The sequence below is a fragment of the Bos taurus genome, chromosome 26 (genome assembly GCF_002263795.3).
Source record: "Bos taurus isolate L1 Dominette 01449 registration number 42190680 breed Hereford chromosome 26, ARS-UCD2.0, whole genome shotgun sequence".
NCBI lineage: Eukaryota > Metazoa > Chordata > Mammalia > Artiodactyla > Bovidae > Bos > Bos taurus.
In genome coordinates, this window is record NC_037353.1 from 13023279 (window position 1) to 13167457 (window position 144179).

The window sequence follows — 144179 nt, forward strand, 5'->3', positions numbered from 1 at the left end:
ACAACAAACTGGAAAATTCTTTAAGAGATGGGAATACCAGACCACCTTACCTGTCTCCTGAGAAATCTGTATGCAGGTCAAGAAGCAACAATTAGAACCGGACACGGAACAATGGACTGGTTCCAAATTGGGAAAGAAGTACCTCAAGGCTGTATATTGTCAATCTGCTAATTTAACATATTCAGAATACAACATGCAAAATGCTGGGTTGGATGAAGCACAAGCTGAAATGAAGATTCCTGGTAGAAATATCAATAACCTCAGATATGCAGATGACACCACCCTTATGGCAGAAAGCAAAGAACTAAAGAGCCTCTTAACGATAGTGAAAGAGGAGAGTGAAAAAGTTGGTTTAAAACTCAACATTCAGAAAACTAAGATCATGGCATCCAGCCCCATCACTTCATGGCAAGTAGATGGGGAAACAATGGAATCAGTGGGAGACTTTTATTTTCTTGGGGTCCAAAATCACAGCAGATGGTGACTGCAACCATGAAATTAAAAGACGCTTGCTCCTTGGAAGAAGTCATGACCAACCTAGACAGCATATTAAAAAGCAGAGACATTACTTCACCAACAAATGTCCACCTTGTCAAAGCTATGGTTTTTCCAGTAGTCATGTATGGATATGAGAGTAGGATTATAAAGAAAGCTGAGTGCCAAAGAATTGATGCTTTTGAACTGTGGTGTTGGAGAAGACTCTTGAGAGTCCCTTGGACTGCAAAGAGATCAAACCAGTCAATCCTAAAGGTAATCAACCCTGAATATTCATTGGAAGGACTGATGTTGAAGCTGAAACTCCAATACTTTGGCCACCTGCTGCGAAGAACTGACTCATTGGAAAAAACCCTGATTCAGGAAAGACTGAATGCAGAAGGGGGCGATAGACAATGAGATGGTTGGATTGCTTCACTGACTCAGTGGACATGAGTTTGAACAAGCTCCGGGAGTGAGTGATGAACAGGGAACCCTGGTGTGCTGCAGTCCATGGGGTCACATAGAGTCAGACACGACTGTGCGACTGAACTGAACCAAACTTTCAGAACTTACTGTGCTACTGTTCACTAGATTAGTACCTCTGTATACAATTACAGTAGAATGTTACCTATAATTTAGATCTTTTAATTACCTTGTAGTTTTGTTTTTGCTTTCACAAAAACAACCCGTTCTCTAAGTTCCCCACCCCACCCCCAAACTCTTATACCCCACAGGTATGATGAATCAGCTCACGTTCTCCATCTGGACTTAGGAAGGTGAAATGTTTCTCCTGCTTCACTCCCAAGTTTTCCTGGGCTAACGAGTTTGAACTTAGATGCCACCACGGTTGGACTTTTTGTTAACGCTTGGCAGGGTTGAAAAGCATCTTTTCCACACTTCTGTACAGAGCAATCGGAACACTCTGTGTGTCCTGTACCACAATCTCTCACTCCTACCTGGGCCTTCAGACGTGTCTTGGTGGCCGTTAGGACTCTGTCTCCCCAGCCCACTGGAGTCATCACTCTGCAGCATTCCAGAAATCCCTGTCCCACTCTCCATTCTGGAGCACATGTAGATGATGAAAGGATAGGGTGGAGTATTGAGAGCAATGTATTTAACAGGAAGTAAAAGAAAACATCAATTAATTACCTCTTCTTTTTTGCAGGGGGTCGGGGGGAGAATGTAACTTCCAGGTGAATTAATCAGCATACTTGTTTAGAAGTGGATTATCTATTCTGGCACAGTAGCAGAAATTACAATTTATGATTTGCCTTGTTTTGCCAATATTGAAGCATTTGTTCTATTGAATGTGACTACATGTACAGACAAACTTCTATTTAGTCTCACACATGAAAAGAGAAAGCATAAGGCCTATAATTCAACTGGTTTCTCTTCCAAGCATTTTAATCACAAATTACTAAATCTAGTTTAAAAGGATAGCAAAAGATACAATTGTTCATTCTATCCAAGAGGGATTGTTTCCAGGTCCCCCTGGATACCAAAGTCCAAGGATCCTCAAGTCCCTTGTAAAATGGCATTGTATTTGCATTTAACCTACATATATGGTCTCACGTACTTTCAATTGTCTCTAGATTACTTATAATACCTAATACAATGTAAATGCTATATAAACATTTGGTGGAAAATTTAAGTTTTGCTTTACAGAACTTCCTAAAAAAATTTCTTTTGAGTATTTTCGATACACAGAGGCTGAGCTTGTGGATATGGAGGGCAGATTTTGTTATTTTCCCCTAGTATTTGTTCTATCAGCAGCCATGAAATTAAAAGACGCTTGCTCCTTGGAAGGAAAGCTATGACAAACCTAGACAGTGTGATTAAAAGCAGAAACATCACTGTGCCAACTAAGGCCCATATAGTTAAAGCTATGGTTTTTCCAGTAGTCATGTATGGATGTGAGAGTTGGATCATAAAGAAAGCTGAGTGCCAAAGAAGAACTGATGCTTTTGAATTGTGCTGGAGAAGACTCTTGAGAGTCCCTTGGACTGCAAGGAGATCAAACCAGTCAGTCCTAAAGGAAATCAATCTTGAATATTCATTGGAAGGACTGATGCTGAAGCTCCAATACTTTGGCCACCAGATGCGAAGAGCTGACTCATTGGCTAACCATCAAAAGATCCTGATGCTGGGAAAGACTGGGGGCAGGAGAAGGAGACAACAGAGGATGAGATGGTTAGATAGCATCATCGACTCAATGTATATGAATTAGAGCAAACTCTGGGAGATAGTGAAGGACAAGGAGTCTGGCCTGCCTCAGTCCATGAGGTCGCAAAGAATCAGACTTAGCAACTTAACAACAATTTGTTCTATCAATATAGCTTGGCAGCATAGACTATCTTGAACTGCAGTTAAAGCCTTCCATTTATAATATTTCAGTTGCTGCTGTATCAAAAGATCAGAACAATGACCTGCTAAAAGTAGGAAATAATTATATATTCCTCCTATAGGGTGAATATTTCATAGGTTTGAGAAGAAATGAAAATCCTAAAAAAGAATTCAAGAAAAATAGGAGAATGCGTAAAAGTAATGTGTGTCCGTGTCATTTTCCCTCCAAGACTAATTAGCAGTGAAATACTTTTTGCCAACTATATGGCCCTTCAAACCTTTTGCTAATTAACATTCAAATAGGTGATGACAGCAACTATATTAAAACTAGAAAGCCCTTCTATAAATGAAAGTCGGAATTTATAATATAGAAGGCAATCCTGAATACTAATTATTATAGTCATTACATGATTTACTTCAGATCTGTTTGTTACAAACTCTGGGTTTGAAGGAAAAAACATGCAACTTCGTTTCATTCATGGGGTCGCAAAGAGTCGGACACGACTGAGCAACTGATCTGGTCTGATAACTAGTACTCAGTTATGCTAATAATTCTGAATTATGTAAAATAACAGATAACCCAAACATCCTCCCAAACATGTTTCAGAGATTATTTTTAGTTATTTGGATCTAGGTACCCATGATTTGAAAATTCACTCATCCTCAAGTAAAATAACAAAGCCGCTACCGAGAATTGTGGAGATGTGACTGTCAAGAATTCCCTGTTTTTAATAGACGATGCAGCACATTCTTACTCTCTCCTTTCCCTTATATCAGCAGGTGTCTCCGCAGCTCCAGTAGACTGAGAAAAGGAAAAGGAGGGGGCGGAAAGGAAAGGAAATGTCTGTGTGGCTTGGTCGTGGGGGTGGGGATGGGGGATGGTTTAATATCATGATTAAAAGCTTTCCTCCTCACTTTTAAAGTTCGCACCCATATTAACGATCTGACATTAAGGATTATGCAGCGGAGTTTGGGTCTGTCCATCTGCAACTTATAAAAGGAAACGAACAAGGAAGGGATAGGAGGCAGCAAAGAGATGCGGGGAGACAGCGAGATGTAGGCGCGTGGGGACGGGAAGGGAGAGGCGGATTTGGCAGTCCAAGTAGGGACGGGAAGAACAGGAATGGAAAGTGTGGCCTGGCCGTCCCGCCCTGCGGTGGGGAAGGTGGAGCCCACGGCGTCTCACTTCCCCTCTCCCCACCTCAGCCTTTTCCTTTGTAGATGGGGGCTCTTGGGGCATCTACAAAGGGTCGGTCGACTATAAAAGGAAGGTTGTCTCCTGAGGACGCCCAGGCACGAGACCTCGCTCTTGGGGCAAGCGGGTGGGCGGGCAGGGGTGGCACGGACAAGCAGCGGCCCGAAGGCGACGGTTTTGCAGGCGCTGGAGAGGAAAAATCCCCCGCGGGTCTAGGCGCCCCAAGTCAGGGCCGTCCGTGCAGAGGAGGCTGCCGCGCTCGCCCCGCCCCACAGAAGCCATTCCGGAACGCTCTATCCCCGCGCGACCTTTGCTGGCTTCGCCTTGTCCCCCAGAGTACCGACTCTCTAGTCCCGACCCCCTCCTCGCCGGTTCGGGCGACGATCGGCAAACAACATGGCGGCCCGGCTGCGGCGCCTCCTGCGGCGAGGGTGGCAGTGGCCAGCGTCCGGGCCCCGCTACCTGTGAGCCGAGGCGGGGGCGGGGAGGGGGCGACAGAGGCGAGGAGCTGGCGGGAGCCGCGGGCTGGCGGGCCCAGCGAGCGGGGGCGGAGGCGGGGGCGGGGCGGGGTATCCGGGCGCGCGCGCGGCGCGAGCGCGGGGCCGCGGCGCGGGCGCGGGCGCGGGCGCGGGCGGGGGCGGAGCGGCGGCGGAGGCTGGACGCGGTGGCCCAGAGCCCTCTCGCGGCCGCGGCGGCAGCAGCGCCAACCCCAGCAGCAGCCTGGCCGCCGCCGCCGCTGCCGCCGCCTCGCGCTCCAGCCGCCCGGCCCGACATGAGTGAAGCGGATCGGGTGCCCTCGCCCGCCGCGCCGCCGGCGGTGGCGGCGAGTGCGCCGGAGGAGAAGAAAGGGAAGGAACCGGAGCGTGAGAAGCTGCCGCCCATCGTGTCGGCGGGAGCCAGTGCCCCTGCGGTAGGTGCCGGGCGGGGGCCGCGGGGCGCCCCGACGGCCGGTCGCGAGGGGGGCGAGGGGCGCCCGGGGACCCGCTTCACCTCCAGGGAGCCCAGGACCCGCCCGGGGAGAAGCGCTCAGGCTGCCCTTCCTCGGGCTGAAATCGAGGAGTTGTGTCTCGAGGACAGCCGTGATCATTTCTCGAGCTGCACCTTCCACCCTCGGGGAATGCCGGGGTGGCCGAGTCAGCTGGCTGTTTTCGGTCATTTTCGGGTTTGGGGGCTTCCCTCTTTCTCTAAGGAAATGACCAGCATTTTGGAGTCCATCGTCTCTTGGATGAGGATAAGGTGTCAAGCAAGCGGGAGTGGGTTTTCCGCTGAGCCGTCTGCCTGCCGTGGGAGAGCGAAGATTTCTCCCCTTTTCTTCGCTTTTTCTTTCCGCTCCCCCTTCAAATTGAACAGGCTCTGAGGCGAGTTTCCACTTAATTGTGACCTTTCGGTTGCTGTCAGGATAGTGGGAGGTAGATGCCTCGGTGATGGGTTTTCTTTTTCATATGGTACAGACATGTGACGTAAGGTGGGGAAGCTTTTTTAACCTTATATTTAAACTCAAGGGATCTAAGCTTCTCGGGGATGATTTCCCAGCTGGATTTTCTTAAGGATTATTTGGAGAGCGCTTTCAGGCTTCAAACTACAGATTGCCAGATGATGTAATGGGACAGCCCCTCTTCCCTACTTTTACTGGTGGTTATGACTGTTTACTTTGGAGCGCGCACACACACAAAATTAACCTCTAATTTTTAAGATTTTTTTTATTTGATCCCATATTTATGTACTTCTTGAAACTTCAGTACATTAAAGAGCATGACTTATGCAGCCTGTGTGACAAAATAGTAAAAGTTTAGAGAACATGATACATTTCCCTTATTCCTGGATGCAATTCATTTCCTAAAACCTCCCTCTTAAGTGACTAAGAACTTACTAAAATAGCTAACTCTAATTTAAAATGTTATAGAAATAACGTTTGATTCAGTAGGTTTTTGGAAAATGTCTAAGGATTGTGATAACTGAAAATTGTTAGAACGAGCATCATACCTTAAATCACAGCAAAGTGTAGACAGTGATAAAAAGACACTTAAAAAAAATTACTACCGTTGATTGGTAAATTGGAGTTGCAGGTAGAAATTACTTTGGGAAATGCTTTGAAGGAATTTGTCATTCAGCTGCTTATAGACCCAGTTCTTGCTGTTGATTTCCTGGGCTTTTGGAGCTTATCTGGGATGTTTTTAACTGGCAAATAGTATTTCAGCAGTTTATTTCTAAGTCAGTTTAAAACAATGAATGCATGCACGCTTATACTAATAGTTGTGTTAATGGGTTTAAGTCCTCAAGTAAGGACGCTCCCCAAAACTTATTTATTTCTGTGTAATTGAAAAATCGAAGGCTTGGAATAAAAACTTGGAGAAATTGATACAGTGTGGACATAGGTCTACAGACTATTATCTGAAACCTTGGGGCTTTGAAATTGAGAGTTCTTTGGATTTTAGAAAGTTAATTTATATGTATCATGTATACTATCCACAGTGGGGTCCTGGCCAGTTCTTCATAATTAAGCATACTAATAACTCTGCAGTGAAAAGTGTGGGTTGTTCACACTAAATGAGATAAGGTCTATTGGTAGCTTCCTATCAGTTCAGCTCAGGTTGGATTGTCAAAAAGTTCAGTTCAGGTATGTGTTTAATTACCAAATGAACTCTTTCAGTCTTAAGAGCTTAGAGGATTTCATAAGTGTAAATAAAGGAGTATGGGCTTGTACTTCTGGACAAACAGAAGAACAGAGTTCAAAAAGTTTTTTAAGATCTTGAATAAAACCTTGAAAAAAACATAGGTTAAATTAGAAGCGGATAAGAATGAAGACTTGAGATTTTTGAAGGCAATTTCTGGTACCTTACAAGCAGAGTTGGTAACATTGTTTTTTTGTTTGTTTTAATGACAGGTTTTTGTTTTTTAATGACATTCAGAATTTCAGACTCTTTGAAATGATAGAGTTCATCATTAGCACTGAGGTTTTGAGTCACGTCAGGAGAGAAAAGGAGTTCTCAGGTTTTGCAGCAAGTGTTAGGAGAGCAAGGGGGAGGATGGAGAAACTTAGCCAGTAATGAAGATACTTGGTGTGTATTTGTTAAAGAGAGATTTCTAGAGCTGGAATTCTGAGTGATAGCGGTGAAAAGCCTTAGTCAAGAAAATGTGCGCATGATCCTCCTGAGGACGAGAAAGCCAGGCAGCCTGGATGACGTCCAAGCTCACCAGTATAGATGGGAAAGCCTTGGTGTGGGGGACAGGGAAAGACAGCTTGTGGCCTGCTTGGTTCTTTTTTAGCCTCCATGTGGATCAAATAGAGCTTCTGGAGGTTTGCTTAGGAAGCTGAGTACTATCAATAACTTATCTTTTTGAGCTATTTTAGTGATGCCTACTTTTTGCCCCAGGTTAACAGCTCTGTCTCTGTTGATTGAGTTTATGACTCAATTACTGTAACCTTACAGTACTGACATTTTCCAAAAATCACCATATTACATTTTTATGAGAGTTTGGAAATAATTTAGAGTGACAGCTCCCTAAAATAAGCAGAAGGCCAGGTTATGATGACCCTGATTACACTTGAAGAGTTGGGACTGTATCCCAGAAATTTTTTTTTTAAAAGGTGCAAAAGTGGGATTGACGGTGCCGGAAAAACAACCCTAACGGTGCCGGAAAAACAACCCTAACGTGATTGATCCTACAACTTCTAAGCATGCAGGAAGTCCATTCCAGCCAGGAAGTGCCTAACACACAAACCCGACTGACCATGGATCCCTTGGTAGCTTGGTGAAGTCCAGGTTCCTAGATCTCACCTTTGCTCACCGGTTCTCAACTTCTGCTGCACGGGGGAATGGGAACTTTTGAAGCCATCGTTGCTCAGGCCCAGATGCAGGCCAATTAGATCAGTTCTGGGAGTGGGGCTCAGGCAACTACTTTTTTTTTTTTTAATTCCCAGGTGTAGCAAAGATTGAAAATTGATGTTCTGTGTACTGAATTAAAAGTTCCTTGGAGTCTGTATTTTAACTACACTGCCCCAAGTCTGCTTAGTTTATGGAGCAGCATTTGAAATGGAATAGTAAAAGGTATGGGTTAAGTGAATGAGGCACACCAGAAATCAGGTGTAGTTTGGGGAATTGAGAGAAATGGCAGTTAAAGTGGTTCCTCGTTAGAGTGGCTCAAGGGCCCAAGATAGAGTCCTCAGAAGCCTGTCAGTGTTTGGAGTTTGGCTCTGCTGCTGTGGAGAAGTGATGCAGGCCCAGAGAGCTAGGGGGAGTAGAAAATAAATATGAAGGACTGATGATGTGAGTATTTACTGAAGTTGACAGATTGGACTGGAGAAGAATATTATAAATTAGTTGCTGATGTAATATGGAAGTTAGAAAAAATTGGTGAATAGGGAAGGAGAAAAGGGTCAAAAGAGGAGCAAATAATGGTGATGAGTGAAGATGAGTCTGTCTACTTCATCATCGTGTAAAATATCATGTATGAAACGAGATGCCAGTCCGGTTCTATGCACAATACTGGATGCTTGGGGCTAGTGCTCTGGGACGACCCAGAGGGATGGTATGGGGAGGGAGGAGGGAGGAGGGTTCAGGATGGGGAACACATGTATACCTGTGGTGGATTCATTTTGATATTTGGCAAAACTAATACAATTATGTAAAGTTTAAAAATAAAATAAAATTAAAAAAAAAATCAGGTGAGAAGAGAAGGGGAGACTCTCCATGGCATAGGTTTGTGAAAAAGAAGTGGGTTCAAGAAAGAGCTGCTGCTGCTAAGTCACTTCAGTCGTGTCTGACTCTGTGCGACCCCATAGACGGCAGCCCACCAGGCTCCCCCGTCCCTGGCATTCTCCAGGCGAGAACACTGGAGTGGGTTGCCATTGCCTTCTCCAATGCATGAAAGTGAAAAGTGAAAGTGAAGTCCCTCAGTCTGTCTGACTCTTCGTGACCCCATGGACTGCAGCCTACCAGGCTCCTCCATCCATGGGATTTTCCAGGCAAGAGTACTGGAGTTGGGTGCCATTGCCTTCTCCGAAAGAAAGAGCTGGACTTTACTTAGGTCAGGGCAGTGAAGGGAAATGGAGGAAATCAGTTTAGGATGGAAAGGGAAAGTTTGCCCGCAGTGAAGGTCAGGAGATTTGTCAAGTAGGGGGAAGGCAAGAGCAAGTCTTGAGGTATGTGGAGAGGATTTGGTAGGAAGTCCAGTAATAAAAATGAGAAGTTTGTACAGGGTCTATCAGGGGTGTGTCACCTGGCTTGATGGATCCACTGGGCCACAATGTAACTACCAGTTATTGAACCTCTATTATGTTTAGCTTTGGGCTAGATGCTACAGAAAACACAAAGTTTAAAAAAGAAAAATAGATTCCTGCCTCAGGGTAGGCAGAGCTAACACAGGAAAACCCAACAAAGCAAAGCAATGTGTAAAAGCCACCATGTGCCGTAGAAACAATTTGCGCTCTAGGAGATCAGAAAAAGGAAATCAGCGCGTGCAGAACTGTGAAGAAAGGCCTTTAAGCAGTGGTAATTATTTAAGCTGGCTGGCCATTGAAGGGTGATAGGATTTGGATGGGCAAAAGCAAGTGGGAAAAGAACGTGAACAAGGCTTAAAGGGAAGAATTAGGGAGTAATAAAGTCGAGCCAATGGAAGCATGCTGGCAACTTGTGGGAGGTAAATGAGATTGCATGGGGGCTGGACCAGATCAGCAGGCAGGGAAGTTGGGACTTTTTTTTTTTCTGTGCTTCATGGGAAACCATTGGAGTTTCTTAAATAAAAGAACAACAGAATGAAATTAATGGAAGTGATTAGAGGTAGTTAGACTGGAGGAGGGAGGAGAAAGAGGGCAAGGAAGGAGCTTTGCAGTTCATACAAGAGATGGAGCACCCACTAGGGTCATGGCCATGTGATAAGGTGTAAGGGATGGAAGAATCCCTACAAAGTGGAATCTAGTGGAATGAAAGAGAAGGAAGATTGATAAAGGAAAAGAATTCTAGAGTTTGCAGGTGAATTCTCTCAGAGGAAAACATTTACATAAAAAGGCAGTCCAGCCAACAGCATTCCAAATAAACATATGTATGTGTGAACTTTGACAAAACTTGCCCATCTGGGTGTTTGGAAGAGTCTTATTTTTGGGAAATCTTGTACCTTTCTCAACAAGAGTTGAGATAGGGAAGAGTAGAGGTTGTTGTAGTGAAGATGTCTTAAGCAATTTAATAAACCACAGGTATATCATGTATCCATAGATGAAATACATATAAATAATACAAACGATTGCTACTGTTTATTTAGTACCTTCTCATGTCTCTCATCTAGTCACTTAGTTCAACCAAAATTCATCACTAACCACTTGATCATTCTAATCATGAGGAAGATTCTGTTCCTAGTTCACACAGACAGGAATCTTAGAATCAGGTTACATATAATATACCTTGCCAGAGGGTAAAATGGCTGGTAAGGGGGCAGAACTCAGTTTCAGCTGAGACTTTTCTGACTCAAAAAAAAAAAAACAAACCCATGCTCTTTTTCCATGTACTCTCTGTCTGTGGTCAGGGTCCGTGTGGTTCAGAGACCCCCCACCTATAGCAGTATTTCTTAGATTAGAAAAGAGGATGTGGTCCAGTGACATATTTGTTCAAAACTTTATTACTAGAGATAGAAGTATTTAGGAGAGAAACATGTATCTGATAATATCAGTTTTCATTATGGTATTAATGTATCATTAAATTCTATGTAAAATAAAGCAGTCTCATTAAAGAAGTGATCAGAGAGTCTTAAGACACAGAGAGGAAGGGCTGTAGCTATATAAACACTTAGCCAGAATGTGTTTAATTTTGAGTGACTTTTAAAGTCATTTGTCCACTTTTTTTTTTTTAACTTTGAAGCCATATTGTAGTTGCCTGCTTATCCTCCCTTTCATAATTAGTTCAGGGTGTTAGGACACAAATAATTTGACTGTATTTAACAACTGAAGAAAAATGGTCATTGTAAGTTATGAACGAGAACTTCCCAAAGTGTCCAGTATGATGTTATTTAGTTAGGCTGTGTCCAGCCCTTCTGCAACCCTTTGGACTATAGCCCTCCAGGCTCCTCTGTCCATGGGATTTCCCAGGTGAGAATACTGAGGAGGGGGGGGGTTGCCATTTCCTTTATCCAGGGGATCTTCCTGACCCAGGGATCAAACCTGAGTCTTTTGCATTGGCAGGCAGATTCTTTACCACTGAGCCACAAGGGAAGCTGGTCCAATATGATACTGCCTTGCTATTTGTAGCTCTCTTTCTAATCTATCCTGTGGCTATGGTACTTCCCTTTACAACCTTTTCTGTAGATATTACCTGTATTACTCTGTAGATATTACCGATGCACCTCCCTCCTCTTCCTGCACTCCACACACATGCTCACATACATGCTCTCTGAATTAAAAGGTATCCTGTGCTCTCTGAAGTCTTCAGGGCTGGGGTATTCCTGGGTTCAGAAGAATTTTTTTGAGAGGGAAAAGTAATGGCTTCAGAAAGGGGTACTGCTGGTGTCCCAGAGTAGCAGCTTATTTTGGCATATTGTTTGGAAATTAATTTGCTTATGTTTACTTGAATTGAGGAAGAGAGAGAGAGAAAGATCAACAGAATATGAATAAGGAAGTGGGTGGAGCTGAGAAACCTCTGGAAATTTTGTGTTTTTCTACATTTATTATGAGGATACTTTCTTGCACTTTAAAAATGTTAGACTGCTAAGCCTTATATGAATAACTAGTTGTTGCTAAGTTGATATTTATAACTTGCTAATAGTTTTGTAAGCAGTCAAGAAACATTTTGAGGGGAATAATTATAATATATGAATGTGCCTTTTAAAAATAGAAATTATTGAAATTTTACTAATTCAGTTTAATTGAATCAGTCTGAAGTTTGAATCTAGTCATTAAAGAAAACTTTTGTTTCAAATTAACTTGGTTTTGATCCTTTTTTTTTAAAGAACAATAAATTGAGAATTGTGAGTTCATCAAATCACGCAGTTAAAAGTAGCATTTTGCTGTATAAGGGTAATCTGTTGGTATAATTGCTTTTTTCCCCTATGTTGTATAATAATAAAATCTCCCAAGACACACTGCCTTCCTGATAAGCAAACACTGAAATTTCTGAGCTTCAGGACTAACATTTATTTGTATCAAGTAGGGTTAATTTTCAGTTATCTGTAAGATCAATTGCATTGTGATTTTTTTGGTGTTAAACTTTTGTTTCAGAATCCGTGTCCTTCCTAGTCTCCCTTGAAAGTTGTGGTTTATATCACTTAAAACAATTCAACTTGGGTTGGTGCCTTTTATTTGAGGGGAAGAAGGTTCACATCTTGAAATGAGCCAACTTTTCACAGCTTAATAGAAGGAGGTAGAGCACTGATTTTATAACACAGCATCCTAACAGGGAACTGTGAAAAAACATACAAAAAAGAAAAGCAAAATCTTTTTACCTGGGAACAGGGCCTAAAATAGTCTCCTTTGTTAGACCCTAAATACAATTGAGGCCTCTCATCTAGTGTGGCCCTAACAGGCACTTTAGGTCAGTTTATTTTAAAAGTTAGTAAAGCAAAGTATAGTCAATGTTTAAGGGCTTCCCTGGTGACTCTGTTTTAAGTTAAAACATATAAATGTACTTTGTTCACCGGTCTTCTGATGCAAAAACCTTTGCTCAGTATCTCAGGAAGCCATTCAGTCTTTTGTAGGTTTTTTCTGTGTGTCATAGGTATTCCGTGTACTCGTAAGACTGAAGGACCCCTGCTTTATATTAGGAGCACTGAATGTATCGCCAGGCTTCCCAGTATTCCGTGTCCTCATAAGACTGAAGGATCCCCGCTTTATATTAGGAGCACTGAATGTATTGCCAGGCTTCCCAGGTCTCGCCAGTGCAGGAGACATAAGAGACGAGGGTTCAATCCCTGGGTCAGAAAGATCCCCTGGAGGAGGGCATGGCAACCCACTCGAGTATTCCTGGCTAGAGAATCCCATGGAAAGAGGAGCCGGGCAGGCTACAGGCCATAGGGTCTCAAACAGTCGGACACTACTGAGCTGACTTGGCGCACTCAATATGTTGCCAAACTATTTACCTTTGGGTTTGAAAAATAAATTTCATTGAGGTGTGGCCGAAAGTGTAGAAATTGCCATTGTCTCTGTATACATACCTGAGATGACCAAAGCAAGAAACTCAGATTTTATTCCTTCAGATATCTTTGATTCTTCATCCACATACTATACCATGTTTACATTTGCTACATCAGGTCTTTTTCTCCAGAACGATGCAGAGAAATGATGAATTAAAATAATAATTCTGACCTGTTTCCTAAGATTGTATGTTAGATTGGATCTAGTTTAGGAAAGTATATTTTCATTTATATCAGCTCTGTCCAGTAGAAATAAAATGTGAACCACATCTGTAATTTTAACTTTTCTAATAGCTAATTAAAGATAATAAAAAGAGGTAAAAATAAAGTTTAATTGCATATTTTTTAATCCAGTATATCCAGAAACTTAACCATTTCAATATTTAATCAGTATGAACACTTAATGAGATATTTAACCTCTTTTTCACACTAAGTCTTTGAAAACTGTGTATTTTACACTTACTAGAACATTTCAAGTTCTCAACAGCCACATGTGGCAAATGCTTGTATTAGAACAGATTTAAACGTTGTCTTCTTGTTCTCCCAAGATTTCTTAGACTCATTCTTAGTGCTGATTACTGTTTATTCCTACTGTAGCAGTCCTCAGCATGTGATCCTCAGTATCCTTTAAGATGTCCATGAGGTCAGCACTGCCTTTGCAATGATAGTAGAATGTTATTTGTGTTGTCTTGTTCTCACTCCTTCTCTCTAGTGTACGGTGTAGTTTTCTATGTGACAGATGATATTGCAACAAATTGAATGCAGAAACAAATAGAAAAATCGTTTTGCAAAATGTAAACCATGTCACTCTTCTCACTGATTTTTGTTTGTTGGGAAAATAGTTGTTGTCTGTAAGTGGATTTAGTGGTATTTAAACAGGAATGAGTACATACATATAATAATTTTTAAGAATGTAAAGAGGTCCTGAAACCAGAAAGTTTGAAAACCACCATGCTAATCTATCTAGAATTTCCTTTGTATTATTACCATTAGTGCTTTTTGTTCTGTATTACCGATGACAGGTATTCCACATAAGTGAATTTCCCAGCTAGCCAAGTGTTCTTGGACATTTTAGAATACCTGTTTATTTATTGCATGAAGCACTTTCTGAAATACGTACATCTCTTCTCAAATATGGAGAAGGCAATGGCACCCCATTCCAGTACTCTTGCCTGGAAAATCCCATGGATGGAGGAGCCTGGTAGGCTGCAGTCCATGGGGTCTCGAAGAGTCGGACACGACTAAGTGACTTCACTTTCACTTTTTACTTTCATGCATTGGGGAAGGAAATGGCACCCCACTCCAGTGTTCTTGCCTGGAGAATCCCAGGGACGGGGGAGCCTGGTGGGCTGCCGTCTATGGGGTCGCACAGAGTCGGACACGACTGAAGCGACTTAGCAGGAGTAGCAGCAGCTTCTTAAATAAAAGCTACTGAACATAATTTAACATATGCTGGTGACTGGATCCTGTATGACAACTTTGTATCACCAGCCAAACCAGACAGCTCTGTGTAGAATCCATCTACCTGTGCATTTGTGTGTGTGGTCTCTATAGTAAATAAAACTTCTGCCAATCTGACCTATATAATAGCTAGAATAACAGCATTAATTTTCACTTGATATGGTATAAAATGCTAACATTTCCAGCTGTTCGCGAAGTTGGTAGTTTAAAATATGTTTGCTTTTCAGTCGCTAAGTCATGTCCAACTCTTTGTGACCACATAGACTGCAGCATACTAGGCTCCTCTGTCCTCTACTATCTCCAAGAGTTTGCTCAAGTTCATGTTCATTGAGTTGGTGATACTATCTAACCATCTCATCTTCTGTCCCCCTCTTCTCCTCCTGCCCTCAATCTTTCCCAGCTTCGGGGTCTTTTCCAGTGAGTCAGCTCTTTACCTCAGGTGGCTGAAGAATTGGAGCTTAAGCTTCAGCATCGGCCCTTCCAATGAATATTCAGGGTTGATTTCCTTTAGGATTGACTGGTTTGATCTCCTTTCCGTCCAAGTGACTCTCAAGAGTTTCCTCCAGCACCACAATTCAAAAGGATCAATTCTTTAGCGCTCAGCCTTCTTTATGGTCCAGCTCTCACATCCTTATATGACTACTGGAAAAACCTTAGCTTTGACTATATGGACCTTTGTCGGTAAAGGGATGTCTCTTTGAATATGCTGTCTAGGTTTGTCATAGCTTTTCTTCCAAGGAGCAGGCGTCTTTTAATTTCATAGCTGCAATCACTGTCTGCAGTGATTTTGGAACCCAAGAAAATAAAATCTGCTGCTACTTCTGCTTTTCCCCCATCTATTTGCTGTGAAGTGATGGCACTGGCTGCCATGATCTTAGTTTTTTAATGTTGAGTTTCAAGCCAGGTTTTTCACTGTCCTGTTTCACCCTCATCAAGAGGCTCTTTAGTTCCTCTTCATTTTCTGCCATTAGAGTGGTATCATCTGCATATGTGATGTTGCTGATATTTCTCCTGGCAGTCTTGATTCCAGTCTGTGATTCATCCAACCCCACATTTCGCATGATATACTCTGCATAGAAGTTAAATAATCGGGGAGACAATATGCAGCCTTGGCGTACTGCTTTCCCAGTTTTGAGCCAGTCAGTTGTTCCATGTCTGGTTTTAACTGTTGCTTCTTGACCTGCATATGTTTCTCAGGAGACAGGTACGGTGGTCTGGTATTCCCATCTCTAAGAATTTTCCACTGTTGTGATCCACACAGTCAAAGGCTTTAGCATAAATGGTCAATGAATGTTAGGAATAATGAATTTTGTAAACACTACAAAATAATGAATTGTGTATACAGTTTAAAATATTTCACCTTAAATATATATAGTGAGAGATATGTATAGTGAGAAATATAGTGAGATATTTTGGTTTTAAAAAGTGTTTCACAATGGAACAGCTGCTGCTGCTGCTAAGTCACTTCAGTCGTGTCCGACTCTGTGCGACCCCATAGACGGCAGCCCACCGGGCTCCGCCGTCACTGGGATTCTCCGGAAAGAACACTGGAGTGGGGTGCCATTGCCTTCTCCTCACGATGAAACAGAGCCAGCAGTTGTTCTTTTATCAAAGATTGGTTTAGGAAATACCCAGTGGTCAGGACTCAGCCACTTCCACCACAGGAGCACAGGTTCAATCCACCTTCAGGAAACTATGATCCCACATGCTGTGCAATGTGACCAAAAAAAAAGATTGGTTTACAATGTGAATGAAAATGTTTTATTTTCTAAGGCCGCTTTTGGTAGAATAGTAGATGACCAAAGTAAATTTTATCAGAATTTTGAATATAAAAAGAACTTGGTATTCAATATAAAAATATAAAAGCTATGATGGAAAACCATGAGTATCCTTCTTATTGACATCTAATAGAAAAATATGATAAATCAGAAATTTAACTCAGATGTAGTCTGCTGCTGCTAAGTCGCGTCAGTCATGTCCGACTCTGTGCCACCCCAGAGACGGCAGCCCAACAGGCTCCTCTGTCCCTGGGTTTCTCCAGGCAAGAACACTGGAGTGGGTTGCCATTGCCTTCTCCAATGCATGAGAGTGAAAAGTGAAAGTGAAGTCGCTCAGTCGTGTCCGACTCCTAGCACCCCATGGACTGTAGCCTACCAGGCTCCTCCGTCCATGGGATTCTCCAGGCAAGAGTACCGGAGTGGGGTGCCATTGCCTTCTCTGAGCAGATGTAGTCTGTTCCTCAGTAAATGTTGAAAGTAGGAGCTCATGTATTAAAATTTAAAAATAAGGTCAACAGTATTTAATTATAGATTAACAGGGAAAAACAGGTATTCCATTTAATTTAATTCTATTTAATTTTTTGAAATTATATTTAATTTCTTGAAACTATTATAATCTTACATATAATCTGTGTGATTATATAGTCAAAAAGACCATTGAGGTCTATGTTAGCTACTTGAAAGAAGTATGATCTTTGATTAGTTTTGCAATTACCACATAAAATTTTTCAGCTGTTTGTTAAACTTATGGTCAGCCTCTACCTAGAGAGAGAGTCAAGTCTTATTTATTATGCTAGGTGTACTTTGAGTTTTTCCCCTCAATGAGTTCTCAGCGTCTCTTTCCTCCTGTGTTCCCTGTTTGTACTTCTTCCTCTGTAACAGCTGGTTGGGTATCCTGCTACTATCTATTCTTCATCACATGCAGCCCACTGTTTGCAGGCTGGCCACATTCCAGGATGTCATCTCTAGTGTGGTACTTACTTAGGACTCATAGACAACAGTTGCTCATAGACAGAACTCCTCGGGGAACCAGATGTAATAACGGTGGAAGATCCAATTCCTAGAAGACTTGTAATGTCCCCTAACCTTTAATTTACTCATGTCCTATTAACACTCACTAGCATCTTGATTCTCTAGTTTTCAGTAGTTTACCATCATGCAACATGTGACCCTGCTTTCTCACGGAAGTATTAGGCTATGGGAAGGTTTCTCTTGTGCAAGCCAGCGTGGGGCAACTGCTGTTTGGAGAGTTTGTTCTTATTTATCTGTAGTACACTGTCAACCTGTGAAATTGTCCGTGATTTATTTCCTGTCATCTCAAGTGTGAAGTATCAAGGGCACAGTCATCTTATAAGCAAGCGACTTATTAGACCAAGGATTTTTTTTCTCATGTTAAGCTTTTTTGATCACAAGGAACAGAAAATCAGGCCATATATGCCTCCTTTTGGAAAAGGGGGATTTATGGAAATAACATACATAGATAGAACCAGAAAGCAGGCAGGAACAGAGACCAGCTGCTCTCTGTGCGCCTGCTATTCTCTCATTCTTGGCTGCTTGCTCTTTTCCATATTCCTCCATCTGAAATCTGGAAAGACCTTCTCTGATTGACATATTAGGAAGCATCAGTGTCCTGTATGCCAGGCCACCTAATGTGTGGCCACCTGATCGACAGATGGCTGCCTTTTGGTTGAGTGCCTGTCCCTGCTCCAATCTGTGGCCTTTGCTGCACAAAGAATAGCAGTAATGCTCTGGGTAGATAGTCGCGACCCCTGGATTTGACGGCCATGATAACATGCTCAGTGTATCTCCCCTCACATCTTTGTACCCTTCCAGCCACTCTGTACCCTTCCATAAAGCTTCTGGACAGAGCAAATCCTACTCAGTGCTTTCCCCTCCTGACTTCCCTTTCGTTTGCCAATCTATTTCATACAGTTTCTGCCACCAGCAGTGGCAGTTTCTCCCCGGAATCTGTTGTCTCCTTTGTCCCCAAGATTTCACAGCTGCATATGCTAGTGGGCACACTTTAGACCTAGCCACTGTTCATTATTCAGCATTGCTGACCGCTTTTTCCTTGATGATCCTTCCTTCATTTTTAACACATGATCTTCTCTTAGATCTCCTATCTTTTTTGGTCATTCATTCTTCATGTTCTTTGTAAGCTCATGTCATATTTGCCAGTGTTTCCATGGTTTTGCCCTTATACTAGTTTTGCATAGCAGTTGCTACATGACCATAGCATAATGATAACCCTGTCAGCTAGAAAAATTACATTATTTTGGCATGAGATGCATACTTTTGCCTAGTGACCATTGGTTCCTTTTCTAGTCATTCCACAAATACATTTATACAACCCAGTGTAGAATTTTCTTCAGTTCAGTTCAGTCTCTCAGTCGTGTTCGACTCTTTGCAACCCCATGGACTGCAGCACGCCAGGCCTCCCTGTCCATCAACAACTCCCAGAGTTTACTCAAACTCATGTCCACTGAGTCAGTGATACCATCCAACCATCTCATCCTTTGTCATCCCCTTCTCCTCCTGCTTTCAATCTTTCCCAGCATCAGGGTCTTTGCCAGTGAGTCAGTTCTTCCCATCAGGTGGCCTAAGTATTGGAGTTTCAGCTTCAGCATCAGTCCTTCCAATGAATATTCAGGACTGATTTCCTTTAGGATGAACTGGCTGGATCTCCTTGCAGTCCAAGGGACTCCCAAGAGTCTTCTCCAACACCACAGTTCAAAAGCATCAATTCTTTGGTGCTCAGCTTTCTTTATAGTCCAACTCTTACATCCATACATGACTACTGGAAAAACCATAGCTTTTAGTAGATGGACCTTTGTTGGTGAAGTAACGTCTCTGCTTTTTAATATGCTGTGTAGGTTGGTCATAACTTTTCTTCCAAGGAGTAAGCATCTTTTAATTTCAGGGCTGCAGTCACCATCTACAGTGATTTTGGAGCCCCCAAAATAAAGTCTGCCACTGTTTCCATTGTTTCCACATCTACTTGCCATGAAGTGATGAGACCACATGCCATGATCTTAGTTTTCTGAATGTTGAGTTTTAAGCCAACTTTTTCACTCTCCTCTTTAACTATCATCAAGAGGCTCTTTAGTTCTTTGCTTTCTGCCACAGGTGTGGTGTCATCTGCATATCTGAAGTTATTGATATTTCTCCCAGCAATCTTGATTCCAGCTTATGCTTCATCCAGCCCAGCATTTCTCATGATGTACTCTACATATAAGTTAAACAAGCAGGGTGACAATATACAGCCTTGACATACTCCGTTCCCGATTTGGAGCCAGTCTGTTGTTCCATGTCCAGTTCTAACTGTTGCTTCTTGACCTGCATACAGATTTCTCAGGAGGCAGGTCAGGTGGTCTGGTATTCCCATCTCTTTAAGAATTTTCCACAGTTGTTGTGATCCACACAGTCAAAGGCTTTGGCATAGTCAATAGTCTTTCATCGTATGCCCTCTTCTTTATGGTGAGGTGTCAAAAGATTTTTCCTGAAATTTGAAATAAAGCAGTTTACATTGTTCATTTCATTTATTTTATAACTTATTGAAGGGTTCTCTGATTCTCATTATGACCTGAAATAACTCTTGCTATTTTGCCATACGTTGGCCCAGGCTGTCATTCTTCTTCATTTCCTCTAACTCCTTTCTCAGTTTAGACTTATTTCTCCCAGTAAGTAGACTTGATGTATCTTTCTGGTTTTGCTCCCCTTCAGTCTATTCCCTACACCTACCGACAGTGATTTTCCTAAGATACAGATATAATTATGTCATGCCTTTTTTACAGGTCCTCCATGACTGTTCCCTATTCCCTTCCAGGACAGAATCCATACTCCCTGTCCTGAAGGCTTCATAGTATTGTCCCTGCCTATCTTTCCAATCTCACCTCACTGGACCATTCTCCCTTTCTGATTCTGTACTGCAACTACACTGCTCTTTAAATCCTCTAAGTTGCTCAATCTTAGATAACATCAGTGACAGTTATCAGTGAAAAAACCTTTGGTATATTAATTCATTGTAAATATTTACAGCTAAGTTCACAAAGTTCTGGGCTTCCCTTGTAGGTCAGTGGTAAAGAACCCACCTGCCAATTCAAGAGATGTAAGTTCGATCCCTGGGTCGGGAAGATCCTCTGGAGAAGGAAATGGCAACACACTCAGTATTCTTGCCTGAAAAATCCCGTGGACAGAGGAGCCTGGTGGGCTACAGTCCATGGGTTTGCAAGGAGTTGGACATGACTTAGTGACTAAACAACAACATTGCAAAGTTCCAAGGGGCCATTCATTGACCTCATTTTATAGATTGGTTACTTGATCAGCTCTCATGCATCAATGAAATATATGTATATCAAATTTGACATTCATTCCCATTATTATTTAAGATGTTTTGATAGGACAAAACATACAAATAAACAAACTTGGCCCCAGAAGTTAATATATTTCTTATGTAAGTATCATAATATTTATAGCAAGGGATGATAATACTTTTTCAAATGTATGGGTTATTTTATTTTTCTAATCAGTTCTGTGAACTTGAGCATAATGTTTTAATTTACCAAAGTTATGCAAAGTATGTAATTTACTAAGACTTTTATAGAAAAGTATTGTGTATCACTCTTTTATTAATCTTTTTCTCCAATTTTGTCTCTCCTCCTTGGGAATCTATATTATAAATCTGTTAGAGATTAGAACTGATAGTTTTTAAATGGTTTTGTTGATTCAGTCAGTTACTTGTGGGTTTTTAAATTATTATTTGAAGATTCCACTAGTGAATCAAGCAATGTTCTCTGGAATCTGTTATTATTAAGAAGGGGTAGAGGAAAGAGGAGGAAAATAAAATAAAATATTGAGCCTTTCTCAGATTGCTAGGATATCAGAGGGTTCCCTAAAATACAGTTAGTTTTTCCACTTACATTGATTTCCTCTGGTTAGGTGAGTTGCTCCCAAAGCTGTTAAATTTCATTCGGCATATATCTATAAAAGTAGAGAAGAGAATATCAGCCGCAAGGGTTGTGAAAACAGGCTGATATATGGAGCACACTGTCTCATGCTGAGCTCTTAATAAGTGATGGCTACTTGTAGTGAGCAAAGTCATTCAGGTCATTCAAGGTCATTCATTGAATTCCCACTTTCCAGCTCTGTGATCTTTGGTGTGGTACTTGAGTTTCCTCACTTGTAAAGTGGGGTGTAAATATATAACTCTTAGCAATGTTGTATTAAAGCACCTATTATAATTAGTAGTATGCATATGCTGCTGCTGCTGCTGCTGCTAAGTTGCATCCGACTCTGTGCGACCCCAAAGACGGCAGCCTACCAGGCTCCTCTGTCCCTGGGATTCTCCAGGCAAGAATACTGGAGTGGGTTGCCATTTCCTTCTACCAAGCACTCAATACGTGACTTGTTTTAAGTGTTATTGTCACAAGAGTAATCATTTATGGAACATCCAGTGTGTCATAGGCTCTGTACACCACCCTTGTTGATACTGTCTGTGATTCTGAAACTTCAGGCTTCCGTTAGAAGAAGACTTTATTTCAGTTGTTTAACTTTTGTAGGCTGGATCATGTAGGCTAATCCTAACAGAAATACTGATTCACACTTCACTGAGCCTAAATCTAGCCCAAAAGCAAACAAGCTAACAAACAACAACCAAAAAAAAAAAAAAAAAACAAACATATTCTGTGAGCAGCCAAAGATGTTGCATACACAGAATTGCATACATGTACTTTCCTTATGAAAGCATTCTTTAAGTTCTCATTTAGTGCCCATCACATTTCTGTTCCTTGTTAGCTGAATGACATTAAGTGAATCTCAATACTATTTTCCTCATCTGTGAAATAAAGGGGTCAGATAGCTAATTTCTAAAAAGTCTCAAGTCTAGAAACTTTTAAATTCTGTGTATGTGATTTTTTTCTGGGTTATTTTCTATACTAATCTCTTTAAAAGAAAAATAAATTTACTCTGAAGTGTAAGATCTGTGCACAGGGTTCACTGGATGTCAAGCTCTGTGATGAATAAGAAATTTCAAGTCCAACATGAAGGACCAGTATATAAACAATTATAATTCCAGTGGAATAAGTTAAGTAAATCCCAAGCATAAATAAGAGTGATGGATTTTTGTGGAAATGGTGGCCACCAGAAAATGCTTTGCAGAGAAGTTATGATAGAATGGGTTAGACTGCATTTACCAAGTTGTCCCCAAATTTCAGTGTTTGGAAGTTCTAAAGGTGCATTTACTGTTGATTGTATGAGCCGCTGTTGGCCATCAGTGCCTCTGCTCCACATAGCGACTGGGGACCTGAGCCAGTGGACGCTCTCACATCTCGGCTCGGAGCCTCTGTGATTGTCACGGTGAGAGGAGAAAAAGGAGCTGGTGATTTTACCACCAGCCTTACATGCATTAGTACTTTCTGGGCCACCGATGGCCAACATCACCTCCACCTGTAGCCTGTTAGAATTAATCAGATAGTTTCATTTAGCTGTAAGAGAGTGGGTGATGTGGGAGAGTAAATATTTGGTGAGTGTATATTTTTGCTACATGGCACCTGAGCTAATTCTGAAAAGGTAAGTGAAAATCAGTCTGGTAAATGTAGAAGAAAATGAAAAAGAAACTCTCCTCTGAAGGCAAAGAAATTACATATATTTAGTGTAAAAAAGTGAATGTTAGGGAAGAATTTAACTACTATGTTTGATTAAGCATCTGGAAACTGGAATATAGTGTAAGTTGTAAAGAGCTGAGAACTGAGAATAAGCCCTGAGCTAGCTTTATAACTGAGTATTGACCTGGTAATGTGGTTTTATTTATTTATTTATTTATTTTTTTAACTTTATACATGTGTTCCCCATCCTGAACCCTCCTCCCTCCCCGTACCATCCCTCTGGGTCGTCCCAGTGCACCAGCCCCAAGCATCCAGTATCGTGCATCGAACCTGGACTGGCGACTCATTTCATATATGATATTATACATGTTTCAATTAAAGTGCACATTGATTATATATTATGAATTTTATAGGCATTATTTTGTGGAAGGTACTTTAATGGATAGATTCTATGCTATAGGCAGATTGCTCTGTTATTTGCATTTAAGTTGCTTTTAATTTTTTTTAAATCCCCTTATACTGAAAGTCTAATCACATATTTATTTTTTTAATTAAATTTATTTATTTTAATTGGAGGTTAATAACTTTACAATATTGTATTGGTTTTGCTATATATCAACATGAATCTGCCACGGGTGTACACGTGCTCCCCATCCTGAACCCCTCTCCCACCTCCCTCCCCGTACCATCCCTCTGGGTCATCCCAGTGCACCAGCCCCAAGCATCCTGTATCCTGCATCGAACCTGGATTGGCGATTCGTTTCTTATATGATATTATACATGTTTCAATGCCATTCTCCCAAATCATCCCACCCTCTCCCTCTTGCACATAGTTCAAAAGACTGTAATCACATATTTAGAGAGAAATGAACTCTAAAGGGTTTATCTTTTTACCTGAGCTTTTAAAGTTGCATCAGAAGACAAGAAAACTCATTGCTTTACACATATTATCTTAGGTAAACCTCACAATAACTCTGTGAGAAAGGCACTGTTATTCTCACTTCCAAACTCTGTCAACTTACAAGCCATTAGATGGTATGACTATTTTCATTTTATACTTAAAACAATTTGGTCCTAGAAAAGGTAAGTCAATATTATATACATGTTTTATCTATCATGCATTTGTTATCAAACTAAAATCTCTATTATAAATGGTTATGATTTTCACAGTAAAATTGAATATACCTAGTAGGAATTATGCTGCAGTGTTAACTTTTCTATTTTTAGGGTTTGGACAGAGGATTCAAAGGCCAGATTTCTACTTTCAGCAGTGTTATTTCAACTGTTAACCAAAAGAAAGAAGCCGCTGAAAACAGAAGTTCACCTACACATCTTGTTTTCCCTAACATCAAGAATGGTAAAAGATTTAAAAATTTTAAAATAAATGTAATTACAATTATTAAAAGTATACACAGTCTATATATCTTGGCTGAAAGTATATTAATGAAATATTAAAAAAGTAGATTTTAACTTATGGTTGCCGGGGGGAAGAATGAAAGAGAGAGAGGTAGTGTGGAATGAACACATACACACTGCTACTATTTAAAATAGGTAACCAGTATGGACCTACTTACAGCACAGAGAACTCCGCTCAGTGTTATGTGGCAGCCTGGATGGGAGGGGACTTGGCGGGGACAATAGATACATGTGTATGTGTGGCTGAGTCCCTTTCATGTCCACCTGAAATTATCACAGTATTGTTAACTGGCTATGCTCCAACATAAAATTTAAAAAAATTATTTTAAGTAGATTTTAATTATTCAGCATTGTTCTGCTACGTCTGGTTAGTCAATACAATTAAAAAAAAAGCTCTATAAATATTTACAGAAAGGACCAAAATCATTATATTTAGGTAATTGTTACCTAGAATAAGAGAATGACATACAAAATTCATGAATAAGAAAGTTTGGTTAGGGAGCCTGACACAATAAAAATATATAAAAATTAAATAGATTTCCTTTATTTGAGCAGTAATCAATTAGAAGATTTGATGGAAAATATATGAAATATTTATAAATAAACCAAAGAGAAAGCAAAACCTATACGAAGTAAACCTGTAAAATTTGATCAAAAAACTAAAAGGTGATTTTAATGGAAAATCTTAAATATCATAGAGATATCAGCTACACCAATTTGTTCTCTAACATGTGATGAATTTTTCAACAGTTTTTTGGGAGAAAACTTAAGAAAATGATGCATGCTCTATTTGATCTGTATGAATAAAGAAGAGAGTATAAGAAAAAGTAACGAAGGATCCCATTCGTTTGTCGTAACATAAAGCTGTGCTAGTGATACTACCAAGATAGTCACATAGATGGAAATGGATCAGTAAAACATATTGTATATACAGGATGTTAAATTACTTTAAAAAATAGAATTATGGAAACTTTCCAACTTTTGGAAAATAGTAACTTTACATTTTTAAAAACTACAAAAGTACTAGAAGAAAGCACAGGATGTTTTTATAATAAATTTTTGGCACAATGACAATGCCAACAGCCATAAAACAAATTAAAAAAATCAATGTTTGTGGGATAAGAAAATTTAAAACTTCTGAAGAAATTTTATAAGATCATAAACTAAGATGTAGTCAGTGAAAAATAAATTCTTGTATCATAGAGATCATTAATAGATCAGTAAAATAAACATTCCTGGAGGGGGAAAAAAAAGGCAAAGGGTATGAACAGACCAATCCAAAAAGGAAATATGAACAATTAATACACATGTGAAAGGAGGCTCAGTCTCACTAGTATAAAGAAGTACAGACTAAAACAAGGAGTTAACATTTCCTTACCTAGTGGCAGAGAAAAAGGCATGTGTATCTGTGGTGTTGTCTGTGGAGTGTGAAAATTGGCACTTTTATTGAGTAGAGGGCTTGAAAATTGATACAACTTTTCTGGAGAGCAAATTATTTGACATATATTCAAATTTTAAAATACTCATATACTTACTGACTCAGTATTCCATTTCTAGGAATTTATTCTAAGGAAATAATATATGTTGAAAGACATATGGAAAGAATGTTTACAATAGAGATAATTTGAAAGCTATCTGAATAAACTGGTTGACTAAATTGTGGTAATCCATATTATAAATGCCATGCATCTATTAAGAGAAATATGTCATGTATATAAATTTTCTAGGAAAAATGCAAAACATTGTCAAATGAAAAATGCAAGTTACACATTAGTAGGTAGAATATGACTCCAGTTTTCTTAAATGTGGGTAAACCTTTTAGGCTTCTTTGAGCAGATACAGAGGTGTGGAAGGATGACCACCAACCTGTCTGTGGTTTCCTTGGAAAAGCAGGATTGGGTGGATATTACTAATATGTTCTGTTTCTTTATATAACCCTGTATTGTTTTATCACAGGAATCATACATTACTTGCACAATTTTAAGTGCCCCTTACCCTGTAATGAAACAAATTGGCAAATTTGTTCACACCTGAACAAAACAAAACAAACCTCAAAATGTTTAAGGACCTTGTTCTGGTAAATTGCCTGTGCCCATAAGCTGCAGTCCATGGGGTCACAAAGAGTCAGACGCAACCGAGCGACTGGACTAGACTGAACTGATAAGCTGCACATGGCATAAGTTATTCTTGCATATATTTTCTTTTTTTTTTTTCTTGCATATATTTTCTGTTGACACTCCAAGGGATTGCTAGACCTATTCTGCACTCTTACCAGTTAGTATTTCTATTATCTCATTTATCAACCTTTGTCCCTGATAACTGCTTTCTTCTTTTATTTGTATATATATACACACAAACGTTTCATCACCTCAGTCTTACTCTAAGGAGGCACCAGTGCTCATATGTCACAGTCCCACAACAAAACAAACTTATAATTGTGATTCCGTTATAGGTAAAATTACAGAAATAAAGAAAATGAGCCTATTCGATGGGAGAGAGAAATTGAGAGAGATGATTTCTATTTTAGACCTTAGCTAGATAGTAACTAACTTATTTGAGTAATATTTATGATTTAGGGAAAACTTTCATGTGATTTTTTTTTTTTTTGAGCATCATAGCAATCACAAAAAATATATACTAGAATTGCTACGATGTAGTTTTCTGTTGCTGCTTAACAAATTATCACAAACCTAATGACTCAGAAGGGTACTTCCTTGGTGACTCAATGGTAAAGAGTCTGCCTGCCAATGCAGGAGACACAGATTCAATCCCTGGGTCAGAAAGATGCCCTGGAGAAGAAAGTGGCAACCCACTCCAGGATTTTTGCCTGGGAAATCCCATGGACAGAGGAGCCTGGTGGCCTACAGTCCAGTCCATGGGGTCGCAAAAGAGTTCGACATGACTTAGCTACTAAACCACAATAACAATGACTTTAAAACACCACCACATATTAGCTCACAGCTCTTTTAAGTCAGATCTTGGTGAGTGTGGCTGAGCTTTCTACTCACAGCCTCTCAACGTGGAGGCTGGGCTGGATTCTGGGCAAGAATACTCAGGTTGCTGGCAGAACTTATTTGCAGTTCTAAGACTGAGGTCCCATCTCCTCGCTGACTGTCACCAGGGCTGCCCGCAGCTCCCAGAGGCTGCTCATGGGCTCACTGGCTATCTCCCAGCCTTCTTTTTCAGGGCTGGCAGGAGGATCCCTTGTGTCAAATCCCGTTCATGCTTTCAGTGTCTCTGACTTTGTCTTCTGCAACCAGTGGGAGAAAACCCTCTGCTTGTAAAGGTCTCATGTTATAAGGTTTTGCCTTCCTGGGTGAATCTCCCTGGATTAAGAAAAGACAGAAGAACCAGAGATCAAATTGCCAACATCTGTTGGATCATAGAAAAAAGCAAGAGAATTCAAAAAAATCATCTAATCCTGCTTCATTGACTACACTAAACCTTTGACTGTGTGGATCACAACAAACTGGAAAGGTCTCAAAGAGATAGGAATACTAAACCGCCTTACCTGTTTCCTGAGAAACCTGTATGCAAGACAAGAAGCAACAGTTAGAACCAGACATGAAACAATGGACTGGTTCTAAATTGGGAAAGGAGTACATCAAGGCTGTATATGGTCACCCTGATAATTTAACTTATATGCAGAGTGCATCATGTGAAATGCTGGGCTGGATTAATCACAAGCTGGAATCAAGATTGTCAGGAGAAATATCAACAACATCACATATGCAGATGATACCATTTTAATGGCAGAGAGTGAAGAAAAACTAAAGAGCCTCTTGATGAAAGTAAAAGAGGAGAGTGAAAAACCTGGCTTAAAACTCAACATTCAAAACACTAAGATCATGGCATCTGGTCCCATCACCTCATGGCAAATAGAAGGGGAAAAGGTAGAAACAGTGACAGATTTTATTTTCTTGGGCTCCAAAAATCACTGCAGTTGGTGGTTGCAGCCATGAAATTAAAAGACACTCGCTCTTTGTAAGAAATGCTATGACAAACCTAGACAGTGTATTAAAAAGCAGAGACGTCACTTTGTCAACAAAGGTCTGTATTGTCAAAGCTATGGTTTTTCCAGTAGTCATCTATGGATGTGAGAGTTGGACCCTAAAGAAGGCTGAGCACTGAAGAATTGATGCTTTTGAACTGTGGTGCTGGAAAAGATTCTTGAGCATCTCTTGGACAGCAGGGAGATCAAACCAGTCCATCCTAAAGGAAATCAACTCTGAATATTCATTGAAGGACTACTGCTGAACCTGAAGCTCCAATTCTTTGGCCACCTGAGGGGCAACAGAGGATAAATGGTTGGATGGCATCACTGACTCAATGGACTTAAGTTTGAGCAAACTCCAGGAGATAGTGAAGGACAGGGAGCATGGTGTGCTATACTTCTTGGGATTGCAGAGTCAAACATGACTTAGTGACTGAACAACACCACAGTTAGTAATCTTAATTAGATCTGCACAATCTCTTTGGTCATGTAATGTGATCCACCAGGTGGCTGAGACTCCTGAGGCCTTCTTAAATCTCTGCTTATAACACATATTTAATAAGTAAAAAAACTGGAGCTCAGACAGGGGAAGTGACTTGGCCATGGTCATGCTGCTAAGTGACAGAACTGCAATTCAATCCCACATTTTCTGACAACAAAACTCTTGTTCTGACAGATAGAGGAAACTCCTGATTGACTTGTTTCTCTTGTCTGATTAATCATATGACATTAATCACACAACTCTAATTACATCATCTCTAATACTCCCTAAAGCTTCCAAAATTAAATACAAATTTTTTACCTTGACACGCAAGGATGTTCATAATATGACAGCTTTTCAACTTGATCTCCCACCTTTCTCCTCCATACAACTTACATTTCAACTGTTCTCCTGGATGCCTCATACCTGCTCACTGCAGAGTTTTTGCAGTTTGTTCCCACTGCCTTGGAATGCACTCTTCCCTCTTCTCTCGCTGGCAGATCCTGTCTGTTCTTCAGTGCTACCTTTTAACTGAACCCTTGCTGATTCTCCCTAACCGTTGTAATTCTTCCCTTCTTACAGTATAGGTGTTTCTTTTTTCTTACGTATTTTAGTCTCAATCTTGCGTAGTATCATTTGTGTACTTTAATCTCCTAGACTGTATGTTTCATGAGGGAATAAATACCTTGGTAACCCCTGCAGAGCCTAAGGGCAGTCCCCTTGTCCATCAGGGTTCTTAGCAAGTATTTATTGCATGGAGTGAAACAAGAGACAGCTTGCGGTGGGAAAGTGGGTGCACTCAAGCAGTAACAACAGGAGCCAACCAGCAATTTTATTGAGTGCCTCTTGCATGTTGGACACAGTTCTCGGCACTGAACATACACAGACACATGTAGTCCCTGCAGCAGCCTCTTATGTATCAGTCAGTCAGTCATGTCTGACTCTTTGCGACCCCATGGACTGTAGCCCACCAGGCTCTTCTGTCCTTGGAATTCTCTAGGCAAGAATACTGGAGTGGGTAGACATTCCCTTCTCCAGGGGATCTTCCCAACCCAGGGATCGAACCCAGGTCTCCTGGACTATAAGCAGGTTTTTTACCGTCTGATCCTCCAGCCTAAGATAGGAATTATTTTCCCAGGCCAGGGGTAGGGAAACTTAAACCACAGGGAGTTGTAAGTGCCTTGCCCTGCATGAATTTTTATAACTAATGAAAGAGACAGAAAAGGAAAAGCGAGTTTAAAAGGAGAGTTGGTAAAAGGAAATAAGCCCTGAAGGAAGTCAAAGAACCAGGTTGTGCCCTGACTTGAAAATTCAAAGGAAAAGAGAATTTAAAGAGGAGGATTTAGTCAGTGGTGCCACTGTTGAGAGAGCACAAGATGAGTGAGTGCTGAGGCAGAGCTAAGGATTTGTTGGTCAGTGTGCTTGTTGGTGACTCTGAGAACCATTTCAGTAGGATAGTTAGAAGGAGAATTCAGGTTTAAAAAGTTAAGGTGTAGGTTAACAGGATCTGGGGGCAGTGTAGACAGCCTTTAGAGGAGCTTGAACTGAAATGAAGAAAGAACAGTGGAGTCTTGCAGGATAGTGTGATCAAGCAAAACGATGTGATGCAGGGAGAGGTTAAAGTTTCAGTAGAGACACAAACTAATAAAATGCACAGAGAACAGAGCAGTGGTAAAAGGATAGGATCGAGGAAGAGGCGGGCAGAAGGCTTCAGGGGTTGGCTCCAGCAAGGAGGGAAGGGCACTTCTTGCTCAGACTGTGGACTTGAAGGAAGAGAGGAGGTAGGAGAAGCAAGTAGGAAACTCACTCTTTCTTGCCCTGAATTCAGTCATCTTCATGGAAAACGTATTCGTCTTCTAAGGCTGCTGTAACAAAGCACCACAAACACAGTGGCTTACAACACCAGAAATTTATTCTCTCCTGGTTCTAGGGGCTTGGGGTCTAAAACCCAAGTGTTGGCTGCACTGGTTCATTTTGAAGGTTCTGAGGAAGAAACTCTCCCATGCCTCTCTCGTACCTTCTGCCGGTTGTCAGCAATTCTTGATATGCCTTGACTTGTAGATGTCTCGCTCTGACCTCTGCCTCTGTCTTCACATGGCCTTCTCCCCTGTGCCCAGGTTTCTTTCTTCTTGCAAAGGCATCAGTCACTGGATTAGGGCCTACCCCAATCCAATATGACCTTATCTTAATTGGATTATATCTACGAAGACGTTATGTAGATATTAACATTAACACATTAACAGCTCCCAGGGGGTTAGGACTTCCCCGTATCTTTTTGGCAGACACGGTTCAGCCCACAACAGAGGGTTAGGAACCTTATAAACACTGAATTACCTGCTAAGGAGAATGGCAGGGAGTCAAAAAGAAGCAACGCATAGCCATAACCTTCTTTGGACTGTTTGTTCAAATCCTTTGCTTTTGATTCCCACTGATTCCTCTATTCCATTCTTTCTATACCACTACTGTCTTGACCTCTGAACCCAGCTTGCCAACTTGGTGCCCACACCCGCCTGCCTCCTCCCTGGGGTGCATGTATTGATTCGGAATGTGGTCCACATATCTGGGCTCCCACCACTTGGCCCTCTCGTTTGTTCCATTCTTGTGGAATCTGCACTCAGCCCCACCCTCATCTTGGAGTGTATATATCTTTATGTGTATATCACCCTACGGGAGTAGGCATCTTAGCAGACTTCCTTTACTGTGTTGGAACTGCTGGCGCTGACTTCTCATAACCGTTCTGTCTGGGTGCCGCTTGAATTCAGGCGTGATGTGGAGTTCATATGTCAAGGCTGCTGCAAAAGAACTCTTTTATTGAGTGGGAAGTTAGACCAAGTCTTCCAAATGGAAGCATGTTTATAATTCCTTGATCTTTTGCAAAGCCTCTCTTGCCAATAAGATTGTTTCCTCAAAGATGCCTCATTCTTGGCAGTTATTCCAGTTTTCCTCCCTCTCGCGGGACCCATGCTGGGTATTCTCTTAACAGCTTGTCTCCCCGTCTGATCTTCAAGTGGTATTAGAGAAGCTGCAAAAGCCCAGCGTGGGTTTACCTCACAGCCCAGGGATGCCTCGCTTCCCTGCGGATCACGTGACTAGGTATGCCTTTCGAGTTGGCTGTCCTTTTAAAGATCAGAGCAGTGTGGGAGTTTTACCTACTATAACAGCTGCCGGGGATGATACATCTTCAGAGAAACAATATAAATGGCAATAATGGGGGACAGGGTGAGCACTACATCCTCTCTTACTCTTTCGTACCTTCTTTTCTACAGTGATCATGCTCCTGTCAGATTATTTTAAGACATCTTTAAACAGCACAGACTGTCTCTGAAAGAAGGGAAGTAATTCCTCTCCATGCCTTTTCAAATGTCTTTGCACTCTCGGTTATTTCAGGAAGAGTTGACATGAACTCTGATGGCGCCCAGGGGCACCGGTCCTCTCCCTACTCAGTCCATTTTCTGAGTTGACTCTAGGTGAGCCATGAGGTGCCATAGTGAACTGTGTGGTTTTTACCTGGAGAAGTATGTCCCATGGTCCATGCTGCTCCAAGAGCCCAGGGAAGAAGAGAGTGGTCTCAGCTCAGAGGGCGCTGGGTCTGTGAGTGGTGGGGTGTTGTGAGCTGTGTGCAGGTGAAGTGCCACAGAGTTTTCACAGCCTCTCCAGGAGCAGCTTTAGAGGCAGACAGGGAAACACTGTGAGAAGAAACCCAGGACTTGGCATCTGGGGAGAGAAAAGGGCTCACAATAGCTGCTGTAGGATTTCTGCCTTAGAAAAAGTATCTCCAAGGACTTCCCTAGTGGCTCAGACAGCAAAGCGTCTGCCTCCAATGCAGGAAACCTGGGTTCGATTCCTGGGTCGGGAGGATCCCCTGGATAAGGAAATGGCAACCCACTCCAGTACTCTTGCCTGGAAAATCCCTTGGATGGAGGATCCTGGTAGGCTGCAGTCCATGGGGTCGCAAAGAGTTGGACACGACTGAACGACTTCACTTTCACTTTCAAGGCCTCAGATGACCCCATCTCCAGGATTCCTGGGAGAAAGAATTGATTTGGGGCTAAATCTCCAAGATCCTTTTCTAGGTCAGAGTGACTCACCTTGGACTTACTTTTTCTTAACCATGCCTGTGGGAGTGATCTATCTGTCAAGAACTTAGAGTACCTTGCTGCATTGAATTATTGATTCATCTGTCTCTTGACCAGTCTATAAACTCTTTAAGGTTTTTTTGTGGGGAGAGGGAAAGGGCCCATCTAACTTTTTAAAATTATAATTTTTTGAATGGCTAGCACACTTATGTGTTTCAAAAATCAAAATTGTAAAAATAGGTGTGTTTTAGATGTCTCACTTTCACACTGCTGTCTTTTGTATTCTTTCCTGTGTTTTTATGCAAATGAAAGCAAATATAAATATACATGCTGATTTTCCACTTTATCTTAAAAAATAACTGCCTACATATTACCTAGCACTTGTTATTTTTGTTGTTGTTAATGTATCCTGGATATCTTTCTGTATCAGTGCATAAAGAGCTTCCTTACTCTTTTTTTATATTCCTTTATATTGGACTTACCAAGATCCTAAAATCAATAAATTGTTTATTTTGTCTCTTGCATTGTGTACAGTGCCACAATGAATGGCTCTAAACATGTGTCATTTGTTCCTGTGTGGCTTATCTGTAGGATATTCTTAGAAGTGGAATTGTTGGGTTCAGCAGTAAACACATTTACAATCTCTGTATATCCCCAGGATCCAGTGTCCATGGTACTCAGAGACTTTACTCAACAAATAATTTGAGGAAATATGTGGGAAGAACTTTTTCTGGGTTTCTGGCCAGTTCATCCTGTAATCTGTCTCAGAGCTACAATTCTCTAATGTATGTCCAGGGTAAGACATCTATTCTATTAGAGGTAACCTTGTATAAAAAGGGCTTTTGAATATTTTACAAGCAGCCTGGGTGGCTCAAATGGTAAAGCGTCTGCCTACAATGTGGGAGACCTGGGTTCGATCCCTGGGTTGGAAAGATCCTCTGGAGAAGGAAATGGCAACCCACTCCAGTACTCTTGCCTGGAAAATCCCATGGACGGAGGAGCGTGGTAGGCTACAGTCCATGGGGTTGCAAAGAGTTGGACACGACTGAGTGACTTCGCTTTTGAATATTTTTATGACTAGACCCAAAAAAGAACATTTTATGTATGCTTCTGCTGAAGCTTTACAAACACACACACTATTGAACTTAGTAAGAAAGTACATCTCCAAACACCAGTGAATATGTCATATGTCACTTTTATTTGGCTCTGATGACTCTCTGAGTCAGAGTGGGTTCTTTTTCCCTTCTTTCTTCTTTTCTCTCTCCTGCCTTCAATTTTATTTTCTGCCAAATGTTCAGAAAAGTCATCCTATAGACAAAGATGTAAACACCACCTGTTATGACTAATTCACTCTGGTCTCTTCCTGTTTCCACGGCTTGCCACTGCTGAAGTAGTCAGAAGCAGTGCAGAGTACTGAACCAGAAGAGGGAGCCTTCAAATTGTAACTCACTTGTTACCTGCCCAGCACTTGCAGGTTGTCAATTAGGATATTAAGTATGAACTGAGTCTTTGAGTTTGCTGTTACTGTGCTTGGCCATTCGGTTGTGTCCAACTCTTTGCGACGCCATGGACCGTAGCCTGCCAGACTCCTCTGTGCATGAGGATTCTCCAAGCAAGAATACTGGAGTGGATTGGGGGATCTTCCTGACCCAGAAATCGAACCAGGGATACTTGCAAGAGGATACTTTACCAGATGAGCTACCAGGGAATAACTTGTCATTTGGGACCTTAGACATTAAACCTAGACCTGATGGCCCTTCATTTGCTCATCTATAGACTGAGGAAACAGGGCATTATGAGTTGTAAAATATCTTCTACACCTGAGGGTTTTTTTATTTAAAGGGTTAATTTTCCAAGATACTGATCTTGTTTGATCCTTGTTGAGTTTTGTTTTTGACATTTCATAGTTTTCTAGCTCCTACTTCCATGTAAACTTAGGCTTCATTTTTGCCACTTGTCTTTATACATGATAGAAAGATTGGCTTTATTCTGTAATGTCATACAGCATCACTTCTGCCACATTTTTCATCAGCAGGGAGCCCCTAAGTCTGGGCTATATTCAAAGGGAGAATTAGACTCCATCTTGTGATGGGAGGAATATCAAAGAATTTATGGACCTATTTCAGAACTGCCACATCATGTGAATGTAAGGTGTATATCCAGGAGTGGGGGCGGGGAACAGGTCTTTTGAGGCTTATTTCAGAACTTTTTCCTTTACCCTGTTGTAAGACAGAAACTTATAACTAAAATCAGGTGTTTAGATGACATATGAATGTTAAATTTCCAAGCTCCTTCAACTTTTCTTTTATGGGTCATTACATTATGTTCTATAATAGAGAATTTTTACCTTTTCAGTTGGTTTATAAGTCCTGTCCATTTTGTTCTTAAAAGTTTTAGAGATGGGAATTAGAAATTATTGAACCAGTGCTTTTAAATTTTCAGAGCAAACACCTTTTGAAAAGCAATCTTTCGTAGAGCTTCAGTGTATTAAGCAGAGAAAAGCTTAGTTTCCCTGAGTGGACACAGCACCATTCCCCTGAGGTGGCCCTTGAAGTTCTTCTTTGGAGCCTTGGGAATGATCAACTTAGGCCATCTCTTTTATTTTATAAGGTCACAGCCAAGGCCGAAAGAGTTTCAGTGATTTGTCTAAGGTTATGAAAGTTAGTAACCCAGCCAGCAACAGGACCTAGGCTCTTGTTTCCAAGACGGGTGCTTTTTCCATTACTTATTACTTATTTAATTACAAATTATTTGGGATAATTTGGGGTATAGCGTTTTGCATCAGTGTGTCACCAGCAGCAAACCAGCAGCAAAAAAAGCATCATCATTTACTTTCCTGCAACAGGGGGATAAGGATCAAAGACCCAGTTCTCTTGTTGAATGCCTAACCTTCATAGAGACTCCTATTGCTTTTGATGCTGCTCTTGGTACCTGTGCTGACTAACTAGAAGCTACCTTCAGTCTCTTATCCATGTGGCCAGTTTACAATGTCAGTCATCATCTCGGTGATGCGGTTGTGGAAAGCTACATATTACTGGTCTCCAACCAGAGTCAGCCTATGATAACTTCTTGAAAACAGTGAGCTGGTAAATTTTTGCTAATAATCTCACACCCTTATATGGTTATATTATGTGGTTATATGTGGTTATATTATGTGGTTATATTATGTGGTTATATTATGATGGTTATATTATGTGGTTATATTATGTGGTTATATTATGATCCTCACATTTTAAAAAATACACTACCAACCCCCACCATAACCCTTACTCTTCTCACATGGCAGCAAGTATTTTACTTAATGTTTCTAAGCAACCAACTAAAATTGGCAACAGTATATTAAAAGAAAGGGGGAAAAAAAAAAAGAAAGGGAAAATGATTACTGCTTATCAATTTAGCACAGAGTGTTCCTATGTATTGGCTGAATGAAACCTAAATGACAGGTTCACTGATAAGGGTATATTGTGACTTTTTTCTGTGTATTATGATATTCTATATTGCAGAGAAAGCTGTATATGATAGAACAAGATTTGCTGTTCTATTTATAATATCATTTTGAGATTTAATTAATCCTTCATCACCACCGTTATTGATTTTCTCTTTTGAATTAGGTTTTAATAACCATCTGCGAGAACAGGCTGAAAGCCTGTCTCTGGAAACAATGCCTTGATATTCAGGGACATGAGAGCAGCTGTGAGCTGTTATTCTTCCTTTCTTAATAACTGAATGTCACATCCTGTAGTTTGGCTTTCATTCACTAATGTGAGCAAAGGACTCTGCCTTTCTTTGTGACTCAAGTCCCATTAACATAGTACGTTAGCATTCTGCACTACTCTTCAGCCCAAGTTACCTTCCAAACTAAAAATAAATTCCATCTGGGCCTCTGGTTCTAACCTCATCCTCTAATCCTCTCGGCTTTGGCATTACGATTTCTCTTATGTAAGAGTCTCCCCACTCTCAATCTTTGCCAAAATCCAGTTCTCTTACTAACTAAAATTTCTCTCTTCCACCTCAGCGTGATATTAATAAAAATGAGTGGGTATAAAAATGTGTATATATGCTCTGTGAGTGAATAAGTTAATTTATATGTGAATGAGCCTGTTTGTATCTAATAGTGGGTGTTTATAGCCAGGTTGAGAAAGGTGTGTGGGAAGGGATAGGAAAGGGTAAGCCTGGTGAAGAGGAAGAGAAACTGTAGAGGAGCCTCAAAAAGTAATAATAAAACAAGTCTGGTGTTGGAGAGAGGTTCTTTTCTGCAGCTTTCTTTCCCTTTACTAACGATTGCCAAACATAACACCTAACAAATCATTTACAGAGCTATCTCATTTTACTAACTGATGAACTTCTGTCTGATTTGTGCTTAAAGTACAGATTGCTAGAAATGAGATATTTCCATATTTAATATTTAGGTATAAAACTAAATTGTAGAATTAAAGAAGGTTAATCATCTGCTTTATTCACTATATTATCACTGTCTTTGTTCTCTCTAAATCACTGAACTGTGTTCCTCAATGTTATCCTCAGGCTTGCATGTTGGAAATGCAGATTCTTGGGCCCTACCCCAGACCTACTGAATCACAAACTTTAGGGGGCCCAGTTATTTTTGTTTTAGTTCAACAGGGTCTTCAGGTGATTCTGATGTACAGTAAAGTTCAAAAATTATTGCTCTTGAGTATAAGAAATAAGCAGTTCTGTGCTATCTTCTAATGTGAAAGGTTTATTTTAAAAGATACTCTAAAGTTGAAGTTAGTGAGATATCCAAAGATAATGCTTGATTGGGAGAATGAAGAAGGAGGGAAGGAAGAACCTTATAGCTATGTTACTGCTGTGATGACTGTGTTCTCTTAGTGGAAATATATTCTGATTACATTACAGTAATGGAATTACATTTCATTATTGTAGAATTTAGAATCTACAGAATGTTAGTCTATTGGTTTGTAAGTATTCAGTTCAGTGCAGTTCAGTTGCTCAGTCGTGTCCGACTCTTTGCGACCCCATGAATCGCAGCACGCCAGGCCTCCCTGTCCATCACCAACTCCCAGAGTTCACTCAGACTCACATCCATCGAGTCAGTGATGCCATCCAGCCATCTCATCCTCTGTCGTCCCCTTCTCCTCCTGCCCCCAATCCCTCCCAGCATCAGAGTCTTTTCCAATGAGTCAACTCTTCGCATCAGGTGGCCAAAGTACTGGAGTTTCAGCTTTAGCATCATTCCTTCCAAAGAAATCCCAGGGCTGATCTCCTTCAGAATGGACTGGCTGGATCTCCTTGCAGTCCAAGGGACTCTCAAGAGTCTTCTCCAACACCACAGTTCAAAAGCATCAATTCTTCGGTGCTCAGCCTTCTTCACAGTATTAATGCTTGACAAAATATAGTAACCAAAGTAAAATGCTTAGTAGGTGGACTCAGCAGCAGAATGGAAGGGACAGGAATTAATGAGCTGGAATATAGAACAGTGGAAATTACCCAATCTGAACAATAAAGAGAAAATAGATTGGATAGAAACAAAAATGAATCATCTCAGAGACCTGTGGGTAACAGATAGTAACAAAAGATAGTACATTCTTGTCATTGGAGTCTTAGGAGAGAAAGAAGAGGGTAGGCTGAAAAAGTACTCAAAAAGTAGTTGAAAACTTCCCACACTTGGTAAGAGACATGAACCTCTAGGTTCAAGAAGCTGAGCAAATCCCATACAGGGTAAGCCCAAAGAGATCCTCATCAAGTCTTAGCATAATTAGACTTCTAAAAACTAAAGACAACAGCAACAAAATATTGAAAAGTAGCCATAGAAACATGATACCGTTACTGATAGGGGGAAATCTTTCAAATAACAACTTCTTATCAGTAAAGGAGGCCAGAAGGAAGTGGCTGAGAGAACTGCCAACCCCGAATCATATATCCTATACCCAGAATCCTATTGTCAGGAATGGAGAGGATATCAGGACATTCCCAGATGAAGGAAAAAAAAAACAGAATTTGTTGCCAGTAGATGGTCTAAAAGAATGTATTACGGGGTTCCCTGAACAGAAGGGAAACAATGAAAGAAGCAATGTTGAACTCAAGAAGGAACATGATAAGCAAAAAATACAATAGACTTTCTGTCTGTATTATTTTTCTTTTTTTTTTTTCTCAGTGATTTTTTAGGAAATATCTCTAGGTGCTCATCTTTTGTTGTATTTATTTCAGATTTTCCTTCCAACTTGTAACTTACATTTTTGTTAATTCACGGTATCTTTGGTAATCAGAAGTTTTTAATTTTAACATAGTCAAAAGTATCAATTTGTTTATAGTTGTACTTTTTGGTTACACCTGTAAAAAAAGAAACTTCTTTGTCCCAAAAGCAGAAGGATTCTCCTATTCCTAATTTATAAAGTATGTGATAGGGATTCAACTTCATATTTTCCCCATGTGGTTAACCATATTTTCAAATTCTTTGTTTCTTCCAATGATCTGCCATATATTTCATATATTGAACTTTTATGTATGGATGGATATGATTCTGGGTTCTCTATTCCATTGGTTAACTTATCTAATCCTATGTTAGTAAAACACTGTCTTGGTTACTATAACCTCAAAAAAATTTTGAGGGTATAGCAAGGTCCCCTCTTCTTACTCCTGTTTCTTTAGAAATTCTGTAGCTATTCTTGTGCATTTGGTCTCCCATATGACTTTTAGAATAAATAAAGTCCAAAATATTGCTGGGATTTTTTGAAAAATAATTTTATTTATTTATTTATGGCTGTGCCTGGTCTTCGTTGCTGTGCAGGCTTTCTCTAGTTACAGCGAGCGGGGGCTGCCCTCTAGTTCCGGTTCATGAGCTGCTTCTCATGGCGGTGGCTTCCCTCGTTCTGGAGCACAGACTGTAGGGCACGTGGCCTTCACTAGTTATAGTTCCCTGGCTCTAAAGCACAGGCTCAGTAGTCGTGGTGCCCAGTCTATTGCTCCATGGCAAATGGGATCTTCCCAGACCTGGGACTGAACCTGAGTCTTCCTCCCTGGCAGGTGGATTCCTTATGTCTGAATCACCAGGGAAGCCTGGAATTTTATTGAACTGTTTTGAATCTGATGACCAGTTAGGGAAAATTGTCTTCTTTATGATCATCAGCCACAAATGTGGTATTGCTTTCTATTTATTTAGATCTTTTTTTCAATCTGTAAACAAACTTTTAGTATTTTCTCTACGGAGATTTTACAATTTATTTATATTTTTTTAATAGTTTTACACATTTTAAAAACTGTATTTTGTAGTTTGTTGCTGGTGTTAAAAATCCATGCACCTTGCTAAACTCTTAGTTTTTCTATTTTGGATTATTGGCGATATTTGGAGGTTGTTTTGGATTTGTCTGTGTTTATAATTGGGAGAAGGCAATGGCACCCCACTCCAGTACTCTTGCCTGGAAAATCCCATGGATGAAGGAGCCTGGTAGGCTGCAGTCCTTGGGGTCGAGAAGAGTCGGACACGACAGAGCAACTTCACTTTCACTTTTCACTTTCATGCATTTGAGGAGGAAATGGCAACCCACTCCAGTGTTCTTGCCTGGACAATCCCAGGGACGGCAGGGCCTGGTGGGCTGCCGTCTATGGGGTCGCACAGAGTCGGACACGACTGAAGCGACTTAGTGTTTATAATTAAATCATTTGAAAATGATGGTGTTGTTTCATCCTTTCTAATCCTGAGTCTTTAATAAAATTTTATAATAAATGGACAAAGTTGTTTTCAATAAATTACTTATATAAGAAATTGTTAAGTTTATATTCCTTAACTGCAATGGCATAAAACTAGAATAAATAATAGAAATTTAAGCATACTGGCTGAAAAAAATTTTAATAGTTTCCTTAATTTCTATATTTAAGAAATTTAAGACTGAACTTACAGGTTTAGAAAATAGCAACTATTTAATATGAAAGTACTGCATCATAAATTAGAAGAGAAGACTAGAGCTACATTCAAAATAAAAGTCCAGCCTTCAGTATTTTCACTGTGAAATAAAAGAGAGAGAATTAATTGGCTTCCAGTGTTGAACCGCTCCAGGACACAGTCCCCAGAGCTCAATTCTCAGGCTTCTTCTCTGTTTACCCTCTCCTTAGGGATCTCGTTAATCGAGCATTTTTACTATGAGCTATAAACCTTCACAGCTCCCCTGCACTCAAGAGTCATATCTACTCAACATCTGCATTTGGATGTCTCATAAGCATCTTACCTTTAATATGGCCGAAAGAAAACTTTCTGACTCCCACCCACCCCAACCCCTGAAAAAACCCCAAACTTCCTCTAGTGGTCTAGCATCCAGTCCCATCACTTAATGGCAAATAGATGGGGAAACAGTGGAAATAGTGGCTGACTTTATTTTTCTGGGCTCCAAATTCACTGCAGATGGTGATTGTAGCCATGAAATGAAAAGACGCTTACTCCTTGGAAGGAAAGTTATGACCAACCTAGACAGTATATTAAAAAGCAGAGACATTACTTTGCCAACAGAAGTCCGTCTAGTCAAGGCTATGGTTTTTCCAGTGGTCATGTATGGATGTGAGAGTTGGACTGTGAAGAAGGCTGAACACCGAAGAATTGATGCTTTTGAACTGTGATGTTGGAGAAGACTCTCGAGAGTCCCTTGGACTGCAAAGAGATCAGTCCTGGGTGTTCATTGGAAGGACTGATGTTGAAGCTGAAACTCCAATACTTTGGCCACCTGATGCAAAGAGCTGACTCATTTGAAAAGACCCTGATGCTGGGAAAGATTGAGGGCATGAGGAGACGGGCATGACAGAGGATGAGATGATTGGATGGCATCACCGACTCCATGGGCATGGGTTTGGGTGGACACCAGGAGTTGGTGATGGACAGGGAGGCCTGGCTTACTGCGGTTCATGGGGTTGCAAAGAGTCAGACACGACTGAGTGACTGAACTGAACTGAGTGGTCTAGTGTTCTCCATTTCAGTAAATGGGCCCAGTTAATGGTCAAGCTAAATTATCCAAGTCATCTTTGGCTCATCTTTCTTTTAACAAATCCTGGCATTTCTCTGTCTGCTGACATATCTTCCTATCATTCTATATTCAGAATATGTCACAAATCCAACCATTTCTCATCAGTTTACTACTACCACTCAGGCCCAAGCCACCAGCTATCTCTCACCAAGCCTATTGCCTTACCAGGTATTGATAGATATTAAGCTATAGTAAGTGAAATTATTTCGTACAAAAGTTAACAGGTCAGTAGAGTCATATGCATTAGCCCAATAATAGGCTCCAGAATATAGAAGAACTTGATATATGATAAAAGTATCAAAAAACAGTGTGCAGTGATATACTTTTATACATGGTATTCTGAAATGGGGCATTTAGGAAAAAAATACACTTTACATTGCATTGCCTCATAAATTCTAGAAATGATAAAATTTATTGAGCATTTACTGTTTGCTTGGCAATGTGGTAAGTACATCCTTCACATGTACTGCAGTGGGAAAAGAAGCACAGATTAGAAGAGATACATGGTCATCTGCTCTCTAGGTCTCTAGGGAGAGAAGGCTTGGATTACTAATCATAAAAAATTACTAAAGGAATATGTTGATAAATTAAGTAATAGAAGTATTATTTAAATTCTTCTCTGTTTCCAAGACTTGTGGACACAGTTGGGGAAGGAGAAGGTGTGATGAATTGAGAGAGTAGCATTGAAAAATATACTCTACCATATGTAAAACAGATAGCAAGTGGGGATTTGCTATATGACACAGGGAGTTCAAACTTGGCGCTCTGTGACAACCTAGAGGGGTGGCATGAGGTGGGAGGCAGAAGGGAGGTTTAAGAGTGAGGGGACATATGTATACCTGTGGCTGTTTCATGTTGATATATGGCAAAAACCAGCAAAAAAACCAGCACAATATTGTAAAGCAGTTATCCTCCAATTAAAAATGAATAAAAGAAGAAAAATTACTTTTCTGTGTTCAGAAATAAAATTAAAAGACAAACAGATTTTAAAGAAGGTAACAGCAGAAGCAGTATTGTTTTTTAATCTCCCTGAGTCCCTAGTAAAACACACACCACCTCTATAGCAAAATTAAACATCTTGGACATCATTTACTACAGAATTAGCTCATAAAATGTCCCTGTAAACCCCAAAAGATAGCAGGACAAACCACCAGAATCAGAAGATGTAAGCAGAAGGAAGCATCTGGGCTGTTTGACGGACTCAGGATCAAGAGAGCTTTCAAATAAGCAGCAGGTATTCACTGGATAAGGGCTTTCCTGGTGGCTGAGATGGTAAAGGATCTGTCTGCAATGCGGGAGACAAGGGTTTGATCCCTGGGTCGGGAAGATCCCCTGAAGAAGGGAATGGCTATTCATTGGAAAGCTCAGGAGGCCAATTAGAGAACAGAAACTGAAATTGGGAGGGGTTTTGCCAAGAGCAGGTGCATGCAGGTGGCCCATGTCAGGTCTGAACCCAACTAGTACTTCCCTCCAGGCTGGGGGTGGGTGTGGAGGGTATCCTGAGATTACAATCAAATTTGAGCAGCTCTGGGACAATAGCGATTAAAGATAGAGAAAACTGGAATAAAAGTGGAGCAGGGAAGCAGGGCCTGGAATCCCAGAAAGCAAGCTACCATATATTTGAGTTCTACATAAAAACGAAAAAAGGAGAGCTACACCTCCTTCTAAAAATTTGGGGGAAATAATTTCAAATCAAATTGGCTGCAAAATTTATAATTTTTAATTACAAAATTTTATTGTAATAAAAAACAATAATAGCCACTTGAGCAATGAGAGCGCATCAGAAACACATGCCCACAAAAAAAGATAAAATTCTATTTCAAAATGAGCTAAAATTCATTAAGAAAATGATATGACACCTGAAAGAATGCCATAAATTAGAATTGCAAAAAATGAAAACTCAAGTGACAATAAAGGAAATAATTAGAATTTAATTTTAGAAATAAACTGGAAGGAACATAAAAAAAAAAACAAATGTAAAAGCACCTTATGAGACCTAAAAAATGAGAAAATATTTAACATTTAAAAAGAAATGAGGAAAGAGTTATAAAGAAATTGAGAGAAATTAACTAACATTGGAATAGAGCAGGGAGGGGCTGGTAACACTCTATTTCTTGACTGGTTAGTGTTTCACAGGTGTTTGCCTTGCAGTAATCTTTAAGCCATACATTTGTTTTATGAGCTATTTCTGTACTTGTTTTATTTTACCATTATAAGGTTATGAAATGTAACAAAAAGGCCAGTCATTGAACCAGTGGGTATTTGGGGGAAAAGAAAAATACATGAACTGTTCATGCAACTTGATAACAAAGTGCTGAAACTCCAACAGAAAATTGCAGAGAATATAAGTAAGTGACCTACCTATACGATTGACCCTTGAACAACATGGTTTTGAACGGTGTGAGTCCACTTACAGGCTGATTTTTTTTTTTCAATGAATTTCAGTATAGAAGTACTGTACTACGACAGAATCTGTGTTTGGTTGAACTGAGGGTGCAGAAGGCCAACTGTAAAATTATGTGAGGGGTCGGTGCCCAAGTTCTGCACCATTCAAGGAGCAACTATATTCAGAAAGCTAATAATCACTAAAAACATCTCATCTCGCTGAAATAGTCTCTAAAAGACAATTTATAGGAAGGGAGGCGGTGAAAGAAAAATTCTATATTATATCTGTTTTTGTTGTTGTTCAGTCACTAAGTTGTGTCTGACTTCTTTGTGACCCCATGGACTGTAGCCCACCAGGCTCCTCTGTCCATGGGATTTTCCAGACAAGAATACTGGAGTGGCTTGTCATTTCCTTCTCCAAGGGATCTTCCCAGCCCTCTGGAGGTACAGGGATTGAACCTGCATCTCCTGCTTAGCAGGCAGATTCTTTACCACTGAGCCACCTGGGAAGCCCTATATTGTATCTGTAGACAACTTTAAATGGCATGTAATTTTTCTATTGTGGGTGAAATTGGGTAGGGTGACAACAGACTCTCCCAGTAAGTGCCCTTCAGTGTGGTAGGTTTTCCTATTATATGATCCCAAAGTGAATGCAATACAAAGTAATCCATTCGTTCTCTGTTCATGTTGACTTAGCATGGCATTTTTGTAATTTGGAAAAGCTTATGATTAATTGCATTGAATACTTTATCCTTCACAGTGAGAGACCTACCACCAATTTCCCTTGATGTTAGACAAAAACAGCGCATCTCCACAGATCCATTATCATCTGAAATGAAAGCCCCAGTTCTGCCAGAACCCATCCTTCCAGTTCAGCCCAAAACTATGAAAGACTTTCTGTAAGTTTTGGCTCATTGTTACATGTAGACATATAATCAACTGCATGTCGGCACTTCACATAATTTAATATTTTTGTGTGGGAAATTAATTGAACTTATGGCTCATAAGGTATTATAAGAGTGAAGGAACCAAAGACTGGATGTCTTAAGTTGAAGGTGAGAACAAATTAATTAACAGGTAAGGGATAGATAATGTTGCAACAAAAGAAACACTAAATAAGAGAAAATGAATCAAAACAAGCGGAGATGAAGGACTGTGTCCTATTTAAAAAATAAGATTTCATTTACTACATGACCCACAGACCATAGAAGCTACCGTGCTGCTATTAAGTTGGTACAAAAGTAATATTGGTTTCCAGCCATGAATTTTAAATTATTATAAGTAGGCTCAAACACATCGTTATTAATCAAAATAGGAACTATTACAGTTGACACATTTTTCCCAACAAGAAATAAGTTCATTCATTCCTGTAGCAGAAAAGTCCATGCTTCAGAATTCAGCAAACACTTGGAAAGCATTTTCTCCCTCCTGCTGGTTGTGGAGGTGTTTTCCCTGCAAAAAGTTGTCAAGATGCTTGAAGAAGTGATAGTCAGTTGGTAAGAGGTCAGGTGAATATGGCAGACGAGGCAAAACTTCATGGCCTAACTCGTTCACCTTTTGAAACGTTTGTCGTGTGATATGTGGTCAGGTGTTGTCATGGAGAATTGGATCCCTTCTGTTGACCAGTACCAGCTGCAGGTGTTGCAGTTTTCAGCGCATCTCATCAATTTGCTGAGCATACTTCTCAGATGTCTCAGATGTAATGGTTTCGCTGGGATTCCAAAGCTGTAGTGGATCAGACAGGCAGTAGACCCCCAAACAGTGACTATGATCTTTTTCTGGTGCAAGTTTGGCTTTGGGAAGTGCTTTGGAGCATCTTCTCTGTCCAGCCATTGAGCTGGTCATTGCAGTTGTCATATAACGTCCACTTTTCGTCACAGGTCACAATCCAATCAAGAAATGGTTGGTTGCATAGAATAAGAGAAGATGACACTTCAAAACAATGGCTCTTTTTATTTGCAGTCAGCTCACGAGGCATCCATTTATCGAGCTTTTTCACCTTTCCAGTTTGCTTCAAATGCCGAATGACCTTAGAATGGTCAGCGTTGAGTTTTTTGGCAACTTCTCATGTAGTTATAAGAAGAACAGCTTCAATAATGGCTCTCGGTTGGTCATAGTTAACTTCCAATGGCCGGCCACTATGCTCCTCATCTTCAAGGCTCTCATTTCCTTTGCAAAACTTCTTGAACCACTAGTGCACTGTACATTCGTTAGCAGTTCCTGGGCCAGATGTGTTGTTGATGTTGTTAATTGTCTCCACTGCTTTATGACCCATTTTGAACTCGAATACAAAAATTGCTCAAATTAGCTTTTTGTCTAACATCATTTCTGTAGTCTAAAATACAAAATAAACAGCTAGTAATAAAGCAAAAAGACATAAAGCAAGAAATGTGCATTAAAATGATATATAATAGCATAACCACATTTATTTAAGAGTGTATTCCAATATCAAAGGGCAAAGTTCAACAATGCAAAACCATATTTACTTTTTGCACCAACCTAATAATAAAAACCAAATGGATACTCAAAGGACTCAGTGAGAAAGAGAAAGTAGGGACAGAATGTAAACAAAATCTGTCAAGAAATTTGGCTGGAAAGGAAAGAGAGATAATTATAAGGAGCATGTCAAAATGAACTTTTAAAAAATATTTGTTTGTTTATTTTGCCTGTGCTGGGTCTTTGTTGCTGTGCATGGACTTTCTCTCGTTGCAGCACGTGGGGGCTACTTCCTGTGTGTGGTGCACGGGCTCCTTACTGCAGTGGCTTCCCTGGTTGCAGAGCACAGGCTTCAGGCACACGGGCTCAGTGGTTGTGGTGCCTGGGCTTAGTTGTTCTGTGGCATGTGGGATCCTCCCAGACCAGGAATCTAGCTGGCGTCCCCTGCATTGCAAGGTGGATTCACAACCATTGGACCACCAGGGAAGCCCAAAAGTGAACTTTTATAAAAGCAAATAAATGGGAAAGTTGAAGCTGGATTAATATCTTAATCCAATTAAGAATTATAAATTCAGAAACTACATATTTACATTAACTGGAACACATTCCTGTATTCAGCTTCATTATTTCAAGTTGCATGTTGGGTAACACTTATCTGTAAAGAATCAGTGCTGTATTATCTGAATAATGTTTTTATCTGTTGTGGCTAATAAGTGCTTTTATTTTAGGGAAGATGTAGAAAAAGCTAAGTCATCAGGAGATTGGAAAACAGTATATGATTTTTATCTTACAACATTTGATTCTTTTCCAGAACTAAGTGCTGCATTTAAGGTAATAACATGTAAAGCACATTTTTCACTTTTTAAATTTTCCCCCCAAAAGACACTGAATTTACCTCTTTTTCTACCCAATATTGGCTTAAGCAGCTACTTAAGCAAATATAAGTATGTATTAATTCTGAAATTATAGGTATCACAATAATTACTTAAGTGATATCTTAAAAATTGTTTTTATTTGTACTAATGTAATACTTGAGATGGTTAGATAATCTCACTGACTCTATGGACATGAATTTGAGCAAACTCCAGGAGATAGCAGAGAACAGGGAAGCCTGGCATGCTGCAGTCCATGAGATCACAAAGAGTCAAACATGACTTAGCGAATAACAACATTTGACTCCATTCTTCAAGTTTTTAAAAAAGAAATTATTAAAATAATCCTTATGTATTTATTTTTATTTTTAGCAATTTAGCCGTAACAGTTCTTTTATATCATCATACTAATATTACAAATTATGAAGGAATAGTTATGATTCAGATATTACTTAGAATAGTTCTTAAAATGTTATATACACTTAGTTCTTTAATTGAATTTTCAGAAAGATGCCTCTGCCTCTAATACTATTGAAGACTCTGGGATTAATGCTAAATTTGTGAATGCTGTATATGATGCCTTACTTAATACTGTAAGTATCATTTACGAAACATGCAAATCATACAATTGTTTGAGTCTATACTGTACTTGGAAATCAGCCACACAAATGTTGTAAAACTCACCTGTAACATAATTACATAAGGAAGTTTTTTGATAAATTTGGTTGAAATTCTCAGAAAGTTAGATTATTTTTTAATTCTTATATTTTTTTAATTAAAAAGTTTTTCAAATTCCGTAAGAAAAATTTTTAATCTTTTTTTTTAACATAATTTGGTTGTACTTTATAATGAAATGTGGACTGAACTGCTAATTATAACATATAAATGTGTATAAAATGTATGCCATCATTTTATATTGTTAAACATGCTGTTCTTCAGTTTGTGTTAATGATTTAATCTTGTTGATCCAGAGACAGTGAAACTATTTTTCTTTTTCTGTTTTTCACTGTTACATAAAACTGATGGTAATCATTAAACAGCCACCACTGTTTGTGCAGGTTGTACAGTGCACATCCCAGGGGACATTTTCATTGTAATCTTTCAGAAGTGAAATTGAGACCACCATAAACGGCAGTAATTGGTCATCAAGTCCAATTTTAACCACTGAAACAGATCTGTAAATATAAGTAACGTATAAAAGTCACCTAAATATCTAATTGTAATTATTTCATGATTTTCTTTTGCCTACAGCCTCAAGACATTCAGAAGACAGTATTAAAGGGAATCATTAACAGCCTGTTACAAGAATGGAAAGGGTAATTGTGACCAATATTGTAGTTGTAGCTCATCAGTATAGATGGTTAATCTGTATACCTCATCCAACTGTAATATATATGTGTGTGTTTACTCAGACGGAGAGGGCAATGGCACCCCACTCCAGTACTCTTGCCTGGAAAATCCCATGGACGGGGGAGCCTGGTAGGCTGCAGTCCATGGGGTCGCTAAGAGTCAGACATGACTGAGCGACTTCACTTTCACTTTTCCGTTCATGCATTGGAGAAGGAAATGGCAACCCACTCCAGTGTTCTTGCCTGGAGAATCCCAGGGACAGGGAGCCTGGTGGGCTGCCGTCCATGGGGTCGCACAGAGTCGAACACGACAGAAGCGACTTAGGAGCAGCAGCAGTTTTACTTAGAAAAGATTTTAGTTGATATAGTAAAAACATAGAATGAAATTGTAAACCATTTATAACAAAGCTTTTTAACTCGAGACTTATGACTTATTAGGAGGATCCACATGTGAGCCTCAGAGGATCTGTGAATTCTTTAAAACTATATATAAAATTTGTTGTATAGAGATATATGTGCTTTACAAAAATAGGATGGGTGGTTAAATCAGTAACCTAGAATGAAATAATATGAGCATTATCCTTGGGCTTCCGGGTAGCAGGGTAGACATTTCCTTATTTCTAATATAAGGAAACATAAATTTAGCCACTAAAACATTTTTTTTCTGGAACTAAATATTGAATTGTTATGTAAAGAATGGGCAATGTAATTGATAGTGTTTGGAATATGCAGAACACAAAAATACAGTTTTAAAAGTACATATTTTAATTGATATTACTTAAATAACAATTTAAATAATAGCTGCTGTTAAAGCCAAGCAATGCCATTAAATTATAATATAAATGTTTATATTAAGCCCGGTTTGAAAATACCAAACCACAGTTCTTAAATATGTTAAATATACCCTATATATTTTAACATTGTTCCAATTTTCAAAGAAATTTGTGGTTTTTATAGAACATTGAGAAAAGGCAGAATAGTATTAAAAAAGTAAAAATGTAACTGTGCAGTTTTTTTCTAGTTGTCTTTTTAAAACAATTGAAATCATATTATATTTTGCATGTGATTTTTGTCTTAATATTTTCCTAGTTTATCGTTCTAGTAATACTTTTGCATTTTCCTTGAACTTTATGTTTCTGGTTGAATATATAATGCCTCATTGGAGATGAAGAGGAAAAATTAGAATGTCAACAGAATGCTTAGGAGAGTGAGGAAGTCCAGTGATCTGAAACTGCAGGACCCTAGTCCCCTCTGAGCACGCTCCCACAGCTTTCTAACCCCTGCTCCTCAAATGTGTACCTGAGACAGATTAAAATAATTTGATGCAACTTACTTATGAAACGATCATGTGGTCTCTACCCCCAAAATTGTGTTTTATTTTGGACTTATAGTAACAACAACAAGATCTATAGCTTATTGACTGTTTACTATAGGCTAATGACCTTTCAAATGATTTTGCATGTATTTCTCATATTGAATCTTCACTGCAATCCTGTGAAATAGGTAATAGGATTATTTTCACTTCACACTTGAGGAAATTAATTTACAGAGAAGTAAATTGCCTAGGTTAACACAATAAGTGCCTTAGTCATAATTAGAACCCAGGCTGTCTGGCAAAAGAGCCTATGATCTTAACCACCAGTTCTGGACCCAAAGCTGTACACTGAACTAAAATACTAGTGCATAGGACAGGAAGATGGACATTTTAATGGTACAGCTATAAAGTGGGAAAAAAAAAAAACAGGACTCTCTTATCACCAGGAATTTTAATATTTATGAATTGCTTTGATCTTATTAAAATATTTTCAAATATAATTTCTAAAATAAAACAGTAGTCCCATTTAGAAAATAATCTGAAAATTATGTAGACTACTATAGGAAGAAATAGTTTAGATTTTATTTAAACCCAAATAATTTAAATCATTATTCAGTCAGATAATTCTTCCATAGAGGAATATTACTACTAATTTTAAAATTGTATATGTAATATACATACATATAAATTTCAAAATTTAAATACACATGTTATTTATTTATATTTCAGATGATGTGGCTTTACATTTATAAAGGGCGTCTAGTACACTTTAGGCAATGATTTACATTTATGTTTTCAGATTCAAGTCTAGGTTTTAGCTTTTATCAAGTCAGTTCTCACAGAAACATTGATAATTTTTATTAGATGATGTAAGATTAAGCATCTCTGATCAGTTACACTTCTTTCTTTTTCAGTCCACGAACAAAAGATGATCTTAGAGCATATTTTATACTTTTACAGGTAAGAAAGCAAGAACTTAGTTGAAATTGGATAATTCATATTTCAATCTGTACATGTGTAAGTAAAATGATATCCAGTACTAAGTATTATTTTGAGCAGCGTTTTTGATACTTTTTAGATTATAATTACTTTTAATCAGAGAATTAAAGCTATAACAAACAGTGGGAAGCTAAATTATCTCCAGAATTAATATGTTAATTTAGCTCTTGCCTTCCTGCTGTTGAGTTCTGGAACAAACAGAATAAAAGCACTTCTTCCCCCTCCAGTCAACTTCCTTTCTTGTAACTAGTTTTTTAAGGGGGCTTCAAAACTCTTTTTTTGTTTCCCAATTAGTAGGTTTCTAACTTTTCAATAAATATTTAAGCTAGAATTCTAATGGAAAAATCAAAGTGGTTGTTTATGTTTGCTGAAGCAAAGATGATGAACTTTTTCCTCTCAAGAGATACAGATTCATTGATATAAATAAATAAATAAGGTCCAAACAAATGAAAAGTAATTTTAACTTTTATAATTTTTTGAGAAGTATGGTATTCCTATAGCTAGCATACTATATTTGTATTATTCTTCACAGTTTACCAAAGATGGTTGTATAGATTATTGTCTCATTTAAAGATAAGAAAAATTATGTTAAATAAGATATAATGTTTAATTTAATATTATGTCCAATAAAAAAATACGGAAGATATGGGTAGAAGGAAGAGGAGAGAGGAAAAAAGAAAAAGAAGAAAAAGTGGGGGGAAATAGATAAAAAGCAGTTGAGAGATCTAAGAAGAGGAAGGGGAGGTAAAAAGGTAAGAAGAGAAAGACAAAACTGGAAAAAAAAATGAAAATATATGTGAAGATAGTAAAAGCTAGAAAGTTACAACATGAAGCTCAAATTTTTAGGAGAGTGTATTTGATCCTCAGGAAGGCAATGTCATCCCACTCCAGTACTCTTGCCTGGAAAATCCCATGGATGGAGGAGCCTGGTAGGCTGCAGTCCATGGGGTCGCTAAGGGTCGGACATGACTGAGCGACTTCACTTTCAATTTTCACTTTCATGCATTGGAGAAGGAAATGGCAACCCACTCTAGTATTCTTGCCTGGAGAATCACAGGGACAGGGGAGCCTGGGTGGGCTGCAGTCTATGGGGTCGCACAGAGTTGGACATGACTGAAGTGACTTAGCAGCAGCAGCAAGCTCTACACATAAGAGCTATCACTTAGTGAGATTATCAGCTGGGGTCACTCCCTTATTTTGAACCATCCTGACCATAAATCAGGATGGTTTTGAAAACATGTGGTGCTCTTTTCTTTTTTACAATTTCAGTTTATTGTTCAGTAATACTTATTTTTACTATCAAGTTCTGAAATGTACATTGTGAGTTTTAGATTTTGGAAATGTAACTAGAGTTTGTGCTTGGTTTACAAGCTCTCCTTTAACATTTAAAAGTTCTCAGGAGCTGTTAGGTGATTCTCCCCTTGTTCTTTGTGAAATATGCAAATAACTCCTTTCACATTGCAAGTTTCATTACCAGCTTTTATTTTTCTAGCATTCTCTGTCCCTCCCTTTTTTAAATCAAGAGAGAACCAGGTTTTTCTTAATTGGAAAGGAGTGATTCCTTCCATTTATACGAGGCAGTGAGCTAGGTGCTTTATGTTATAGTTTTTTTTTTTTTAATACTCAAAACAACCCCCAAGATAGATATTATCATTCCCATTTTCTAGATGAAGAAGTTGAGCGTCAAAGTTTAAGGAACATTCTTAAGGGCGTATAGTAGTAAGTGGTAGAAGTAGCCCTCAGACCTAAATCTTTCTTAATTCAAAGCCACTGGACCATTGTGGAAATCCAAGTCTCTGTTAATTAAATAATGAAACAAATAGATTCTTATTTTAAAGGATTTCACCTAGTATTTCATAATCTCAAATTTAGTTTTCTGAATTTGCCACTTAGTTCATTAAGCTTAGTGTCTTTCCTTTTACATGTTAACACAATTTTAACACACTTATCTTCAATATCTTTTTCAGAATCCTCAATTTAATAACACATCTACGTATGTCATCTATGCCCACTTGCTACGACAGACAGCCAGCTTAGTGGAAGCTGACCATCATTTCCTAGCTCACTGGTTTAAAAAGTAAATTACTCTATGATATTAAGAACTTTTAATTTTATAATAACATTAAATGTTTTCAGGTCTTTAGAAATGACACAGTGCTTCAGAAGCCAATTACAAGTGTATTGTTTAGTACTACATAGAGGTTATTAAAGATCTGTTTTGTGTGTAAGTAACCATTTTGCTTGTACCTGCTGTTGTTGAGATTTCTGTCCACTGCTTTTGCATTTTATACAGCACATTCCTATCGTTGAACATATAAGCAAGCCATCAATATAATTTATAAAAGTACAGTATTTTTTTTCACAGTACTGTACTTACATTAACAATTACTTTTCCCCATGACTAATACAAGCTAAAGAAGCTAAATTGTCCCAAAATTAATTTTAAATACAATAAGTTCTCATTATTAGCAATAGTTACATTCTATAAAGCTAATGTGAGTACTGAGTTGGTGAATAGTGAACCATTATTCCCACTCAAGAGGGTTAGATTCCTACAAGCCGTTGCTCACATTTCCATCAGCATATCAGTACATAGCCTTACTTTATCTGTGTTTCATTTTAAAGACACCTTATTTGGTAAAATCATTATTTTATTAACATTCAACTCACAGCCAACAAAAGGTGAAGAATCTGCATGCAATGCAGGAGACCCAGATTCAATCCCTGGGTTGGGAAGATCCCCTCTAGAAGAGAATGGCAACCCACTCCAGTATTCTTGCCTGGAAAATTCCGTGGACTGAGGAGCCTGGCAGGCTACAGTTCATGGGGCCACAAAGAGTCAGACACAGCTGAGCAGCTAACACACCGCCAATAGCATCGTAACTCATGTCTGAGCAAAGTTTATTGGACACAAGTCCCTTCTCCGTAAGGCACATCACATCCTTCTTAGGAACACTAGTCAGAACTTTAGAACTTTAACACTAGAGTTAGGGGCAAAATCACAAATGAAAAGCATAAGAATTTGAAAAGCATGACCCAAGTAGATTGCATAAAGAATACTTATTTGCAGTATGAGAGCTAAAACAAGGAGGCAGAGCGTCACCTTATTCAGCCTCAGCAGAAGCAACTCCCGTTTTTTGTTACTCTTTGCACTGCCATGAGATGACCACAGAAGCACCACAATTATTTATTTGGGGTTTAGAATTAAATAGTAGAAAATGGGTGAATTTGCAAATACAGAGTCTATGAATGAAGAGTGACTGAATACTAAAAGCCTTAAAAGTGAAATGTTTAATGCTAACTTTATAGTAATTTTAGTGTTTATTTCTTATTTAATTAAGAAATGATACTTGAGGTAAAATTTTGCATCTTTTCAAATTTGGGGCAATTAAAGAAATAGAATTTGGGGGAATAGTCTAAAATTTTATGCATAAAGGATGAACTTTGATCTCTAACAAATATATTGCCAAAATAGAAAAATGTGAATTTTGATTGGAATTATTTCAAAATCTTTACCAGATTATCCCAGAAGAGGTTCAAACCATTGGTAGAGAGATTGCTGCAATTTATTTCTTTACGCCTGTTTCCTGCAAAACCTGAAGAATTTCCACCTATATCAAAGTGTTCGTGGTGGATCCCGTCAGCATCTAAAGTACTGGCTTTACTTAGTAGGTTTTATTATTCAATCATCTTTACTTTTCTTTTATTAAATATAAGGATATTTCCATAAGGACCTCAAAATACTATAGAGGCATTACGTACATCTTAAATCATTCCTTTGAGGAGGAGAGTTGTAGTAATGTATTTTCTATTTTGCTAATGGATTTCACAATTAATGTATAAGCATGAAAAAGCTTTATGCATTTTATGGAGCAGAATTCTGTTTTATGGCTGTCAACTGCATATGACCTCCTAAGTAGAGGTTCCTAAGAATACATGAACTTATATTCATTCCTGAGTATGCCATTTGCTTACTCCCTTTAGTATACTATTATAATCCTCACCATTCAAGTTTTCTTTTAAAGCAAGTAATTATTGGCTGCATTTTGACCTTAATTTTAAAGCTACCTTCTTCATACAGCACTACAATTGCTTAAAAGAGGAATTTCTAGATAAAGGTTTTCTGGGGGGCATTAAAATATTCTTCCTACTAGAGTGAATCATGTACATATTGGGAAAGATCATTATGTTAGAATTTATCTTTACAGATACTGCAAACAATTTGGTTCACCCTCCCCTTATTCCTTACACTGATTTCTATAATTCTACATTGGATCACATTGACCTCATGGAAGAATACCACACCTGGCAGAGCTTTGGAAACTCTCACAGGTATGATCAGAAGTTCATTTGATTATTCACCTGAATAAAATACTATTCAAAATAATGACTGACTTATAAGTTTGTGTAAGTAAATTTACATATACACATACCTTAACATATAAACTTTTAAGTGTATTTTAGATATCCAGCCTTGAAATCATTATATCATTATATTTCCTAAAGCATCTTCTTTTTGTACTTCATCTGAATTTATGTTTATGTTAATATGATTTTTGTTTGGTTAGTAACATCTTTTTAAGAAGGGAAAAGTCCTTAGTATGCAGTTTCTTATAAATTTTCTTTTTCTGTGTGCCATCACCCAGCACAGAGGTCAACAAACTTTTTCTGGAAAGTACAGGATTATAAATGTGTCTGGCTCTTTGGGCTGTGCAGTCTCTGGTCTACCATTATAGCACAAAACAGCCTTAGAAAATATGTAACTGAAGGGGTGTGTCTGTGTTCCAGAGCTTTACTCACAAGCCTGGGTAGTAGGCCATGTTGGTCCCGTGGACCATAGTATGCTGGTGCCTGATCTCACACAGTGATCACACATGTGTGCACATACACACATGAATTCACTCCTTTTCTCCCTTTTCCTGTAGATGAAGTGTTTGTTCTTTGTACATAGCATTAAAAGAATGGATGTTACACAGAAAGGGCTTCACCAGAAACGGTTTGTTACATTAGTGTAATAGATTTTCAAAACACTTGGCCAAATTCTTCATTACCCTGCACCTTATAGTCACACTTACAGTTTGGATTAAACCAGCAAGACTATCCCAGACATAATTTATTCCTAGACTCTGAGATGTCCTACAGAATGCATTATTCTAAGAGAGACTAACTGAGAAATACGATATGGATATAAGTAACCCATGACCCCAGAATTGGTTCAAGCTTCCAGGGACCTTTTCTACCAGAATTGACCTAAAACATAGACTAGAATTGGAGAAGGCGATGGCACCACTCCAGTACTCTTGCCTGGAAAATCCCATGGATGGAGGAGCCTGGTAGGCTGCAGTCCATGGGATCGCGAAGAGTTGGACATGACTGAGCGACTTCACTTTCACTTTTCACTTTCGTACATTGGAGAAGGAAATGACAACCCACTCCAGTGTTCTTGCCTGGAGAATCCCAGGGATGGTAGAGCCTGGTGGGCTGCCATCTATGGGGTGGCGCAGAGTCGGACACGATTGAAGCGACTTAGCAGTAGCAGCAGCATAAACTAGAATCCTGGATATATCTCAATCCACACCTGAAATGCGTAAGAATTCCGTTTCTGGGGGACCTTGGCCAGTCTGATGGATTTTTTCTTGACAGAGTTTATTCTACAAAGGTATTTTTTGTCCCACTTTAATGTATTTGTAATGTTTTAGACAAATCTACAATACGGTGCCAAGAGTTACTATGCATATTTCAGTGACATCTTTTAATGCAAAGGTCCTCTAAACACTGTATGGTAACACTGGTGTACCAAGAATGAGTTATAGAGGCTTGGTCCTATGATCCCTTCAGCCCTTGGGACCTAGAAGGGGATCAGAGCCCCAGGGCAAGTCACTGTCTGGCCATGGCCAGCCTCTTGTGTTTGTCTCAGTGTGTCGTACACATGGTATCGTTTGTCTGTGTGCTATGACTAGGGAAGGGCTAAGAACACTGTTTTAAAGTACATAGTTAGACCAGCATTATCCTGCTAAGTTCATTGCACTTCTTTTTGTTTCCAAATTTTTAGTTAGCACTTTGTGATTCAAAATTACTACACATTAATACTGAACAATTTTCTTACTGCTTTCTAACAGTTTCATTCCAAGAGGAAAACCATTTCATTTTCAGGTCATTCCAGGGCTATCTCCTTTTTCCTCCTAATGCCTACATCACAGTGTGACCAGTGGTCACACATGTGCTGATGAACTGTCCTTGGATGTGTTCCAACTACGGCTGATGGATTCATTACAGCCACTTGTGTGGGAGTCTAGCTCCCCGAACGGTCATTGCTGCCTTACTAGTTCTCTCTGAATGCATTTTATCTGTGTGCTTTATGGCTCTTTTATATAACAGAGTGAGCTCTGACCCAGGAAAGAAGTTATTTTCATAACTTTTGATCATATGTTGTGTGTTTACAAATACATACCATTTCATATTACTGCATCATTAAATAACAGTGCTAAAGCAACACTTTTATTTCATTACTCTTAAATGTGTTACTTTTCCTACCATAGTTCTTGCTAGATTTCCTCATTTCTGATGTATAAGCATTTCTGATGCATATGCATACTCAGAGAGTAATGCATTCTTATATTAATTTATGCACATGACTTTCTGTCCTAATCCTTCATCAGCACTTCTGCCTCCTGTTTCTGATGTTGGCCATATTTTTCCCAGGTAATGATGTACAAGTGGCTGCATAAACTGAGATTATTTGTATAAACAGTGCAAGCCGTCAGCACATATTTCAGAACATTGGATGTAGCTTCCTCTAGGGAATAAAGCCACTGCACGTCAGATAGTGATGTCTAGGTCACAAGGCTGTGGGATTCAAAGAAATTATGCACATCAGATCATTTTGTGAATGGTAAAACACAGTACAAAAGTAATGGTTTGATATTGTTGGAAGCGGTACCTTAGATTCCCTTAGTATAATTTTGCTAAAAATACACCATTTTGCTTTTTCTGTTTTCACTTGTTGAGCAGGTTTTCCTTCTGTCAGTACCCATTCGTTATTTCTATAGCTGCAAAAAAAATCATTATTCAAAGAGACTCAGAACAACAGATGATAAGCATCGCAAGGGTAAGCCAGCTATGAAAACATTTATGCTGACTATAATCTATAGTAAATAATTTAACAAGTCAAATGTCATGTGAATTGTTCTAGCATAATCAGGAAATGTCAAAAGTAAAATTCATATCATACTCCCTCAAAAAGTACTTAAACCTATTCATGATACAGGGAAAAAAATACTCCTCATCAACTTCTCATTGTTTTATAAATATAGTAGGAAGGTTAAATGCCTCTCACAGATCCAAAGTAGTGGGAACTTGGATATCATTTTGTAGATACCATCCTCCAGGGTCACTGGCAGTGCATTGGTGAGAAAGAACTACAGGGAGGACAAGGGAAGGGGTATCCTTAAGAGCAAACCACTCAAACCACCGACACGTTTTCTGAATTTTATGAAAGTCAAACAGAAACAGCTGAAAAATTAGAAAATGCAACAGAAAGTGCAGTCTTAGAAAACTGAGAAATATGTCCATAGACGGTGAGAGGTGTTTTATTGAGTCTTAGGGGAACCAAAATGCCTGCAGGCCCATTGAAACGGGTAGCAGTCAGGCCGGCTTTAGGCAGGATGAAGTTCATCCCTGGGCCTGTCCTGTCCACTACCTACCACGATTTCTGCATAGCACAGTAAAGTTATAGATGAAGTACATAATTACTTTGATTGTGCTTTTAAAAAAAAAAAAATTAGAGCTCTAGACTATACATTTTTATACTCAAATGTTTTTGAGTTTCTGCTTTTGAGACATGATTACTTACAACTTTAAAACTTAGAGAGGTTGGCTATAGTCTTCTTAAAATAGAGACCCCAAGAGAGACCTGTAGAGTACAAGGAAATGATTTCCATGTCTTGTTCAAGGATATAAAAAGAATTCTAAGGCATAAATTATAATACTTCAAATATCATAAAAGTAAGAATTGTTGATTCTTCAGTAATTTACCAGAAGGTGAGTATTGTTTGCTATCACAGAGCAGGGCAAAGAATTTGAGTGACTAGTGACATCCCAGAGTCAGTTTACACTGAGTATTGGCATATTAGAAGAAATGATACCGCCTCTGTGTACCAAAGGAGTAACATAGCCATATTACCCTGCTGAAAAGTAGATTTCAACAGGAGTATTTAGCACCAGAATTATTAATCCTGGTTAGATATTGGCTCAAAGATTAGTCTATATATAGCTAGTCATTTTGATGATTAGCATTTATGCCATCTCATGTGCCTTTTTAGTTTTTTTTTTTTAAAGCCTTGGGCTATGATTTTTTTCTATTTATAAGAAAAAAATCTAAAGAGCTAGAAGTTTAAGTTCCTCTGAGCAGTTTTCTGCTGTGCCACTCACACTTAAGATTTTAAATATCTTCTTTTAAATTTCCTTCCAATCAAAAGGAGAGTGGCAGCTGTAGAATGTATCCTGGGCTGTCTTCCTCAGAGCATGGGCACAAATGAGTAGCAATTGAAGAGTCCAGTGGTATTCTCAGTTATGGGTATTTCCCAGCATTTTAGCTTGTAAACTGCCATACCATTTGGAATTAATGACTAGTGACTATTTTGACACAGGGTAACCTTATAGATGGTTAATATAAGCAAGAACTTATATAGTATAATTTAAAGTTGTGAAAGTGATTTCCCAGATTAAAAATAACTTCCTCATCAGTCTATGTCTAAAATTCTACCATCGTTGGGTTATTTCTTTCATCTGAAGCACTTTCTATGCAGTATGAATTTCTGATGGGAGGAGTAGCCACTAAGCTTTGTCTTCCATTAGCATCCTAGTTCAAATTTGTTTGTTGGATATTTCCAGTGTGATGGCTTCCCAGGAGCTCGACTGGGAACAGAAGATAAGAAAGGGTTGGAAAAACAGGTCCATGACACTGCATACTACGCTAGGAATATAGATCTGTTTGAGCACCAAAGAGAGGACCCAGAGAAGGGGAAAGAAAAAAAAAAAAACCTTCTGCAAGCCTTTAGAATCGAATACTTGGAGAGATGAAGAAGGGCTCTGAATCAGTGTATTATTATAGTCATCTACAAAATCATGAAAGTAGCCTTACTATATAGACTTGGGGTATTAAAATTTTACCTGCTAAAGCATATTGCTGCATGTAATTAAAATGTCAGAATGTTTATCTTTAATCTGCACAATAATTCATTTTCTTTGCTACCAAAGAGGATGAGGTAGTCTGAAAAAGAGTTTAGATAAATATATTATACAAGCATGTAGACTTTACATGATAAATGACATTCATATATTTCCTATATTTTTGTAAAACATCCCCTTATTTCCAACACCCAGGCATAAATATTGTTGACATTGTAGGGAATTTGCTTTTGATAGTCTTTACGTATATTATCTTTAAAAGGCATCAGAGTTGAAACAATATTGTGTATACAATTTTGTTTCCTCGCTTTTTTTAGTTGTACATTCCTTAAACATTTTCCATGTTATTTACATAATTTTATGACCATCACTTTTGATAAGTATTGTAATTCCACTAGAGATTCATACTTAGTATATTTCTAAAGTTTTCCTCTTATAGATGATGCTGTGATGAATGTCACTGTATAAAATATTTCCTCTGTTTACGATTGGGACAAAAGATATGAACATTGTTGATGGTTTCTGAAATATGTTGAAAATTACTTTCTAAAAGTAGATTTTAGAGTAAATCCAGTATCTTAAAAAGCATAAGCCAAGCTTATCATCAGAAGTATGTGCCTTGTTCCCAGTGTTCCCCTTTGTTTGTATTAATTAAACAGAAAACTTTGCTGTGTAAGAGGTGAGACATGTAGAAGCAGTAATGCAACATTCTTTTACTGTAGAAGTTGAATTATTTTGGGGTCCTCCATTTTGTATCCCCTTCTGTTATCAATGTCCCAAAATGAAATAATTAAGGCATTTTCATAAATCAAAATTTGCATAACTGAGTTTATGAAATTGTTTATGTGAGAGATGGTAAAGAGAAGAATGTAAGTTATTTTTACCTAAGTGTTTAAATGTGTTAAATGAGATTATAGTTCAAGTAAAAATGAAAATGTTTGCTCTTTTTTTCAATCAGCAAAGTCTGGTGGATAAAGTATCTCGAAGACAGAGACCTGATATGAATATGTTGTTTCTAAATATGAAAGTAAGGCGGACACATCTGGTTAGCGATTCTCTTGATGAGGTATAGATTATTTATTCCAGAATAGTATTAATTGACTAAAGCTTTAAATAATTTGATAATATGGCTTATTACTAAAATCTTAGTAAGCTTTCTTTATTTCTGTGTGCCAGTGGTGTGCTTCCTTATATTTTGATACAATGGTTAAAATCAGTTCTGTATTCACAGTTAAGCCTTATGTTCATTTTTTATGTTTTTTAGTGGTTTGTTGTTAAATATTCAGAAAAGGATTTCATATAGAACACTTAAATGAGTAATTCATATTTCTGAATATATAATGTAGATTCTAGACCACATTTGTTAACTGGTTGGGTGCCTAACAAGTCATTTTAATTCCTCCAGGCCTCAGATTACTCATCTGTAAAATTGGAAGTCTGATCTACAAGGGTATATTGGGTACATTTAGGGTCAAACATATTGATACTTTGATTGTATATACATGTATTATTAAGCTTCAACCATGTACAGTTCTTCAACCAGATTTCCATGTGAATATTTGATTTAGTAATGTGATTTTTTTTAAACTTCAGTGTTGAAGGCAAGTTTAAATGAATTACTTTGTATAGTATTTGGCTAAATTAAAATCTTGGAGTCAGTACGATGCCAGTAGGCAATAACCTTGAGCAAGGTACCTGACTTTCCTAATTCTGTTGCTTGATCTATACAACAAACATTACAATAGGGTTGGGCAGATTTATTGGATGGATGGATGGATGAAGTTTTGTAACATTGTAAATATGATAATACATTTCCAAGAATTTAAAAGGTTAATTTCCTTTTTTACTGCCTTTTGTTCTCCTCTGTCTTATAATTTCCTCAAACAGTTAACTCGGAAAAGAGCAGACCTGAAAAAGAAGTTGAAAGTTACATTTGTAGGGGAGGCTGGTTTGGATATGGGTGGCTTGACTAAAGAATGGTTCCTCCTCCTAATTCGCCAAATTTTTCATCCAGATTATGGTGAGTAGCTAATTTCTATGAAAGTGTTTTCTTCCTGATCATTAGATTTAAGTAGTCACTCATTTTTAATCTATGATTTTACAGATTTTTTTGTCAATCGTAAATGTTGAATAATTTTTTAAAGACAGTTACATTTTTTAAATTGACCAAATTGATGATTATAATATTTATAATCTTACTGGGAATCCTACACAAAATGTATTAGCATAGAAGCATTCACATGTTTTCTGACTAAGCCAAATATGTAAAAATTTGTCATTGAAATAAAAAGAACATTAAAAATTTTAAGATCAGAGCTATAGTTTGCTCATCACTAATATTCAAAGTGTCTGTCATAAAATAATGAGACATTTTAATAAATAGGAAGCATTAAATAAACCTTTGAACTTTAATTTGCTTTCATTTGATTTAGAGAAAACACCTATATATATAACCCTGAGTATTGTTAAGCGTTTTCTTCAAAAGAGTTTTAAGTGTTTTTTTAATTCTTTATTTTTCTTAATTTTGTATATATGTTTATATAATATCTCTCTGGTAATGGGAAATAGAGATGAGAGTGATGAAGTTTCCAGATAATCCTCAGAATTAATTTTGATAACTTATAAAGTATAAAACTATAGTTTCTATAAATCAACTGATTAATTTAGTTTCTGTCTTTTTACCATTTCAACCCTTGGTTCAGGATACCAGTGAAGAATAAGAGGCTCTTGCACACTCTCTGGACCCATATTTGATATATTTTAACATGACAATTGGTCTGTAACATAACTATTGCTGAACTGTTTTGCTTCTAATAGATAAGATATCATGTACATGTTTACCATTCTGATTTTTTAAATCAATCATATTGATGAAATTATGCTTCTATTTTTCAGGCATGTTTACGTATCATAAGGATTCATACTGCCATTGGTTTAGCAGCTTTAAATGTGATAACTATTCTGAATTCCGATTGGTTGGAATTGTATCCTTTAAACTTTCCACTAGGAGGTGCTAGTAGATTAGAGATTTTTAAGAATTTTATCTGAATTTTGGAAAACTGTTCTCATTAATTTATTCAGACTAAAGATTCTTATTAAATTTACTAGTAGATTTTTCAGTAGTCTTTATTATTTTGTAATATCACAGCTATATAATTATCAGCAGATTTAGTTAACTGGAAGGAGTGACTGAACTGTTAACATATTTCTCTGAAAACCTTATCTCAAGTATTATTTGCTATTTCATTTACAACCTAAATTATCAGAAATTTAAGACATTTTTAAAAGTCATAGTATCTTTCCTATTCACAATGAACTATTCCTTTAGTTCTTTGACTTTGTGCTTACTTCACTCAGTTTTCTAAATTGAAATTATGAAGATTAAACCTAATGTGGCCTCAAATCCTGAGACGGTCATAAGAATTAAAAGTTGAATGGAATGGGAACATTTGAAGCATACAGAATTATTTTATAGTGTTTTTTAAAATGATATAAATTCCTACGCCATCCTCTGATTCCTTCAGGTTTGTTGGAGAGGGTGTTCCTGTGTTGGGTAGGAGATTGGACAGGATGCCTTCTGCATTCATTTTTAAATTCTGAAAAGTATAAGTGTCTGTGGAAGAAAGAGAGAATAAATAAATGAGCAAACCCTAGGGATACACAGGTTAAAAAAAGAAAAAATCCCTGCTTTAGGAAGCTTACCGTCTGGATGGACGATGACCACCCATGCAGTAGGTTGTTCTCAGTCAGTGACCATTCGGCACTAAGTGCTGAGGAATCCTGAGAAGGAAGCAGTTCACTGCATTCCTCCCAGAGAAGGGAGAGTTTTTAAATGGAACCAGTACTGGAGAGAGTGGGACCCGGACTGGGAGAACGGCTGGGAAAGAGTCCACACCACAGAGCAATGTGTAGGTCCACTTGATGGGAGCAGGGGGCTCTCTGAGAGCTATAGATGGTGCTGGCAAAAAAGATTCAATTCAGTTCAGTCGCTCAGTCATGTCTGACCCTTTGCGACCCCATGGACTGCAGCACACCAGGCCTCCCTGTCCATCACCAACTCCCAGAGTTTACTCAAACTCATGTCCATTGAGTCCGTGATGCCATCCAAGCATTTCATCCTCTGTTGTCCCCTTCTCCTCCCACCTTCAGTCTTTCCCAGCATCAGGGTCTTTTCCAATGAGTCAGTTCTTTGCATCAGGTGGCCAAAGTATTGGAGCTTCAGCTTCAGCATCAGTCCTTCCAAGGAATGTTCAGGCAAAAAAAGATTAAGAGCCGTCTGATGGAGGGCTTTGAATATCATCTGACTTTGTGACATTTGTTGGAATACATCCCAAAGAATGTATATGGAAATCAAGAAACTGCATGGAAGAAAAGGGAGTAGGGAAAACCACAGACTGATAGTAAACTTAACCTGAAATTTGATGATGTGTTGTCGTATCTAAAGGTCCAAAGTGCCAAGCCCACAGTAAGGAACGTGTAACAGTTCCTAGACTCATATTTTCATTCTGTTATTGACAGTAGTCATTTGTTGAATGTTGTAACTTCATTGAAGGCCTACGTTATTAACGCTTCTCACTACACTAGGAGTCATTTGAATTTCCTGATAAGTATGTTTGTCATACTTCACATTCTTATCATGGCTTAGGTTTGGCTTATTTTGACTTTCTAGTGTTTGTAATAAAGTATCAGCTCTTACACTACATTTTTAGAGTAGTATATGTGATATTGTGAACGTGCTTACCAGATTTTTTTTTTTTTTTGGCAATAGGCATTAGTTTCTATTCAATCATTACCCAAAAGATCATATTAAATGTATTTAGATGTTGTATATTACAAGTTTAACAGTTATATCTAAAATTAATTTATAACCACCACTATCTCATTATTATGTGTATTGATCTCACACACAAACTATATAAAGGTTGCTGCCCTGAAAAGCATGATATTGTATATGAAAAATGTGTGATGGCGGTGGACTGTGGTCACATAAGTGGTTGAAAAATCTACCACAGGTGAAGAGAACAAAACATTTAGAAGTGGTAGGTATGGTGATTAAGAAAATATAATTGGCTCCATACATAATTTCAGTTTTAAAACTTCAGAGGGGCTTCTTAGGTGGGCTCAGTGGTAAAAGAATCTGCCTGCCAATGCAGGAGACATGAGTTTGATCCCTGGGTTGGGACTATCCCCTGGAGAAGGAAATGGCAACCCACTCCAATATTCTTGCCTGGGAAATCCCATAGACAGAGGAAGCCTGGTGAGCTTCAGTCCATGAGGTTGCAAAGAGGTGGACACGACTGAGCACACACACACAAAAGCATTCACTAAAATTTCAGAGCCAAAGATTGGTTGGGCTGTCAGTTCTCACAGTGTTGTATGTCTAATACAATTATTTTTAAATATCAAGGCCTTGGAGTTTACAAGAAATATTATAGTGAAACCTATAGTAATAATTATAAATGTTTTGAAGGTCACATGAAGAGCCATAATCTAATAGTTTTTTAGAAGCAGAATTACCAGAAAGGCATTGGAACTAAGGGTGGGGCAATATAATGCAGTTCAGGGTTTCCAAACTCCGCCCTGTTTGCACCACATGGCATCTCCGGCAGAATTCCCACACCCCAACCCCTGCTTCAGCCAGAGCAGCTTTAGTGTGAAGTGCAGCGTGATTCTCCTGCAATCAAGGTGCCCTAAAGCAGATCCTGCGAACCTGCTTTCTTATCTGTTAAAAACCTTCCTTCAGGATTATAATTTTTTTTAAAAAATTGTCATGAAAAATGCTTAGAACTTATCACTACAGTAAATGATCATAAATGGTAACTGCAGTAGTGTGGTCCCTCTGTTATTGTTATTATCGTAGTTATAGGAGTATATTAGAGCTTATTTTCAATATCTTTCCTCTAGAACACACTGCTCGGTCTCTGTTGGTATGGTTACCTATAAAATAACATAACTGTTCCTTAGATTATTATTAGCCTTTTTCTGCCCTAGCAAATTAAAATATTGGCTATTTTCTAATCCTTTAAATTGTTTTTAATGATTTGTCCAGAACATATGTTTAGATTTCCTTTTAAGTCAGTAAAAGTAATGACTTCCTTAAGAACTTAATATAATCTTTGACAGTTGAAATGTCATAAAATTTGCTCTAAAACCCCTCATTTATCAAATGGATGAAGTAACATTCTGCTGTATAACTGATAAAAAAAAATACAGTTGGGCAAAGTTTATAAATATAACATCTGTAGCTTTTTAACTTAACACTTTGAGTAAACTCCAAGTACTAAGTCTTTCAGGTGTTACTATGGGAGATTGTGTCTTATCGGTAGTGTGTGTGTGTATGCAGACGTCTGTGTGTGTTTCCATACGCCTACTCAATACAGCTCTCTCTACGTAGCCTGTATTTAGTTTGAAAATACCCAGAATGGTCACCAAAATCAATGGCATGTTCTGCAGGGAGTTCTGAATAAACTGCTGCTAATAAAATCACCACCATCTTTGTTTAAATGTAGAAGTTTTCTTAAATGTTAAATACTTTATAGAAATGTGTGAACTTGCTATTGTGATCTTAGATATGCAGTTTTCTAGGGAAATCATTAAATACTATTACCTGAACCTCTCCTTTTTACATGATTTTTGGTAATCAAGGAATTATATTACGTAAAATAAAGGGAAAATAAAGCAAAGAGTAAGTATGTGGGATTAATTAGAAAATCAGTGTTAGATCTGAAAGAAGTATGCGAGAAATAGATGCATAATTCAAAACTCATTTGTTGTCATGGATTTTATGTTAATGCTTAACATTTAGTATGCATAGCTTATGGGACTAGCTGTTTATAACAGCATTACTTTGGATATTCGTTTCCCCCCCTGCTGCTATAAGAAATTATTGAGCCCTCCCATCGTTCCTAGTGATCAAAATACGCCAGTAGGCATCTGCAGTGTTACCACTGACGACTTGTGTCAAATTATGCCTGTAAGTATACAGTTGTTTAGTATCTTATCCCTTACTGCTGAATCTTCTTTCTTCTACTACAGTCTGTCTCCTCCTGATAACTATTTTTATGTTTAGATATGGTTTCCCTTTACATTTGTAACCCATCTCCTCTTTTGTCTAATTTTCTCCTTCCCTGTAGAGACACATAACCCACTTTGCAGCACTTAGTTCTTCCAGCATAGTGGAACAAACTTTGAGTCAGAGGCAGAGATTTGAATCTGGCCTCTGCAACTTACTAGCTCTGTGAATTTGAATAAGCTGTTTATGTTTCTGAACTCTAGTTTCCTTATGTGAACAGTGGAATAGTAAAACTTACATATTGGGAAGATTACACGAGATGATAAAGTATTCAGTATTCAATACTTGATTGCTTCTGTGGATTCTTATCAATGTGTCACTATGCAATATCATTAACAATGTCTGCAACAACACCCTTAATAAAATTAATGAATTTCACAGACCTGGCTCTGATATTCTGCTAGTCAGAGACTAGATTTCCAATCATCAGATTTAATCCAGTGTTAAAATTTAGTAGAAGAATGTGGATAGTATGCTCATCATCCTGACAATCCCCTACAATAATAGTATTTTTCACAGCTGAATTTCGATAGCCATTGGTCAGCAGAGAATTCCCCTTATTATTAGTAAGTAGCTAGATGTGGACATCCTCTTTGTTCATTAAGGGCCTATTTAAATATTGTTGTGTTCTAGTTAATGGTCAGATCACTTTGGTGTAGGGTTGGAACCTTCCTACCAAAGTTGAAAAACCTCTCCAGAACATGTGACCAATTAGAAAACCATTCTTCATGTGATATCAAACACATTTTTGAAAGTAAGTTTGGATTCTTTTGAATTAAGAGCCTAAATCCATATTTTTACAAGACTCAGTAGTTGGAAAAGGTAACAGAGTAAACTCTACTTAAGAAAGATTTGCCCTCTATAGTCTTGTATTTTGGCCACATGCTACCTATGACCCTGGACAATTTACTGAATTTGCTTATTTGTATAACAATGGGAGTCATTGTTACAACTATACACTAATATATACTGGTGTATAAAACATATGAATACTATATATACTAATGGCTGAACTAACTTCTCATTTTAGATTTCTGTGATTTTTTTTTTGTCTCATATATGCAGTTTTTGTCAAATTTTTACCAATAAATTTCCTTATGTTATTACTGATTTTTACCAATAAATTGTCTGATTTTAGGATTAAAGCTATTTGAACTTGAGTCATTTGGATCCAAGTTTTTAGTTAATAATAATGGATATTTTATGAATGACTATACCAATATGTTTTTTCATATTATGGAGCTAAAGATGATACTGAGTTAATTTCATATTCCTATATTGCCTCTTTAATGATGAATCAAGATTGTGCATAAACTATGAGATCAGCTGAAAAAAACTGAGTGTCTGTACAGGTATGAATGAAGATAGAAAGGAAGCAAGAAAACTACTTTGTTAGGATAGTAGAATACAGGGAATTTTTTTAAATTTTTAAAATGGAATATCAATTTATTAATGGCATCTATTAAAATTAGCACCTAATTCCCATTTCATATATGGCAAAATTATCTAGAAAAAAGTTTTGTGCTTTTTTTTATCAGTGCTTTGTTTACTATTTGTATCTGTACAATATGTGTTTCAAGAAGAGTAAGCAGGCAAGCAAAGAGAAACCTATAGTGATACATTTCTTAAACACAGTATTTATGAATAAGGATTTTAAAAAATCACAGAAAATAAGCAAAATATTCAATGATGGAGCCTTCAGTATAGCGTTAATAGGCCAGTGCTTTTCCGTGACCGCGTTAATGGAAACTCCATTGCTTTTGTAGAGAAGGGATCCATGACTCAAAGCATCAGAACTATCCCATGGCAACAACAAATCTTCCCCACACAGCCTTGTGAAAATTACCCTTGAGGGGTTCAGTTGAGAATGGAGAGGCTAAGTATAACCTTAAATCAGCAACTATAGTAGCTCTTTTCTTTTCTGTTTGAGTCACTGTCCAATACAGTCTGTTAAATAATACCAGGGTATTCAAATAGTATATAAAACCTATATCTTCATGCACTTTTAATTTTATATTTATAAAAATCATGAAAATGAACTATGGGCTAATTAATAATATTTTTACATTTAAGAATCTTAACTATAGATAAAAAAAATAAAAATTGAGTTTTGAAAATAGAAAGGCTGGGAATAAAATTCCTTACAGTCGAATAAAGCAGATCTGAGTAAATAACTTTATTACCTAATTGACTTTGTATTTTATCACTAAAAATTTGATCTTTAAAAGAATATGGTAAATTCTTTCAATTGGATTCATCTACTAGTTCCTTGAATTCTTTTAAAAAATTCAGATCTCCCAATTATAATTTTCAGCATCCATAACTTTATTAGTAATTGAAACAAATGATAAGAATCATACTAAAACCTATGTCACCCTAGATTTGTTTTAAAATTTATTTTAGTGAAATGGAAAACTTAATATTTAAAGTGTGTAAGCTCATTCTAAACATGCTGTTCTTTATCTTTCTGCCAATATTTAAAATAAAACATTTTTCATACAACCTGAAATTTTAAAAAATACTGGCTTAGTTTTTCTATTTATAAATCTCTGTTCAGGGGAAACATGAGTTACAATGTAGGGAAACATTTCTTCTAGTGTTCTCAACTTTTTATTGGCGGGGGAGAGCCCTTAACTGAAATGTAAAAGCCACTTAACACATATAAACTGTGTATTTTTACGTTTAAAAGAGGAATTATAAAACACTAACAGGTTTTTTTAAGAATATAAACTGAGAATGAGAAATACTACAAATTCATAAACAGTGATATTGCAAATAGCAGTGAATTATGATGGAAACTATACTCTTAGCTTATACATAAGAATAGACCCCAGAGTTATGCCTTTATGGGTATAACTGGATATTTTCCTTCATGTGACCTTTCCAGTAAATTTTTCCAAACCTTTTACATGGTAGAAATCGTTAACCAGTATTTTTTACCCTAGAAAATATGTCCCAATATTATCTTTATTTCAAAATCTGAGTTTATCTCACTTGTAAGTGAGCTATAGTAGATCTGGTTTACTGTTTGGGTAGTACTATTTGATTTAAAAACACAAATAACAGGTTTGTCTTTACAGGAGTTGGCCCACGGATTAAGTGAACTCCTGTCATATGAAGGCAATGTTGAAGAAGATTTCTATTCCACATTTCAGGTACCATTAAGGGCAAATAGCTTTCTGTTAACCAGGTATTTTATGTATGAAAAATACCTTTTGTTACCATATACCCATTGTTAGAAAAGAGGAACAAGGATTGATCTGTACATACCACTCCCTATCTTAAAGGATCTTAACCCGATAAAAACAGTGAAAAAGTAAGTGTTAGTTGCTCAGTTGCATCCAACTCTTTTTGACCCCCACGGACTATAGCCTGCCAGGCTCCTTTGTCCATGGAATTCTCCAGGCAAGAATACTGGAGTGGGTTGCCATTTCCTACTCTAGGGGATCTTCCTGACACAGGGATCAGACCCAAGTCACCTGTATTGCAGGCAGATTCCTTACCGTCTGAGCCGCCAGGGAAGCCCAAAGACATTGAAGCAGACGTGTAAGTAAACAATCAAGGAAAACCAGCAAGGCTGAGGGTACTCTGCAAGGCACCTGGCCTATATCCTGGACGCAGTTACTTTCTCAGAGCTTTTACCTTCTAAAAACAAGCCTCTTCTGTTGGTTCAGGACAAGAAGTAAGGAGCAGAAGTTACTCGATCAGACCAAAGTTCTCTCACTTCCACTCGCCTAAAAATAATCGGAAGGTGGAAATGGTGGTAATCCCCATAGCTCCAAAGGCCTGAGTGCTACCCAAATGGTCACACAAATTTTTTTAAACGTCAGTAAAGTGTTTAGCTTTGGAGAAGGCAATGGCACCCCACTCCAGTACTCTCGCCTGGAAAATCCCATGGACGGAGGAGCCTGGTGGGCTGAAGTCCATGGGGTCTCAAGGAGTCGGACACGACTGAGCGACGTCACTTACTTTTCACTTTCCTGCATTGGAGAAGGAAATGGCAACCCACTCCAGTGTTCTTGCCTGGAGAATCCCAGGGACGGCGGAGCCTGGTGGGCTGCCGTCTATGGGGTCACACAGAGTCGGACGTGACTGAAGCGACTTAGCAGCAGCAGCAGCAAAGTGTTTAGCTGTATTTAAGAGGGTTAAGACCCCACTTTTTTACTCCAAAATGCTTTCATGACACCATTCTTAATACAAATATCACAAGAGCCTAAGCTTTCTGTATTTTGTAATTTAGAAAAGGGGAAAAACTTTTCAAGTTTTACAAACTTGTTCACTGAAGTCTGTTAACATATACCAATAAATGTGGTGTGTCGGTATCTCCCATCAGGTGTTTCAAGAAGAATTCGGAATAATTAAGTCCTATAATTTAAAGCCAGGTGGTGATAAAATTCCAGTTACCAATCAAAATAGGAAAGGTAAGTTAAAACACCATTTCTTAATTAAAGCACATTAGTGTTTGCCATTTACTTTTATTATTTAACAGATGTAAAATTGCTTTTCAGAATATGTACAGCTTTATATTGACTTTCTTCTCAACAAATCCATCTATAAGCAGTTTGCTGCATTTTATTATGGATTTCATAGTGTGTGTGCTTCAAATGCCCTAATGGTGAGTTTAAAGCTTCATGCTTTCAGTTAGGGTTTGTAATACCATGATATTGACAAGTAATTCTTTAGAACATTTTAAATTAAAAAAAAATTTTTTAACTTTTAAATTAAAAAAAAAATTGTTTTCTGGTTTTTAAAGATAGAGCTGGAAAGAAAAATAGTTCTCTCATTTCAGCCTTAATTCTCTAAAGGGAAAAAAGACCAGTCAACTCCATCCCCCTCACCCATCATGCTGTGTCTTAAAATATGTCTTCTAAGCTTTAAAAAATTTCCCCAAGTAGAGTGGATGAAGAGATCCCCAAGGGCTCCAGATCTTTAAAACTGAGGTGCAAAGCACAGAAAATGGTTAACACATAAGCTCCCGGCAAAAGCTACAACTTCTCACTGTTTAAGGAACAGGTTTTTATAGCTGCTTCATTCCTCTTCAGGGGTCCCCCAGCAACTCTGAGTGGCCTTTTACCCTCAGGAAGTAGTTTGTCTCCAGAGTCATGGTGGGCTCTGCTTGGTTTGACTTTTTCTTAGCTGTGTGAGTGTGGGTCAGCTGCTGTTGAGAATGCCACATCAGAAATGTCATAAAAGTGATCTTCATCCCTGCTCCTCTGGGCACACTCCATCAAGCCATCTCCACTCAGTTTTATAAGGAGGGTTTGGAGTGAGGTCTTCCATATGAATTATTTTGCATAGGAGAGAACTTGCTTTAGAGTAATGGTCTTTCAGTTTAGTTCAGTTCAGTCACTCAGTCGTGTCCAACTCTTTGTGACCCCATGGACTGCAGCACACCAGGCCTCCCTGCCAATCGCCAACTCCCGGAGTTTCCTCAAACTCATGTCCATTGAGTTGGTGATGCCATCCAGCCATCTCATCCTCTGTCGTCCCCTTCTCCTCCTGCCCTCAATCTTTCCCAGCATCAGGGTCTTTTCAAATGAGTCAGTTCTTCGCATCAGGTGGCCAAAGTATTGGAGTTTCAGCTTCCACATCAGTCCTTCCAATGAATATTCAGGACTGATTTCCTTTAGGATGGACTGGTTGGATCTCCTTGCTGTCCAAGGGACTCTCAAGAGTCTTCTCCAACACCACAGTTCAAAAGCACCAATTCTTCGGCGCTCAGCTTTGTTTCTAGTCCAGCTCTCAGTATGTGATGGTCTTTATCACATGTTTATTGAAAGTACCTTTGAATGTGGAGCACTTGTTGATTTCTAATTAAGTTTTGTCTGCGATGCACTGTATTTATAGGGGTGGAAGGAGGGGAAATGAATAGTGTAGCAAGTCTTCACTTTTAAATTCTAATCTCTTTAGGTGGGAGACAAGCTACGTAGGTGAAAAAACAAGTGAACAACACAAAACAGACTAACCTACTACTCAGCCGCCAACTGTGCGCAGGCGGCTTCATGGGTGTTGGACGCAGGCGTGTCAGTAGATGCTAGAGTGGCTCAGAGTTCCAAGCTGTGTCTTGGGGAAGAGCTGTAATTTGGATTTATGCTTAATCATCTGCTTGTTTTTCTAGCTAATTGCTGTTATTTGCAAAAGGGGGAATCTAAGAGTTGGATAAGATTTATAAACTTTCAGAAGCAAAAATATCTCAGTACGAAAAATATAAATGGAAAATATTTTTCCTTAAAAAATGGTTTGATTTACTATAAGAAGGTCATGATTTTTGTTGCTTGATTCAATGAAAACAGTTCCAGTTTCACGTTTTTTCATCATCACTTTTTCTTATCATTTTTGATGAATAATTATTGGCAGCTGCTTCGTCCAGAAGAGGTTGAAATTCTGGTCTGTGGAAGTCCTGAGCTGGATATGCACGCCCTGCAGAGAAGTACACAGTATGATGGTTATGCAAAAACTGACTTGACTATCCGGTGAGCTCTTTGTACTTCTGAGAGTGAGACTGCTGAAGAGGGAATGAAAGGGAATGTGGTTGGTTTATTTGTGTAACTTAAAATCTTCGAATCAAGTTAAGTCACCAGAAATCTCGTACAGCCCACACTGCCTTCTTTTATCTCTTGAAAGTAATGTGAGAATATTCAATATGAAATCACTAAGCAGTCCCCTTGGGAGAAAGTGATATAAGTAAGTTTCTACAGAAGTCCAGAGAGTTGACTTCTTTTAAAAAATGACTTTGGTCCTAGAATTGCAGGGATGCCATGCTTATAAAAAGCCTTTTAATAGCACTGTGTTGAAAAATACGGAAAATTATATAGAAGAAAAATAGCTTATGTACTCTCTGTTGCTGGACTATTTTTATAATGATGTTAGTCAAAAATCTAATTTATATATAGAAGCCTGTCATTCCTCCATTTCAGTTTGAGAGCAGTATGTACCTTTAAGGGAAGTTGTTTCCCTAAAGCTTGCTTTATATTATTTTATTCTCATCTGCAGGACTTTTGTCATTTTATATACATTTTATATACATTTCCTTTGTGTTCTCTAGATACTTTTGGGATGTTGTTCTTGGATTTCCTCTTGATCTTCAAAAGAAGTTGTTACATTTTACTACAGGAAGCGACAGAGTTCCTGTAGGAGGAATGGCTGATTTAAACTTTAAAATCTCAAAGAATGAAACATCTACTAACTGGTAAATTTCCAGATTGTCATTCTTTTTTTTTTTTTTTTAATCTGTAGGTCTTGCTAATAATAGTATGCTTGGAATTAGAAGATTCTTTCCACATGAAGTTGTTTTCTTAGAAAAATCCTCGAAGTAAACATGGCTTTGAAGTAAGATAGACTCTGGCTTAAGGTTCTTTATTAATTTTGAGACATACCAATACTAACTGATAATAATTCCTTTCCATCAACTTTTTACTTTGCCAAGTCAGTTACTTTATCATCACTTCCAGAATCTAGCTTGTTTTTCATAGTATTTAGTTTGTCTGACCTTCATTTTTACTTGAAAGTCTTTTTATTTAAGATGCCAGGTGAGTTTTCTGGCTATTATTATAATTAGTTCCAGAAGTCCTGTTGTACTGGAATACTTCTAGTGCCGGTCTTTTTTTTTTTCCTTATTTTGCATATGAAAGTGATGCTGATGGTGGCTTTAAATTATTTTCTAGAGTGTTGGTGGGGTAATGTTGATCTACTTACTTCTTTTCCCAATCTCATTGTAATTTCTAAAGCTAATTTGAGTAGATACTACTTTGATTATAAATGTTTTTTCTCCTGCCCTATGTATTCCCCGAGCTCTGTCAGTTCTTCCTTTCATCAATTAGAACTGAAATTTGTCCTTTCCTTTATCACTGCTACCACAACAGCTGTTCTGATTCTGCGGAGTTCATAAAAACTGAGGGAAAGGGTCTAAGGATTCTGCTGGAATCTTGGATATAGATAAAAGTGTCATTGGGTAGAGGACTGGGAGATCTGATCAGAAAGATTCAGAGGATGAAGGTTGCATGTACCTTGAGGGCAGCAACAGAAGAAGTGTGGGTATCAAGTGTCTCAGAAATGTTATGATTTTTTTGACAGTCAAGGCTAAAATAATAGTTATTTTTCCTACTATTCTACTGGGTCTTTCCACCCATTCGGATAGTTTGCCTTATGTGATGAGGCAATTGAGATTTGCAGACATGAAGCCACTTGAACGAGATCTCACAGCCAGAAAGTGAGGGAGATTGTATTCAGATTGATTTGTCTGACTCTAAAAATAATGCTTCTAGAATGTAAGTTTTGTGAGAGCAGGGCCATTGTCTTGTCGGTAAACCCAGCCGCGGGGTGTGGAATGGTGCCTCATACACAACAGGTACTCCAGAAGTATTTGTTCAGTAAAGGAATGGATGAGTCGTCTCAGTCTAGTGAAATAGATTTGAGTATGTGTGTTCAGGTAGGTGGAAAGTCATTGTGTGTGTGTTTTAAGACTTGGTATCTTTGAAGAAAATGTTTCCCCTAGGTTGCCTGTGGCCCACACCTGCTTCAATCAACTTTGCCTTCCCCCCTACAAGAGCAAAAAGGACCTGAAACAGAAATTGATCATTGGAATTTCAAATTCAGAAGGTTTTGGACTTGAGTGACCAAGAAGACTTGAAATACATTTATATGTAGCATTCACTTCCCTCTTACTGTGCCTTTAACCTTTTCATGTTTTCTGTCTCAAAATACCTTGAAAAAGCTCACCAACTTTAAAAGACTGACTTAAAAAAGAAAAATCAAATATGAAGTGTGTTCAGTAGAGGCATGGTTTTCTAAAAACACAACACAGTTTGAGTGAGAGAAAGACCAGATGGCAGAGACAGGTGGGTCCGGTCCCTCCTTTTATAGCACTTTATCATCCTCCATAAGTAGTGCATCACAGGTGTTCCGCTGGGGAAGCATCGTGCAGTAAAGAGATGACAGGGTGGGTGGAGCCCAGTGGCAGAGCGTGTGCTGCTCGCACACAGTAGCAACATGGACAGCTACATTATCATTAATGTGGGGCATGTAGCCATATTTTCATATAGCGGTTAAACAACAGTATAATAGCAAATGCAATTTACAGGGGTTTTTTTGATATACTGGCTTGGTCCTCTAAAGATTCTTTTCAACCGTTCCTGAAAATCAGCATGTAAATAACTACATAATAGCCTGAGAATAATGGGATTTTGATAGTGCCATTTATTGCTAAAGATTTATTTTTACAAAGTAAATTCAGGGTTTTAGATGTGTGTACAGCTTTTACAAATCAATAAAGATGATTGTACAAGAGTGTAACTATTTTCAGACTAATTGGACTCCAGGTTATATTCTTTTAAGTATCGTCAGTCTGCATGCACATGCTCAGTAAACTGGTTACTTTGAGTACTCTGTACTGTTTGTGTAATCCTTTCTTCTTAGGGGTCAGAATACTAGAAAGGAAATAGATCTGACTAGTCACCGATAGATGAAGTCAATTACAAGCACAAAAAGAGAGAACTGATTTATATATACTTTGACTGACATACAAGACTTATTTATAGTATTTTTTGATCACCTGTTGTACTGAAACACTAATTTTTGCAAACAAGTAGGATAAGATATTTGACAAAAGTGAATACGATAACATTTGTGTCAAAATGACATGAAGCGAAGCGAAAGTCACTCAGTGACATAGCTTGATGAAAAGATAGGGTTCAACATTTTGGCCCAAATGTTTGTTTTTCACTGGATTCTGAATATAGCAAATTCAAAAGTACCCTTTTTGGACTTTCTTAATAAAGCACCATGTAAAAAGAAACTGCATTTTAAGTCAGACAGTAAATGGTTTTAATTTACAGCAAATGAAGCAGTTTTATTAGCACATTACAGTATTTCCAAATCGACTTCTGTATTATACTTTGATAGCTTTCCTTCAGAAAACTCTGAGGGTGTATTTGCAATAATAATGAAGCCAGCATTTAGTACCAGCACATGGTTCACATGCAAATAATACTTTCCCGATTTCCAAGTTACACTACTATCTTATTGCTATGATTCCTACACCCCCACCAGCAGAATTCTTCTAGGGTGGAGGAACTAATCAGCTTGTTCTGCATTTCCAAAGCCAGCTTGTGAATCCTGGAGGAAAGGAGTTAGTTCATTTACTATTCTGTTTGGGACAGAAGTGATTCCACTTTTCCACTTGGACATACTATTTAAAGGATTTTTCTTCTTAAAATTCTTGGAACACCTAAGAGATTTAAGGGCATGTTGGTTTTGTTTTGTTTGCTCCGTTTGTAATCCATGTGCAAATAAAACTGCTTCTCTCTTACACTGCTTGAACTAGAAAAAGTAAGGTGTTTAGTGTAGGTTACTGCTAACTAATAAGCACAAAAGAATCATGTATAAGAAACCAGATTTAAGTGTTCTAAATAAAATGTAAACAAAACTTCTACTTGGTAGAGATGGGAAAATTGTGTGGCTTGGTCTGCATGTCTTTGATGTGCTTGTATATCAATAGCTGTGTCATTTTTAAATAAGAAATATACAAGCAAGCCAAATTTTTAAATGACAGAGTCCATAAACAACTGGAAAATGTTGTCTGTTGTTGAAATTTATAATCATTTATCACTAAATTGCACATTGCCTTTATTTATTTATGCTCTGGTTTTGGTTTACAGTGTAATTAATACCTCATTTTTTAAAAGAACCACTACTGTTATATTTCGTTAATTTAAACAGCTAGAAAATTCATGCAGTTGCTTTCTTTTTATATAATCTGTTCATGAATTCTTGATTTTTGTATCTGCCACAGTAAATTAAAGCATTGCACAGTATTTATCAGTATTTACAAAATGTTCTGTCCTTTTTTAATCTTTGTTTAGTTAATCATATTTTTGTCTGTATGATCAGAAGTTTTTAAATGCCCCTCTTTTTTGTACAAATGTGTATTGTATTATATTGTTAATTTCTGGATAAATTTTTTCAAATATTAAAGTTATATAATCAACTAGACTTCATTTTTTTTTGAACGTTAGGCAATGAATTAAAACTTTAAAATTTAACTCTGTTTGTTACACTGTCTTTTAAACTGGTGCTTTGGAAAATTATTTACGTACTCCTTCAAAAGGTGTATTATTGACACCAAATGCAGCTAACCACTAGCATTATTTTTCGGTATGAAACAACATATAGGCAATGACTGGATGATCACAAATATCCACCAAATGAACATATAGCACCATGGAGGTCACCTAGAAATGAACTAAGTGCGACATTTCATTGGCCATCAATCAACAGCTTCAGATCTATTCAGTTCAGTTCAGTTCAGTTCAGTTCAGTTCACTCAGTCGTGTGCCACTCTTTGCAACCCCACGAATCGCAGCACGCCAGGCCTCCCTGTCCATCACTAACTCCTGGAGTTCACTGAGACTCACATCCATCGAGTCAGTGATGCCATCCAGCCATCTCATCCTCTGTCGTCCCCTTCTCCTCCTGCCCCTAATCCCTCCCAGCATCAGAGTCTTTTCCAATGAGTCAACTCTTCACATGAGGTGGCCAAAGTACTGGAGCTTCAGCTCATCATTCCCTCAAAAGAATACCCAGGGCTGATCTCCTTCAGAATGGACTGGCTGGATCTCCTTGCAGTCCAAGAGACTCTCGAGAGTCTTCTCCAACACCACAGTTCAAAAGCATCAATTCTTCGGCGCTCAGCTTTCTTCACAGTCCAACTCTCACATCCATACATGACCACTGGTAAAACCATAGCCTTGACTAGACAGACCTTTGTTGGCAAAGTAATGTCTCTGCTTTTCAATATGCTATCTAGGTTGGTCTTAACTTTCCTTCCAAGGAGTAAGCATCTTTTAATTTCATGGCTGCAGTCACCACCTGCAGTGATTTTGGAGCCCCCAAAAATAAAGTCTGACACTGTTTCCACTGTTTCCCCATCTATTTCCCATGAAGTGATGGGACCGGATGCCATGATCTTCGTTTTCTAAATGTTGAGTTTTAAGCCAACTTTTTCACTCTCCTCTTTCACTTTCATCAAGAGGCTTTTTAGTTCCTCTTCACTTTCTGCCATAAGGGTAGTGACATCTGCATATCTGAGGTTATTGATATTTCTCCTGGCAATCTTGATTCCAGCTTGTGCTTCTTCCAGCCCAGCATTTCTCATGATGTACTCTGCATAGAAGTTCAATAAGCAGGGTGACAATATGCAGCCTTGATGTACTCCTTTTCCTATTTGGAACCAGTCTGTTGTTCCATGTCCAGTTCTAACTGTTGCTTCCTGACCTACATATAGGTTTCTCAAGAGGCAGGTCAGGTGCTCTGGTATTCCCATTTCTTTCAGAATTTTCCACAGTTTATTGTGATCCACCAAAACCATTAGTTTGGCCATGTTTTCCCTTACCACATTTTCCTTGATTAATGAACAAAGAGAAGAGATTCTGAGAATGTAGGAGAGAATGTCATGGGTGATAGATAGGAGAAATTAGGTAGCTGGGTGGAAGACTGAGGTGAGTTTTCACAGGGGAGGGTACAAGATCGGTTCACCCAGAGGGCCTGGTGACTGGTTAAGAACTGAGCTTTGAAACTGCCTGGGTTTGAGTTTACTGTTCAATACTTCTGTTTCCTTGGTCAGGTTAATCTGTTCATGCCTTAATTATCAAATGATAATAATTTGTGAAATGAAAATAACCCTATCTCAATGACAGAGTACTGGGGAGAAATAAATGAATTAGTATGTGTAAAGCACTTACACAGTCCCTGGCATATAATAAGCAATATAATGTGACACCAGAGGAACCATGGTTCCAGTTGGATTACCTCTTATAACCACTGCTTCTAATAATACATAATTCATAGAGCTGTTCAATAAACCTATACACACACCTATATAGTTCTATAGGTGTGTTTATATACTTATGTATGTGTATATCTTATTGTAAATATATGTATTAGATATATATTGTTGTTTAGTCACTAAGGTGTGTCTGACTCTTTGTGACCCCATGGACTGCAGCCTGCTGGGCTCCTCTGTCCATGGGATTTCCCAGGCAGAAATACTGGAGTGGGTTGCAATTTCCTTCTTCAGGGCATCTTCCTCATCCAGGGATCGAACCCATGTCTCCTGCACTGGCAGGCAGATTCTTTACTGCTGAGCCACTCGGGTTACTCATATAGATATATGCTTATACATTTTATATATATATACACACGTATAAAATGTAGTTAGCATATATAAATAAGTACTTATGTCATGCCTAACCTATAATAAACCTTATATGTTTGATAATATTACCATTCAGTTCAGTCGCTCAGTCGTGTCCGACTCTTTGCAACCCCATGAATCGCAGCACGCCAGGCCTCCCTGTCCATCACCAACTCCCGGAGTTCACTCAGACTCACGTCCATCGAGTCAGTGATGCCATCCAGCCATCTCATCCTCTGTCGTCCCCTTCTCCTCCTGCGCCTAATCCCTCCCAGCATCAGAGTCTTTTCCAATGAGTCAACTCTTCGCATGAGGTGGCCAAAGTACTGGAGTTTCAGCTTTAGCATCATTCCCTCAAAAGAACACCCAGGACTGATCTCCTTCAGAATGGACTGGTTGGATCTCGTTGCAGTCCAAGGGACTCTCAGGAGTCTTCTCCAACACCACAGTTCAAAAGCATCAATTCTTCGGCGCTCAGCTTTCTTCACAGTTCAGCTTTCACATCCATACATGACCACTGGAAAAACCATAGACTTGACTAGACGAACCTTGGTTCGCAAAGTAATGTCTCTGCTTTTGAATATGCTATCTAGGTTGGTCATAACTTTCCTTCCAAGGAGTAAGCGTTTTTTAATTTCATGGCTGCAGTCACCACCTGCAGTGATTTTGGAGCCCAAAAAAATAAAGTCTGACACTGTTTCCACTGTTTCCCCATCTATTTCCCATGAAGTGATGGGACCAGATGCCATGATCTTCATTTTCTGAATGTTGAGCTTTAAGCCAACTTTTTCACTCCACTTTCACTTTCATCAAGAGGCTTTTTAGTTCCTCTTCACTTCCTGCCATAAGGGTGGTGTCATCTGCATATCTGAGGTTATTGATATTTCTCCTGGCAATCTTGATTCCAGCTTGTGCTTCTTCCAGCCCAGCATTTCTCATGATGTACTCTGCATAGAAGTTCAATAAGCAGGGTGACAATATGCAGCCTTGATGTACTCCTTTTCCTATTTGGAACCAGTCTGTTGTTCCATGTCCAGTTCTAACTGTTGCTTCCTGACCTACATACAGGTTTCTCAAGAGGCAGGTCAGGTGCTCTGGTATTCCCATCTCTTTCAGAATTTTCCACAGTTTATTGTGATCCACACAGTCAAAGGCTTTGGCATAGTCAATAAAGCAGAAATAGATGTTTTTCTGGAACTCTCTTGCTTTTTCCATGATCCAGCGGATGTTGGCAATTTGATCTCTGGTTCCTCTGCCTTTTCTAAAACCAGCTTGAACATCTGGAAGTTCACGGTTCACATATTGCTGAAGCCTGGCTTGGAGAATTTTGAGCATTACTTTGCTAGCACATGAGATGAGTGCAATTGTGCGGTAGTTTGAGCATTCTTTGGCATTGCCTTTCTTTGGGATTGGAATGAAAACTGACCTTTTCCAGTCCTGTGGCCACTGCTGAGTTTTCCAAATTTGCTGGCATATTGAGTGAAGCACTTTCACAGCATCATCTTTCAGGATTTGAAGGAGCTCAACTGGAATTCTATCACCTCCACTAGCTTTGTTTGTAGTGATGCTTTCTAAGGCCCATGTGACTTCACATTCCAGGATGTCTGGCTCTTACTAAACATAGGTTGGACCATCTCAATCATCAAATCCCTCTCATTGCCTAATATACTGTTTAACCAAGGTGTATTTCAATAGCTGTATTTTTCATTTCTAGAAATTCTTTCAGTTCCTTTTCAAATCCATCCGCTCATATTTCATACTGTTGTTTCTTTCCTATGGGTTTTTAAAAAATAATTTTCAGTATACTTGTTTGATATTTTATTTTATATTATTTTTTTACTCTCCCCAGTTCTTGAAATACTGATTCTTGTATTTGTTCATCTACTGGCTCTCATAGTAATTTATTTCCTTGTGTCACTTATAATTTTGCTTTTAATTTAATTTTGGGCCCTGAGAAATGCAAGTGTCCTAGTAGAGTAATTTCATATTGTTGCCAACAAAGGCCCTACAGGTTTCTATACCAATTTGTATGTGGCTTCCTCAGATTGGGGCTTCTTTTCCACTTGTGTATGTTTGGGCCCCTCCCCTATAGTGGCACAGGTTGGGGTTTATGAGTAAAGGTTTTCTGTCCCATTTTCATAGATTTAACAGCCCTTTTAAATTCTGGGCTATATGAGGTGGAATCAGTTTTGGCTCTTCACCTTGAATAGGGCTTAAGGAATGTCTGTTGAATTCACATGGGCATTAATATCCATTAGAGAGTTCATGACCCACATGAGTCACCTAATCTTGCTTTTTATTTCTGCATTTCTTCTTCATTTCCCATTACTGATTTCTCTTCTTCTCTTCCTTTTAATCTTGTACATTTATATTTTAAGACTTTTGTAGCTATATTTTGCCCCCAAATTATAAAAGTTTATGGTTGTAACTGGCCTCTTCCATTTCAGCTCAGCCTATACATGCCCTGCCTCTTGGTTTTTTTTTTACCCCATTCAGTGCATAAAACTTTTAAATGCATTGTTTCCTATATATGATTTACACAAATTTATTTATGTGTTAATTTACTATTTGTGTATTGCATGCCTATTATATTTCAGTTAGAGGCTGATCTTCAGTTCCATACATCATTTGCTGATTCTTTACAAACATAAGCAAATGTGGTTCTGAGTACTTACCTTGCAAAGCATTAATGTGTATCATAGCAAGAAAATTTCTCTAGGGCTTTCGTGATAATTTTACAACTCAAAGTTTTCACGCCATATAAATTTTACAACTCAGATATAAGCACCATAGAAGCATTAGTCACCACTGAGTTAAATTGGTAGATTTTTTTCAGCATCCGAACTTGACTTTTCCTGTGTGTGCAAACACACACACAAGTTGCAACAGAAAAAGCATAGAATTATTTCAGTTTCTCAAGGAGCCTAATCCTGTGCTGTTTCCAGCTGCATGTTGGTCACCTCTGCTTGTAAGACCTTCAGTATGCTTTCCTTACTGCTGTCGCTGGCAATCTTGATTCTCCTGATGAGCTTGGCTCATAAACATGGGTCTCATTTTGACTTTTCATTCTCTTTAACCTCATGTCTGCAAGCCTCATCTTTATGCTGTTTCTCAGATTTGACCCTTCTTTCTACTCCATTTCCACAGACCCCTCCTTGGTTTAGACCCTCAATAGCTGACTGGCTTCTCTGACTATAGACTTACTCTTCCCCCATTTATCATAAGGTCCCCATTATTAATCTTTATCAAATTCTGTTCTTACCATGCTTATCTGACCACCTCCTAACTCCAAAGCCTAGCCTGTGTTCCACTTTTATTTTGCATATTCCCCAGTACCATCTTCCAGAAAGATCGCTCCTTTCCTGTGTCCCGTGGACACCCTGCACTGTGGCATCACTGCTCAGCCCAGTGCTTCTGAGGTCCTCTTCCTGCTTTCTAATCAACTCCTCCCTTAGCTCAGATCTCCTGCCCTCTAAACCTCCCCAGACTAGAATTTTCTCTCCTCCCCTGCCAAACCTTGTGCTGAACCACCACCATCACCATTCCTCCCCCCACAAAGAAAGAAGCTAGCTGGAAGGCATCTCTCCCTCTTTTTCACACCCATCCCACCGTCTTCATTGCTCAGGTGGCTCTTAATATTTTCAGGCTTGCTGTGGTTCATTGTGTGCACATTAGCCACTTGAAAAGAGAGGCATCTCCTGTGTCCTCATCCAGCACAGAGCGGGGTCAGTCAACTCAGATAAAATCCTACCTGACTTGTTGACTTGACTGGGCAGGTGAAACACTCATCAAATTAGTGGAATGAACCAAAAACCCTCATGGGTAAATAGTCTCATCTACAGTTTGTTACCTTTTGCCCTGACTCACAGACCCGCCATCAGCCTGGCTGTCACGACTTGGGAGTGGCAGCCTCAGGGAAGCACCTCCTGAAACCCTGGCCCCCAAATGTACTGCCACGTCCCATCAGTCTGGGCAGCCTTTCACTCCCACAGAGCCTTGGCCTGCCCACCGCCAGTGACCAAATGACACAAAACCAGTGAGCAGTGGTGCCTTCGGCGGTTAACTATGAAAGGGGGGAAAAGATGGTTGTAGAGCAGCTCTGTGGTATCACCCAGATTCTGAGGGTGTGTTTGTGAGTGAATGTGAGTGTATATGAATGTGTGTGTATATGTGCGTGTATGTTCTGAAAATTTTTATCACAGTTAATGTAATTAGCACTGGGATTATACATGATTTTACCTTTTTTTGCTTTATCATGCTTCTTAAAAAGTTTCCTTTCAATGAACACTTTGTAATAAGAGAAAAAACCCTTGGTTTAATTTTTTAAACCAGTTATCCAGTACCCCAGATCTTCCTTGGTGGCTCAGTGGTAAAGAATCCACCTATTAGTGCAGAAGATATGGGTCTGATCCCTGGGTCACGAAGATCCCCTGGAGAAGGAAATGGCAACCCACTCCAGTATTCTTGCCTGGAGAATCCCATGGATAGAAGAGCCTGGCAGACTCTAGTCCATAGGTTCACAAGAGAGTTGGACACGAATCGCTGACTAAACAAAACATCCAGTATCCTAAGTATCTATAGAATATAAATTGAAGGAGCAGAAATGGATGTTTATTGATCATCTAAGATGTATGAGGTGCACCATATCACGTTCATTTAATCTTTACAACAGCATAAAACTGATGTTATTGTCTCCATGCTAAAGATAAGAAATGGTAACTCAGGCCTGGGAGCTTGCCCAAGATTTTGAATTCATGTCTCTCTGGCTCTAAATATCACTGTATCCCATTTCATATGCTCCCTCAACTAGTTAGGCTGCTCAGAAACTTCCAGGCTTGCACTGTTCTGATACTAATGGATAAAACTTGTTCTCCCTGTTTGGACAAGGAGTCAGAGTCAGCCAGTCTGAGTTCTAGCCCTAAGTCTGACACTCAATTGCTGTATAACCTGAAATGATTTTTTTGCTTCTCTTTTTGTCTTCCAAAAAAGTGACAGATATCCTTAGAATTTTAAAATATAGTACAGATTACAGTTTGCTCTGGGTTAAGGAAGAAATCAAGTCTATAATAAGGACTACTTGGAAATCCGTAACAGTGACAAAAACCATGTATTTGATCTCATGGGATATAGACAAAGAGTATTTGCGAGGAAATTTATCGCCCTGAATATTTCACTTACTAAAAGATAAAATTGTGTGTGCTTAGTTGCTCAGTCGTATCCGACCTTTTGTGGCCCTATGGACTATAGCCCATCAAGCTCCTTGGTCTGTGGGATTCTCGAGGCAAGAAAACTGGAGTGGATTGCCATTTCTCGTCTGGGGAATCTTCCTGACCCAGGGATTGAACCCACGTCTCCTGAGTCTCCTGCATTGGCAGGCAAATGTTTTACCTGCTGTGCGATCAGGGAAGCCTACAAGATAAAAGTAATGAATTCAATAAATAAAATTTCAGGGAAGGAGACAACAGGGAATAAAGAAAAAAGTATCAATCAATAGTTCAATTAGAAAATATAAAAGAAGCATAATTGAGTCATAAACTCAAAAGGAGATTTGAGCTTTATAAAATCAATAAACTTCTGGCAAATTATAATCAGGTAAAAAGGAAAACCACACTAGATTAGAAACAAGAAACAGTGGCAGATAAGCAGGGGTGAGCCCCAGAGCCGCTTGATCCTGCTCAGCAGGCATGCATCACACTCAGGGCCCCCTTCCAGGGCTGCTCCATCCCTCACCCTAACCTCTCCTCTGACCTCCACTCTGCCCACACCGCCCTGGAGAGCGAGCACACACAGTTGTAGGCTGGATTCACAGGATGCAGATGCTGACATGAAATTGTGGGGTTCATAAAGGCTACTGGGAATCAATGCCTGTGAAAGGAAAAGAAGAGGAAGCCACATCGGGCAAAGGGAGAGGTCCATTGAGGTAAAACCCAGTCCTGACAAAGTCATGGAGCCAATGCTGCCGCTCAGAGTTGTCCTCAGTCGGCCCAAATGGCCAGCCTTCCTGTCAGGTGTCAGGTGGCCCCGGGGAAGGGTGTGACGGCAGGCAGGCAGCTCTCTGCAGCTGAGGCTAACCGTGAAGGGCTGACAGCCGGCAACTGTCTGCCCCTGGGCAGCAAGCCATTGCCTGGGGGCTCCGGAGGCCTGCAGTCTGCCACTCGCAGCCACACCTAACTGCCAGGGAGTCGAAGAAATGTGGACCAGCTGCCTAAGAGGAAGGAGAGCCCAGTGTGGTGGCAGCTGACAATCAGACAAGGTCTCAGCACGCTCTCCAACTTTACAGAGGAGGCTGCACTTGGGAGGGAAGTGACACAGCAGACAGCCTGAACTGCATTTGGCCTCGGGTTTCCCACACCTGCTAGAACCCTGAGGGGAGCAGGGTGGCAGGCACAGGGACCTAACCCTAGGAATAGCATCTGCAAAGTGCCTGGATGGGAGGTGCCCAATCCATGTGGCTTCTGTCTCAGCTTTCATGACTGGATCTGACTTCTTTCACAGCATGCCCAGCCCTGCTGGAGTCCCTCTCATCACAACTCAGAGTGAAGTATTTAGTAAAAAGGGAGAGATGAAAATGGGTTACACAACTGCCCTTGTTTATGTACTGGCCTGTCAGCTCTGACCTCCGAGGTGCTGAAGGCCTTCAGTCACCTTCAGGTCCAAGAGAGAAATCTGAGGACCTAGAGTAAGTCCCCCACTTTGTACAAAGTGACCCACTTTTTCCTTTTGACTGTCACGTCTGAGGTTCCCATGGTCAGAGGACAAGTTGGGCAGGTCTCTGTGCTGGTCACAACTGCCCAGCCCTCCTCTTTGGCCTCTTGCATGGAAGCATTGGGAAATTCCAGCCAAACACAAGTTCTGACCAGCCAGGGAGGCTGCCCGGGTGAGTTCCTAATCACCTGGAACTAGGACTGGGTACCATGGCACCTCCCCAGGGAGAAAACCCTTTGGGCCCCCAGCTGGGGTAAGTGAGGGGTGGGCCTGGCTGCATGGGTAGCTGCATGGCTACATTTGTAGGCCCACCCCTCCCCCCCTGCCACGCCTCAGTGGTGCCCAAAGCTGGGGTTCCCTTTAGGGAGCTGGGGAGCCATCACAGAACCCAGGGGAGGAGATCATCTCAGACCTGCTCAAGCCCTAGCCCACTCTGTGACCTTGGGAAGTAACCTCACAGAGCCTCATGATCCAGCCACTAAATGGAGCCAGAATATGAAGTCCCCCTGTCTCTCTGGTGGCCTTTAAACCTGGAGATCCTGCACATCCTCTTGGAGACCAGTGGGCTCTCCTCTGTCATACTTCTTTTCATTTTAATAACCTAAAATGCTTCCCACAAGCCAATTCTGGTTGATTTCTGGTCATCTGGGATCACAGATGGGTCATGATTTTGGTGGTGTTGTTCAGTCACTAAGTCGTGTCCGGTTCTTTGTGACCACATGGACTGCATCACACCAGGCTTCCCTGTCCTTCTCTATCTCCTGGAGTTTGCTGAAACTCATGTCCATTGAGTTGGTGATGCTGTCTAACCATCTCATCCTCTGCCGCCCCCTTCTCCTCTTGCCCTCAATCTTTCCCAGCATCGGGGTCTTTTCCAATAAGTTGGCTCCTCACATCAGGTGGCCAAAGTATTGGAGCTTCAGTGTCATGATTTAGGACACAGCCTTTGTGGTTGGATCCAAAAGAGGACCAGATGTCATCTCAGCATGCAGACGAACAGATGAATGGAGGTGTACTCATTTCCTATTGCTGCTGTAACAGACTACCGCAGACCCAGAGGCTTAAAACAACATGAACTTATCATCTTAGCAGTTCTGGGGCTCCAATGTGCCAAGTGGGTCTTACTCAGCTGAAACTGAGGTGTCAACAGGGCTGCCTTCCTTCCGGAGGAGAATCCATTTGTTTGGCTTGTTAAGCACCTGGAGGTTGCCCGTGTTCCTTTGGCTCAAGGGTCCTTCCTTCTCCATCATCAGAGCCACCGGTGTAGCACTCTGACCCTCCTGCTTCCTCTTTCACTATGAGAGCAGCTGTGGTTACCTCAGGCCCACCTAGATAACCCAGGATAGTCTGCCTCATCTCAACATCCCTATTTAGTCATATGCAAAGTCCACTGGCCAGGTGAGGTAACACATTCGCAAGTCCGTGGGTTCAGAGGTGGGCATCTTTGGAAGCTACTGTTCTGCATACCACAGACAGGTTTCCATTGTCCAACAGCCCAGTTGAAGGCAAAAATGGACAAAAAGAAAATGATGAGGAATGGTCACAATAGGGAAGCCCCTGGCAAGTGCATCTTCCATCTATTCACTGATTTGCCACACCAATCCAACTATCATTCCTGTGATGGTTTTTTCAACTATATCTAAAGCATTTAAAAACTAATTTTGGACAGTCTCCATTTCCTAAATACAGCAGAAACAATACTGAAACTGGAAAAAAAAACTTTATATAATTCAAAAACTCCTTTTTTTTTAAATCCCCAGTGCTTTAAGAAGACCTCTTCCTGTTAAATGAAACAAATTGACACATGCTAACGTGGACACTGGGAGGGATTGGGGGCAGGAGGAGAAGGGGACAACAGAGGATGAGATGGCTGGATGGCATCACTGACTTGATGGACGTGAGTCTGGGTGAACTCCGGGAGTTGGTGATGGACAGGGAGGCCCTGGCGATTCATGGGGTCGAAAAGAGTCGGACACGACTGAGCAACTGAACTGAACTGAACTGAACGTGGACAGATATCCAAAATGGGTTAAGTATGAAAAACACCCTTCAGAGCAGCATATTCAGTGTCATCCAGTTTCCATAAAAGTCATAGAGTTATTTTTGGTTTTACATTGAAAATACACATGAGAATATAAACCAAACTGTTAACTTGGTTGGGAACAGCTAGGAAATAGCCATAGGATTCCAGGAGATTTTATCTTTCTAAATCATCATGTCTATGGTGTTTGATTTTAGTTATGTGTATTATTCTGTATTATTCACCTGCAATGCAGGCGACCTGAGTTCATTCCCTGGGTTGGGAAGATCCCCTGGAGAAGGGAATGACTACCCAGTCCAGTATTCTTGCCTGGAGAATCCCAGGGACAGAGGAGACTGACTGGCAGCAGATCTCAAAGAGTAGGACACCACTGAGCAACTAACATTATGTGAATTATACATAATAACTATGTTGTATACATTATCTAATAGTTACTATGTATAATATATTATCACATAGCAACATATATATAGAGAATGTATAGAATATTGATAGAATAGTAACATAATATATCATAAATAACATAATTACATAATGTGATACATATAATAAACTCATCTTAATTTTTGTAACTATAAAAAAAGGAAAGTTCTTATTTGTGTTTGAAGACTAAGGGACTCTTCTAAAACAGAGCTTTTTCTGGAGAATGACATCAACCAGAATTTCAGGATTCTGCCCAATTGTTGTGAGCCTTCAGCCTCACCTCTGATTACTATCTGTTCCCTTCTTTCCAACTTTCCCTTAGAAATCTTAGCTCTGCCCCCCACCATTGCAATCACAGGAAATGTAGGTCAGGTAATTAGTAACTAGGGTTTATTTTGTTTGGAAAACAGTACATTCAGGCAAAATAGGCCAGTTCCCATTCCTCAGAGCAGAATCCGAGAGTTTTCTCAAAGGGAGGGGTGCTGAGGTCACAGAACACCAGGGCCCCCCTTGTACCCTGGGGCCCAGAGCTGGGTCACCAGCTAGTAAGCAGCAGGGTTGCACCCCTGAAGCCATGTTCTTGCCCCTTGACTGCCCCTGGTCAACCACAGAATGTGGTGTTCCATCCTGGGGCTCCATAGACTGGCAGAGCCCAGTTGTGCAGTAATGGCTCCACTCGTGCCCTACTTCAGCCTAGGCTGGGACACTGGTGACCGTAGGGAGTGATACTGGGAGCATTTGTCACCCAAACAGCTCAGAGATGCACATATCACAAATGGCTGGGCTGCTCCTCCCACAAACCAGCACCATCTGAGCTAACACTGCCATCTTGATGGTCTCTTTGGGAGCTCTTGGCTCCTTAAGTGTGGAGTTTTACAACCAGTTTTACAACAGCATTTGACTGAACTAAATGTGACATGACTCATGGATCCCAGGCTGGTTCTGGCTAGTGACGCTATCAATGCAGACAAGAGGAAGCAGCTTCTAAGAGTCACTGGGGGGTGTTTATATCACCTACCAAGCATCAAAAGAGCTGGAAGACTTACCTGATGTGGAAAGGCCTGAGATCCACCCAGAGGGTCAGGACTGGAGGTCTCAGGACACAGCAGCATTTGCCCCAGGGCTCTCAAGTGGGCAGCAATCTAGACAGAAAGACCCAGGTGGTAACCAGCTTAGAAAAGCTACCTAGCGTTTTCTTCCAGACTCTTTTCTAGTATTGATGTGGCCACCATACCCTCATGCAACCAGGACGGGGCATGCAGTGGTAGACGCTGGGGACACGTAGCATTGGTGAGGAGGGTAGAGCAGCTTCTGTGTGACACCCCCATAGTGTCACCACCTATGAGCAAAGCCTGATCCCAGGAAGTCACCAAGTTTGTCTCGAAGGAACTTGGATCCAACACCATCTGAGTCCAACCACTGCCCTGCTTCCTCCCTTGAAAGCTGGAAACATGTGCTTTATTCTGTGGGAGTGAGAAGGAAAAGAGATGAAGGGTCCATCCTGACTCAGCATCCTTTTACCACTGAGAGTCTCCTCCAGAACCACCTACGGTTTTGTTCTCATTAATCCCGGTTTTTAAGGATTCACCAGTGGGGAAAGACAACAAGCTGTTCTCCATGCCAGTGAGGTGGTCCTTCTATCCCACCCAAGAGCCAGAGAGGGCCCTGGAAAAGGAGCCATTATACCTCCCACCCTCACCCCCAGCACACACATATACACTGCTTGTAAGCCGGTGTTGATAAGCAGAAAGCACCCCACCCCTAAGTCTTGCACCTGGAATCCTACTCAGCACAGCAGGTATGGGCATGTAGAGTGGATGTTAGACCAGATCTCGGACGGCAGGGAGCTCTGACGCCCAGGGGAGGGTTTTGTTGATTCTCAGTTCCTCTGTTCAAATGCCTGGGGACCATGCTAAAGTCCTTTCTGCATCACTATGGGTTGATCTGTTGAAGGCTTGCTTCTTTTTTGCCTCCTTACTGTGGCCAGTATGGCAACCTGGTTGTAAGGGACGTCAGCGCCCACAGAACCAGAAACCTCACACACTGGGTCAGAACTCAGAGACCACCTAGGAGGGAACATAGCACAGCATCCCAGGCTTTGTACCCAAGACCACAAAGGAGATGAATGGTGTATACAGCAGGTAAGGCCCCCAGAGCTCTGGGAATCGTCTCATGAGTAAACTACCTTTTCACATCAGATTTTCAGCTTCACTCTCCAGGGTGTGTCAGAAAGCAAGAAAAGGCAGGTGGGTCCCCTTACACCTTTACACCCTATCCCAGCCCCCAACCACTTCGGCAATCTTCCCTCCCTCTTCCACCCCCAGGAAGAATGACTCATCACAGGGCCCCCTTCCGTATTCAAGGCTTGGAGACTTCCCCATCTAGGGGCGTGGACTGCAGAAGGAGCCAGGGTTCAGGGTAGGAGCAGAGAAGGGTGGTGAGAAGTGATGAGGGAGCCGTGCTCTGCAGTTCCTTTGGGACACCTCTGAGGGCTGGAGAAAGGCCCTGCACAGGTGGAGCAGCTAAGTTCAGGCCACCTCCTCACCCACTTCTGTAGTCTGAATTATGAATGCATCATTGTGAATGTGCGATACAGAACTAAGTGGACTTTCTTCGTAGCTTGTGTGCATGTATGTACACACTGGCTCTTCAGCAGAGGCCGGGGAGGGAGGCAGAGCACTGGACAACACAGGCAGGAGGAGAGACGCCTGTATCCAAGAACAGAAATCAGAGGAGCAGCTTTGTTTAACGTGGGGTGAGGGACTCAGGGTTCAGACCACCTGGCTTCCATCTGGTAGTTTCCCCCAGGCCTCTTTGCAGAACCTCAGGGCTCCCAAAACCTTAAATAGAAAACATCACCCATCCAATCCAGCCCCTCGGGGTGTAGCTGCAGGAGGAGCTGGAGGTGGGGGGCAGGGAGGGGAAACCCGTCCCATCGTTTCACAGTGCTGGCAGAGCCCTGCTTGGGCTCCCCTGGTGACTCAGCCTTTATGGAGCCACTTTTCCTCTTTTCAAGATTTCCTGGAGGTCTGATGGCCATGTCAGCTTGCAGCAAGGCCTGTGGTTGCATCAGTACTGGCCCCAGACAGTTTGCAAGAGCGTTTGGTACCCCTGGCTCCTCGATACGGCTGGCCCAGTGCTGAGGCACATGACAGGGAGCCTCACCAGCTCCCTGGCCCCTTCTGCCTCTGCTCGCTGTGCCTGACGCCTCTAAACAAGGGACTGCAGGGCACTGATGAAGCATTGTGTGGACCAAGGGCTGACAGTGGGGGTGATGTGATGCTCCCCTTGGCATTTTTAAAGGGCATTCCCAAAAAGGACCTTGGGGGAATGTGTGTACATAAAGCCCTGGAGACTGGCCTGTTGGTTGGCATCAGCTCTCAGAGCCTCTTCTCTCTCTTACCCCCTCGATGACCTCCCCACTCCATCCTAGATCCTTGTCCAGGCCTTTAATCCCCAAAGCATTGCTCTACCCCTCTGCCCAAGATCTCAGGATCCTTCCTGCTAGTCTGAGCTCCCAAACCTCTGCCCAAGGACTCTACCACCAAGCTTCTCTGCAGTCCCACTCAGGACCATGTTTTCCTTTGGCCTCAGGGCACAGATAGCAGAGATGAGAGCTCTCCACCTGGTAGAGATGGGATCTCTATACACTGGTGTCATAGAGCATGCGGCGGGGTGTACTGTTAGAGAGAATCATCACAGAATCCCTAGAAGGGAGCAATCATTTCTGTGAGTGGATCTGGGACAGCTCAGGGAGGGTCAGGAGCAGAGAAGGATGAAGAGCCGGGCAGGTCAGGTGTAAATCTTCCACGTCCTGCTGTGTCACTTTGTCCGTGTTAAATCTCCACGCTCAGTCTTACCTGTAAAGTGGAAATAATAACACCCTCCTTGCAGGGCTACTGAAGACTTATTGAAGACTATGTAGTTGGTGCTACCCTCCTTGTGGACGCTCAAAAGGCATTTTCCCCTCTTCAAGGAGCAAACAGTGGAAACTCTGATGCCAAGGGTCAAAGCAGTATTTAGGACATGCCTGTGGAATTAGAAAACCTGGGTTTGAATCCCGCTAAAGGATGTGGCCTTCTGGAACTTCAGTTTCCTCATCCACAAAATGGGAATAGTAACAGGACCCAGCTCAGAAGGTTGTTGGCAAGACTAAATGCAATGAGTTTGTAAGAATATTAGCTCGGGGCCTGGCATTTATTTAGCACTTAATAAATGTTGGCTACTGTTACAGCTGTTACAGCTCGTGGATCATGCAGTCTAGGCTGACTGGTACATATCACTCCCCAACACAAACCCCTCAATGGCCTTTAGTGGAGACATAGGGTAAGGATCTCTCAGGGGTCACGGAGAGAGAAGCCACAACTACAAGCTTCTGGTTGGTTCTTCCACCTAGAGACCACTCCGCCCAATGTCCCAAAGGCTTTATGGAAACTTCTGTTTGCTCAACTGATTTCACCACCCAGTCTGTTAGCCCTTCTACCAAACCATGAATCCTAACCTAATCTAATCTAAAATTTTTCTCCTAACAAATGGTTTACAAATTCAAGTAGTCAGTGGTATGTATCATCTACACGTGTGTGCTAAGTTGCTTCAGTTCTGTCCAACTCTGTGCAACCCTATGGACTGTAGCCCGCTAGGCTCCTCTGTCCATGGGATTTCCCAGGAAAGAATACTGGAGTGGGTTGCCCTGCCCTTCTCCAGGGGATCTTACTGACCCAGGGATCGAACCTGTATCTCTTATGTCTCCTGCACTGGCAGGCGGGTTGTTTACCATTAGGGCCACCTGGGAAGCCGTATGTATCATCAACCACTCCTCACTTCGATCACTCTAAAGACCAAGTCAGGTTGGACTTTGATCTCACCTCTGAGCGGTTATGATGTTATTTACAATGATGAATTTCAATGATACTTACAATGATAAATGTTATTTACAAAGATGAATGACATAGCATATGCAGCATCTCTGCTACACCCTGCCCCTCAAAGCTCACCACAACGCCATGAGGCTGAAGGGGCCAGGCTGGCCCAGCAGGTTAAGAGCAGGTGGACCTTTGGCATCTGCCCTAGGTTTTCTCAGGGGCTTCCCCAGGTGGCACTAGTGGTAAAGAACCCGCCTGCCAATGCAGGAGATGTAAGAGACGCGGGTTCTATCCATTGGTCAGGAAGATCCCCTGGAGGAGTGCATGGCAACCCACTCCAGTATTCTTGCCTGGAGAATCCCATGCACAAAGGAGCCTGGCGGGCTGCAGCCCATAGGGTTGCAAAGAGTTGGACATGACTGAAGCGGCTTAGAACACACACACGTGTTAGGATTTCTGAATTGTCATTTCTTTGGGTCAGCGACCTGGAAAGGGGATTATCTTGAAGTTTGGTGTGCATGGAAACACACTGTTGAGTTGACTTGGAGGTGGCTTGGGGAACTGATATCTGCCCCTCGAGACCACCAGACCTTCCGTATCATCTAATTTAACTTCTTCATTTTATAAATGGAGTAAGTTGAGACTCAAAGAAGGGAATTAACTTCCCCAGGGTCATGAGATGGTCAGTGAAGCACTAGGGACCAGACTCTGGTCTCCCAAAATTAACCATTTTGTTGACCACCTAATAGGTGCCCAAATTGAAATGTAAGAGGTTTCTTTATGGCAGGGCTTCTCAGTATTTATATCATGTGCATTAATTTCTAAGAGCAAAATCATTTTTAACCTTTTTTCAAACTTTAAGTCCTTTCTTACACAACAAACACTTATTAAGGCCTTGATAAATAATGGAAGTGGGAAATGTTGGTCTCATCTTGCCTATCTATTTGTATCTAAAACAATCATTTCCTAAGCCAAAAATCAATCCTGATTAAGAAGATAAAGACGGATCTCTTCAAACAGACTCCTGTTTGCCAAGGAGAGAAGGATGGGGAGGGAAGGACCGGGAGTTTGGGATTAACGGATGTAAGTTATGATATATAGGATAGATAAACAACAAGGCCCTACTGTAAAGAACAAGGAACTATATTCAATATCCCGTGATAAACCATAATGGAAAAGAATATTTTAAAATAGAATGTCTACATGTGTATAACTGAGTCACTTTGCTGTACAGCAGAGATTGGCACAACATCGTAAATCAACTATCATTGAAAAAACTTGTTTTAAAAAGGCATGGATAAAAAAAAGACATTTATCTCTTCTTGAAAAGAAAAAACAATCCCAAGAGAGATTCAGTATGAACATGAGATGGCCTTGTCTCCAGGTCCTTACTTCCAATACCCTGGAACTTGGCTACCCATCCATCAGCAGGGAAAGCCTGCAGGAATGTGCCAGACTGAATCTTTCAAAGATGACTGCAAAAATCTCTCCTGTCTCACATTCCTTTCTGCAATGCAGACTTAATATAAATAAATTAATTCATTAAAAGAGATGCAGATTGTACCTCTGCCTGCTGCCAAGTCGCTTCAGTCATGTCCGACTCTGTGCGACCCCATGGACTACAGCCTACCAGGCTTCTCCGTCCATGGGATTCTCCAGGCAAGAACACTGGAGTGGGTTGCCATTTCCTTCTCCACAGATTGTACCTCACTCCCTGGAAATTCACAGCCGTGTAAGAAGTCCAACTATCCTGCGGCTGCCACTCTGTGAAGAAGCTCAAGCCCCATGGAGAGGCCACAGGTGGGTGCTCTGGTCGTCAGTACTGACCTTGAAGTCATACCAGCCCAGGCACCGGATGTGAGTGAGGGACCTGCAGGTGATTATCGCAAGTGGATGAAGAATGTCTCTTCCAGTAAACAAACGATGTTGTGGTCATCAAGTCATCAGTCACTACAGCCACCCCTGACTGTGTACCCTGAGGGGAGTCAGGATGGAGATAAGCAGGATACTGGCCCTGGATAGCTAAGGAATGATTTCAATGAACCTAGAAACCATTGCATCTCCCCATACATAGGAAAGCATTAAATTTTTTCAAAATTTACTTATTTTTAATTGGAGGATAATTGCTTTACAGTGTTGTGTTGGTTTCTGCCATACATCAACACGAATCAGTCATAGGCATACATATGTTCCCTCCCTCTTGAACCTCCCTCCTATATCCCACTCTCTAGGTTGTCACAGGGTACCAGGTTGAGCTCCCCGTGTTATACAGACACTTCCCATTAGCTATCTATTTTACATATGGTAATGTATATATTTCAATGTTACTCTTTCAATTCCCCTGCCCCCACTATGTCCATGAGTCTGCTCTCTATGTGTGAGTCTCTGTTCCTGCCCTGCAAATAGATTCATCAGTACCATTTTTCTAGATTCCATATATATGCATTAATATACAATATTTGTTTTTCTCTTTCTAACTTACTTCACTCTGTATAGCAGGCTCTAGGTTCATCCACCTCACCAGAACTGACTCAAATTCACTCTTTTTATGACTGTGTAATATTTCACTATATATACCACAATTTCTTTATCCCTTCATCTGTCAATAGACATCTAGATTGCTTCCATGTCCTGGATATTGTAAATAGTGGAAAAACACTAAGTTTATTAACTTTAGATGTCTGTTTTTCTTTAATTAACAGTAATCTTACAATGTTCCAGCTACACGAGTTTTTTGCAAAAACTCCTATATATCCTGGTTCCACCCTTACCTCTTCAGAACAGCCCCTCAGAGCTATCTGAGAGGCTGTATCCTGGGCTTACATCCTCAGTATGTCCACTGAGTAAAACATAACTCTCAGCTTTTAGGTTGTGCTTTTTTTTTTTCCCCAATCGACTGTTCCCATCTGTTGAGTCACCCCCAACTTTTGGGTCTTTCCAGCTGAGGTCCCAGAAATCACAGAGTAATAACCAGCCATTCCCTTTGGCCCTGTCTGAATTCTTGACCCAGAGTCTGTGAGCAAAATAAAAATGGTAGTTGTTTTGAGCCAGTATGTTTTGGAGTAGTTTGTTAGGTAGCAATAGGAACTGAAGTGTGCATAAGGCATGAGTGAGTGCATTTAAGTTGAGGGTTTAGATTGGTATCAATATTCTCTTTTGATATTATCATAAGGGGTCAATATTATCCATAAGGGATTCTCTTCAGGATGCTTTTTTGACTAGAAGGACTGATGCTGAAGCTGAAACTCCAATACTTTGCCCACCAGATGCAAAGAGCTGACTCATTAGAAAAGACCCTAATGCTGGGAAAGATTGAAGGCAGGAGGAGAAGGGGACAACTAAGAACGAGATGGTTGGATGGCATCACCAATTCAATGGACATGAGTTTGAGCAAGTTCTGGGAGACAGTGAAGGACAGGGAAGCTGGGCATGCTGCAGTCCATGGGGTTGCAAAGAGTTGGACATGACTGAACTGAACAATAACATATTGAGATACAGCCATATGCAAGATCAAAGGGACAAAGCACAAAAGAGGTACAACCTCCGTGGAGTTTCTGTTCTATGTGAACACTTCGTCAAATGCTAATGTCACACAACTGGACATACTCAACAGGAAAGAGGGACCAGGGGAGGAAAAAGGCAGAGAAACCCCCTGGGTCACCAGGAGATAAATGAAAGCTCTGGGTGCTTGCAGCCACAGAGACAGTAAGTCAGTGACTTGAAGCCGGAAATGGTTTTCCAACCAGCTGTGAATTTGAAAATCCCATATGTAATACAACATTAAGCTGCTATTTTAGAAATTCTTTCATCTTTTTCAGAGACATCTCCGGGGCCCTTCCTTCCTCTTGGAAGGCAGTCAGTTTTCTGCAGAAATCACTTCATCAGCAGGAGCTGAAGCATTTCTCATGCAACTGTATAATTCTGGAAATGTGGTTTAAAAAGTACCCTCTCCTGGGTGAAGAAAGCAACGTTGCAGAGCAATGTTTCTGTAAGCACCAGCTGGGCAGCTTTGGATGCACTTTTTTTCTTTTTCCCTTTTGAAATGGCAGAATCCTGGCACCTGTGTACGAGCCTAATGCAGTGTTGTTGATTTCCTTAAAAGAGCGATGAGTCTGCTTTGGAGTTACTGGAGTTTTTTCATTATCACCAGAGGCCATGGCACCACCGGTATCCTTTTAGATGCTCAATTGAATTTCCAATTATTCATTGAATATCTGTGCCTGATATTGTGTCAGGAGTTGGCAATGGGGTATGAATAAGACAGTCATGGCCCCTGCCTTTACATACCTCACACTGCAGAAGGGACAGCAGATTTTAGACAAACAATGTTATGACATTTGTCCTCTACAACAAAGGCAGAGGAAGGTGCAACCGAAGGCCAGGGAATTTCTCTATAAGCAAATACTCAAAGGAGGAGTGGGAGGTACAACCGAAGGCCAGGAAATTTCTCTATAAGTAAATACTCAAAGGAGGAGTGGGAGGTACCAGGTGAAAGGAGGAAGGAGAGCAGAAATGATGAAGAAAAAAGCATGACCACAGTCTGGCCACTAGAGATAACCACAGATATTTGAACTGCAGGAACTGAAGGAAAACCAGTGGATGGAGAAAATGAGAGGTGGGGGTGGGGAGGACATTGGACTCAGGCAGGGACTGAGCATGTGGGAGATTTGGAGTGTTGTCTGAAGCAAATGGAACACCAATGATTTTTTTTTAATCTTTTTATTTTATATTGGAGTAAAGTCGATTAACAATGTTGTGATAGCTTCAGGCAGACAGCAAAGGGACTCAGTCACACATATACGTGTATCCATTCTCCTCCAAACTCCTCCCCCATCCAGCTGCCACATAACATTGAACAGAGTTCCCTGTGCTATACAGTAGGTCCTTGTTGATTATCCATCTTAAATATGCCAACCACTGATGTATGTTAAACAGGACAACCGCGTGAGCACATCAGTGTTTTTGGAAGATCACTCTAGCTTTAGTATAAAGCATGCATTGGAGAGAACCAAGGATGACATCACAGAGGCCAGGTAAAAAGCTACTGTGATGGTCCTGGTGAACAACTGTGCTAGTCTGGATGAACACAGTGCCAGAGGCTGTAGAGGACTTAGGGATGGGAGTTGGGAAGCTGAGAACTCCGGCTCTTGTTTAACAAAGCACTCCGATGGGCTTTTCATTGTAGTAAGAGGTTCGAGGGTTTGCCCAGAGGCAATGCAGGGGACCTCAGTTCGATTCCTGGGTCAGGAAGATCCCCTGGAGAAAGAAATGGTAACCCACTCCAGTATTCTTGCCTGGAGAATCCCATGGACAGAGGAGCCTGGCAGGCTACAGTCCATGGGATTGCAAGAGTCAGACACAACTCAGCGACTAAAGAGAGAGAGAGAGAGGAGTTAGACCAAGGGGACTCTGTGCCTGGCCCCATAATGAGAGAACAAACTGAGGTCACTATTGGCAATCTCAGAGGAAGGGATGAGGAAGCTCAGAGATGGAGAGATATTGCGTTGATGGGAACTGAGAGAGGGCCCAGCAAGACGGCCAGAGGCCAGGATTCCGGAGAGAAGCAAAGACTAGGGAGAATTCTCAGGTGACGGACAGAGCAGAGGTTCATCAGGTCGTGAGTGTTGTGCTGTGTGTTACCATTTCACCAGTTCTCCTCTCATACCACCGCTGCTCCCAGTCCCCTCTGAGGCCCCCGACAGCTGCAATACACGCAGGCAGTGTTTTGAGAAAATGAAGGGAAATGGGCCACCATCCATGTCAGCATGGGTGCTGGAAGGAGAAAAGCAAGCAACCTGGGAATGCGGATATAGACCCTTCACAAAGTGGGAAATGGAACAAGGGCGCCCATCCAGGGAAACGGGACATAGCGTGTGGGAAGCAGCTTGAGGCATTTGCACACACAAGTCACACTGGCCAGGTAAAATATCAGATGAATACTATTTGTGAACTGTGTTTGGATTCTGATTTGAAAACCATCTGTAAAAAGTATGAGCTTTCCTGCAGGAACAAGCTTCCTACGTGACCATGTCTCTCAAAGGATCCCTGTCTCTTCATCACTCTCAAAAACAGGGGAGGAAACAGAATTGCTGGTTCAGAGCCTCAGACCCTACTTCATGGATTCAAAATGCCCAGAGGCTGTCGCATGGCCATGGCATGTGACCAAGCACAAAGGGGAGCTGTGTGTGTTGGCTACTGCAGGAGGCAAGGCAAGGCTGCCTGAAGGATGCTCCTTCGGATGGAAGCAGTGCTAAATGCCCCAGGATGAAGGGGAAACCACCCTACTAAACACGTTTTGGATAATACAAAAACAACAAAGTTGAGACAGAGAAATTTTAATATGAACCGGATATTAGGAATTAGTATTAATAACTATGTTTATGTGATAATGGCCTTGTAAATGAGTGAGCTGTCATTGTTATTTGCTTTTTGCTTTCATCTTCTTCTGTTACAGGTACATACCATCTTTATCGTGAAATAATATGTTGTCTGGGATTTGCTTTTAAAATGTCTGGCAAAACACATACAGACACACAGAAAACTCCAGACCCAGACAGCTTCCCAAGAGAATTCTACCAATCCTTTAGAAGCAGATCATTACAAGGCTGTCTAAACTGTTCAGAGTACTGAAGATGTATTTGCGTTTAATCCTTACAACACCCCTTGAGGCAGATGGTATCCTAACTTTACATATGAAGTCATTCAGTCAGAGATGTGAAGAGTCTAGTCAAGATCACACAGCTGGAGGTGATGTAAACAGATTTGAAACAAGGCGATGCAATCCAGACACAACTGCCTTCTAAGCTGGGGCTGCCATGTACGATCCTTGTGAACAGCGCCCCCTGGAGTTGTGCAGAACACAGCACAACCTGTAAGAAGGTTCATGAGAGCCTATGTTCAACACTATGTTACTCAGTTCAGTCTCCCAGTCGTGTCCGGTTCTTTGCAACCCCATGGACTGCAGCACGCCAGGCTTCCCTGTCCATCACCAGCTCCCAGAGCTTGCTCAAACTCATGTCCATTGAGTTGGTGATGCCATCCAATCATCTCAACTTCTGTTGTCCCCTTCTCCTCCTGCCTTCAATCTTTCCCAGCATCAGGGTCTTTTCAAATGAGTCAGTTCTTCACATCAGGTGGCCAAAGTATTGGAGTTTCAGCTTCAGCATCAGTCGTTCCAATAAACACCCAGGACTGATCTCCTTCAGAATGGACTGGTTGGATCTCCTTGCAGTCCAAGGGACTCTCAAGAGTCTTCTCCAACAACTCAGTTCAAAAGCATCAATTCTATGCCACTCAGCTTTCTCAACTCTCACATCCATACATGACTACTGGAAAAACCATAGCTTTGACTAGATGAACCTTTGTTGGCAAAGTAATGTCTCTGTTTTTTAATATGCTGTCTAGGTTTGTCATAGCTTATCTTCTGGAGCAAGAGTCTTTTAATTGCATGGCTGCAGTCACCATCTGCAGTGATTTTGGAACCCAAAAAAATAAAGTCTGTCATTGTTTCCATTGTTTCTCCATCTATTTCCCATGAAGTGAGGGGACCGGATGCCATGATTTTAGTTTCCTGAATGTTGAGTTTTAAGCCAACTTTTTCACTCTCCTCTTTCACTTTCATCAAGAGGCCCTTCAGTTCCTCTTTACTTCTTGCCACAAGGGTGGTATCATCTATGTATCTGAATTTATTGATATTTTTTCTGGCAATCTTGATTCTAGCTTGTGCTTCATTCAGCTCAGTATTTCTCTTAATGTGCCCTGCATATAAATTAAATAAACAGGGTAACAATATAAAGCCTTGATGTACTCCTTTCCCAATTTGGAACCAGTTTGTTGTTCCATGTCCAGTTCTAACTGTTACTTCTTGATCTGCATGCAGATTTCTCAGGAGGCAGGTCAGGTGGTCTGGTATTCTCATCTCTTGAAGAATTTTCCACAGTTTGTTGTGATATACACAGTCAAAGGCTTTGGTGTAGTCAATAAAGCAGAGGTAGATGTTTTTCTGGGACTCTCTTGCTCTTTGATGATCCAACAGATGTTGGCAATTTGGTCTCTGGTTCCTCTGCCTTTTCTAAATCCAGCTTGAACATCTGGAAGTTCATGGTTCAGATACTGTTGAAGCCTAGCTTGGAGAATTTTGAGCATTACTTTGCTAGCATGTGAGATGAGTGCAATTGTGCGGTAGTTTGAGCATGCTTTGGCATTGCCTTTCTTTGGGATTGGAATGAAAACTGACCTTTTCCAGTCCTGTGGCCACTGCTGAGTGTTCCAAATTAGCTGGCATATTGAGTGCAGCACTTTCACAGCATCATCTTTTGGGATTTGAAATAGCTCAATTGGAATTCCATCACCTCCACTAGCTTTGTTCATAGGGATGCTTCCTAAGGCCCACTTGACTTCTCATTCCAGGATGTCTGGCTCTAGCTGAGTGATCATACCATTGTGGTTATCTGGGTCATGAAGATCTTTTTTGTACAGTTCTTCCGTGTATTCTTGCCACCTCTTCTTAATATCTTCTGCTTCTGTTAGGTCCATGCCAGTTCTGTCCTTTATTGTGCCCATCTTTGCATGAAAGTTTCCCTTGGTATCTCTAAATTTTTCATAAATGAACAAATGAGTGAATACAGGATAAATGGATGAACGAATTCTCTTCATTTCTTCTAACTAGTTTCACTTTCAGCAGATGGGTCTCCTAAATTCCGCCTTGTTCTCAAGAAGGCTGAATGCAGAGATAACCATGCCAAGACTGCACTGATGGAGTTCCAGCAATCTCTTTGCTAACTAAGCTTTCCTGCTTGGGAACAAATCAATTATCAAATTGCCTTTTGGGAAATGAAGTGATACTGGCCCTGTTCCTTTTGGCTACCCTGGCTTCCTCCAACTGCAAGGAACAGCAGTCAGCCCCCTGTCAGAAATCCTGGCCTGAGATGAAGAAAAAAGCCACCCACACAGTGGGGTGCAAAGGAAGCCATAGGCCCCCTGCCCCAAATTACTTCTCTCTGTTTGGACTACTTCTGTGCTTGAAACTCCTGCCATTGGCTTCTCTTGTCTGGGTTAAGTAAGGTCCAGTCAAAAATGTGAATCTGTAAGCTGAGTGTAAGAGCACACACATAATCCTTGTTAACACTTTTATATGAACATAGATTTCTTCATCATCAAACTAAGAGAAAGTGGGACCAAGAGGGCTGGGATCCGGACGGATGTGATGAAAGGAGAGAGGAATCCCCCAAAGCCCCAAGTGTGGAACTGTTCCTTGAGAGGAATCTGCCTTTTCTGATGCCATTTTGGAGGGAGGCATGGTCTGGAAAGATGGAGCCATGTGGACATCAGGAGAGCAACAAAAGAGGGCCTGGGAGACTGGGAGCTGTGAGAAGAGAGAAGACAGAGAGGGTTGTGATGGATGGAATATTCTTTACTTTGGATTCTTTGGGGAATTCGTCCCATTTCAGAAGGTCCCTGGTGGGGCTGTCAGTCACAATATCTGATTCCCATGAAATGAGTATATGATCCAGGCTCATCAATTAGACTCGTCTATGAGGTCAGTACAGGCACATTGAGAGACAGAGGTCTGCCATTACAACATTTTTTGTCAATTTTTAAATCTACATTTTCAAAAAAAAAACAAACTCAAACTTATAGAAAATAATACGAATAATATATACAATGAACTTAGTTTGTCCTTCACCTAGATTAGCATTTTGCCAAAATTTTTTTTATCATTTTCTGTCTCTCTGCCCCTTCCCTGCATATTTTATTCTAGTCTATTCTAGTATTATAGTATATAGTTGTTGTCATAATTATTACAGTATTTGAGAGTAAGTTGCAGACATCTTACTCTTTTATTCCTAAATACTCTAAATTTATCTCTTCAGAACAAGAATATTCTTCTATATAACCACAATTTGTTGTTGTTTAGTCGCTAAGGCATGTCCAACTCTTCTGTGACCCCATAGACTGTAGCCCGCCAGCCTCTTCTGTCCATGGGATTTCCCAGGCAAGAATACTGGACTGAGTTGCCATTTCCTTCTCCAGGGGATTTTCCTGACCCAGGGATCGAACTCACATCTCCTGCACTGGCAGGATGATTCTGTACCACTGAGCCACTTGGAAAGCCCATATAACCACAATACAAAAATTAAATTCAGAAAATTTAACATTGAAACAATACTACTGCCTAATATACAGAACATTTTTTTTTAATTTTATTTTTAAACTTTACAATATTGTATTAGTTTTGCCAAATATCGAAATGAATCCACCACAGGTATACCTGTGTTCCCCATCCTGAACCTTCCTCCCTCCTCCCTCCCCATACCCTCCCTCTGGGTCGTCCCAGTGCACCAGCCCCAAGCATCCAGTATCGTGCATGGAACCTGGACTGGCGACTCGTTTCATACACGATATTATACATGTTTCAATGCCATTCTCCCAAATCTCCCCAGCCTCTGCCTCTCCCACAGAGTCCATAAGACTGATCTACACATCAGTGTCTCTTTTGCTATCTCGTACAGGGTTATTGTTACCATCTTTCTAAATTCCATATATATGCATTAGTATACTGTATTGGTGTTCTTCTTTCTGGCTTACTTCACTCTGTATAATAGGTTCCAGTTTCATCCATCTCATTAGAACTGATTCAAATGTATTCTTTTTAATGGCTGAGTAATACTCCATTGTGTATATGTACCACAGCTTTCTTATCCATTCATCTGCTGATGGGCATCTAGGTTGCTTCCATGTCCTGGCTATTATTTTCTTTATAAAAATTTCTTTCCAGGATCTAATTCAGGATCCAGGTTGGTATATTATATTTACTTTTCATAAATGAAAAATGAGACATTTTAGTCTTACATAGTTTGAAGAGCTCTTTAGCCTTTTTTTGGTCTTTCATGATGGATCTTTTTATAATATAGGCTAGCTGTTTTGTAGGACGTTTCTGAATTTAGGTCTGTCTGATTATCTCCTCATGACTGGGTTTACTTTTGGCAGGAGTGCGAGTGACTTCCTTGACAGTCATGTGGAAACAGCCAGTTGGAGGAATGACACCTCATAGAAACAAGATGAACTGGGAGGTGGAGAAAGAAAACCAACCCTCAGGAGCCCCTTGATCCAACTGAAGCCCCTTGCAGCTCTGGAACCCCCAGTTACATAAGCTAATAAAATCTTCTTTTTTTTTTTGCTTAAATTAATCTGAGTTGGGTTTGTGGCTACTCTGACTTACTTATACCTTTAGCTAGTGATCTTGGGCCACACAATATCCTCAAGAGGCCCAGAATCATTCTGACCAGAAGGACATTCCAAGGCATCCCACAGAAAACTGACCATCTTTCCTAGTAACAAGCCACAGAAAACTGACCATCTTTCCTAGTAACAAGCCAGAGGCCACACAGAGGTAACTGTCATTTGTCATTTGACTCCCCCCGTGAGTCCTTGTCTCTGAAGACAGCCCATAACCAGCTATGGTCTGTCCCAGACCCAGTGACACAAAGAGGGATCTTTCTCTTCTCTCTGCCTCTGCTTCAGGACCTCCCCATAGAGACCTCCCCTCACTGTGTCAAAACTGTGTGTGAAAATAGTATGGTTTATGTTGAACATCTGCTTTCCTTCTGGGAGTCTGGATTATTGATATGTGCTAGGCAGAGAATCTCCGATACAAACCCTGGGCATGGAGTCTCTAATGAGCTTCCCTGGTGGACAACATTCCACATGTACTATCACAATTCGAGAGAGGAATTAAGGATGTCCCATGTGACTTCACTGGGAGGAGCTCTTGGAAGCTTGTGCCTGGGTTCCTCTGAACCATAGTCCATGTACCTCTTCCCCTCTGTGATTTGGTTTTATGTCTTTTCACTGTCATAAACCTTAGCTATGAGTACAACTATGTGCTAAGTCCTGTGAGTCCTCCTAGCAAATTACTAGAATTGGGGATGGTCTTGGGACCCCCAATGCAGGAACCCCCAACATTCAGCCCCTGGGGCTGGTCACACTTGAGGCTTTGTCAGAGGAGAAGATGAGTAGAATGGCTGTGGGGAATGACAACAGTGTCCACCAGACGTATCAATACTTCTTGGACAGTATCAATCACTGAAACAGTTAATGGATTCCATGGACACAGATGTGTCTGTGGAAAACATCTGTAGGTTTTTTGAAACTTGCAACCAGAGATTCCTGACTCATTATAAAGGTAATAAAGATATGTATCATAATTGGAGGTCAAAGGAGATCAAACCAGTCGATCCTAAAGGAAACCAATCCTGAATATTCATTAGAAGACCTGATGCTGAAGTTGAAATGACAATACTTTGGCCACTTGATGCAAAGACCTGACTCATTAGAAAAGACCTTGATGCTGGAAAAGATTGAAGGCAGGAGAAGAAGGGGATGACAGAGGATGAGATGGTTGGATGGCATCACCAACTCAATGGACATGAGTTTGAGCAAGCTCTGGGAGATGGTGAAGGACAGGGAAGCTTGACATGCTGCATCCCATGGAGTCGCAAAGAGTTGGACACAACTGAGTGACTGAACAGCAATAGCAAATCATAATTGGAACACAAATCTAAATTGTAAGGAATCTTAACTGATAATCTCATTCAAATTCACCCTCTTCCTTGACCTTTTATTCTATGGAAAGAGAGGCCATAACATCATGGAAAGGAAGTTAGGAGAAAATTACAGATACCAGTGACAGGACAAACAGGACATTGCCCCATCACAGGCAGGTTTGCACTCTGAAGAAGGATGGATGCCCCCACACTTGGAAACATGGAGATTCAGTGGGTGGTCTTAAGATCCAGGGACTTCCCAAGTGGCGCAGTGGTAAGGAATTCACCTGCCAATGCAGGAGACACAAGAGACACAGGTTTAATCCCTGGGTTGGGAAGATCCCTTGGAGTAGGAAATGGCAACCCGCTTCAGTATTCTTGCCTGGAAAATTCCATGGACAGAGAAGCCTGGCGGGCTGTGGTCCATGGGGTCACAAAGAGTCGCACACAACTGAACACACATGTGTGCACACACCTAAGATGAAGGGAGTTCCTGATCACCGAAATCGGCTGCAGTGGTTCAGTTGGAAACCTGGTGTAATGATTAGTCAAGTCCATTTCACCTGCCTTCACTAATCAAGGTTGTTTTAAGACCTGAATGTTCCCCAAGCTGCATGTAGCTAAACCACAAGGTGTTTGCCAGAGCAGTTTTCTAGGAACTTGGAATCCACTGTGTCTAGCTGCAGCTGAGCTTGTTAAGACTGGACGAGACCACTGACCCTCCAACTGGGCATGCGTGAGTGTCCGCTAGGTGACCTTTGGACATGCAGATGCCTACAGCCTAGTAATTCCTGTGCAGAACGACTACCACACCTGTTTCTCATCAGCTTGCCCCAACCTCCCAACACTCCTCACTCCTCAGAGCACCCTCCAGGAGGCAGACTGAGTTTTTTTGTCTTGTCTTCTCCTCTAGCTACCTTTGTGAATGACCCGTGGTTTTGCTGCAAATCTCTGTGTCTCAGGGTTTTGGCTTGGTGTGTAGGAGTCAAAAAAACTGATTTGGTAGCAAGATGGAGTGGTTGATTCTCTTGTCACAGAATGAGCAGGGGAAATGACTCACAAGTCTGTTTTCATTCTCATGTTTTCTGCCTCTGTGTAGCCACCTGGGCTATGTCCATATGAGGAGAAGAAACCAGAAAGGACAATAAACAATAGAAGATCCAAGTATCTGCTACAGTGTTGGTGGCACCTACGATGGCCAAACATGTGAACACAGACACAGCTAAAGACGACCTTGCTGGAGGATTCTGGGCTAAGCACCTTGCCTCCTCTAATCTCTTGTGATCATTTTCCCATTTTAATCCATCAGTGATCCCAGTCTTGGGTTGGGAAAGAGAGAGAAGAAAGTAAAAGGCATGGTAAATGCCCTAAAGGAGCCTGCATGTAGCTGGGGACAAAAAACTATGAGCAAAAACTACGAACTTCTGAACTGTATATGCAGGAGAATTGGGGCAACAGGGGTGGTCAGTGTGGGTTGAAGAGACCAGGGAGGCTTCCTGAGGTTTCCAGTCTGTGAACAGGTCTTGGGAGAAGAGTGAACTTTAAATTGATGCAGGAGGGATAAGAACTGCAGCAAAGTGAGGCACAGCACAGAGATGAAGTCGGGAGATCAGAGGAGGGTTTGGATGGGAGAAAAGCAGGCGAGCTGTCCATTGAGTAAAATGGAGCAAAGAGTTTGCAGTGGTTGAGGGCTGCCAGCCTTCGGCAGCTGATGCAGGCTCTCGGGCGGTGGTGTGGCAGGGTCTAGCCAAGGTGCACAGGGGAACCTGGAGACCAGGAGACCGACGTAGAGACCCACCCCACTCCCTCCCCAGGAACAGAGGTCCAGGTTTGAAGGCTCAGCGGAGGAAAATTCTGTCAGGACTAAGAAGATGGACAGATTGGAGAAGCCTGAGTGAGGGCAGAAAGGGCAGAACTCGTGATTAAGCACAGAGAGTAGACAGCAGCAACCAGGGTTCCCCTCAGCAAGCTTGAGCGCACAGTCACCCTCTGCCTGCCCCTCGCACTGACACCCTGAGGCAGTCAGGAGAGGGCTGGGCAAGGTTCCCCCTGGGTTCTTGGAAGTCGTTCTGAGGGAAAGCCCATCTCCCCTCCTCCTCCTCTCTCTTGCCCTCCTTGGTTTCCTTCTTCCTCTTCTCACTTTCTGGCTTCTGGGGGAAAAGCAGCCTCAGAGCCCCAAGTTCTTGGAGGACAGACCCACCCAGTGACTGGGCCCAGAAATATCAGAAAAATGCCAGAACACCTTTGCCTGCTAGTCCCGCCAGCCTGGCTGCAGCTGCCTCACTCCCAGCATGCTAAGCCGTGCTACATCGCTTCAGTCATGTTTGCCTCCTTGCGACCCCATGGACTGCGGCCCGCGAGGCTCCTCTGTCCATGGGAGTCTCCAGGCAAGAATATGGGAGTGGGTTGCCATGCCCTTCTCCAGGGGATCTTACCAACCCAGGGATCAAACTCGTGTCTCTTGCATCTCCTGCATTGGCAGATGGGTTCTTTACTACTAGTGACACCTGCCCAAAGAAGGGGGTCCAATGACAACGGTGTCCCTCTTTCTCTCAGACTCCCCAGGCTGCTACCAACAGCCTAGGGGGAGAAGGGGCGTGGTAGCATTTACAGCAAGAAGGACAACAGCTCAGCAGAATGGCTGGCTTGTTTCACAGGGACCGCATGTGCGCAGAGGAGCAGCCAGTACAACCCTCGGTCAGTCTCGGTGCGTCTCCTCAGAGGGACAGTGAGTGTGCATGTGCACACACGTACACACACGCACGGGAACTCACCTAACATTGGAAAAAAGGCTTTCTAACCCCTAATGAGTAGGAATGGACGTTGGGAGCGCTTCACTGTAAACCACTTCACTGACCCATAGTCAAATTTAACAAATAAATCCTGGTGCCTGAGAAATCCTGCTAAATGAGAGAGGGGAGGGGAGAGGAAGGAAGAGGGTGAGGGACAGGGAGACAGAGGAAGGGCGGAAGGAGGGAGGTAGAGGAGAGAGGGGAGGGGAAGAAGGAAAGAAGGGGAGAGGGAGGGGGAGAGGGAGGAAGAGGGAAAGAAGGGGAGAGGGAGGGAGGGTGGGATGGGGGAGGGGGAAGAGGGAGAGGAGGGAGGGAGAGGGGAAAGAAAGAGAGAGGGAGGGGGGAGGAAGGAGGGGGAAGAGGGAGGTGGAGAGAAAGAGAGATGGAGAGAGATGGTTCTACCAATACCTCAGGAAACTAAGATCCCACAAGCTGTGACCAGCCAAAAAAATTTTAAAAATTCATAGGCTGAGATTTCTAAACCCTCTTTTTTGTACAGCCATCCTCCACATCACCACCCCCACCCCCAACCAAAAGAAAACCTTCTCCTACTTCACACACTACACACTGGAGGTGCCCCGCAAACCCTATACAAGGGGAATGTGGATTTTCTCAGAGAAACCTCTAAACCGCCAGTGGTCTCAATCCCTTGATTAGATGTGTTAGCAGTTTGGTGTGTATCCCTCTGTATTTTTCTCTGAACTAATACAAACATATGTAAACGTTCATCAAGAAGTTTAGATCTAAAAATTGAATCATTACTAAGCTTGTTTTCCAGTAACTCTCATCTTTAACATTGTATTTTGGACATTCCTTCCACCCAACACATGTGGATCTAACTCTTTTAAATGGCTTCGCACACCCACACACTTAATCCACATCTATTTTGCTAACACAAATGTATGTATTATTATACACACACACTCATTCCCAAGGCTTTTCATACTGGCACTGCCCCAAGTCTACCAAACATGAGGTTACTGCTGTGTGGTTTCTCTCTCACAACCACTTTCAAAACCTCACTGGTTGGACTCTCAGAGGTGGTGGAAACCATTCCACCTGTGAGTCTGAACAGGCTACTCTTGAATCTCCCTAGCCTTCACCAGAACTTGCAGAAGTAAAAACTTTAGCCTGGGAACATGGAGCAATCTCAGGGCCAGGCAAACACATCTGAAGGCTGCTATGGTAATGGGGGGCTTCCCTACTGGCTCAGCAATAAAGAATCCACCTGCAATGCAGGAGATGCTAGTTTGATCCCTGGGTTGAGAGGATCCCCTGGAGAAAGAAATGGCAACCCACTCCAGCACTCTTACCTGGGAAATCCCATGGACAGAGGAACATGGCAGAGTACAGTACATGGGATCGAAACAGAGTTGGACATAACCACATAGCAACTAAACACCACTACCTCCACATGGTGATGGGAGGGGGATGAGGAAATTGGCCAGCCCTGCAAGAAGCAAAGGGTGTCCTGGAGCAGCAGCAGACCCCCAAGCCTAGGGGTTAGCATCTGGGTTCTAGCCCCAGCCCTGAGATTAACTCACTGTGTGACAAGCCTTTCCCCTCCCTTGGCCTCTTCCATTCAATGAGCTATTAACACTGATGTTCCCAACATCCTTCCAGCAGAAACCCTGGGCTCGGTCAGAGAATCTCGCTACTTATCCTGTATTGGGAGCTCCCTCTCATATCAGTCTTCTCTGGGACTCTGCTCCCTGCACCATCAGGGCTGAGAGGCACTGGGAAGGAGTTGGTGATGCCAGAGCAGAGGCTGGGCCTGCCCAGAGAGGCTGCCCTGGAGGCCAGGACCAGACGAGGGTTTCCAGGCCTGGACAGAGCCTCATCCCCTCCTCCTTAGGCCAAATATGCCCTTGCATGCTTTGGAACCAAGCTGCACAGTGATTACACCTGGTGACACCAAGTACTTTTTCTCCTTAATTTTCAAAAAAAAAAACATGTCATTTTCAGCTAGCTCTGAGCACTTCCTACCTCTCTAAATGAGTACTGTTTGATCTTCTCTGTTGACCTGTGGGCCCCTTAAGAGCAACATCTACTATTTACTCATCTCTATATCCCCAGGGTCTAGATGACTCCTGAGATACACTAAGTGTACCATAAAAATTTCTGTCTTACTAATTGATTCTGAGTGCAAATGTAATACACTCATGTTGTTAAAAAGTCCCAACAACACATAAATAAACTTAGTGAGTGGAAAGTTTTCCCAAACTGTTCCATCCTCCTCTCCCTGTCCCATCAATAACCATTACTAACAGTTTGGCAACAAACATTCGTTCATACTAGGTTTTCTCAACCCTGCACTATTTGCATTTGGAGCTGAATAATTCTTTGCTGTGAGACGATCAGCAGTGTATCTAGCCTCTACCCAGAAGGTGCCAGTAGCATCCTCTCAGTCGTGACGACCAAAAACATCTCCAGACATTGCCAAATGTGCGGGGGATGGGAAGCAAAATTACCCTCCCTGAGATCTACTATTCTATACACGTGCAGAGAGAAAGAGAAAACAAGCCAGAGCAATGGTGCAGGGAAAGGGACAGATAAACATAGGTATGTTTTTGCTTAGTCTGTAAATCTTATCCGACTCTTTTTGACCCCGTAGACTGTCACCCACCAGGCTCCTCTGTCTGCAGAATTTCCCAAGCAAGAAACTGGCGTGGGTTGCTGTCTTGCTGATCACTGAACCCAGCTAGGATAGGCAAGGCATGAGCTGGGAAGCTGGAAGAAAATGCGAGGAGCCATAGGAACTGCAGACATGCTTTATTTGCTATTGGCTGGCACTGCAGCCAGAGATTTCCCAGGCAGGCTTATATAGGTATTCATGGACAAAGGTGGCAGTTTCCCAAGCTATTGCATACTGATATGTGTGTGCATTGCTATAGATGATCTCAGTTGTTATATAACCATGCAAAGTCATTGTTTACAGGAAGCGGGGAGAGAGAGCCTGACCATCACCATCTTAGCCAATGACTAGTTCTCTAGATGCCACTCCTTCAGAGGCTCTCGCCCCACAGACTATGCAATTTCCGTCTTCGGCGGCATCGTTTTAGTGACTAAAGAAACCCCGTGAACCCACATTCCACAACAGCAGTAGAGGCTACAGCAACAAAATACTAGGGTGCAAGCTACACCCCCAATACACAGCAAAACCCAGTACCAGGTACTGGACAGATTGGCCCACCATTCTTGTAATGGGTCTCCAGGAAGACATTGTATCTTATGAATCTCCTGTCATGTGCTCTAATGCCGTTGTAATATTTTTATGATTATCTGGATATATGCACAACATTCTGTACCTAGAAATACACACCTTCCACGCTGCGTAGCAGTTAATAAATCTAGGGCCATTCAGTTCTGTAAGACTGTGATCCTCATTTGGTAAACTTCTTCATCCAACAGAGTTAAGGCCTGATGTGATGCGTGTAATTCAAAGCAAGGGCCGTATGCAAGGCAAGGGCAGTCACTTGCATTTCAGTAACTATAGCTGCCGCTTGGGGCCAAAACAAGGCTAGTGGATAGTACCACCAGGGGGTCCCTTTAAGTCAGTACCATGCACAGACTGTATTCCAGTTAGTGGGTTGTTGTGGGAGGGTCACACATACTGAGGCAGGCAGGTAGCGCTGGCCTTAAGTGTACTGTCCAGGCCAATTCCTGGGCAGGCACCCATACAGCCCACATACCCATAGGGTTCCATGAGGGACAGGGATTACACTATTGGCCTCTTGATATGTATATTAAGGCTAACGTTAGCACAGAGGGATGGGGGGGTTCAACCTGCGGGCTCAGTACCATTCCCCTCTGCACAAAGGGTACAGTTTCCTGTAATTCACCACTTACTGTGGGCAACCAGGAAAACCCACCCTACATTACATGTTCTCCCCAGGGGCAGGGCATATTCCAGCATTTCTTCACATCTTCTACAGTCAGGCGTTTTGCCTCATTCTATTCAATGCTCTTCTTTTCTGACCAGAAGGTGTTTCATTTCCAGGTCTAGATAGTCGATGTCATAGGCTGAATATGCCAGGGAAACCCCGTGTTCGGTGCAGACCCAACACGCCAACACGTTTTGTACCATCGCATAAGTGTGTACCCTACACATCTACAATCATACTGATCATGACACACCTATGGGCAGAAAGACAAAGAGGTCAAAGGCACCAACATAGACAATTCCTCCCCATCTAACAAAATGCATGCAAACTTTGTGTCTTGGGAGAGAACTGTTCCTGGTACCAGGGGTTTACTTGGCTTCATATACCACACTTTGTTTGCCTGATTGCTCACATCCTATGATTCTATATGAAGCATAACAGGTGAACTCATAAGGAGGCACAGAGAGAGCATGAAGGCATCCTTCAGCTCTGAGGTGGCCCCCTGTGGTCCTAGCCAGCTGACTTGCACATGAGGGGGCCAGGCACCCATCACCCATGGTACTACCTGGAACTCATGTTGCAGTCCTTGTCCCCATGGGGCTAGAAAAGCCATCTACCACATGTGGGGTGCTTTTATCTTCCATGGCCAAGTCAAGTCCACCATCTGCCCTTGTGAAATCCCTGTCGGAGCCAGCATCAGGATATTACCTCGGGTTCCATATCTAGACTTTAACAAAATGTCTGTTGTTGTTACTTGCAATTGTGTAGGTTCAGCGGCACAATGTAGGAGAGCCTCCAGAGGGGCAACTCCATCCCTGAAGGGTTTCTCATTAAGGACCCATAAAATCTCCCATAGGTGTCAGGCCTAACCCTTCAAAGAGGGGATAATCAATAGATGTCTATAGGCTCTGTTTTAGCAAGCCATTATATCACTCAATCACACCTACTGCTTATGGGTGGCATGGGACATGAAGTATCTATTGTATCCCCAGTCTACGAGCCCATTCCCAAACCTTCCCAGTGAAATGGGCACCTTGATCACTTTCTGTTATCAGAGGTTGGCCGTATAGGGCCATCAGGCAATCGAAGGCCTTAAGTGTATAGCGTTGATCCATGGCCCTACATGGCCAGGCGAAAAGCAAACTGTACCTGTGTCTACAGTTGTTAGTGCAAAGCTGGGGTTATCTGATGCTGGCAGAGGCCCTATGAAGGCCACTTGCCTCCGAGTCAAGGGAACCCTTCCTCTCACTACTTGTCCATCAGTGGCTGCCAATCTACAGGGATAGAGGTCCCCCCAGGCACATGTAGGGCAGTCATGGCAAGCACCTGCTATCTCTTTCCATGAGATGGGGCGATCCCATCTTTTAGTGACCACTCACATGGTTTTCATCCCTGCGTAATGCAGGCACCAGAGCAGCCAGCCCACTACCTCACCAGGCAGGGCTGGTTCCACCCATGGGACACGCACAAGCCTGTCAGCTTCGTATTCCCCCAGGCTTGCCGTAGGCAGACGCCCAGTCACATGTACAACTGTTATGTCTTCCTCATGCCCTCAGTTCCATAGGTCCTGCCACATGGCTTGTCCCCACAGGGGTCGGTGCCCTGCTAGCCGCTGCTGTGTTTTCCATGTGTTGATCCATTAGGTTAAGACCTTTATATACTGCTATCTGTACAAATAGTAAAGGGTGTTACTTCGTTCTTTGCTGCCCCCTAGACAGTTCACAATTGGCCCACTGGCTGATTTGGCCCAATCCTGAGTCAAACCATATTTGCATCTGTGGCAGGCTGGATAGTAAAGGCCATCCAGGAGGAAGTCTGGCCTCTGCTGGACCCATCAGTGTACCAGGCTCGAACATCTGTTGAAGGTTCATCTCCTTTAAGTGGCGAGGGTTCCAGTTCCATTTCATTATTGTCAGGGTGTCTCCCAAGACCAACAGCAGGTGTTTCTCCTGTAAATGTAACAGGCCCTAGAATATGCTGCAACTCCTGTGACAAAGGACAGGCAGACAAGGAGCTCCTTTGCTCTAGGTATGCTCCCCACATAGCCAGAGCTGAGGTTTGTGCTACCCCCATCTTGGGAGATGATACCCAAGACCGTAGCCCCTTATAGGTACATTGCTTTGATATGTACCACAGCCTTCCTTGTTTTTGCCTCTGTGGACAATAAAGTGGTATAGTTGCTTCTCCACTAAGGAATACCTTATTTCTACTCTCTTCCACAATTGAGACAAAAACCCCAAAGGGGTGCATAACTGCTCATGCCATTGCCACCAGCTCCATCCAAACCCTTCATGGGTGATGTGGTCTTCTAATTCAAAGGGCTTGGTTGGACCCACAATCTGCAATGCCTGGGCCTGAGCACTGCTCACTTAGTGGCTCAGAATTATTATTCTATGGTTTCCAACAATTCCCAGGCCACCCCCTTCTTCATCAGTGAGTATAAGGGGCATGCCACTTGGGTCAGGGGAGGTATAAATGTCCTCCAGTATCCTAAGAGTCCAACATAGGTCTGCAATTGACTCATGGTGGTAGATTGCAGGAACATTTGTATTTTGTCAATTACAGCTTCCAGTATCACTTTGGTCTTAGCCAACCAGACAACTCCCAAGAACTTGACAGATGATCCTGGCCCTTTGATTTTTGCAGTGTTCACAGCCCACCCACATGATTTCAAATGTTTAAAAAGCTCTGGTACACACTGTTCTAAATCTTCAAGAGAATCAGGTTAGTAGCACATCAGCAATATAATGGAACAATTTCTCTAATGTTGGGCTCTTCTATTTTGCCAGGTCTTCCACAACCAGCCCATGACATACACTTGGGCTGTGTAGGTATCCTTGGGGAAGGACCCTCCCATGTAAATGTAAATTGATACTGGCTCTGATCAGGTAGAGCTATAGAAAAAAATCATTAACTAAGTCCGCCACATACTGATACGTGCCCAAGGCTGTGGTCAGTTGGCCCATCAAGTCAAAGGTTGACGGCATGGCAGCATGCAAGAAAGAGCAGCACGACTTTGCTGAGTTCTCTGTAGCCCACTATCATCCGCCATGAGCCATCAGCCTTCTGAACAAGCCATGCTGGGGAGTTAGACTATGAACGGGCTGTACAATGCCCACTTTCACCAGCTTGGCAATGGTGGCAACTAATTCCTCATGCCCCCCAGTAGACGGTACTGTCTCACAGCTGTCACCCTCCGAGGTGTCAGTAGTAACTGTGGGGAATGCTTCAAGTATCCCCTCACAACAGCCTTCACCACATGCTCTTGGAGACAAAATTCCCTCTCAGAGGTTTGCAACTTTAGGCCTCGCAGAACATTTATCCCCAGAATATATTCTGGGATCAGAGATACATCCACAGTATACATCCGCACGGAGAGCCATTCGATTTCTAAAGGCAGGTACACAGACTTTACCTTAACTGTTTGGTCGCCATAGCCATCAACGTGGGCACTGGGGCCTAGAAACTGTCCTGGCTTACTGTAAATACGGCTGCATTGGGCACCAGTGTCAACCAGAGCCATTATCTTCTGCACATTAGCCTGTGACCAGTAAGTTTTGAGCTCTACAGGGGGCCTCTGGTCCCGACTTAGATTCTTTAGGTGGACACCTTGGCCTGAGCCCTATTCAAACTGAAAGAGGGCATCCGAGCATACACCTTTTGAGGCCACACAGTCCTCGAGGTAGATGATCTGTTTCTCTTGCTGTGGGCGTTTCCCACATGTGGTAAACTGCTGCTTTGGCCTCAGTTGCCTCCATAGCTCTAGGATGTAGTTTGGGTTGTTCACCCAACTTGGTTTTATCGACTCCAACTGTCAGCAATCGGCCCACATCTGCATCTGCGTACCCAGTTGGGTCCTTTACCAGTTCGGCCCCCCTTTGGGGTCTTCACACTTCTAATCCCCTTTGCCTGCCACCATCCCTCTACTTTTCCGAAGATGCCACCATTGAGGTCACTTCCTAGATGGGATGGCCCACATAGAGCACAAGAACAGCACACGACCTGAAGGAGGTAGATGGGACATTGTTCAAAATGGCATCTCGCATGCCACCTGTAAAATGCTTTCCATCTGGGCCCCGAGTATTTAAGTTAAACATAAACTGTTTCATTCCTAGCTATCTCACAACTTAACTCAGCAAAGGTATGCCACTTACTTGCAGCATCCAGGAGTTGTCCTCCTTCATCCATACCGCGTGGATGGCAACATTAATCCATTCCATTGGGGAGTATGTTTGGTTAGGCACACCCTGCATGTATCAAAAGTTCTGTAATCATTGTTTCAACCAGGGGTTAGTGGTTATAGATGCCAACTGTTCTGTCTCATTTCTGGCACAAATAATGCCATCCACCCCTGTGGCAAGCTGCCAAGGGTTCCCCTTGCTGCTGTAGAAATTGCTTACCCAGGTCAATCAACTCTGCCTGGATACATGGCCAATAAATTGTGAACTCAGTCACACACACTGGGAGCCCCTTGGGGATGCCCCACACCTGGGCCATAGGCTGCTGGTGTTTCATCTTCTGACGCATGATGGGTCTCACTAACAAAAAGGGACCCACAGTATCATAATGTTCATCATCACCGTCCCGTGTCGCCTCACTATGGGAAACATTGGGCTCCTCAGGCCATGCATTTCTGGCTCTAATGTCCATATACATTGCTCTAGTTCTGCCTCACGTTCCTGCAATTTGCACACCTGTGTAGCGTTGCATATGGCACCATCCATATTAGCTTCCAGGGAAGTTAAGGAAATCCTTCTCACTGTAACGGTGGCAGTGTGTGCCACCTTGTCTGGCAAATGGGAACTTACTCCCTGTAATGCCTTATCAAGACTACCCAGTGACCCGTCCCCCACCTCCCACTGGTGTGTTCCCCTGGGGCCCACACCAAGAGGACTGAGGCCACCGGGTACCACGCACTCTGCAGTGGCCACTGACTTCCTCCATTCATTGGAGCCTCAGGCTCCCCTACCTGCTGGGAATCCTGCCTACTATGACAATTCTCTTGCTGATCACTGAACCCTGGGTAGGTAAGGCACGAGCTGGGAAGCTGGAAGAAAATGCTAGGAGCCATAGAAACTGCAGATATGCTTTATTCTCTAGTGCCTGGCACAACAGCCAGGGATGTTCCAGGAGGACTTACATAGATATACATGAACAAACGTGGCAATTTCCCAAGCTGTTGCATACCGATGCATGTGTGCATTGCTATAGAGGATCTCAGTCATTATATAACCATGCAAAGTCATTGTTTACAGGAAGTGGGGCAAGTGAGCTTGACTATCGCCATCTTAGCTAATCACTAGTTCTCTACAGTTGCTATTTCCTTCTCCAGGGGATCTTCCCAACCCAGGATAAACCCATGGCTCCTGCTTGCAGGCGGATTCTTTACCACTGAGCCACCTGGGAAGCCCTAGACATAGGTGCAGATACATATATGTAAATGTTCTGTGGTGGGTCACTCAGTTGTGCTCAACTCTTTGCGACCCCATGGACTATATAGCCCGCCAGCTTCCTCTGTCCATGGGCATTCTCCAGGTGAGTATACTGGAGTGGGTTGCCATGCCCTTCTCCAGGGGATCTTTCCAACCCAGGGATGGAACCCAGGTCTTCTGTACTGCAGGTGGATTCTTTACCATCTAAGCCACCCGGGAAGCCCAAGAATACTTGAGTGGATTGCCATGCCCTTATCCAGGGGATCTTCCTGACCCAGGAATTGAACTGGGGTCTCCTGCATTGCAGGCAGATTCTTTACCAGCTGAGATACCAGAGAATCCCATATATATATATAATAGTTGAACATGATCTACAGTTCCTGTTCCTAATTCCCAGTCTTCTGTGGTCCTAGTCCACACATTCATTCTTTCCTTCATTTGCCAAATATTTATTGAATACTTCCTATGTTCTAGGAACTGTGCTCAGAGATAAAATTAAAATACTAAACAACAGCTAAAATTTTCACCATCACCCACTTCTTTTGGGATATGTTCATCCCCAAAATGAAGAGGGGAGTGGGAAAGAGTCATCCAGCCTGGGACAGTTACTCCTTGATTTCCCACTAGCTCTGATCAGCTCCTTCCCTGCCCACAACCTCCATCCGACTGTCTGCCATATTGGGTTGGGAAACGAGAAAGGGGTAGAAAAGAGGAGAGAAAAGGGAAAGATGTTGCCCGTATCCTTGGCCTTCCTTGGAAAGGGACAGTTGGAATTACTGCCTTCCCAAAAGTCTAAGGCTCTGGGTCCTCTCAAGCCCCCCACACCCGGCACCATAGATGCCAGTTCCCTGCAAGAAATTCCTAAGCACTTTGTGAGGACCCTGCTCCCAAATGTATCTAGTCCTAGTCTTGCTCAATTGGTCTCAGCCTTCACTGTTTACTTGGGCTGGTCTCTGAGCAGAATCTGTGACCGCCCTCAAATTAGGTAAGTGGCACAGCCTCTGGCTATTGACTGATGCAAAGATTACAGTTCCGCAAACAGGAGCATGTTAATTTTTAATTTCACAGTGTTGACTGCTGATCAGGCTTCCTCCTTGTCCTATAACCGATAATGACCTCGTTAGAAGAAACACACAATCCTTGCCCCACAATAAAAGTCCACTCATCTGGTTTTCCTGCCACTAGCTGGGCTTTTTAAAGCAGATTCCATATTGATATGAACTTAGTCAACAGAGAAGTAAAGGATTTCTTGTGATGTGGGCAACCCTGGATCAACACAAGACCCAGATGTAGCATGGTTCTCTAAGGGTTAAAGAGGAATTCCCAGGGTAGGCCTTTGAGGCTTGGGCTTTGGGGTAAGGAAAGGAAAGAGCCCTTCCTCTCACGAGGAGAGAGGTGACCGAGAAAGTGTTTCTTCCTATGACCACCAGCTCATGATAAATCATCACCTACGAGACACACTCACACCCTGGAGCACAGTTGTTCTCAGCAGTGACTTCACCACTGCCCATGAGACCAGGAAACAGCATGGGACATGTCACCACATTCTTACACGGCTCTGCTGTTCGCTCTATCCCTTAGTTCACATCGACATCATGCTGTCTCTGGGAGGTCATGGCCAGCGTCCCATGGTGTGGAAAAGGAAACTGAGGAGAGTTGTCCTGCCCAGGGTCCCACAGTTCATATTCTCATGGGGTCCGCTCATTTAGTGTGGAGACCTGCCAGAGATTTTCCTCTTCCTCTTCTCCTTTTGCTTTTATGGAGCCAAAGTAGTTTCAGTCTGAAAACCATGATGAATTTAACATAGATCAAGAAGAGCCACAGAAGCAATTTTTCTCATCTGAGATGGACTAGATGCTTCGATTTTATGCCATTTGTCTACCTTGTCACTAACTGCAGAGAAAACATTCTAACATTGTCCTTTGTGGTCTCAAGCCATTTCCCTGAGGCTTTTAGACTGAAAAAACAGAAAACCAGAGAAATTAAAAATATGGTCAGAGCCTGAGTGAAATTGAACGTTAGTCAGAGGCCCACTGAGCAGGGATTCATTCAGTTGGTTACTTTAAATAATTCACTCCAGAAAAAGACTGGTTGAGTACATGTGTCTGTGTGTGTGTGTGTGTGTGTGCAGATATATATATATATATCAACTTCAACTTCATTCACAGATGTTGGCAAGTGACTGAAAAAAGAAGGGAAACTTTGTTCAATGCTCAGAGATGAATGTACCAAATTATACAAGCCTCACAGAGTTTGAGGACTGAAAAGAGATAAGGAAATAGCCATTAGAGCAAGTCAAGACTGGTAACTTGTTTCTGGGGAGCTACTTCTGAATTTCCTTAAATTTCATGGTCACCAGAGACATAATTCTTGGTGTGGTTGGAGAAGGAAAGGGTGGGGTTTACTGTGTCGTCATCTGCCTGCTTTCACGTCTCACAAGTCTCCCCACCACCTGTACCAGCATTTCCATGAACACCATCCCTAGGAGATTCTTCCCTGAAAAACTTTATCTGGTCTCGCCTGTTTGGGAAATGCTACTCCTGGGTAGTTGCAATGTGCATCCACATACTAAATGCTGCTGCATTGAGGAGTCCTGGAATCAAGAAAACCTCACTGACTTTAAGTCTAATCCCCAGTCTTACTTTACGATGGTGTCAGGTAGGACACAGCTGCAAGGGACAGAAAAGCTCACGCAAAGCTGGGATAAACAATCAGGACATTGATATTTCACAAAGCAGATGTTTAGAGATGCAGGGCAGGCTCTGGAGACATCCTCATGTTTTTCTACCTGGCATCCTCAGTGCTAGCTTTCTCCTCAGGCAGTCATGAGATGGCCTGATACAGGGCAGAGGAAGAACAACAACCATTTCCTCATGAGAAGAAATTTTCCCACAAGGCCCCTGGCATTCATTCCGGTCTCGTTGGCCACAGTCAGGTCACATGTCCTGAACTGTCAAAAGGAACAGCCTTTCCCTCCGATCAGTCCCCCTCAGGCTGGTTGTGGGTCAGCTTCCCTGTGAGCCAGAAGACATCTCTGAACAAAAGTGCAGCTCTGTTGGAGGCAGAGGAGAAGGATTGGGCCACCCGCAGCATTTACTGCAAATGCATACTTCCTTTCACAACCAATATCTGTGATGGTTCATCTTCTGTGTCACTTGAGTCGACCACAGAGTGCACAGACTTTTGACCAAACATTACCCTGGGTGTGGCTGAGAGGGTGTTTCTGGGTGAGCTAGCAGACTGGGTCAAGCAGATGGCCCTCCCCAGGGCAGGTGAGCTCATCCATTCTCAGTTGAAGGCCTGAGTAGAATGAAAAGGCGGAGTAAAAGTGAGTTCCTCCAGCTTGGCTGCCTGAGCTGAGACATGGGTCTCCTTCCCCCGAACTCAGACTGAGATGCCATCTCTTCTTGAGTCTCCAGCCTGCGGGCTCTCAGACTGGAACTTATCCTGTCTCTTGGGTCTCCAGTTTGCCTGCTGCAGATCTGGAGACTTTCAGCCCCCCATTCCTTATAATAAATCTCTTATACATACATACTTACTAGTGGTTCTTTCTCTCTGGAGAATCCTAATACATACCTCTTTATGTCCCTTCGAACTGAGGCTTCTTTGTACACTTTGGAAAATGTGGGAACGTTTTCCTGGATAGGGTTCAAGTTCTCTCATATAGCATTCAAACCCCATGATGGTGTGGGTCCTCTCCAGTCCCTGTACCAGTCTCCTCTCCAGCAAACAAAATGCTCTTTCAGACTCCTGCGCTTTTGCTGTTCTCTCTGCTAGTTGCCCCTCTCCATCTTTCAAATGCCTATGCAGCTTTCCAGCATGGTTCAAACATCACATCCCTATGAATCCTTCAAGGAACCTCCACCTCCAACCCCACAATCAGACTGGGTCCTAGCTCTGCCGCTTACTAACAGTGGAAAACTGGGCGAGTTATTTAACCTCCGTGCTCCCGTTCCCTTTCCAGAAAATGAGGACCCTACAAGTAGCTCTCTCACAGGATTAAGTGAGCCAGTACCTGCACTGCTTTGAACAGTACCTGTCATTCCTCTCTGAGACTTGGCATGAGTGATACATGACTAGTGCTCAGCAGATGCTTGGTGAGTGAGTGGCTGTTCCTCAGACCTGAGAAACTGAAATTCCAATATTGTGAAAAGAGTTTCACCACATCCCACTGAAAGGAAGTGCCAGAATTTGGAATCTGTGTCTCCTGACTTCAGAAATCAGAAGCTCTGCCTGATATCAAGAGGTTGCTCCCCACCATGTGACAGCCTTCCTGTATTCAGCAAGCCTTTATCGAATACCCCTATGCCAGATGCTCTGCTGGCAGTCTGTGATGCAGAAGACAGAATCCCTGTCCTCAAGGCATCAGAGACCTTCCCCTGGACCAAAGCTTCACTGACCTCCCAGCATTCCAGCTTCTGCCCCTCCCATCTATTCCTCTGGGCACCATTCAGAATGACTTCTTGGGCTTAAGTGCCCCAAAGCCAGGACCTTCTGATAATAATGTATACACTCCTGGTCCATCACTGTGGTAATCCATTCAGAATCTAGCTTCATTTATCCGCACAGACTTGTATCTGACCACTGGCCAGTTAAATCCCTCCTACTGTGGGTCAAGACTTCTCACCAACCCACAAACCACACAGCAGACTTGTTTCCATGTCCACATCTTTGCTCATTGGGTGCCTCCCACCTGACAAACTTTCTAAGCTTCTCAACCTGTAACTGGTTTAATCTACTTCATTGCGTGTATGCGAAGTCATGTCCAGTTCTTTGTAACTCTGTGGACTGTAGCCCACCAGACTCCTCTGTCCATGAGATTTCCCAGGCAAGAATACCAGAGTGGGTTGTCATTTCCTTCTCCTCCAGGGGATCTTCCCAACCCAGGAAACAAACTCGTGTCTCCTGCATCTCCTGCATTGGTAGGCAGATTCTTTACCACTGTACCTCTTAGGAAGCCCATTAATCTACTCTATTTGCCTGCAGTAAAACAAAGTCATTTTTTTTTTCCGTGAAGCCCCTGGAGGTCCTGCATGTTCCTGTTAGAACCCTGTGTACGAGACAGCAAAAGAGACACTGATGTATAGATCAGTCTTATGGACTCTGTGGGAGCGGAAGAGGGTGGGGAGATTTGGGAGAATGGCATTGAAACATGTATAATATCATGTATGAAATGAGTTGCCAGTCCAGGTTCGATGCACGATACTGGATGCTTGGGGCTGGTGCACTGGGACGACCCAGAGGGAGGGTATGGGGAGGGAGGAGGGAGGAGGGTTCAGGATGGGGAACACAGGTATACCTGTGGCGGATTCATTTTGATATTTGGCAAAACTAATACAATATTGTAAAGTTTAAAAATAAAATAAAATTTAAAAAAAAAACAAAGAAAAGAAATGTATTTCCCTCTATGCTCTCCTAAATTTGTCTAAGAACCCCAACAGCTTTCTAAGGATAAATGAAACAGCGTTCGCGTCTGCTTTTGCTTCTTATCCCCTGGTACAGTTGAAGGATTACCCCTAAACCACCTTAGAATACCATCTGTCCCAACTCAGGACACAGGTTATAGTTCCTATCATTACGTCTCTGCTGAGCTATGTCCCCAGATCTGGATTCTAGCAGCTTTCCACAGCCATCTGTGTTGAACCCACATCACAACACCAGACACTGTAGACCTTGGGATGATTTTCTGCCAGGCAGTCAAAGGTCCTGGCCACTCCCATCAAATTCTCCTCACTTCCAAACTCTGCAAAAGGAGATTGTGCTCTGGTCTTTCCCACCCAGAAGATTCCTGGGCCTTGGATGTGAACTGACCCAAACTTCTTCAGGGTGCTGCAAACCAAGGAGGGAAATGGCTGCTGGTAAGCCACAAAAGACAAGTCTCCATTCCACCTTCCTCTCAGGCCAGTAGGTGTCTGCTTGTACTTACTAAACTGAGAGATGCTATTTGAGGGACTCACCCTGAACCAAGGTGACCAGCTGTGTCCATCTTCTTGGAAGCATGCCGGCAGCTTTCTACTCCAAGCTGTTTTAGATGGTTCTTATCCAGTAACTTATTACATAACTATCTCATGTCTCATCCTTCAAGGCCCTGGAAAAGTCTAAAATAATGCCTCTCTTCTAAAATTCCTATATAGTCTTACATATAGTCCGTATCTTCTATATAGTCTTATATATAGTCCATATTTTGATTGACTGATTGATTGAACAAATATTTATTGAGCATCAACTATAAACCAGGCCTAGGCACTATAGATGCAAAATTAAGAGGGGCCACAGCCTCTGCCTCCAGAACCCACCAAGCCATTGGATTTTATATTGGGCTGTGCTGGCCAGTGAGACAGTTGCTAAGGCCCTGTGCCCACAGTGATAATAACAGAAGGCCCACTCACTCTATGACAGTTAATCTAGCTGATGACAGATAAGGTTGCAGCTTCGATCAAATTGCAGCCCAACTTCTGCCTTCCTGTAACATTAGTGTTATATTTCACCCCCCACCCTCCAGCGCATCAGCACCTGCTCCATTTGAAAGGACCATGAAAGAGGATCTCCTACCATCCTACAGAAGTATTTTTCAGTGGTAAGGCTGAAAGTATCTTAGCTGAGCACACCCACAGAAGACTGGGTTGGATTTCTGAAAAGGATATAACCTGGTGTACTCCTTAAAAAACTTCATTCAGTTCCACAAATGTTTATATAGTAATTTCCATATGGCCCAATCAATACTCAGGTTCAATTAACATTTTCGACCTTCCTTGTTTCTGTTAAGACCAGCGATAATTCTAATCTACAAAGACTTGTCATGTAAATGTAAATTTATCTTTGCATGAAGGATAAGTAGAAGAAAAAGGAAGTCCTTGGTGTTAAGTGGTTCAGTTCAGTTTAGTCACTCAGTCGTGTCTGACTCTTTATGACCCCATGAATCGCAGCACGCCAGGCCTCCCTGTCCATCACCAACTCCCAGAGTTCACCTAAACTCATGTGCATCAAGTCAGTGATGCCATCCAGCCATCTCATCCTCTGTCGTCCCCCTTTCTTCCTGCCCCCAATCCCTCCCAACATCAGGGTCTTTTCCAATGAGTGAACTCTTCCCATGAGGTGGCCAAAGTATTGGAGTTTCAGCCTCAGCATCAGTCCTTCCAATGAACACTCAGGACTGGTCTCCTTTAGGATGGACTGGTTGGATCTCCTTGCAGTCCAAGGGACTCTCAAGAGTCTTCTCCAACACCACAGTTCAAAAGCATCAATTCTTCAGCACTCATCTTTCTTCACAGTCCAATTCTCACATCCATACATGACCACAGGAAAAACCATAGCCTTGACTAGATGGACCCTTGTTGGCAAAGTAATGTCTCTGCTTTTGAATATGCCATCTGAGTTGGTCATAACTTTCCTTCCAAGGAGTAAGCGTCTTTTAATTTCGTGGCTGAAATCACCATCTGCAGTGATTTTGGAGCCCAAAAAAATAAAGTCTGACACTGTTTCCACTGTTTCCCCATCTATTTCCCATGAAGTGATGGGACCAGATGCCATGATCTTAGTTTTCTGAATGTTGAGCTTTAAGCCAACTTTTTCACTCTCCTCTTTCACTTTCATCAAGAGGCTTTTTAGTTCCTCTTCACTTTCTGCCATAAGGGTGGTGACATCTGCATATCTGAGGTTATTGATATTTCTCCCGGCAATCTTGATTCCAGCTTGTCCTTCTTCCAGCCCAGCGTTTCTCATGATGTACTCTGCATATAAGTTAAATAAGCAGGGTGACAATATGCAGCCTTGATGTATTCCTTTCCCTATTTGGAACCAGTCTGTTGTTCCATGTCCAGTTCTAACTGTTGCTTCCTGACCTGCATACAGGTTTCTCAAGAGGCAGGTCAGGTGCTCTGGTATTCCCATCTCTTTCAGAATTTTCCACAGTTTATTGTGATCCACACAGTCAAAGGCTTTGGCATAGTCAATAAAGCAGAAATAGATGTTTTTCTGGAACTCTCTTGCTTTTTCGATGATCCAGCGGATGTTGGCAATTTGATCTCTGGTTCCTCTGTCTTTTCTAAAACCAGCTTGAACAACTGGAAGTTCACAGTTCACGTACTGCTGAAGCCTGGCTTGGAGAATTTTGAGCATTACTTTACTAGCGTGTGAGATGAGTGCAATTGTGCGGTAGTTTGAGCATGCTTTGGCATTGCCTTTCTTTGGGATTGGAATGAAAACTGACCTTTTCCAGTCCTGTGGCCACTGCTGAGTTTTCCAAATTTGCTGGCATATAGAGTGCAGCACTTTCACAGCATCATCTTTCAGGATTTGAAATAGCTCAACTGGAATTCCGTCACCTCCACTAGCTTTGTTTGTAGTGATGCTTTCTAAGGCCCACTTGACTTCACATTCCAGGATGTCTGGCTCTAGGTGAGTGATCATACCATTGTGATTATCTGGGTCGTGAAGATCTTTTTTGTACAGTTCTTCTGTGTATTCTTGCCACCTCTTCTTAATATCTTCTGCTTCTGTTAGATCCATACCATTTCTGTCCTTTATCAAGCCCATCTTTGCATGAAATGTTCCCTTGGTATCTCTAATTTTCTTGAAGAGATCTCTAGTCTTTCCCATTCTGTTGTTTTCCTCTATTTCTTGGCATTGATCGCTGAGGAAGGCTTCCTTGCTGTTCTTTGGAACTCTGCATTCAAATGGAATATCTTTCCTTTTCTCCTTTTCTTTTCACTTCTCTTTTTTTCATAGCTATTTGTAAGGCCTCCTCAGACATCCATTTTGCTTTTTTGCATTTCTTTTCCATGGGTCAGTTCAGTTCAGTTCAGTCGCTCGGTCGTGTCCTACTCTTTGCAACCCCATGAATCGCAGCACACCAGGCCTCCCTGTCCATCACCAACTCCCAGAGTTCACTCAGACTTACATCCATCGAGTTGGTGATGCCATCCAGCCATCTCGTCCTCTGTCGTCCCCTTTTCCTCCTGCCCCCAATCCCTCCCAGCATCAGAATCTTTTCCAGTAAGTCAACTCTTCACATGAGGTGGCCAAAGTACTGGAGTTTCAGCTTTAGCATCAGTCCTTCCAAAGAAATCCCAGGGCTGATCTCCTTCAGAATGGACTGGTTGGATCTCCTTGTAGTCCAAGGGACTCTCAAGAGTCTTTTCCAACACCATAGTTCAAAAGCATCAATTCTTGGGCACTCAGCTTTCTTCACAGTCCAACTCTCACACCCATACATGACCACAGGAAAAACCATAGCCTTGACTAGATGGACCTTTGTTGGCAACATAATGTCTCTGCTTTTCAATATGCCATCTAGGTTGGTCATAACTTTTCTTTTTTTTTATTTTTCCTTTTTTTAAAATTTTATTTTATTTTTTAACTTTACAATATTATATTGGTTTTGCCATATATCAGCATCTTTTAATTTCACGGCTGCAGTCACCATCTGCAGTGGTTTTGGAGCCCCAAAAAATAAAGTCTGACACTGTTTCCACTGTTTGCCCATCTATTCCCATGAAGTGATGGGACCAGATTTCTCTGGGTACCTGCCTACAAAAAAGAAAGCCATTTGATTGAAATTCTGCGTGGGTGCATGCTCAGTTGCTCAGTCGTGTCTGACTCTTTGTGATGCCATGGACTGTAGCCGGCCAGGCTCCTCTGTCCATGGAATTCTCTAGGCAAGCACACTGGAGTGGGTTGCCATTTCCTACTCCAGGGGATCTTCCCAAGCTAAGGATGGAACCCATGTCTCTTGTGTCTCTGCATTGGCAGGGAGATTCTTTACCACTGCTCCATCTGGGAAGCCCTGATTGAGGTTCTGGATGTTAATAGAACTTTTCCCCAGACTTGGGAGCACAGGTGGAGGAACTATCACAGGTTTCTGAATAATTATAGAATTCAGGACAGAAAACTATTAGCACTAAGTGGCTTCAGAAGAGTTGGACCAGAGGTCTAGCCAGAAAGGACTGGGCTTACCCAAGAGTTGGGCTGAGCAAACATGCTGGCCAGACAGGGCAATGAGTGCGATGCATGCAGCCAGCACAGCTGGACTCTTGACTTTGGAGCATAGCTGTAAATTGCCTTCCTGCTTAACATATATGCCCTGAAACTCCTCACAAGGGAGTCGAATTCAGCTCTGGGAGGATCACGTGCTTCAGAGGATTTATCACTGACAAGTTTAAGGAGGGGAGGAAAAACTAAGGAGTGGAGCCCTAAGTCTCAGATCACAGATCAGACAAAGAAAAGGCCTCAGCTCTGTGAATGGCTGACCGAGAGTGAAAAAGAGTCACCAAGAGTGCAAAGGGGTAACCTCCCACTTGATGGCATCCTGAGTAACGTGACCATCCAGGGACTCACCATGAAGCTACAATAAGGATCATTTGTTGATGGCATCCTGAGTAACGTGACCATCCGGGGACTCACCATGAAGCTACAATAGGATCATTTGTTTACCGGAGAGAAAATGAGGTCTCATAAAAGGCCTGCTACAAGGAGAAGGCAATCACCCTGTACGTTTGAATAGGGTCCTGACTGCAGCTCAATTCTCCTCTGAGTGGGAGGTCCCACAGATGTCCTCACCAGCCCCACCTGGCCAGCATTGGTGAGCTGAGAGTTGGGCCTCTGCCTAGGCAAGCTTTGAGACAATGCACAGTCCTGAAATCTTAACTGATTATCAAGGTGATGCCCACAAAGGACATGTGAAGTGAGGATTGGCCAGGACTTGTTGTCCAGGGTGATGCCTCAAGCTTCCTTTGAGCCCAGACCACAAAAAGAGGCCAGCTGGGGTATAGGATAGGCTAGCTTTCCAAGGCATTCAAGGAATTAAAAGAAAACTTTCTTAGGTGGGGAGGTGGAGTGGTTATTGGTGTTCTAAGGGTAGGTGATTAGAGTATTAGAAGGGAAGGGTTATCAAAAATCTACTATGCACCAGCTGTTTTATATGCAGTATCTCTTTTAATAAAAAAAAAATGCTGTGAAAAGAACATGACCTCTCTGCATTTGACAAGTGAAGGAACAGATTGAGAGAGAGTGAACTCCCCACGGATGCTACTAAGTGACTGGGTTAGAATGTAAACCCGGCTCTCATTTTTGGCAAAACCTGTGCTTTTCCCAATTAGACTAAAAATCTAATTCAACAACAATGTTCAATGCATAATAAGGCATAGACCTGGGCTTTGGGCACATATGAGTGTGAACAAGACACACAGTTCCTGCCTCACAGGCTAGTGGGAGATGCAAGACCTGTAATTATAATGGCTGGAAACATTCTAATAGCAGCCAAAATAGTCCATGGTAGCAGCTCCTCAACCTCACGTTGTGCCTCCTCCCCTGGGTCACTAAATCTGACCAGACCAGCTTTGCTGGTCCCACAAACCCAACTCAATTCCTTCCTGGAGTCTGTGTGTTTGCCCTGCCCTCTCTCCGTCCTGACCTTCCCCAGCTCAAGGTCATTTTCTCAGCATCCTTTCCTGATCTCCCTTGGATCATCTGCACACACACCCTCAGTCCCCTTCCAGATTTATTTTATTTTCCTCGCTTAATTTTCTTCCTAATACTTAAGTGCAAGTTTGAAGTCTTATTGTCTGAATTCCAGTCCTGGTTCCACCACCTTCTAGGCGTGTGATTTGAAACAAATTACTAACTCTCTGACTTTCAGCTTCCTGTCTGTCGACAGATAATAATTATGTGTAGCACAGAAGGCTTCTGTGGGGACTAAAGGGAATAATCAATGAAAATATCAGAGCACAAAGGAACTGCTTAATACAAGACAGCTGTTATTGTTTTTTTGTTTGTTTCTTGTGTTTCTTCACCACTAAAATGTGAACTCCATGAAGGCCAGGACTTGGTCTGTTCACTGTGGCATCCTCAGGGCCTCGCATATGGTAGGCCCGCAAGAAATATTTAATGAACGAATAGCTAACTTTTCATGTGCTAGTCAGCACTGATCCCAGTTAAGCTTCACAGTCACTCCATGTCTAAGAATCATCCCCATCCTCATTTTATAGACCAGAGCCAGGAAGGTTAAGTACATTTCCTGAGGCCACACAGACAAGAAAGAATGAGCCAGGAATCAAACCATAAGTGCAGTGAGAGAGGGACAAGCAAAGGGTGATGGGCACTGAAAGAAGAGGATTGGTTGAGACCTTCAATCTCAGTACCCATGGGAGGGGGCGTTTCTGAGCCGGCTTCTGAAGGATGGGTGAGATGCGTGGTTGGAAACTGAAAACAGAGCATTTCTGGCAGCGAAAGAATGAAGGAAGTGTAGCGTATGGGGCTGAAAACAGGAAAGTTGAGCGTGTTTAAGAAAACAGCAAATTTTCCGACTAGGACAGGAATGCCGCAGGGTGTGACCCATGAGTCATGCTGGCCTAGTCACTGCTGTATCGGATGTGGATTTGGACGGCAGGCGGCCGGTGTGGCAGGCCTATGCAATGCCAGCCTCCTCTGCGTCCAGACGTGGGGATGGCATGTCACCTTGGAGCGGACTTCGTGTTTATAGGGAAAATCACTGGAGTGAGCCCTTGTCCACAGAAAGGGAAGAACAGGGAGTTTGTCCAGTGCTCTAGCCGAGGCTTCTCCACCTCTCTGCCTCTTTGTCCTTGAAGCCCTGGGGCCCTGGGGCCAGGAAAGAATGAGAGGCAATTCCCAAAGGAGCCCTTCTGAGGGCAAGGAGAAGGGACCACAACCACAGCCCTGTTCCTGGAGCAGAGGCCAGAAGTAAATAGCCCTGACCATGGGCCAGAGAGTAGAGAAGGGCACTGGTGGCTGCAGAAGGGACTTGCCACAAGGTAAAGAGGGCCCTGGGCAGGGGGTTCTGAGTTTAACACAAAGTTAAAGCAGTTGGTGTGGCACAGAAGAGGACACAGGACACGGGGTCCCTTGGGCCCCAGCCATTCTTATCAGTATTGTGCTTTGGAAGCATCCACAGAGCACTTGAGAGAACTGAGGACCGTGACCTTGGGTCGAGAGCACTGCCCCGCTGCCATCAGAGCTCTGGGCAACATCGGACAGTGAGGATGACACTCTAATGGCACGACAAAGCATCCCAGGCCTCTCTCTGCCCAGATTTAGAGACAGCATTGATAGTCACTTGTGATTTGGGCTAATTTTGAAGGAAATAAGCTTCCGAGGAAGGTATCAGACTTTCTTCTATTAAGAGAGGGTGGGATGTCTGGAGAGAGTAACATGGAAACAACACTACCATATGTAAAATAGATTATGTGTGTTAGTTGCTCAGTCATGTCTGACTCTGAGATTCTATGGACAGTAGCCCACCAGACTCCTCTGTCCATGGGATTCTCCAGGCAAGAATACTGGAGTGGGTTGCCATGCCCTTCTCCAGGGGACCTTCCCAACCCAGGGATTGAACCCAGGTCTCCTGCCTTGCAGGCAGATTCTTTACCATCTGGGCCACCAGGGAAGCCCAGCCAATGGGGATTTGCTGTATGACTCAGGGAACTCAAATCCGGGCTCTGTAACAACCTAAAGGGGTGGGATGGGAAGGGAGACCGGAGGGAGGTTTAAGAGGGAGGGGACATGGGTATACCTATGGCTGACTGATGTTGATGTTTGGTGGAAACCAACACAATACTGTAAAGAAATTATCCTTCAATTAAAAATAAATCAATTCATTTTTTAAAAAAAGAACAGAGAAGCTAGAACAACTAGCTAGAAAAAAGAAAAAAAAGAGGTTAAGATGTGATGCAGTTACAGTTTTCCAGGAATGAGTAAAGCATCCCCCAGTGACCTCGGCAGCAGTGAAGCAGGTGGCTGGTGAGACGCAGTGTGGGGAAGACAGAGGGACCTGAGAGAATGGTCACCCCACAGAGGCTGCATCAGGAGGGACCTGGCAGGTGGGAGGCAGTGTCAGGATAACAGGAAGGAGTGTGAAAGCAGGCTGGGAGCCGCGAACAGACCTAAACTACCACACAAGGAACTTAATTTTTATACAAAGCAGACTCTCCTAACAGATTATCTAGAAAGGTTGGAAGACCACATTCCACAAAGATAAAATGATAATAATAACTGGTTCTCATTGGTCATCAGGAAAGGTATTGGGTAGGACAGTGGTTGTCAAACATTTTCGGTCACAGAAATCCTTATTAGAATAAGCTTATGCAGAACCTCAATATTTAGACTAGAGATAGATGAGTAGTTTGGAGGGAACCAGCACCTAGATCCACAAAACCTCCATTGAACACCCTCCCCAACTATGGGGGTCCTGAGGGATCTCCCAGGAATACCAAGGACTTTGTAACATACAGTTTAAAAACTGCTAGGGTAGGAGATATGGTTTGGTGAAAAAGATCTAAAGTCCCTTCTTTCTTATGAATCTTCTATCTCTAGTCTAAATATTGAGGTTCTGCATAATCTCTATTCCAATACGGATTTCTGTGACTGAAAATGCTTGATAACCATTATCCTACTCAACACCTTTCCTGATGACCAGTGAGGATCAGTTGTTGCTATTATTATTATTATCTTTGTTCAGGTTTCTGAACCATCTCTGGAATAGAAGAGAGGGTCCCCATCCTTGGCTGAGATCACTGGCCCAGCTACAGTAATGGGTCACAAGGCTCCTGTGTGCCCCTCTCAGGCCACTTGCTCACGTCCGTATGAGCATGTCCATGAGGGTTAGTTGATGCCAGTGTCACATTTCTTGGCATTGGCTCCCAGACTGTGTAACATCCGGCAGTGATGGGTAAATTAAAGCAGCACCACCACCACCATTAACACTTCCCCAGCCGAGCTCATCTTGCACCAACCCCCAAAACATGTTCAGAGAGGAGAGCCTCTTCAGAGCCCCATGATGCCAGGTGCCATAGATGCCATGCCCAGAGTGAATGGAGAGCCAGGCTCTGCTCACAGAATGATCAGCGACAAAGGTGACAGGCACCAGGCCAGACCCCAAGGGACAGGAACCAGATGAAGGACCAGGAACCTCATACTCACTGTGGCTGGCTCAGCGTCAGCTCTCCCAAGCCTGGCTCAAACTTAGGAAATGTAGATGGTGAACAAGTGAAAATCCCCAAGTCAAAAGACCAGGGTTTGCTCTGGCTCTGTCACTGGTGAATGTGTGACCTAGGACAAATCATTTCTCCTTGTCGGACCTCACTTGCCATATTATCAAGTGAGAACGTTGGACCGTAAAAGTTGTTCTATGTACTGAGAGTTTCTTGAAGGAAGGAAATGTTGTTCACTAAAAAATGAACATCTTAACTCCTCAGGAATCCGTTCACTTTTTAAACTTGGATATGCATTTAGATTTCCCTGGTGGCTCAGACAATAAAGAGTTTGCCTGCAATGCAGAAGACCTGGATTTGATCCCTGGGTCAGGAAGAACTCCTGGAGAAGGAAATGGAAACCCACTCCTGTATTCTTGCCTGGGAAATTCCACCGACAGAGGGGCCTGGTGGGCTACAGTCCATGGGTTCGCCAAGAGTCGGACACGACTGAACAATTAACACTTTCACATTTGGATTCTTCATACGTTTATTTGAAAAAAGGTGAGGTAGATTTTATTTTTAAGTGAGTGCAAACTATCAAGTCAGATGATCTAGCAAGCGCTGATATTTTTTGAAACTCAGTTTCCTGGATTATTCACAGCCTACTCCAAAGGGATGATGAAGTCAAACTGAAAAATGTGAATTCAATGTCCTCTTAGTTCCACCTCCAGATAAAATTGGGAGAGAGGCTAAGGTAGTTCCCAGATGCCCTCAGTACAGCCCCATTCTATGTCATTGCCCTTGGACACCCTATTGTGCTAAGCCAGTGAACAGCTGGAGCACACAATCCTGGCACACGTCTCCCACCAAATTTGTTTTTCCATCACATCCCCCTCTGAAACTATAGTGTCAACTTATCTGTTGGATTAACACAGCTATGCTAATGCCTTAGGATCAACAGGCTGCAAGGGATCACGGAGACACCTGCTAAGCTCTTTGGTAACCAAGGCCCAGAGCATGAGGATGATTTGCCCAAGACCAGACTCTAAACCCAGCTTTCCCAGTTTCCAGGCCAGGACTCATCCCACTAGCCAATTCTCACCACTGACTGTACATGATGATCACCTGAAGGGCTCTGTAAAAGGCTGTACTCAGGACCCACCCCCAGGGAGTTGGATTTCACTTACATGGTGTGAAGTCCAGGAACCACTAATTTTTTTTTTTAAGATTTTTATCAAAATATAACATACATACAGAAAAATGAATTAATTATAAATGTATGTGTTAATGAATTTTCACAAATACCCATGAACCCAGACCACAAATCAAAAGTTCTCTAGCACCTAAAACTCCCACCAAAGATAATTGCTATCCTATTTCTAATACATAGATGACCTTTGCCAGCTTTTGTATTGTATCTAAATGAAATATACAGAATGTTCTTTTGAATGTGTGATTTCTTTTACTCAGAATTATGCTTATAAGACTCATCCACATTGTTTGTTATGGTTGTAGTTTTTTTATTCTCATTCAGTGTATTACTGCCTTGTGTGAATATACTTCAATTGGTGATCCAGTTTACTGTTAATGGACATTTGGGGAGTTTCCCGTTTGGGGCTATTATAAATAGGGTACATTCACACTGTTATATTTAAAATGAATACCCATCGAGGACCTCCTGTATGGTACATGGAATCCTGCTGAATGTTAAGTGGCGGCCTGAATGGGAGGGGAGTTTGGGGAAGAATGGAGACATGTATATGCATGGCTGAGTCCCTTCACTGTTAACCTGAAACTATCACAACATTGTTAGTCAGCTATACCCTGATGCAAAATAAAAGGTTAAAAATATAAACAGTATACATTCTAGCACATATCTTTTGGTGAACATATATATGCATTTCTTTTGAGTATATGCTTTAGAATAGAATTGCTGAATTATTGGATATGCCTATGTCCAGCTTAGTTTCTGTGAGATAATTATCTAAAGTGATTACCAATATATAACCCCTCCCTAAATTGCATGAGTTGTCCTACATCTTTATCCACACTTGGTGTCATCAATTGTATTGTGTGGCCATCCTGCTGTGTATGTGAGGGTATTACACTGTTTTAAGTTCCCCCAATCATTCTAATGCACAGAGAAAGATTAGAACCCCTGTTTTATCCCTACCCTCATGACCACATAGGGCTTTTATTATCTAACCCAGTGCTTCTATGATATTCTACAGGCCAACCTAAAATGGTAGGCCTAATTTTTACAAAACACAAATTGATGGATAAGCCTTTATCCACCAAATTTGAGCTTTTCAGTAAATTTTTCTTTTTTCCCCCATTTGGTACCCAGTGGAGCCTGGTAGGCTGCAGTCCATGGGGTCGCTAAGAGTCGGGCACGACTGAGCGACTTCACTTTCACTTTTCACTTTCATGCATTGGAGAAGGAAATGGCAGCCCACTCCAGTATTCTTGCCTGGAGAATCCCAGGGACAGAGGAGCCTAGTGGGCTGCCCTCTGTGGGGTCGCACAGAGTCGGACACGACTGAGGTGACCTAGCAGCAGCAGCAGGAGCTGCTGCTTCCCACGAGTGATGCTAACAATCAACAAAACAAACAAGTGAGAAGTGAAAACAATAGCCTCTTCCAATCCCTTACACGGAATTCTATATGTAATTTGAGTCTTTTTTTGGTAACCACAGCATTTTCTGCCACGTATACAAGTTTCTCTGTGTTAAAGAGTCCTTAATGTCCTTCATCCTTCTCTTCAGAATTCCATTTTCTTCAGAGGAAAAGGCAGCCCCATGTACCACATGGTGGCATCGTGCCAACTCTTTGTGACCCTATGGACTATAGCCTGCCAGGCTCCACTCTGTCCATGGGATTATCCAGGCGAGAATGGGTCACTTACTGAGTGGGTCACCATTTCCTACTCCAGGGGGTCTTCTCGACCCAGGAATCGAACCCACATCTCTGACAGCTCCTGCATTGGCAGGCAGATTATTTATCACTAGCACCACCTTGAAAGCCCGTGTACCACATGCTCCTCTCCCAACTCCAAGTGACTGCACCAAGCGTATACTCCCGACTCCAAGTGGGCCAATCAGACTCTCTCTTTCAGGAATTAGGAATTAAGACTTAAAGGATGAGTCAGTTATTTGGAACCATACAGTTATGTGAAATTGAAACCAGAATGGGCACCAAGTTACTTGAAAGCCACATAAAAGCTGCCGTGACACTAGCGTGAGCAGAACTTTGACGATTATGCCAACAAGAGCACTTGAGAGGGAAACTAAATATTGGTGCACAAAATAATTTCAACAACAAAAATCCAGTTTATTTTAGCTCCCTGGTACCATGACAGGATTAAGGGAGACAGACGTCAACCAATTCTTGTCATTAAATTAGAAAGGCTTGGAGCCTAAAATAGAAAACCAGACTCAGGAAAAAATCTTTTAGCATGTGATGAAGGGTAATCCTGAAAAGGTCCTCTTGAATAAGGGATGATAAATGGAAATTAGTGTTTCAGATCCCACTGATGTTAAATTAACATGTATCAAATGTCATTAATTTTGTTCTTTGATATCAATAAATATCATTGTCATTTGTTGTGCTGTCTTCATGATCTATTTTAATGAACCTAAAGTGATTCATAAACTTCCATCAGCTAATCAGCAATCATTGTCCATTTAATATATAATTTTCCTATACAGTTCTATATCCTTCAAATATGAATTCTCCAGTCACATGGCTATTTGATACTAGAGCTGCAGAGTTGGAGATGACCTATTGAATGAACAGGAAAGTTATGAGGAAATCAACAATATTCCACTTAAAAGATTGATTTATTTTTATAAATGTCTAAAGTTAGGATAAGCTAGGTTTTGCTATAACAAAACTCTGACCTATTAATGCCTTAAACAAATTAAGATGTAGCTCTTGTTCACACCACCTTGGTCACAGGTTAGCAGAGGCATACCCCTCATCAGAGGAGCCCTGAACAGAGGCTCCATCTCAGCCTGGGCTTCCACAAAGAATGCACAAAGACTGCAGGGAAGGGAACGAGGAGAGTTACACACTAATTTCAAACGCTTCATTCACATTTATCTGGACAGCACATGGTACGTGGCCATGCCTATGTAAAGAAATGGAGAAATAAGGGCTCACCATGTGCCTGGAAAGAGAATCAGAATACACGCAAGGAGGATCAGAATACACCTAACGACTAAGGACTAAGGCAATGTGTGGGAGTACATTGTTACACTGCGTCTGTTTTCTGCTTCTAGGTTTATGGAGAGATAACTGATGTATAGCACTGTATAAGTTTGAGGTGTATGACACCATGATATGACTTCCACATACGTCATAAAATGAATATCACAACAAGTTTAGTGAATAGCCATCATCTCGCACAGGTACAAAATAAAAACAGAAATTTTTTTTCCTTGAGATGAGAACTCAGGATTTATTCTTTCTTTTTAAAAAAAAAAAAGTTTAAATTTTATACAGTTTTAAAGGTTACTTTACATTTACAGGTATTATAAAATATTGGCTGCTGCTAAGTTGCTTCAGTCGTGTCCGAGTCTGTGTGACCCCATAGACAGCAGCCTACCAGGCTCCCCCGTACCTGGGATTCTCTAGGCAAGAACACTGGAGTGGGTTGCCATTTCCTTCTTCAATGCATGAAAGTGAAAAGTGAAAGTCAAGTCGCTCAGTCATGTCTGACTCTTCAAAACCCCATGGACTGCAGCCCACCAGGCTCCTCCCTCCATGGGAGTTTCCAGGCAAGAGTACTGGAGTGGGGTGCCATTGCCTTCTCCGAAAATATTGGCTAGATTCCCCTGATTGCACAATACATCCTTGGGCCTATCTTATGCCCCATGGTCTGCACCTCCCACTCCCCAGCCTGTTATTGCTCCTCCTCACTGTAACCACTAGTCTGTTCTCTGTATCTCACACTGTGTGTTTATATTGATAATACAGCTAGCTCTTCTGCTGGTGAAGTTGCTTCTCGTTTGTGTGATAGGATTAAGTCAATAATTCCTAGGGTTCTGAGGGTGCACTGGCAGCCCAGTTTATTGAAAACCTGCAGGCCTAAAGCACGGTGGGGCCTGCAGTTAGCCGGGAAGCTACTGGGGCCGACTGAGGTCCACAGGTGTCACATCACACAGGCAACCGTGCCCATCAAACCGCAGGCCCTCTTTCCAGATCCTGGAGTAAGTGGAATATTGTAAAGGTGGCTGCTGGTTTGGGTTTGGGTGTGGTTGGGAATGGGGAAACGGAGCGAGGTAAATGGGCCTGTGTTCAGGTCTTATTCAGCCTATAGCGCCGGGGTTACGACCACGCCTGGGAGAGGTGAACCAGCAGTGTTATGTCAGGAACTGGCTCTAAGGCTCAAAAAGTCATCTTTCTTTTCTGAGGCAACTCTGGGAGATGGTGAAGGGCCAGGAAGTCTGGTGCGCTGCCGTCCATGGGGTCGCAAAGAGTTGGACATGACTTGGTGACTGAACAACAACCAAATAAGGAGGCTAGGCAACATGTCTTAGTACAACCTCTTTCTAGAAATGTCATAGAATCTCAATGTATAAAATAGATACAAAATGGTGCTAAAGTAGGGGTGAACAGTCCCACATCCCCTTAGACCTACCGGCAAACAGCAGTCTCTGAAATACTTTCACATAAAAAAAAAGAAAAACTTTTAGTGCTCCAAGGACCGTGGCATTAAAATGCCATGATTGGGACTTCCCTGGTGGACCAGTGCCGAACACACCATGCTTCCAATGCAGGGGGCCCTGGCCAAGGAACTAGACCCCACTTGCTACACTAAAGAGCCTGCATCCTGCAGCTAAGGCCTGGCACAGGCAAATAAATAAGTAAATAATTCATCATTTTAAATGCCACAATTATATAACCTCTAAGATTCTTTCCTGTGAGTCTGTTATTCTAGCTTTGATGCCAGCACTCCCAAATCTAAAGAAACAGCCAGCACTCACAGCCTCCTTCCCTGACCCCGTGCTTGGGCCAGCCTGGCCCAGCCCCTCATCCTCATGCCCCAAGTGGCCCTCCCTAGCCCCTCCCCAGGCCCTGAACACCATTATTATTGCAAGCTCAGAGCTCCGTGCCCAGAATTGCCAACAACGCTGACATCTCCTGCCTCTCCTCGGGAGAGGGCGAGCCATGCCTGTGGTTGAGAAACCTCCCAAGCCCACACCCTCTGCTTCTGTGCCTGGGCTCCACTTCCTCTTCTCTCCTCATCAAGTATGTGCTTTCATCATCCTGGTGTCACAAGGGTTGGCAAACTGTAGTGGAAGGAGCCTGTCATGCCACCAAGAACCCCTTGGTAGTTCTCCAGGTCATTAAAAAGACTTTGGGAGACAGTGGAAACGCCTTTGGAATGTTAAGCAAAATGGCTTTGTCCTGGCTGCCATACTGAACAAAGAAGGGCTGGTTGTGGCGTGGGTGGGTGTGTCTGAACATCCCTTGGCCACCATGGCCACAGACCTTCCCTTGATCAGCTGGTTGGTCTCCCTTTTGGGTGTCTCTGATGATTAAAGGCCAAGATTCACTGTGAGACTCTCATAACAACCAGAACACCCTTTCCCAGTCATCAGTCTGCAAAATATTGTACTATTTGCCAGTAGGCCCTATCTTTATCTAGGTCACTTCCTTTGTCTTGAGCTGAACAGTTGTCCAGCTACTTGCCTCTCAAAGAGTGCTCTAGACCTGTAGGCATTACCTGGGAACTTACTAGACATTCAAAATCTCAGGCCCTATCCCAGACCTACTGGACCAGAATTCTCATTTTAACGAGACCTCCACGTCACTACCCTCATCTGGGTACAAGTGTGAGCAACTTGGCCAATGGTAAGCTCCCAGCTGTCTCAGAGAGACACCCCATGTGTCACAGGGGGCAGTGGTGTGGGAGCCCAGAGACCTGGCCTCCAGTTCTGACCTGGCCATTACCTCGCCAAGAGACCTTGGCCAAGCTGCTTCTCCCCCCTGGGGTTTTGGATGAGCTGGGATCCTGACTCCCCAGGCACTTCTCTGAGAACAGAAAACTGAAAGGCGATGCTGATGACAGGATTTTTTTGCCAAACACTTTAACAGAACATTGTCCCCACGATATAATAATTACCAGAAAGAAGAGCTTTAGAGCAGCGACCACTGTCTTTTTGTTTTGCTAACTGCCCCTTGTTTCATGGTTCATTTCATGCAGTGTTTCTCTGTGGCGACTCACTTTGTTCAGTTACCTGGAGGTCCCTTTTGTAACCTCTTTGCACTTGAGTTCTTTCAGCTTCCAAAATACGAATAGTCATATCGGCCCCACTGATCCTATTGGGCTGTAGTGAAGCTCTGCTGGGAAACACCTTGAAAAGTATGACAGGCTGCCACACCCACTGCAAGTGGACACAGCCTTTCTGAGAAAGCCTTTTGCAACGTGAAATTTTTTGAAACTTTAAAACACTCACATCATTCCCAGCACATCATCTGCTAGGTGTTGACCCTGGGGGAAAAAGGCTATTAATCACCATATCATTGTGAGTAATAATGAAAATTGTACATAACCCAGATGCCCAACAAGAGGCAACTAGTTAAACTAGTAAATGGTGCTATACACACCCATAACAAAATTCTGTGAACCATTAAAAACAATGCTGAAGATATTTCCCACTCATGAAAGAAAATATACTGGAGGCTATAATATGGAGTCAGAGAAGGCGATGGCAACCCACTCCAGTGTTCTTGCCTGGAGAACCTGAGGGGCGGCGGAGCCTGGTGGGCTGCCGTCCATGGGGTTGCTAAGAGTCGGACACGACTGAGTGACTTCACTTTCAGTTTTCACTTTCATGCATTGGAGAAGGAAATGGCAACCCACTCCAGTGTTCTTGTCTGGAGAATCCCAGGGATGGGGGGGCCTGGTGAGCTGCTGTCTATGGGGTCGCACAGAGTTGGACATGACTGAAGCGACTTAGCAGCAGCAGCAGCAGCATAATATGGAGTATGTCTACATTTAAGATTTAAAATAAAGTATGTAAAGGCATAGGAAAAATCCTGAAAGCACACAGTTGTTTGTGAATGCCAGCACACTCTGATTATGGGTGGGTTTGGGTTCTTCATTTTGCTTATCTGTATTTTCCATACTGAAGGTGCATTACAATTTTCAAACACAAAAAGTGTTTCTTTAGAAAGAAAGGCAGAGCATTTCTCAAAAATTAGAAGCACTGAAAGAAAAAAAAAAAGAAGAAGCACTGCTTTTACTGTCATTGTACTCGTCAGTGGAGAAAGCCTCCTGGGACATGAGGAGAGAGACACAGAGGGCAGGGCTCCACGTCAGCCGCATCGCTATCCGCACACCCACCACGTTCACAGACTTCAACTGACACCCCAAAGCCTCTGCGGGGGGTGAAGAGAGCTACCCCTGGCCTTCAGGGACTCAGAGGAGAGAGGGAACTGGCGAGGAAATCAGAAATTCTTCCTGGAGAACAGAAATAGAAGCTCACACCTTTGTAAAAAGAAGGGCATTGAAGGAAGATGGTGTGCTTCCTGCAGAGCCAGCAGTGCAAAAATCTGCTCTAAAGCCAGGCCAGGGGCGTGAGGGCAGCAGCTGTCCTGTCTCCTTCAGCCAGAAGCAGGGAGGCCAATTCGCCTGCCAGATATTCCTTCCAAAACCCAAAGAAAGATGATCTGCTTTTAAGAGGGAAGAGGACTTTGATTCTATGCTTCTTCCCTTCTAGTTCATTGAACGGTACTTTCGTCTTCCTCACTTAAAATCTCTCCACTTGGAACAGAAGAGAATAGTTGGAAGCTGACTCTGCTTCTCCGTTGTAAATAGCGGTGGCAGTGCTGGTTGCGGTGAGAGAAGCAGCAGGAGCTGTTGTAGCAGTAACACCAGTACTTAGTGTCACGTATTGTACTTGCGTGATTTTATTGAAATCTTCAAAACAACCCTGTGAGCGTGGTAGTATTACAAAATAAGAAACCAGGGCTCAGAGCAAGCGACTGGCCCAGAGGTACCTAGTGAGGAAAGGCTGGAAGCTGGATTCCAACTAGGTTTGTAAGCCCCAGGTACCCTTCTTTCCACCATTGCACACTAGAAAATCAAAATGCTGCCAGTCCCAGTTATATCTAAGTTGGTTCTAGAGTTGTCTACAATAGTTCAATTACACTCAACAAACTCAGGATGCTTTTTTTAAAATTCAATCTCTTCTTCCGTCAACAGTTAATGAGACTCTTAAAATATTTTCTTGCCACTTCACTAAAGAACCACTTCACTTTCCAGGAGATATCATTCTTTCACCTGAATAATGTGCCAGCCAGCATTCCCTAATTTGGCTATCACCAAGTGGGAGAGTTTTCCTGGTCTCTCCTCTGCTAGAACACTATTTGCTGATGGACAGAATTTGATGTAAGACTGGTCCACTCTGATTCGATCCAAGAGCCTTGAGTTAGAAAAGGATGAAATTTTATTTCTCAGGTTTTATAGAGTGATTTGATGTCTTATTTTTCCCAGCGATGAAACTGTGACTAAGCAAGTTGAAAGATCAGATCAGTCGCTCAGTCGTGTCCGACTCTTTGCGACCCCATGAACCGCAGCACGCCAGGCCTCCCTGTCCATCACCAACTCCCGGAGTTCACTGAGACTCACGTCCATCGAGTCAGTGATGCCATCCAGCCATCTCATCCTCTGTTGTCCCATTCTCCTCCTGCCCCCAGTCCCTCCCAGCATCAGAGTCTTTTCCAATGAGTCAACTCTTCGCATGAGGTGGCCAAAGTACTGGAGTTTCAGCTTTATACTATATAGCAAAAACATTTCTTCAGGGGCCTAGGTAACAGGAACAGAAGTGCAT

General features: G+C 41.7%; 1 protein-coding gene across 2 annotated transcripts; it reads left to right on the forward strand.

The window, feature by feature from the left end:
- The first annotated feature begins 4109 nt into the window (after positions 1-4109).
- Positions 4110-78525, forward strand: HECTD2 (HECT domain E3 ubiquitin protein ligase 2). 2 transcript variants are annotated; one of them, NM_001206772.1, is made up of 21 exons: positions 4788-4925; positions 24198-24327; positions 45070-45208; positions 47474-47576; positions 48124-48210; positions 48869-48933; positions 51196-51241; positions 53248-53357; positions 54800-54948; positions 55489-55612; positions 58292-58388; positions 61428-61535; positions 62357-62489; positions 63365-63453; positions 67284-67442; positions 70622-70696; positions 71875-71962; positions 72050-72156; positions 73899-74014; positions 74587-74730; positions 76036-78525. In NM_001206772.1, the coding sequence occupies exons 1-21, from the start codon at positions 4788-4790 to the stop codon at positions 76154-76156; spliced, it is 2328 nt and encodes a 775-aa protein (NP_001193701.1). In that variant the 3' UTR covers positions 76157-78525. The 2 variants fall into 2 exon arrangements, with proteins under 2 accessions (XP_059737848.1, NP_001193701.1); XM_059881865.1 differs by lacking the exons at positions 70622-70696; positions 71875-71962; positions 72050-72156; ... (1 more) ...; positions 74587-74730; positions 76036-78525 and having other exon boundaries at positions 4110-4925; positions 67275-67372.
- Positions 78526-144179: the final 65654 nt, after the last annotated feature.

Bases quoted from the DNA above. Each gene is read 5' to 3' on its own strand.
- HECTD2 (NM_001206772.1), top strand. From the start codon at position 4,788: ATGAGTGAAGCGGATCGGGTGCCCTCGCCCGCCGCGCCGCCGGCGGTG. The intron at 45,209-47,473 runs GTAAGTTTTGGC...CTTTTATTTTAG, and splicing joins AAAACTATGAAAGACTTTCT to GGAAGATGTAGAAAAAGCTA. The intron at 71,963-72,049 runs GTAAGTTAAAAC...ATTGCTTTTCAG, and splicing joins TACCAATCAAAATAGGAAAG to AATATGTACAGCTTTATATT.